The 132,330-nt window shown below is 56.3% G+C and overlaps 3 protein-coding genes and 3 non-coding genes across 21 annotated transcripts in view; all 6 read left to right on the plus strand.

The window, feature by feature from the left end:
- The first annotated feature begins 15,766 nt into the window (after window positions 1-15,766).
- PSMD2 (proteasome 26S subunit ubiquitin receptor, non-ATPase 2) lies at window positions 15,767-38,139 on the plus strand. The gene is made up of 21 exons (XM_032803856.2): window positions 15,767-15,909; window positions 18,540-18,596; window positions 19,591-19,755; window positions 20,241-20,362; window positions 28,032-28,256; window positions 28,592-28,750; window positions 30,056-30,200; window positions 30,578-30,638; window positions 31,029-31,175; window positions 32,069-32,175; window positions 32,718-32,845; window positions 32,922-33,009; window positions 33,508-33,670; window positions 34,515-34,616; window positions 34,693-34,838; window positions 35,298-35,381; window positions 35,891-36,059; window positions 36,618-36,712; window positions 36,935-37,061; window positions 37,392-37,510; window positions 37,803-38,139. Exons 1-21 carry the CDS (start codon window positions 15,784-15,786, stop codon window positions 37,983-37,985), a joined length of 2,718 nt encoding a protein of 905 aa, XP_032659747.2. The 5' UTR covers window positions 15,767-15,783; the 3' UTR covers window positions 37,986-38,139.
- A 6,671-nt stretch (window positions 38,140-44,810) lies between these two features.
- On the plus strand, window positions 44,811-88,197 carry EIF4G1 (eukaryotic translation initiation factor 4 gamma 1). 16 transcript variants are annotated; one of them, XM_032803912.2, is made up of 34 exons: window positions 44,933-45,031; window positions 54,899-55,007; window positions 55,352-55,438; window positions 55,966-55,998; window positions 58,089-58,109; window positions 59,322-59,495; window positions 60,071-60,170; window positions 64,298-64,410; window positions 67,093-67,185; window positions 67,517-67,583; window positions 72,964-73,806; window positions 74,011-74,099; window positions 74,433-74,607; window positions 75,530-75,684; window positions 77,162-77,281; window positions 77,568-77,741; window positions 77,828-78,025; window positions 78,394-78,540; window positions 78,643-78,879; window positions 79,389-79,493; window positions 80,085-80,241; window positions 80,634-80,734; window positions 81,480-81,582; window positions 81,709-81,811; window positions 82,482-82,741; window positions 82,879-82,994; window positions 83,350-83,522; window positions 83,802-83,927; window positions 84,048-84,129; window positions 85,366-85,464; window positions 85,684-85,818; window positions 86,483-86,564; window positions 86,836-86,976; window positions 87,176-88,197. In XM_032803912.2, exons 2-34 carry the CDS (start codon window positions 54,933-54,935, stop codon window positions 87,355-87,357), a joined length of 4,866 nt encoding a protein of 1,621 aa, XP_032659803.1. In that variant the 5' UTR covers window positions 44,933-45,031; window positions 54,899-54,932; the 3' UTR covers window positions 87,358-88,197. The 16 variants fall into 16 exon arrangements, with proteins under 16 accessions (XP_032659810.1, XP_074924462.1, XP_074924461.1 ...); XM_032803916.2 differs by having other exon boundaries at window positions 75,530-75,663; XM_032803914.2 differs by having other exon boundaries at window positions 74,439-74,607.
- Window positions 74,145-74,221, plus strand: LOC116838599 (small nucleolar RNA SNORD66). The gene has a single exon (XR_004376948.1). It is a non-coding gene; the product is annotated as a small nucleolar RNA SNORD66 (small nucleolar RNA).
- LOC116838606 (small nucleolar RNA SNORD66) lies at window positions 74,677-74,753 on the plus strand. The gene has a single exon (XR_004376955.1). It is a non-coding gene; the product is annotated as a small nucleolar RNA SNORD66 (small nucleolar RNA).
- On the plus strand, window positions 77,328-77,403 carry LOC116838605 (small nucleolar RNA SNORD66). Its single transcript, XR_004376954.1, has one exon. It is a non-coding gene; the product is annotated as a small nucleolar RNA SNORD66 (small nucleolar RNA).
- Window positions 88,198-122,509: 34,312 nt separating the features above from the next.
- The window catches only part of FAM131A (family with sequence similarity 131 member A), a 48,394-nt gene continuing 38,573 nt past the window's right edge, over window positions 122,510-132,330 (plus strand). Inside the window, exon 1 of the mRNA XM_032803908.1 lies at window positions 122,510-122,600. Within this exon, the coding sequence (XP_032659799.1) occupies window positions 122,570-122,600 (31 nt within the window). The 5' untranslated portion in view covers window positions 122,510-122,569. The remainder of the gene's footprint in view (window positions 122,601-132,330) is intronic.

The following is a 132,330-nucleotide window of genomic DNA, read 5'->3' on the forward strand; positions in this document are numbered from 1 at the left end:
ACACACATACACACGCACCGCAATCTGTCACACACACACATACACACATCGCAATCTGTCACACACATCCCGCAACCTGTCTCACACACACACACATACACACGCACCGCAATCTGTCACACACACACATACACACATCGCAATCTGTCACACACATCCCGCAATCTGTCACACACACATACACTGCAATCTGTCTCACACACACCACAATCTGTCACACACATCCTGCAATCTGTCACACACACACTATCTGTCACACACACACACCGCATTCTGTCACACACACACCGCATTCTGTCACACACATACACACGCACCGCAATCTGTCACACACACACATACACACATCGCAATCTGTCACACACATCCCGCAATCTGTCACACACATACACTGCAATCTGTCTCACACACACCACAATCTGTCACACACATCCCGCAATCTGTCACACACACACTATCTGTCACACACACACACACCGCAATCTGTCTCACACACATACATACACAAAAACCGCAATCTGTCACACACATCCCGCAATCTGTCACACACACACTATCTGTCACACACACACACACCGCAATCTGTCTCACACACATACATACACAAAAACCGCAATCTGTCACACACATCCCGCAATCTGTCACACACACACTATCTGTCACACACACACACACCCCGCAATCTGTCACACACATCCCGCAATCTGTCACACATACACACACACTGCAATCTGTCACACATACACCGCAATCTGTCTCACATACACACCGCAATCTGTCACACACATCCTGCAATCTGTCACACACCCCCACACACCACAATCTGTTTCACACACACACATACACACACACCGCAATCTGTCTCACACATCCCGCAATCTGTCACACACACACCCCGCAATCTGTCTCTCTCTCACACACACCGCAATCTGTCTCTCCGTCTCTCTCACACACACACCCCGCAATCTCACATACCCTGCAATCTGTCACACAGACACACACACACCTCAGTCTGTCATACACACACACACCCCGCAATCTGTCTCTCTCACACACACACATACACACACACTGCAATCTGTCACACACATCCTGCACTCTGTCACACACACACAATCTGTCTCACACACACACACATACACACACACCGCAATCTGTCTCACACATCCCACAATCTGTCACACACACACACCGCAATCTGTCTCTCTCTCACATCCCCCCACAATCTCACACACCCCACAATCTGTCACACAGACACACACACACACCGCAATCTGTCACACAGACACACACACCCCTCACTCTGTCTCACACACACACACATACACACACACTGCAATCTGTCTCACACATCCCACAATCTGTCTCTCTCTCACACACACACCCCACAATCTCACACACTCCACAATCTGTCACACAGACACACACACCTCACTCTGTCTCTCTCTCACACACACACACACCGCAATCTGTCTCACACACACCCTGCAATCTGTCTCTCTCACACACACATACACACACACTGCAATCTGTCACACGCATCCCGCAATCTGTCACACAACCACACCCCGCAATCTCACACACACTGATATGATCTCCGTCACACACACTGTCACACACACACACACCCCACAATCTGTCACAAATACCCTCCCCCAAATCTGTCACACACCTCCCACAATCTGTCACACACCCCCAATATCTGTCACACACACAGACACACACACCACAATCTGTCACACCCACACCCCACAATCTGTCACACACACAGACACACACACCACAATCTGTCACACCCACACCCCACAATCTGTCACACACACAATCACACACATCGATATCTGTCACACACACACACACACACACCCCGCAATCTGTCACATGCACCCTGCAATCTGTCACATACACACACACACGATATCTGTCGCACACACAGACACACACACCACAATCTGTCACACCCACACCCCACAATCTGTCACACACACAGACACACACACCACAATCTGTCACACCCACACCCCACAATCTGTCACACACACAATCACACACATCGATATCTGTCACACACACACACACACACACCCCGCAATCTGTCACATGCACCCTGCAATCTGTCACATACACACACACACGATATCTGTCGCACACACAGACACACACACCACAATCTGTCACACACACACCACAATCTGTCACACACACACACACACACCTCCCGCAGTCTGTCTGTCTCTCTCTCTCTCTCTCTCTCTCTCAGCCCCCCAATATCTGTTTCTCACGCATCCCTGATATCTGTCACACACACAGTCACCGAAATATGTCACACACACACCAATATCTGTCACACACACCAATATGATCTCCGTCACACACACACCACAATCTGTCACTCACACACTGATATCTGTCACACACACAGTCACACACACCCAATCTGTCACACACACACACCCTGCAATCTGTCACCCCGATATCTGTCACACGCACACACCCCAATATCTGTCTCACATTCAGTCACACACATACACTGCAATCTATCACACACACACCACAATCTGTCACACACACAGAATCACACACCCCCAAAATGTGTCATACACAGACACACCACAATCTGTCACATATAGAGTCTCTCTCTGTCTCTCACACACACACACCGCAATCTGTCTCTCTCTCTCTCACACACACACTCCGCAATCTGTCACACACATCCTGCAATCTGTCACACGCGCACACCACAATCTGTCTCACACACACACACACACACACACACACCGCAATCTGTCGGTCTGTTTGTCTGTCTCTCTCTCTCTCACCCCCCCCGCAATCTCACACACACCGCTATGATCTCCGTCTCACATACACAGTCACACACACCCCACAATCTGTCACACACACACACACATCACAATCTGTCACCCCCTGCAATCTGTCTCTCTCACACACACATACACACACACACTGCAATCTGTCACACACATCCCGCAATGTCAGACACCCACCCCCACAATCTCACACACACCGATATGATCTCCGTCACACACAGTCACACACCCTGCAATCTGTCACACACACACACATACACACACGACAATCTGTCACAAACACCCCCCCACAATCTGTCACACAGACCCCACAATCTGTCGCACACACAGACACACACACCACAATCTGTCACACACACACCCCACTATCTGTCACACACAGTCACACACACTGATATCTGTCACACACCCATGCAATCTGTCACCCCCCCACTATCTGTCACCCACACACCCACACACCCCTACAGTCTGTCTGTCTGTCTGTCTCTCTCTCTCACACACACACACACCGATATCTGTTTCTCACATACCCTTGATATCCGTCACACACACAGTCACACACACACACACCAAAATCTGTCACACACACCACAATCTGTCTCACACACACACACACACACACACACACATCAATATCTGTCACACACACACCCCAATATGATCTCCGTCACATACACAGTCACACACACACCGATATCTGTCACACATACAGTCACACACACACACACAACCTGTCACACACAATCACACACCACAATCTGACACACCCAGTCACATGCAGAATCACACACACACACACACACCCCGCAATCTGTCACCCCGATATCTGTCACACACACACCCTGATATCTGTCTCACACTCAGTCACACACACACACACACTGCAATCTGTCACACACACACCACAATCTGTCACACACAATCACACACACACAGAATCACGCACACCCCCAAAAATCTGTCACATACAGACACACCACAATCTGTCACGCATAGAGTCTCCCTCTGTCTCTCTCACACACACACACCACAATCTGTCACACACAGTCACACACACAGAGTCACACTCCCACCGCAATCTGGTGCATACCCCCCCATAATCTGGCACAGCCCCACCCACAATCTGTCACACACACAGTCACCCCCCCGCAATCTGTCACACACATATACAATCGCACACACGTGCCACAATCTGTCACACACACCCCAATCTGTAACACATACAGAATCACACACATACATACATACATAAACACACAGACACCCAATCCCAGAGACTGCAATCTGTCACAAGCACAGTCACATGTGCACACACACACACACATGCAGTGACACACACACACAATATCATACAGGCACACAATCACACAGACCACTATCTGTCACATACACACATAGAATGCCAGACACACAATTACACAGGCACATTGTCACACAGACTGCAATCTGTCAGAGCCACAGACAAACAGAGTCACACACACGTAGAATGCCAGACACACAATCACAGACACTCAGGCACACTAATCGCAATCTATCACACACAGTCACTCACACACATGCACACAGAGAATGCCAGAGACACAATAATACAGAGAATTGCACAGACACACAATCATCACATACACACATACAGAATCAAACAGACCAGTCTCTCTCTTACACACACATACACACACAATTGCACAATAACACACACAAAATTACAGGGGCACACTGACTGCAATATGTCACAAAGTCACACACACACAGAGTCTCACACACACACAGAATATCAAATACAGAGACACCCAGGCACGCTGACTGCATAGTCACACACAGAATATCAGACATACAATCACACACAGAATCACACAGACACACAATCACATATGCACACACACAATCATACAGACCAGTCTCTCTCTCACACACAATCACATACACAAAGTTGCACAGACACAACTGCACAGAGTCACACAGACAGTCTCACAAACAGAGAAGTGCACGCACACAGATACACAATCACACAGATTCACAAACACAGAGAATCACACACAATCACACAAATAGCACAGACACAGAATCACACAGACCTACCCACTCACCCAAACACAGAATCACACTAACACAGTCTCACAGACATACAATCGCATGCACAAGCCCAGACACTTGATTCAATCCCATGCTAGCATATTGGGGTGAGAGGTGCCAGTGTCGAGGGACAGGGCTCTGCCAGGCACAGGAGCAAACTGCCCGGTTCAGGGCTTCTACAACACATGTGGGGTTTGTTCCCCTCTACCTCTGTCATCTGTCTCAGCGAAGCCCGGGCCAGTCACTTTATCGCCTGAGCTGTCTCTCTCTTGCTCCCAGGGCCAGGCATGGGGTGGGGGGATAAGGGCTGTTGCCACTGCTGATCTTTGAGGAGATCTCTCCCCCTCCCCCTTCTCCTCCTTTACAGGGTGGATAAAAAGTCATTTAAAAAATCAGATTTAAATTTAAATCCAGTTATTTCATTTAAATACATTTTTCTATTTAAAAACAAACCATTGGCAAATTAAATTTGAAATTCTGTCATCCATTAAACTATACATTTAGTATAATCTATTAAAGTCATTTAAATAAAATAAATACTATCCAAGCAGCACATGGCTGCTGAAGTTTCCAAGAAAGTCAAGCCACTGAACTGGTGGAAGGCACTGACTTGGAACCAGAATTAGCTGAAGTGCTAACCCAGCTTTGGAAAGCAATAGTCACTTCTGCATATGCGGAGAAAATATTGTCTGCATTTCACGTGATTTAACGAGCTCAGGATGTCTAGTTCATTCAACGTTAAGAAACCTATTGGGAGTTGAAAAAGCAGGAAAGCTTGTTCCCCTCTTCCACTCTATTAATAAAAGTTAGATGTGAGAGAATGAGATCTACTAGTTCTAAAATCTTGAAGGACGCAGGGATCAGAAACTATCCGTTCAGTTCATTAGCTACAGCTAATAATAAAACGGTTAGTTTTAAGTACAACACATATTTTAATATGAAAAAAATGCATACAGAACATTTGAGGTCGTTTTGTTTAACTAATCACAAAAGAAATGTAAAGCAGTTTTTCTGCACTTTTAATTGACTTCCAGTTTTCCTCTACAAATCAGAAGTAAACGATTAGTTACCAGTTAATAAATAAGAAAGATGTTAGTCCCTATTTTCTAACAATGGAAATGGTAAAAATTAAGAATCTGAATAAGTATATGTTAAGTTCTATCACTGTTTAAATAAATATATTTAGATATAATGTATCTTCATGCTTAGCAACAGATTTGGTGTCAAAGCCTGTATTTAGTTGAGGGTCAACATATTTTAATGGTTACCAACCGCAAGAATCTTTCTTTTCATAGGAAACTAATTAAACAGTACAAATGCAAAACAAGATTAAAACTGATGATTTAAATCGCGGTTTCCTGTTTGCTGATTTAAATCATTATTAAAATTGGTTATTTAAATTGCTTTCATTTAAATCACTCCACTCTGTCCCCTTGTATTTGGGACACAAGCATGCAGGGGCTTCTGGCTTGGGGATGGTCTCTGTCCTGATCTCCACTACAAAGTTTGGTCAATGTAAGCTGCCTTGGGTCAACCTGCTTGTGAATGTGTCTATACTTAAATTTGTCTCCCACCAACATACGTGCTCTGTTATGCTGACAGAGTAACATCACCTCCCTGACCTGTGTTGAGCCATGGTTGGTGTACTGAGGTCAATGCAGCGTGAATGCAGACACCGCGTTACTTATGTCAACCCTAACTGTCCTCTAGCAGCCATCCCACAATGCCCAACACTGACTGCTCTGGTCACAATTGTGAACTCCACTGCCCATGGGTCACGGAGACGGGAAGACCCACCCACACTTTAAAACCTCACATCTTTTTAAAATGCCTTTTCCTGATTGTCCAGCTTGGTAAGCACCTAGCAGCTCTCCACTGTTGTGTGCAACTGCCCAGCCAGCCATGCCAGCTACACGCTCCAGATGCGCTCCAGCTTGGAGTAGACAGGAAATATTGGATTTGGGCCAGTGGAGAGATGAGGGTGCAAGCCCAGCTATGGATCTGTGGTAGGAATGTGGACACGTCTGAGCAGATTGGATGGATGATGCAGGAGAAAGAGTACAACAGGGACCAGCAGCACACAGATGCTGCAGACTCTTGGGGACCTACAGGTTCAACCATCAAGGGCTTCTCTCCCTTTGCAGTCCCTGGAGAACTCCATTATAGCACCTCCCTGCACCCCACCCCAACATTCCACATGGCATCAGTGGGGCCCACATCCCTACCCTACCCGGGGGGGGGGGGGGGCTCCAGGCCTCAGCACGCCAAGCACATGCTTGGGGCGGCATGCCATGGGGGGCGCTTTGCCGGTTGCCGGGAGGGTGGCAGGTGGCTCCGGTGGATCTCCCGCAGGCGTCCCTGCAGAGGGTCTGCTGGTCCCACAGCTCCAGTGGAGCATCCACAGGCAGACCTGCGGGAGGCCCACTGGAGCTGCAGGACCAGCGGACCCTCTGCAGGTACATCTGCGGGAGATCCACCGGAGCCGCGGGACTGGCGACCAGCAGAGTGCTCCCTGCGGCGTGCCGCCATGCTTGGGGCGGCAAAATGGCTAGAGCTGCCCCTGATCCTACCGCTCCACACTGGGAGACAAGCACAGCTTCCCAGACACTGATCTGTGAGTACCATGGCCAATGTATGTGTTGGTAAAACGGGGAAAGGTTCCCTCCCCTTCTGAAGCTGTGCGCCATAAAGTTATTAATTTTTAATGTATTTGCATTTAAATTGCCCCACGTTTTCTGAAGTGCTTTTGTTGCTTAATAAAACTCTGCTGTTTGGAAAATCATTCATCTTGATTAGTTCCCAACATGTGGCGCAGAATGCATAGTGGCAGTGAAAGCATCCACTTACTTGTTACTGTACAGTGTGACATAACTTATAGGATCAGTGACAAACACAGTGTAATAATCACGATGTACAGCAGTGGTTCTCAGCTGGGGGTCCGTGTATCCCCAGACATCCCACAGATGTCTTCCAGGGGTATATCAACTCATCCAGCTATTTGACTAGTTTTACAACAGGCATCATAAAAAGCACTAGCGAAGTCAGAACAAACTAAAATTTTCTACAGACACCGACTTGTTTATACTGCTCTGTATACTATACACTGAAATGGAAGTACACTATTTATATTCCAATTGATTTATGTTATAGTTATATGGTAAAAATGAGAAAGTCAGCAGGTTTTCAGTAGTAGCATGCTGACACTTGTATTTTGATGTCTGATTCTGTAAGCAAGTCATTTTTAAGTCGGGTTAAACTTGGGGTACACAAGATAAATCAGCCTCCTGAAAGGGGTACAGTCGCCTGGAAAGGTTGAGAGCCACTGGTGTACAGGACATGTCATAAAACTAATAGGTGCATTGACAGTGTTATGCTCATAGATGTATACCAAGCCCCATGCAATTCCCAACAGGCCTCCAAACTCCTGGGCCACCACAATGCTTTACTGTGGCTGACCTTTAAAGTGCCCTTTCAAAGCCTCCCTGAGCTCCACATAGAGCTCTTCTAATAGCGTGTGATGGGGTGTTCACCCCACATTTGTTCTGAAATGGTTAACACAAACTGAGAAGGGGGCTAATTAACTGAGTTGGCCACAGCTGAGAGGAATCAGGTGGACAAGCAATCCCCAAACTGAGTGAGGAAGCCCTGCTGAGGAGGAACCAGCTGGGCTGGGGCTGTTAAGGTGGGAATGTGGCAGGAGAAAGGGGGCTGCAGGGAGGCAGTCTGCAGTTGCTCCCTGGGAGGAGGGAGGTGTGTTTGGGCTGGCAAACCCAGAGAGCTGGGGGAGGCCAGAAAGGTCGCAGGGGGGCTCAGGGAAAGGCAGTAGGATCTAGAAGGTCAGAGGGTTCCTGGCCAGAGGGTCCCTGAGCCGGCCCCGGCATAGAGGATGGGCCCAGGTGTCCCTGCCAGCCACTGAGGGAGTGGCACTACAAGGCAGTGAATGAGAAGGCTACCCAGTGCTGTTGAAGGAAGGCTTTGGTACCCTGGAAGAGGGAAACATGTAGAGTGACCTGGTCTGAGGCCTGAGACACGAAGAGGCAGCAGAAGCTTGTGGAGTTAGAAAGGTGCTGCAGAGAGCATGCAATTGTGGGAAGGGTTGCTATTCCCAAGAATGACCAGCAGAAAGCACCATCCTAGCAGTTAGTGGTGCAGCCCTTCCATAGCCCTTGTGTTTGGCTGTTCAAACTCAGCAGACAGCCACTCCAATTCCACCCTGGAGGCAACTCTTCCCCTTTTGCTTCACGGACATTTTGTAGGACACCGCAGGCAGTTATAACCATTGAGCTGTTTTTTCCACTGAGATCCAGTCTTCTGAGTAAACAGCACCATCATCTCTTCAATCTACCAAAAGCACACTCAAGCCATTGTTCTGCACCAGCGGAGCCAGTAGCTGAATCTCCCCTTGGTGCTGCCAAGGTGTCCGATGTGTGGCTTCATGAGCCAGAGAACCAACGGTAGGCTGAGTCCCCCAGAATCACTACTGGCATTTCAGCATTGCCAATGGTAATCTGCTGGTCAGGAGAGAAAGTCCCTGCTTGTAGCTTTCTGAACAATCCTAAGTGGTTAAAGGTGTCAGCGTCATTCACCTTCTCTGAGCTGCCGACACTGATGTCGGGGAAGCATCTTCAGAGATCCATCAACTCTTAACGCAACCATAGAAAAGTAGCCCTTTCTGTTGATGTACTTTGTGACAAGGTGCTCTGGTGTCCAAATCGGGATATTGTGCCGTCTATTGCTCCACCCCAGTTGCCCCACAATGCACACACACACACAAATACATTCAGACACAGCCTAGGGGCTCGATCCGTGTCCATTAGGGCCAACATGGAGCCAGCTGCCATGCACTGGAGGCTGGTGGGACCTACCTCCTTAGGCTCTGCTTTTGGTCCAGACATGTTCTGCATGCTGGTGTCTGAACTGAAGAGTTGCTCATACCTCCTGGGGGCTACAAACACCTGCTGGATTTTCTCCCGCAGGGTCGGGGTGAGTGTGCGTGTGTGAGCAGTGAGGATGCATGTGCAAGAGTGAGTGTGCAAATGCATGAGTGAGTGTACAAGTGAAAGCAGCGAGTGTAGCTGTGTAAGTGCACAATGTGTCTGGGGTGTGAGTTGGTATTTGATAGGAGTGTAAATGCACATGGGGAGGCAGCAGTTCAAGAGCCGCCGTGCAGCACTGTCAGAACTATAAAGGGAAGGGAACAGCCCTCCTATGTACAACACTAAACAATCCCTCCTGGCCAGAGACACCAAAATCCTTTTACCTGTAAAGGGTTAAGAAGCTCAGGTTACCTGGCTGACACCTAACCCAAAGGACCAATAAAGGGACAAGATACTTTCAAATCTTGGTGGGGGGAAGGCTTGTGTTTCTGTGCTCCTTGTTTTAGGGTTGTTTGCTCTTGGGACTAAGACGTCAATCCAGGCTCTCCTCATCTTTCTGAACCAGTCTCTCATATTTCAAACTTGTAAGTAACAGCCAGGCAAGGCATGTTAGTTTCATCTTTGTTTTCTCAACTTGTAAATGTTCCTTTTTGCTAAGAGGATTTACCTCTGTTTGCTGTAACTTTGAACCTAAGGCTAGAGGGGTTCCTCTGGGCTCTATGAATCTGATTACCCTGTAAAGTTATTTTCCATCCTGATTTTACAGAGATGATTTTTACCTTTCTTTCTTTAATTAAGAGCCTTCTTTTTAAGAACCTAATTGATTTTTTCTTGTTTTAAGATCCAAGGGGGTTGGATCTGCACTCACCAGGAATTGGTGGGGGAAAAGGAGGGGGGATGGTTAAATTATCCTTGTTTTAAGATCCAGGGGGTTGGATCTGTGTTCACCAGGAACTTGGTAGAGAAGTCTCTCAAGGCTACTGGGAGGGAGACAGTCTGGGGGGAAAGTAGACAGAGTTTCCCAAATAACTCTTACAGGATTTGGGTGGTTGCAGTAAAACCAGATCTAAGCTGGTAATTAAGCTTAGAGGTTCTCATGCAGGTCCCTATATCTGTACCCTAGAGTTCAGAGTGGAGAAGGAACCTTAACAAGCACCCTCTTGAAAAAACTCCTGGAATGCTGATGTGGAAGGAAGGTCTGTGGGCATGCGGAAAAGTGTGTGCAAACCAAGGAGCCAGCGAGAGAGTTCGTGGATGGCAAGTGATGGTGAGCATGTTAAACGTTCATATGTGTGTGCAGGAGCGTGTATGTGTAGGATGAGGCCATGGAAAAATGTACAAAAGTGATTGTGAGGCCTTGGCTTTACCAAGCAGGGAGCACAAAGCTGTTGCACTGGAGCGCTAGTGTAAAAATGAGTGCAAGCGCTAGGCGATCATCCTTTGCACTGAGCAGCAGGGATTCCCCTTGGGAGCCTGTTTCCTGACCCCTGAGAGCAACACTGAGTGCAAATGGGCTGGGTGTGGGTAGAGAATGGTGATATCTGAGGAGACCTGGGTGTTTGCTGGCAGAATCTTTCCTTGGCTAATGACGGTCAGCATCATGCGCCCCCATCCCCTTGGGGTCTCACTCCTGCTACTGAGTGGGAATTGCTTGGCAGCCATGCCGATCAATGCCAGCTCGGGATCCCCTGTGAGTGCACCCCATCCTGCTCAGCACTTCTTACCTTGCATGGCTATACCTGGCAGCTATGCTGGGCTGGATCACATCCTCCGTGTGCGTGGAAGAGAGAGTGTGTGTATGGCGGGAGGCATTGTTCACAAGCAAGGAGTGCGAGCGTGCAAAGGGAAGGCGTGGCTGGGAGTGTGCACAGTCTGAGTGACAATGCAAGGGAGAATGTGAACCTATGTTGTGACAAAGTGGGGGATTTTCTTGTTGTTTCCTTGTTTTTCCAATGGTTTGCATGCAGAGGGAGTGGGACTCAGTGTCCCTGGGTGTTACTGGTTTAACAGGCGAAGGGAGAGGGAGTTTGTTGTTACAGAGGACCAGAGAGGGAATTTGGGACCCCAGCCAATGGCCTGGAGGATGGGCACCCCAGTGACTGGTGCCCCAGAGACCAGCTCAGGAGTCACAGCCGGTTCAGGCCAGTGGGAGGACAATGGGCTGTGAAGAGAGGACCCCATGACCTAACTAGCCAGTTCCAGCCAGAGGGGGCCAGAGGAGGGCTGAGAGGAGAGGAGGCCCAGGCATGACCCTGTTTACCTGAAGAGAAGACAATGGACAGAGGAGGTCTGGGGGCCTGCGGTGATATCAGATGCCCAGCTGGGAAGCAGGGGGGGTCTGGGCTGGAGAGCGGGAGCAGGCAGAGCCCACCTGGGTGCAGGGGAGACTGGGATGTGCTGTGCTGAGGGAGGCCAGGCCTGAGGCCCTGAGAGTTTCCTGTGCTGTGTTCAGTGCTCAATAAACCCTCCTGTTTTATGCTGGCTGAGAGTCACTCCGGGCTAGAGAACACGGGGCATCAGCCCCTTCGGGGGGTGGAGGCCCATGGGGTCCAGAGCAAGTGGACTCCCTGAGGGGGCCCACGGCAGTGACAGACGTGCTAAGGCTCAGAGAGGTGCGGCTCCAGAAGGTGAAGGGGCCTGACCCCAAGAGAGAGTGGATCCCCAGGAAGGGCTGTCGCACCGAAAGGGGCACCCCCCACGGACCGCATGAGGCCATGAGTGGGCACGACCTGTGAGTCCGTGACATACATGTCTGAGGCGTGTGCGTGTACAGCCGTAAGGGGGATGAGAAGATATGAGCATGGGGACACGTATAAAGACCAGGTGCCAGGCTCTCCATTGACTCGCACCATGCGCAGTGATTTATACTAGTCAATGGGCATCAAGTGTCACCATTCTGAGTTAGGAACATTTTGCACCCATCTTGCACTGATATAACTGACCGCACCAGCTGCAAGACAATAGAGAGCTGGCCCCAAGTGCACGTAAGAGTGAGAGTGAGTTTGCATGTGCAAACGGAGTGTATGCATGTCAGGTACGAGTGTGACTTTACCCATAGAAGAGTGAGTGTGCACACCAGTGTGATGTGCAGGGAGTGGCTGGGAGTGGCTGTGTTAAGAGTGACTGCATGTGGGGAGTGTGCACGGGGATACAAGGAGTTAGTGTAACTGTGCACGTGTCCACACATGGGGCCGGCGTGAAGTGAGCTGTAGCTCACGAAAGCTCATGCTGAAATAAATTTGTTAGTCTCCAAGGTGCCACGAATACTCCTGTTCTTTCTGCTTTGAAGGTGTCTCTGACATCTCTTTCAATGTGGGTAGGGACAGAGGCTGGGAGATGAGGCTGCATTGGGACCTCTTGGCTAGGAGTTAGATGGGCACCATCTGCTGGAGCTGCACGGAATGGAGAGCCAGTGTAAGGGTGGCGTGTGCATGGAGGTAGGGTGCAGCTTTTCGGGAGACCCTTGTGATTGGGCCACAAAGAAGGGGTTAGTTCTCTTGGTTACATTAGTTAATAGATGTGTAGATTTATATAATGAGCCTCTCTGGGATGTGAACAAGCCCCATTAGCAGTTACCCAGTACCCCACTATCTAAGGACTAGTAACTGCGGCCAGCAAAAAGCCCTACCCCATATGACTCACTCCTTCAGGGAAAGGCTGAGCAAAGACATGGACCTGTAGGGTGCCCCAAAGGTCACTGAGGTCAGCCTGTGGGGTCTCCTGGCAATGAGGATTCAACCATAAACACACTAGGAACTATCCCGCAGGCCTCTCGAAGGGATCTGCTGCCTATTGCATAAAGAGCAGTACTTACTGCCTCCTCCCACATGACTCTGAGGTCTCTTTGTGTCCTGATGCCCCCTCCTCCCTGTCATGGGCTGTATGCCACCCCCTTGCAGATTTGATGGAGATTAAGATTCAGGTTAGGGTTAAGTGAGTCCTTCAGGTGGTATTTGGTGACAGGCCTGGGAAAGGCACCTGGGGTCACCCTGTCCCACCCAGTGCTGCTGCACAAATCACACTGGCAAGATGGGGTGGGGGACTAAGCTAATTTACAGGGGTGCTATTTCCAAAGCAGATCGCCCCATTTCTTTAGCCACTGCTAGACAGGTGGATGGACAGACGGGGGATGGATGGATGGAGCTACTGTAGTGTATTTTGCAGGAGGATGGATGGACAGAAAGAAGGATGGTTGGACAGATGGATGGGTGGAGCTATTGCAGTTTACTGGACTGGAGATGGATGGACAGATGGGTGGATGGGTGGATAGCTGGAGCTGTTGCAGTGTGTTGGGCAGGAGGATGGATGGGGGGTTGGATGGATGGGTGGGCAGAGTGGTTGCAGTGGGTTGGGCAGGAGGATGGAGGGATGGTTGGACAGGCAGACGGATGGGCGGAGCCGTTTGTGACATTCCCCTGGTGTTATCTGGACCGATTATCTGTTAGCTCACTTCAATCCTTGACTCTGGGAACCAGCCTTACCCTGCTCTGCAGTGAGAACCCCCACTCCTGGGCTGTTCACGCATTGCCTAGCATGTAAGCTGCTCCTTGGATTTTGCAACCGAATGACACTAGCCAATATCTCCAGTCCCAGACACATTCCTAGGAACCTCCGTCTTGCAGTGTCCAGTTACGCCTGCAAGCTTATATGAGTTTGTCAATTTAACTAAGAAATTGATATGCACCAGGCTTGTTATCCCAAGGGGAGTCTCTGACATGCCTCAAACCAAATGCACTGCTTCAGGTTGAATAAACAAACTGGTTTATTAACTAATAAGATAGATTTTAAGTGATTGTAAGTCAAAGCATAACAAGTGAGATTTGGTCAAATGAAATAAAAGCAAAACGCATTCTAAGCTGATCTTGACACTTTCAATGTCCTTACAAACTAGATGCTTCTCACTGCGGACTGGCTGATTGCTCTTCAGCCAGGCTCTCCCTTTTGATCAAGTTGCTTGATGGTGGTGTCTGTAGATGTAGGTGGAAGAGAGAGGAAGAGCATGGCAAACGTCTCTCCCTTTTATCATGTCCTTTCTCCCCTCTTGACTTTGTCCCCTCCCCCCCAGAGTCAGGTGACATTACCTCTTCGCAGTCCCAAACTGCCCAAAGGAAGGAGAGGTGACTCCTTTGAGAGTCCAACAGATCCTTTCCTTGCTGCCTAGGCCAGGGTCCTTTGTTCCTGTGAGGCTGGCCTGAGTTTGTCCCATACATGCCCTGATGACGTGTGAACTGCCTCTCTGCTCTTGGAGAGTTTTTGCCTTGGCTTATTTTAAGCCACAAGGATATATTTTCAGCCTCATAACTACATACATGAAATTATAACCTACAACATTACTATAACATCCCTATAACAACGTTCAGTGCACGATGAGCCTTCCGAAGACACCCAACATGACAAACTTTGCACTGAATGCCAAACGATCATTTTACAAGGATGAACATGGGGTGCTGCATGTTCCCCCAAGGTACAGACCATCACACTGTTGCGGTGGGTTGGGCAGGAGGATGGACAGATGGATGGGTGGAGCTGGTGCAGTAGGTTGGGTGCTCCTGCCCCAGAGCTCTTGGCACTTTTCCAACAATTCCCAGGTGGCCAACAGGGTAAGAGCCCCAGGGGAGCTGAACGGCCAGCAGCCCCCACCCGCCGGTGCCCTCAGCCAAGGGAGACACAGGACCAGCCCCCCAGCCTATGCCCGCTCCAGGGCCTGGCAGGAGAACTTGCTGCCCTGGGGCCGCGGCCGATCCAGGAACCCGCTGCCAGGCAGGAGCGCACGTGCCGCCAGCACCACGTGCGGCGAGTCAGGTCCGCGTGTCCCTCCGCATTCGCCCCCGTTAAGCTCCGCCTTCCCCCTGACCACGCCCCCTAACGTACCCCCGCCCCGTGGAACTATCCCCGCCCATCGGCCCCACTGGGTCACATGGTACGGCTCGCCTCCCCGCGATTGGTCCCTTTCGGCCCCGCCCCGCGAGCGACCCCTGCGCCGGCGCAGTTCAGCGCGGAGCGGCGCGATGGAGGACGGCGGCGGCGGGGGCCAGAGCCGGCCGCAGGCGGGGGGCGGCGACGAGAAGTCGGGGGGGCCGTGGACCAAGGACCGGAAGGACCCGGCGGCGCCGGCGGACAAGGAGCAGGAGCTGGTGAGAGCGGGACGCGCCTGCGCACGGGCCGGGCACGGAGCTGAGTCACGCCGGGCCCGGCCGGCGCCGTATCGCCGCTGCCCGCGATGGCGCCTCCCCCCCGCACCGATAACCCCCGCGATAACTGCCCTTTCCCCCCCGGCACCGATACAACCCCCCCGCGATACCGCCTCCCCCGCACGATAACCGCCCCCCTGACACCGATACCCCCCCCCCCGGCGATACCAATCTCCCCCGGCACCGATATACCCCCCCGCCGCGATACCTGCCTCCCCCCGCACCGATAAATACCCCCCAGCGATACTGCCGCCCCCCGGCCACCTGATATACCCCCCGGCGATACCGGCCTCCGCCCCCGCCCCCCCGGCACAGATACACCCCCCCGGCGAAAACCGCCTCCCCCCGGCACCGATACCGCCTCCCCGAATACCGATACCCCCCCGGCGATAACCGCCTTCCCCCGGCACCGAATATACACCGCCCGCGTGATACTGACTCCTCCCGGCACCGACCCCCTCCCCCGGCGATACTAGCCTCCCCCCGCACGATATCCCCCCCCGCGATGGCGCCCTCCCGCCACCCTGGCGGCGAAATACCACCTCCCCCGTTCGGCGATACCCCTCTCCCCCGCACCGATCTCGCCTTCCCACCGCGCCAGTCCCGCTGGCCTGCCCGGCCCACTGATACCCACAGCACCGATCCCAGCCATCGCCGCCGGCAAATATCTCCTCCCTGGCACCGTACAACCCCCTGACAACCAATACACCCTGGCCGATACTGCCTCCCCTGGCACCGAGATATAGCCCCCGGCGATACGCCTCCGCTGCCGCTGATACCACTTCGGTATGATACCCTTCTGGCGAAACCTCCCCCAGGACACCTTATACCCCCGGCGCCGATACCACCTCCCTCCCCAGCACTGATTACCCCCTCCGGACGAATCAACCTCTCCCTTGCCCTTAAGGCACGATACGCCCCTGCCTGGGATACCCGCTTCCCCCCCCGCCCCGGCAATACCTATCCGTGCAATACATCCTCTCCCTGGTGATATGCCCTGCCCTGCAATACCCGCCCCCCCCACCGCCGATACCCACCCCATGGCGATACCCATCCTTCCCCCTGGCGATATGCAGCTGCCCGTGAACCGCTCTCCCCCGCCGCGTGAAACCTGTCACCGCCGATATTCCCCCTCCCTGTCGGCGATACATCCCTGTCTCGCGATACCCATCCCCAGCCATGCCCATCTGTGGATAGGAGGGGAGAGGGCTCTAGGCCAGAGCTGGTTATTTATAACTAGGGACCTATCAAATTCATGATCCATTTTGGTCAATTTTACTGTCATAGGATTTTAAAAATAGTAAATTTTGTGATTTCAGCTATTTAAATCTGAAATTTCACGGAGTTGTAATTGCAGGGGTCCTGACCCAAAAAGGAGTTGTGGGGGGTTGCAAGGTTATTGTAGGGAAGGCTGTGGTACTGCTATCCTAACTTCTGTACTGCCGGCTGAGGCCCAGCTCTGAAGGCAGCCGTGCAGGAGTAGGTCTGGCAATACCATACCACGCCACCCTTACTTCTGCGCTGCTGCTGGCCGCGGCTCTGCCTTCAGAGCTGGGCAACTGGAGAGCAGTGGCTGCTGGCCGGGAGTCCAGCTCTGAAGGCAGAGTCGCTGCCAGCAGCAGCGCAGAAGTAAGGGTGGCGTGGCATGGTATTGTCATCCTTACTTCTGACCTGCTGTCTGCGAGCTGGGCCTCAGTCAGTGGCTGCCACTCTCTGGCTGCCCAGCTCCAAAGGCAGCAATGCAGAAGTAATGGTGGCACGGCACGTTGTGGTACTGCTACTCTTACTTGTGTGGTGCTGCTGCTGGGGGCGGGAGGTGCTGCCTTCAGAGCTGGGTGCCTGGCCAACAGCTGCTGCTCTCTGACCACCCAGCTCTGAAGGCTGCACAGAAGTAAGGGTGGTGGCACTAACCCCCCACCCCACCCCATAACCTTTTGAACCCTCCTGCAATTCCTGTTTGGGTCAGGACCCCTAACTTGTCTTCCTCATGAAATCTGAGTAGTATAGTGTAAAAGCACACAAAAGATCAGATTTCACTGGCGAAGACCAGATTTCATCGTCCGTGACGCATTTTTCATGGCCATGAATTTGGTAGGGCCCGATTTCGAAGGTTCCCTGAAGGCCACTGGCTGCTGCTCTGAACTGGTAAAAGCTATGGTCCCTGTCCACAAGGAGCACAGAGGAAGAGGAGGAATGAGGAAGGGTGACAGCTGCAGTGCTAGGCTCTGTTTGTGCACAGCTGAGCAGTCGTATCGATTGTAGTGGGCTGAATAATAGTTAGGCCAGGCAGGAGCTCTCTAAGCCTGTGCCTGGGAGCAGAGTGCTGGCTCCTGTGATGGCTGGGAGTGCCTGCGAGCCAGGCGTCTTGCTACAGTCAGAATCACAAAGTGGGGTTGCAGATCAGGTAAAGGCGTGTGCTCCTGCGCTCATTGGTTCTGCCAGCTGAGGAGCCTCTTGGACACAGCGTGTGCGCTGGTCCCTCCCCCGGGCTGCCACTGGCTGCTGGTATTTTGTGGGGCTGTGGGAAGCTTTCCTCTAGGGCTGATGCCCATTTCTGTGCTCCTTTGTTGCAGTCTGAGGAAGACAAACAGCTGCAGGATGAATTGGAGATGCTTGTGGAGCGCTTGGGGGTAAGTTCCCTGTTCCCGTCATGGGCCTGTCCCCTTCTCCCTCAAGTCACGCTCTGTCACGCAGCGCCCCCTGCCTTTGGGTCCATTCTGGAAGGGCAGTATCAGGATCCCCTCAGTATTGGAGCTTCCTCTCAGCAAAGCCTCTTGGAATGGGGGGCATGGGTGCTGGATGTGCAGCTGCCTGTGGGAGTACGGTCTCCCACTCTCTGATAGCCCGGAAGCAGCGTAAGCCGGTGGCTGGTCTCTGGGTTTTATCCCCTGGGATTGGAAATGACACATCCCATGCTTCTCTGCTTGCTGCTTATCTGAGAGGTTTTTCTCCCCTGCGTACAACATTCACTCAGTAGTGACTTCACCTCCACTGCAAACTGCTGGCCTGTTACAGTCCCCGGCCTTCCCAGACCCCAGGAGCAGCACATGTTTAGTGCAAGACAGCTGCATCTTTTATTAAATGTCTCCTTTCTGGTAGTTATTAGAGACCCAGGCTTTCCCTTCGCACCATTATAGCAACTGAGTTTGGCTAAGGTGTCTGTGCTGGAGGGAGAAGAGGGTTCACTGTCAAATCCCTGACTGTAGAACTAGCTTTCTATGCCATAGTTTGCCAGCCTTGGGTGTATGGGCAAAGCTCATGGATTTCCCCATATCTTTCTGTGGGATTAGAAGGGGCACAGACTTTCAAGCTGCTCTGTGGGGCTGGTCTTTGTTGCTGTTTGTTACAGCGTTTGATGCGCTGTTTCACCTGATATGATACCAGTCTGTCCGCCAAGCATGTGGCCAAGGAGCCCCACGGTGAGTCACATCTGGCTGAGTCCCGCAGCAAGGTGCCAAAGTTGGTAGAAGCCGGAGTCCTGTATGTTTCCAAATGAGCTGGCTGGCTGGGCAGGGGTTTGACTGCTCAGCACTGTGGCCGGCTGCCTGTGCTTGGAAGGAACAGGCAGGTCTGGGATGCTGCAGGCAGCTGCCACTTCCTGACAGATGCAGTTGATCCTTGCAGGAGGAGGACACGTCTCTGTATCGCCCTGCCCTGGAGGAGTTGCGTAGACAGATCCGTTCTTCCACAACCTCCATGACTTCTGTTCCAAAGCCCCTGAAGTTCTTACGGCCTCACTATGGCAAGCTGAAGGAGATCTATGAGAACATGGCTTCTGGAGAGAACAAGGTGAGTGGTTCCCAGCTACTGGGTGTGGGGCTGGAATCACAGGGCATGTGGGGATAGCAGTGCAGCAACCTGGTTGTGTGGAGTACAAGTTGACTGTCGCTATCTGTGTGAAAATGGAGGAAAGATCTTGAGATAGCATCAGACTACACAGCACCTGCCACTGAAATGAGCACTGGACAGTAACAAGGTGATCAGGGGCTCGAGCTCTGCACATGCTGGGTGGATCGAACCCTGCATATGCTGCGTGAATTGCTAGGTGTAACGATTTGCAGTGATTTGGCAGCACATGTGCAGCTTGTCGTGCCGCTAAAGTGTTTTGAATCAAATTGCATGCTGGGAGCTGTAGTTTCTCAGGGTCTCCCTGCCTGCTGAATGCTGCAGTGTCCACGTGCTGTTCTTCCACACTGAGGGTGCAGGAAAGGGTGTGGTGCTACTTAGCTCTCTGTGTGGCCTAGGCGTTACTGTCTTGGCACTTTCTCCCGCAGCGTTTTGCAGCTGACATAATTTCCGTTCTGGCGATGACCATGAGTGGGGAGCGAGAGTGTCTGAAATACCGGCTAGTGGGGTCCCAGGAGGAGCTGGCATCGTGGGGACATGAATATGTCAGGTGAGAAATGGGGCCAGGAATAGGATTCATAGAAGTCATATAGAAAAAACTGTACTTAGTTCCATATAGCCCACCCCTGGATCCCTACTGTATATGTAATGCGTGATCCAGTCATGATTAAATGTCTCCTATGATGGGGCTCGTCCCTCATTTCCCTTGGGAAACTGTTCCACGGGCTGGTCGGTCTGAGTCCAGGGTGATGAGTGAGGTGGATAGATTTCTGTGACAAGAAGACCTCGGTAGTTGGCCATGTCCATTCTTATCTCATTCCTTCTAGCTGCAACCCTGTGAATAATATCTCTCCTTTCTGCTTACACCCAGATGCGCCCACGCTGGGATCATTACTTTCCCAGTTGCCTTGCCAAGCTAGGTAGATCCATCACTTTTAATGATCCCGCATAACCTCCAGCCCCTGAACTGTTTCTATGGCTTTTCTCTGTACTTCCACCAACCTGTCAGTATCAGTGTGGGAGTCTGAGGCACAGTGCCCCAAACGGTCTCCCCCCAGCTGTGTAGAATGGGGCTGCCCCCTTCTTGCTCCAGGACTTGAGTCCTCTGAGATGGAGGATCCCAGAGCTGAGTGCAAGTTTCCAGGGAGTCTCCTTGCAGCTGTGGAAAGAGGACCTGTGCCCTTCTGGCCTATGAATAAGCATTTCAAAATCAGTCTTTTTTTTAAGATGAATATCTTATTCTTTGTCCATGTCTCCAGTCTCTCTTGGTCTGTTTGTATCGTTTCTCTGTCCTCACTGGTATTTGCTGCTCCTTTTGATTGAGTATCTGTTTACAGATTTAATTAATGTACTTTGTACTCCTTTCTCTTTAATAAAGAAGGCTGGACCTAATGCTGATCCTGTGTGTGTCTCCCTGCACCCCCTCGTACCTCCTCTCCCAATATCAGTATATCATCCTTTCAGCCAGTTTTTAAGAATGTCTGATTCTTCTTCGAGTGGTTGTTCATGTCCATTCAAAGTAGGTGTGCACGCGCCGCGTGCACGCCAGCTGGAAGATTTTCCCCTAGCAGTGTCCGTAGAGTTGGCCCGGGCACCCCCTGGAGTGGCTCCACCAAGGCGTCCTATAAAGGGGCCTGCGACCCTCCACCCCCTTAGTTCCTTCTTACCGCCGGTGACGGCTAGCTGAAACTTTTCTTGTGTAGCATTTTGGCAGTGTTCTATCCTTACCGTTTAGTCCGTGTATTCAGTTATTTTATAGTTAGTTAGATCTTTGTATATAGTTTTTGTAGTTGGGGGGTTCCCCCTCCTCAGAGTCGTCTTTACTCGCTGGGGCATGCCCGGGTCCCCCGGGTTCAAACTCTGCGAGAACTGTGGGAAATTCGTGCCCAAGAATGACCTGCACTCTGCGTGTTTGAGGTGCCTCGGAGACAGCCACCAAAAGGACCGGTGCTCTATCTGTAGAGGCTTCTGCCCACGAATTCTTAAGGACAGGGATCTAAGACTTAGAGTCCTCCTGATGGAGGTGGCCCTACGACCACCCTCGGACCCAGAACCGGCCGAGGTGGGGCCCAGCACATCGTCGTCGAAAACCCAGCACCGGACGGAGTCAGGTCATAGGAAGTCGGCCTCAGTGCGGCACCGCTCACCTTCGCCGGTGCCCGCCAAGAGAAGAAAGCCGGTGAGGGATCGGTCACCCCACCAGGATCCGAGGCCGACGCCGTCTGCAGGTGTAAGTGGACAGGCTCGGCTGCAGCCCTTGGCGGTTCCGTCGACTCCCGCACCGCAGAGAGGGCGGTCGAGTCCGGACCAGCCTAATTCCCCGGATCTCAGCGGAGACATATGCCCCCCGTCGACGCCGGAGGCGTTTGAGGCAGCCACAGGCCTAATGGGTCTCCCGGCATCAGCCTCCCTGCATCATAGGGAGTTGCCTACTGTGGCCCGTCCACCAGTGCAATCTAGAGACAAGCTGGCCATGCTGTCGCCTCTCTCCCCGCACCGCGCTGTGAAGGTGGCACAGGACCAGATGAGAGGCTCCCCGCTGCCTTGGCACCGCTCTCCTTCAGCACCAGGTGCTGCTCCCTCCAGGTCCTCGTACTCAGAGACCTCAGACTCAGAGGCAGACTCCTATCGCTCCAGCAGGAGATCGGTGTTGAGGGTGAGCCACCAGCTTTACCCGCAGTGGCAGCAACAATGGCAGCCGCCCTCGCAGTGGCTGTTTTGGACTCCCCGGGCCTACCATTAGTCGGTAGGCCAGGCGTTTGGCCCTCGGTCACGGCTGGTTTCGGTGTCCTTGACGTCAGTGACCCCGGTGCAGCTGCCTCCCCCACCGGCCCTGTCGCCGGGCAGGGGCGTGCCATCGTCAAGTTCAGCACCCCCTAACCGGGCAGCGGCACTGGCAACGGCTTTCATTCAGGCTCCACCGGTACCGCATGATACGCCAAGCTGCTCACTGGCGACCCCAGTACCGGCCGCGGTTCCGCATTTAGACTCGGAACTGGCACTGCAACCTCAATACTGTGTGCCGCAGGACCCCGAGGGGCCGCATGCACCGGAGGAAGGGCTGCTCCTTGTAATCTCCTCGTCCTCCCCGGACGAGGCGGTCTCGGGGATGGCTGCAGCACGGGCCCTAGAGGACAATCGAATCCTCCAACAGTTGCTTCGGCGAGCAGCTCAAAACCTCACAATCCAAGCGGAGGAGATCGAGGTGGACGTGGACCCTGTAGTGGACATTCTGGCCCCCTCAGGGCCATCCAGGGTGGCCCTCCTGTTGATAAAGACTATAGCGGATACATCCCGCACCCTATGGCAAACATCAGCTTCATTGGCCCCTACTGCCAAGAGGACGGAGCGGCGCTACTTTGTCCCCTCTGAAGGGCACGAACACCTGTACACCCACCCTTCCCCGGACTTCCTGGTGGTAGATGCGGCTAACCAGTGGGAGCGTCAAGGGTTTCAGGGGTCAACACCGAAGAGCGGGGATGCAAAAAGACTTGAGCTCTTTGGCAGGAAGGTGTACTCCACGGGGGAACTTCAACTCCGCATTGCCAATCAACAGGCAATAGTAAGCTGATACGGCCACAACACGTGTTCGGCCATGTCGAAGTTTGCGGAGCTCCTTCCCCAGGACTTGAGATCAGAGCTTTTGGCCCTAGTGGAGGAGGCAAACTGATCTCTCGAGCCTCCCTCCAGGCCGCCTTAGATGCGGCGGACTCAGCCTCGCGCACCCTGGCCACAGGCCTGGTCATGCAGCGGGGAGCCTGGCTCCAGGTCTTGGGCCTGCCCTATGAGGTCCAGCAGACGATTCAAGACCTCCTCTTCAAAGGGCAGATGCTGTTTTCAGAGAAAATGGACAAACATCTCCATAGCTTAAAGGACTCGAGGGCCAGGCTTCGTTCGCTGGGCTTGCATACCCCCGCGACCCAGTGCAGACAATTTAGGGCGCAGGCAGCCCCTCGCCCATACCAGCCACAGACTCGCCAGGAGCTGGGGCGCAGGCAGGGCAGAAATGGCAGGAGGCGTCACCAGTGCCACCCCTCCTGCCAGGCCAATCAAGAACACCATCTGGGCCTAGACCCCCTATTTGATGGTACGGTTGAGGGCGACCTACCAATCGAGACTCTGGATCCTTCCACCCCTACCTTTGGGTCACGTCTGTCCCACTTCTGCCGTGCCTGGTTCCGAATTACATCGGGCAAATGGGTGCTCCGCACGGTAGAGAGTCCTCCCTCCCGCCCCACCAACCTCCCTCCCCGTCCCTCTTTAGGGACCTTTCTCACGAGCGACTTCTAATTCAAGAAGTGAAGTCCCTCAAGGAGGCAGGGGCGGTGGAGGAAGTCCCGCAGGAGCTCAGGGGCAAAGGCTTCTACTCCCAGTATTTTCTTATACCGAAGGCAAAAGGGGGCCTGAGACCCATCCTAGACTTGCGGCGGCTGAACAAGTTTGTGAGGAAACTCAAGTTCCGCATGGTCTCCCTCTCCTCGATCATCCCCTTCCTGGATCCAAGAGATTGGTATGCCGCCCTCGACTTAAAGGATGCCTATTTCCACATTGCCATAATTCCACGTCATCGTCGGTACCTCAGGTTCGTCGTGGCCGACATTCATCTGCAGTTCATGGTGCTCCCGTTCGGCTTGTCAGCTGCTCCCAGGGTCTTCATGAAGTGCATGGCGGTCGTGGTGGCCTTCCTGCGCAGGCGGGGCATCCAGGTGTTCCCCTACCTGGATGACTGGCTCATAAAGGGCCTCTCCAAGAAGCAGGTAGAGACCCAGGTGTGCTTCATCAGGCGGACCTTTCTCAATCTTGGCCTCCTCTTGAACGAAGCCAAATCCACCCTGTTTCCGACGCAACGAATAGAATTCATAGGAGCGGTTCTGGACTCCACACGCGCCAAAGCGTATCCGCCGGCGTCCAGTTTCCGTGCAATTTCCGAGCTCATCCTTGGACTGAACCGCGCCCCAGTCACCACGGTGCGAGTTTGCCTCCGGCTGCTGGGCCATATGGCGGCATGCACCTATGTGGTGGTCCATGCCAAACTCCGGCTTTGCCCGCTGCAGTCCTGGTTGGTGACAGTTTATCGCCTGGGCAGGGACCCCCTGGAGTCAGTGGTGTCTGTTCCCCGCTTGGTGCTGAGCTCGCTACGGTGGTGGCTCGACCCGCGGGAAGTCTGCATGGGCATTCCCTTTGCTGCCCCGCAGCCCTCCCTCTCCCTGGTGACACATGCCTTGGATCGAGGTTGGAGAGCACACCTGGGATGCCTCAGGACGCAGGGCTTGTGGTCGCCGTAGGACCTCGAATTGCATATCAATGTCAGGGAGCTGAGAGCGGTCCGCCTGGTGTGTTTGACGTTCCAGTCTCACCTGGCCGGCAGGTGTGTTTCAATCCTTTCGGACAACACAGCAGCAGTCTTTTATATCAACAAACGGGGGTGCATGCTCCTCTCCCCTCTGCAGGGAAGCCCTTGCGCTGTGGGATTTCTGCGTTCACAATGCCACTCACCTGACGGTGTTCTATCTTCCGGGGGAGCAGAACAGTTTGGCGGACACCCTCAGCTGCTCGTTCCAGGGTCACGAGTGGTCCCTCCAATGGGATGTGGTGCGCTCAATTTTCCAGCTCTGGGGCTTTCCCTGGTTAGACCTGTTTGCTTCAAGGGAAAACAGGAAGTGCCGACAGTTTTGCTCCCTCCTGGGTCGCAGTCAGGGGTCTCTGTCAGACGCCTTCCTTCAGCCATGGGAGGACGGTCTGCTCTACGCCTTCCCTCCGATCCCACGATACACAGGGTGCTTTTAAAGATTCGCAGGGATCACACCAGGGTAATCCTGATAGCTCCGGCGTGGCCGCGCCAGCATTGGTACACGTCACTCCTGCACATGTCCGTTCAGGCGTCCTTGATGCTACCCCTCCTCCCGGACCTGATCACGCAGGACCGGGGCTCCCTCCACCATCCGAACCTCAACTCCCTTCACCTCACAGCCTGGATGCTCCATGGCTGAACCCGGTGGAGTTGCAGTGCTCCCAGCAGGTCAGGCAGGTGCTGCTGGGTAGCAGGAAGCCATCAACTAGAGCCACCTACCTGGCTAAATGGAAGTGCTTCTCCATATAGTCGGGTCAGCGGGGTCTCGACCCGCTGGAGGTACCAATTCCAGCTGTCCTTGACTATTTGCTTCACCTAAGACAACTGGGCCTGTCCCTTTCCTCCATTCGCGTTCACTTGGCGGCCATATCCGCTTTTCATCCGGGAGAGGGGGGTGCCTCGGTGTTTGCGAACCCGCTGGTTGGGCATTTCCTCAAGGGTATGGACAGGCTCTTCCTGCATGTGCATCAGCCGACCCCTGCTTGGGACCTGAATCTGGTCCTCTCCGTCTTCTTGGGGCCTCCCTTCAAGCCTCTGGCTTCGTGCTCCCTGCTGTACCTGTCGTACAAGACCGCCTTCCTGGTGGCAATAACCTCGGCCCGATGGGTGTTGGAGCTTCGAGCGTTAACATCTGAGCCCCCTCATACACAGTCTTCTGCAAGGACAAGGTCCAACTTAGACCTCATCTGGCTTTCCTACCCAAGGTCGTTTCACAGTTCCACATGTGCCAAGATATCTTTCTCCTGGTGTTTTATCCGAAACCACACGCCTCCAGCGAAGAGCGGAGGCTACGCTCCCTGCCTGTCTGCAGGGCCTTGGCCTTTTACATAGAGCGTACCAAGCCGTTCAGACGCTCAACCCAGCTCTTCGTCACAGTGGCAGAAAGGATGAAGGGACTCCCGGGCTCCTCTCAGCGAATCTCTTCATGGATCGTGACTTGCATCCAGGAATGCTACCGCATAGCTAAGACCCCTGTCCCTCCGGTCACAGCCCACTCTACCAGGGCGCGGGCCTCCTCGGCGGCATTCCTGGCTCAGGTTCTGACTCAGGAGATTTGTAGAGCGGTCACGTTGTCCTCCAGCCACACGTTCTCGTCTCACTATGCCATCATGCACCAGCTAGGGATGATGCAACCTTTGGTCGCGCAGTACTCCAGTCAGCAGTGATCTCCGACCCCACCTCCTAAGGTTAGGCTTGTGAGTCACCTACTTTGAATGGACATGAACAACCACTCGAAGAAGAAAAAACGGTTGCCCACCTTTTTGCAACTGTTGTTCTTCGAGATGTGTTGTTCATGTCTATTCCAACACCCACCCTCGTGCCCCTCTGTCGGAGTGCCGGCAAGAAGGAACTGAGGGAGTGGAGGGTTGGTGGACCCCTTTATAGGGCACTGACCCTACGGACACTGCTAGGGGAAAATCTTCTGGCTGGTGTGCACGCAGCGTGTGCACACCTACTTTGAATGGACATGAACAACACATCTCGAAGAACAACAGTTACTAAAAGGTGGGTAACCGTTTTTTCTGCAGATCAGATTTCCCAAACAGGGGCAGAGTGAAATTGACCTGATTCTTGCCAGTTTGGTGATGGGGGATGGAAACAGCTGTGAAACAAAGCTTGTAAATTTCACTCTTTTCTTGGTAAAGTGCTGAGCAGCTGTTGAGACCCTAAAGCCGCTGGTCAGCAAGCTCAGGTAGACGGCATTGCATTGGCTCCCATTTAGAAAGTTATTTCCGACCGCTATGATTGGAAACTTTTTTTGAGCTAAAGCCCGTTTGGCCAGATTCCTCCCTGAACAAGTCGAGTGGTTCCTTTGAGCCCTGCCTTAGGATGCCTGTTATGTGCATTGGCCTGTGTGTACTGAAGTTCCCCAAGTTGAATGAAAAACTCTGGACCAGGCTGGGGGCTAATGAACCCCAATTAGCGTGTGGAACCTGTGCTTCCTCACACCCCAGAGAAGATGGAAAATCTGCCCAGTTGGATGCCTGCCTCAAAGATCATCTGATTCTGTTTCTGTTGGTGTTAAAAAAGTCAGTGAGTGTGTGTGGGTGCGGCCCCCGGAGGCTCAGGGCTGGATGTTCGGACATGGGTTTGTGAGAGGGCTGCTGGACTTCACTGACATGTCTGATCTGATTGGGAGCCATCTCCTTGGAGGACTGTGAACTATCCAGCAATAGGCGTATCTCAGCCATGATCCCAGGATTTAGCCCCTTGTGGGCTGTTACCCTGTTCAGATGAGGGCGTGCAGCTTCTGTTATGCACTGCAGGGATCGCAGCCCTGTAGGAGAAGTGGTGCTGTAGCCGTCTTGCCCTGGGTGCCAGGTTGTTGCTTTGTGTTATGATGGTCTCTTTCCCTTTGCACCCACAGACACCTGGCGGGCGAGGTTGCGAAGGAATGGCAGGAGGTTGATGAGGCTGACAAGGCCCAGAGAGAAACGCTGCTGACCCTGGTGAAGGAGATTGTGCCTTACAACATGGCCCACAATGCAGAGCATGAAGCCTGTGACCTGCTGATGGAGATTGAGCAGATGGACATGCTAGAGAAGTATATTGATGACAACGCCTACTCCAAGGTCTGCCTGTACCTGACCAGGTGAGGGGGCCAGGTTGCTCTGGGATGGGGATTGGCTCTTTGCAGTTGGAGCTCTGCCTGTCCTACTGAAAGCTGGAAACCACCCCTGTGTGGTGCAGAAGTCCCTGGATAGATGGCCATGTGCCGTGATTGCTGGAACACTTTCTGCTCTAGGTGACTGGGAGTGTTTGATACAGCTACGTAAGAGCAGCTGTCAGAGTGAGCTGCTGAGGGGCTGGCTGGAGCATGCAGGGCTCTGTGCACTGGCCCAGATCTCCCCTCTGAGCAGTAAGACCTGTCTGTTCCGGGTCTCAGTAGCAGCTGGACTTACCTTTTTCTGTGTTTCCTTCCCGAAGCTGTGTGAGCTACGTCCCTGAACCCGAGAACTCAGCCCTCCTCCGCTGTGCCCTGGGAATCTTCCGCAAGTTCAGCCGTTACCCGGAAGCCCTGCGCCTGGCCCTCATGCTAAACGACATGGAGCTGGTGGAGGACATCTTCACCTCCTGCAAAGACGTGTAGGTGGAGAGCGGCTTTTCAGAGCTGGGGCCCTGCTCGGGAAGGGAGCTGTGGTAGACCAGCCTCTGCCTTGCTGTCATGGGGTACAGATTCTACTGCTTCCAGGTCCTCTCTCCTAGCCCAGGCTGGAAGCGACTGGGCGTTAGTGCCACCTGAGGGGACTTGAGTGCTATGGAATGAGTCTGGGTTCTCGGTTCACTTTGTAGCATGACAGGTGGCTTCATCATTAAAACCACCATCACAGTTGGCACTAACTGGTCTCTTGCTGGCAGCCTCAGCAGAGAGGCCAAGGACCAAACGGACCAGGAGCACTGGCCCCCCGCTGCTTGCCCAAGAGGGCCCCTCTGTTGGCAGTGCAGTGGTGACAGGGTTGCCCTTCTGCCGCCCAGGATTTACTTGTTCAGGGCATTGACCTCTAAGGCTGCTGATCTGGTGAAACCCCCTTGTCCTGTCCCTGTTGGTGTCGGACTGAAACTTGAGCCTTCTCGCTCCCCTCTGATTGCTGAGGATAGAGCATGAAATGAGCGCCACTAGCGTAACCTACACTAAACGACGAGACTCATGAGCCCCCTTTAGTGGTTGCTCCACATATGATGATAATCTACTACAGCTGCTGACTAAGGGAAATAACTCCTGTAGCTCAAGCAGGAGAGACTTACGCTCTTTGTCTTGATGTTCCCATGCTCCAGCTCCGTTGACAGGCCTGGTGGGTTGGCTGTACCATTGTTCCAGGTATGGAGAGTGGATGGTGGGACTCCCCAGCAGTGCTGCCCTCCTCTCTCTGCTACTCTGCCCTGGCCCTGTTTGCTGCCTCTGCTCGGCTGGTTCTGAAGGGCCAAGCTTCAGCGGCTTTTCTGGGATGGGGCGTCAGTGGCTGCTCTCTAGGCTGGTACCTGCGTGCCCCTGGAATGGGAACCTCCTTCCAGGCCGGCGTGGCAGCCACGGCTCTGCCACGTGGGTGAGTGGGCAGGAGGCAGACAGGAGTTCAGACACGAAGCTGACTGGAACGTTCCCTTTGACCTGTAGAGCAAGGTCCTACCACAGTGCAGGGTCACAGCTTGGCCCAGCCCCTGATGCCATCACATCTCCCTCTGGCTTCTGATCTGGGAGCTGCTCTTGGGAATTTGGCGGGATGGGAGCCATGGACAGCCTGACTGGCTGGGTTTCCTCAGGCTGGATTGGATCTGTTTGAGGGGAGAAAGAAGCTGTACTTGAGAGTACCACAGTAGGTCTGTGCCAAGGGGAGGGGAGCCCAGGCCCTCACAGCCTGGCATTGACTCCCCCTCTCTCCCTCGCCGGCACAGGGTCATCCAGAAGCAGATGGCCTTCATGCTGGGCCGCCACGGCGTCTTCCTGGAGCTAAACGAGGACGTGGAGGAGTACGAGGACCTCACCGAGATCATGTCCAATGTCCAGCTCAACAGCAACTTCTTGGCCTTGGCCAGAGAGGTGAGGTGCCTGACCTGGCCTCTCAGCAAGCTGGCGTGGGGTGGGGAGAAGGGTGAGGGCTGCACCCAAGGTCCTCAACTGCTGGGTGCTGGCACAGAGGCCAGGCTGCCCTCAAACTGGGGCTCCTGGGGGGAACAGACACATCCAGAGCCACTCTGACTTATATGGGGGGGTGTCAGTGCGTGTAGTCTCCCGCCACCCCCAATATGTGCTTGGTCACATCACGAAGAGCCCCTGTGTACTGGCTCTGTGCCCGGCAAGGAGCAGACTGCCGGGGACTCGGTTGCTGTTGTGTTCGCACCTTCCCTTCGGAGGGACTGTGAGAGTGGCAGCTTTGGCTAGGGAGGTGACTTCCTCCTCTCTCCTCCTCTTTGCAGCTGGACATAATGGAGCCCAAAGTGCCAGATGACATTTACAAAACACACCTGGAAAATAACCGTAAGCGAAAACTGCATCTCCTCCTTCACTTCCTCCTGCATGGGGATGGGACGTCGCTGAGCACAGGCGTACCCAAGTGGGCCGCCTCGTCCTAGAGCATGCGAGCATCTGGCCTGATGTGTGTTGGGACAGGCCAACCGCAGTTGCAGCCCCGGGGTTGCATTATGTGGTGCCCCCCTGTGTTGCGCTGAATTGGCTCAGACTTCTTGGCCATTCCTGGGGGCTTAGCAGGGTGAGGAGGGTAAAAGAGCCTCTGGGATTGGGCACTCAAATGTTTGGGGCCCTACCGAGGAGGGCTGGGCACGGGGAGACACTGCTGAGCTCTGTGGGCCTGGCAAAGCCGCGTTTTGACGCTCTGCCCGGCTCGCTCCGGGGTTTCTGCTCCCTCAGGGTTCGGTGGCAGTGGCTCCCAGGTGGACTCTGCGCGGATGAACTTGGCCTCGTCCTTTGTGAACGGTTTTGTGAACGCAGCCTTCGGGCAGGACAAGCTGCTGACAGATGATGGCAACAAGTGGCTGTATAAAAACAAGGATCATGGTGAGCGGGACAGGACAGGGCAGTTGGACTCTCACGGAAGGTGGGACTGCGCTGTGCAGGAGGTTTCCCAAATGGCAGCTTGTATCTGGCAGCATCCGGCAGCTTTTCCAAGGGATGCTCCTTATGTCCCCTGAGCCCCATGCCTGGAATTTCTGAGCCAGCTTCTCAGCCCCTAAGCCCTCGCTTCTGTGGGTTAAATAACCAATCCTGCTGGCTCGTGCCTGCAACTCCCAGGACCACCTGATCCTCACGGGGAAAGTGCCCCATAGGGGGTCACGCCGGCTGGCAGCTACGTGTGAACTTGAATGTAGAATGGTGGAGCTGGGGCAGCCACTGTAACTCATGGGACTACATATCCCAGCATGCAGCATTCCAGTTGGGCCTGATTTACCAGGCTGCACTGCATGCTGGGGCCTGGAGTCTTCGTAGGCCACCTCTCTGGGTTATAGATGAAGGCAGCTTGCTTTACAGGCCTGCTTCCCCCGTACATCTCTTCCCAGCCCCAGCGTGGAGGCCTCAAATGCCGCCTTTACGTGGAGTAAAGGCCAGAGTGCTTCAGCAGCATGTGACAGAGGAATTGACCCTCGTGGAGTTTCCAGACTGACTGTCTGGGAGAAGGGAGCTGCCAGCGAATGTGCTGCAGAGCTCTGTGCCCCTCTGTCCCTGGGGCTGCTCCCTGGTTGGGCCCTCAAAGGCAGCAGAGGGAAACCAAGGCTACAGAAAGAGCTGAATGCCCCAATGGAAGTGTTCTGAGGAGCTCCCCCATGCCCAGCATGGTTAGGAATACGGGCTGTGCAAGGGAAAGGAGCCACCGGCGAACCCCAGCTCCCATCTGGGGGCGTAGGCCCGGTTATGATTCCAATCTGACGTGGGGGCTTCTCCTTGTGCTGCAGGTATGCTGAGTGCTGCAGCCTCGTTGGGGATGATCCTGCTGTGGGATGTGGATGGGGGGCTCACGCAGATCGACAAGTACCTGTACTCCTCCGAGGACTACATTAAGGTGGGTGGTGCTCCTCTGGGCTTGGGCTAAGGTGCAGCCCCACTGGCCATGGAGCCATGGCTCACATGCTGGCACGCCTGGTGGTGTAGCTGCAGGGCCAGTTCTGCCAGAGACATAAGTACCAACCTCAGTCTGCCCAACTGAATGCTTCACCCCGTCTGAGAACTGCCGCATTGTTCTCCTCTCTGGGTCCCGACTGGTGATTGGCACCACATGCTCCATGGCTGAAGCTTGGCTCATTGAGATTCACTAGGGGGCCCACGATGCCCCCTTAATGCAGAGACATGACCTTTGGAGACTACAAGTCCCAGCAGGCAATGCACCTGCGCTGGTCCCAATGGAGGATTGCATGATGGGGCTTGTAGTTCCCACAGGCTGCACCTCTCCAACCAGTGCAACCTCCCCGCTTTAGTGTGAGTTAGGTGTAGCCCTGTGGATAGACCTTGGGCGCCCCCTGTTGTGTGTGGTGCAATAACTGCATGTGCCAGCTGTCCCCAAGGCAGCCCCATGATGGTCTGGCTGATGGTGCCTTTATCCTGCAGTCAGGAGCCCTGCTGGCTTGTGGCATTGTGAACTCGGGGGTGAGGAACGAGTGCGATCCTGCCCTCGCTCTGCTGTCCGACTACGTCCTCCACAACAGCAACACCATGAGGATCGGCGCCATCTTTGGGTAAGGGCCTGCCCAGCCCCCGCTCTCGCCACAGGGCGGCTCCCGTGGCTAACGCTACTTTGGGATTCTGTTGCAGGCTGGGACTGGCCTACGCTGGGTCCAACCGGGAAGACGTTTTGACTCTGCTGCTGCCCGTGATGGGAGACTCTAAGTCCAGCATGGAGGTGAGGGCTCAGGCCAGGCCAGCATGCTGATCTCGGGGGTGGGAGAGGGTCGACAGTGGGAGGCCGGAGTATTGACATTGTCGCCAACCCGAGCTCTGGCTCCGCCTCTTAGCTGCTCCCCAGCATGGTTGGAGGGTAGTGGTAATAAAGGACAAGTGGTGGCAGTGGGCCCCTGAGCTGCAGCTGTTCAGGATACCCTGCGAAATGGGACCCGACAGTGTCCCCAGAGTCTCCCCCCACAGTCTGTAGGAGCCAACAGGAGCAGCATGGTCTCCAGAGACCTCTGGGTCTGAACATGAGTCCTCAGTCCCTCCGCTGCCCAAGCACTGAGGTTGCTTCACATGCTCAGCTCCAATTGCTTCAGCTGTTCCTGCCCCCTCTCTCTGCAATCCAGAGGCTGCTCCCAGTGCGAGCCCCTCTGAGCTGTCCCCCAAAGGCTTTGGGGTGCAGGCAGGGCTGTTACTCAGTGAGCTCAGCTCTCTCTCCTTCCCGCCCCAGGTGGCTGGCGTGACGGCACTGGCCTGTGGCATGATAGCGGTGGGCTCGTGTAATGGGGACGTCACCTCCACCATCCTCCAGACCATCATGGAGAAGTCGGAGACTGAGCTGAAGGACACCTACGCCAGGTGGCTGCCACTCGGCCTGGGCCTTAACCACCTGGGTAAGGATGGGTTTGGGGCTCAGCAGATCTGCGCATGGTGGCAGGGATGGGGCTGGCTTTTTTGGAGTCGGGGGCTGTTGCAAGGAGGGTGTGGCCTTTCCCACTTCAGCAGGGTACCGTCACTGTCTGGGCCCGTTCTCAGGGCTCAGAGTGCTGATGGGCAGTGGCCCCTGGCTGACCTGAGGGGGTAGCGCCGTAGATCAGGGACTCGACGTTTTGCCCACAGGATGGTTCATTAAAACCTCGCTCTGTGGCCCATTCTATCCCATAATCTGGGCGGGCTTTAGGCTCATTCCCCCGATTTCTGTGAATCGGGCCCTGGGCCTAAGTGTCTGGAAGAGGGGCCCCGCAAGGGAAGGCCCTGGAAGACAACTGCTGCTGAGGAAGGACCTTCCGCTGAAGTGTCGCCAGAAACAGCGGCAACCGATTGAGCTGCTGCCAAATTATCGCCGCTGTCTTCAGCGGCTCTTTCGAATTGGGCCCCGCATGTCCTAAAGCCGGCCCTGCCATAATCCTTTGCAGCTGCCAAGGCCTGGCATTGGGTTCTGAGAGACAGCGGGTGGGGGAGGCTATGGGTGGGGGGGTGGGGGGCAGTGTGTGTGTGTGTAAGTCCCATTTGTTGCAGGATCTGGAATGTTCTGAGCAGGTTCGGCCATGCCCCAGGTGTGCACTGCGCCCCCTGGTGGAGAAACACCAGTGCTGCTCAGGACCCTGCTGGCTAGGGATGCTCACTGAGGAGCTTGGGACTTGCTGGTTCGAGCCCCCCAGATGGAGCCTGGTGTGTGTCAACAGGGGGCCTGGGGCTGTGCTGCTGTAACGGGCTGCCCTGTGCTTTTCTCGGCAGGGAAGGGGGAGGCCATCGAGGCTATCCTGGCGGCGCTGGAGGTGGTGTCGGAGCCCTTCCGCAGCTTCGCTAACACGTTGGTAGACATCTGCGCGTATGCGGGTGAGTCTCTGGCCAGCTTGGCAAAGGGGTAGGCTGGGCCAGTGCGCAGAGTCACCATAGTCCCTCCTTCCCCCAGGCTCGGGGAACGTGCTGAAGGTGCAGCAGCTGCTCCACATCTGCAGCGAGCACTTCGACACCAAGGAGAAGGAGGAGGACAAGGAGAAGAAGGACAAGAAGGAAAAGGACAAGAAGGAGAGCTCAGCTGACATGGGCGCCCACCAGGTGGGACGGGCGGGAGGGAGCAGACAATCCCCATTGCTTGGACCCTTTCCTGGTAGGGAGACCACTGGGGATCTGTTGTGGCCCTAGTGGATTTGTGGGAGGGGGACGGGCCTGCAGCAGAACTGCTCATTGTGAGAACCTGCCAGTGCTGGCGATGGGGAAGGGCAGCTCCCTGGGCCAGAGATGAGAGCTTGCCAGAGGGGCCGAGTGGGCTGGGCAGGGTGGGTCTGTGCACAGCTCAGCCGGGGTAGCATGGACGCCTGCTCCCCAAAGGGAGCTGTACTAGAAGGACTGCACTGGCCCAACGTGGAGCCATTCGTACTGGGAGGGAACCATCTCCCTGACTGCTGGGGGAGGGGGAATGCTGCCCTGTTCTGGGTTGGTCCCGCGTGGCCTGGGAAGCCTGTGGTGGATGGGTGACGGAGCTCCCTGGCCAGTTCTCCACCTCCTCTCCTGCAGGGCGTGGCAGTGCTGGGGATAGCACTCATCGCCATGGGGGAGGAGATCGGCGCCGAGATGGCTCTGCGCACGTTCGGCCACCTGGTGAGTGATGCTGTGGGACAGGGTGCTCTGCCTTGGGGGGTGGCGGAGCAGGGTGCTCCATGGCAGAGTGAGGGACGTGCCCGGAGCTGAGCCGAATGCCAGCGAAGGGCTTGGTGCGATGGAGCTGGATCCAGGCTGGGAAGTGGGGACACAAACAAGAGCAGGAACAGGAGAGTGTGGGGAGTGCCAAGCTGGGGCGCTGCCCTCAAACTGACTGCGTAACCCTCTGCCCCACTCCCAGCAGGCTGGGGCCATGTCTGCTCTGGGTGAGACCATTGCTTCTCCTCTGGTCCCCTGGATCTGGTCCTGATGCTGCAGCAGCAACAGAGGGTCCTGGTGGGATTTTCGTTTGCTGCAGCCCTGGGGCAGTTCCAGAAATTCTGTTAGTGGCTGCAAGTCCCTGACTCGTGAGTGGATTCAGGGACGAGGAGAATGGCCTGGGCCAGGTGGCCTGGGAGTTATAGTCCCTTGCTTTGGCGGCTAATGTCTCCCTCCTCCTTTCTGTGCAGCTGAGGTATGGGGAGCCCACCCTACGCCGAGCCGTGCCCCTTGCCCTGGCGCTCATCTCCGTCTCCAACCCGCGCCTCAACATCCTCGACACCCTCAGCAAGTTCTCCCACGATGCTGACCCCGAGGTCTCCTACAACTCCATCTTTGCCATGGGCATGGTGGGCAGCGGTAAGGGCTGCGTGGGCCCGGGGGCGCCGAGCGGGAGGTGGGTCGGTGATGGAGTTTACTTCTTGGGACACCCCCCATTGTCCAGGATGCGTTCAGGGGCTTCCTTGTCTGAGCCCAGCAGCTGGTAACTCGGCTCAGGGTTGGGGCTGAGTAGCTTTGGTGCCCTCCTCCAGCGGCGGCATGAAACTGGCTGCCTTCGCCTGGCCACCTCTTGCTGATGGGCGGCAGCCTTACTGTTAACTGGGCCGCTGGTCAAATACTGCCAGCCTCTGATGGGTGCCAGGTGAGGTTGGGAAGGGCCCATGGGGAAAGGGGAGCTGGGCCTGCTGGAAAGAGCAGGGCCAGGAGGGCAGGATCTCTGGGGGCAGGAAGTGGCTAATGGGCCCTTGTGGCCCAAGGCCATTGGATGCAGCGTGTGGGTTATGCCAGCAGGGGGGGCTGCATGTGGCCCAGCACCCTGGCTGGGAGGGAAGTGGAGGGGGTTGAATGCTTGTTCCCAGGCTAGGATTTGTGCCTGTTCCCGGGGCTTCCTGCTCACCTCGTTTCTCCTGTTTGCAGGCACCAACAACGCCCGGCTGGCTGCGATGCTGAGACAGCTGGCCCAGTACCATGCCAAAGACCCAAACAACCTCTTCATGGTGCGGCTGGCCCAGGTGACTACCGGAGCTGCCGGCCCTGATCCCCTGGCGTGGGTGGGGGTTCTGGTGCTTTGAGCGCTTCCCAGCTGTGTCCTGCCCCAGAAGTCAGCTGGACTGATCAGCTGGTGGGGGACAGCACCTGCTCAGTGAGTGGTGGGCCTGGGGCGTCACTGTCAGGTCTTATGCCATCCTGGCCAGGAGCCCCCTGTGCTCACGTGCTCTTTGCTTGCTGCGCAGGGTCTCACCCACCTTGGGAAGGGGACACTCACCCTGTGTCCCTACCACAGCGACCGCCAGCTGATGAGCCAGGTGGCTGTCGCGGGCCTGCTGACCGTCCTAGTGTCCTTCCTGGACGTGCGCAACAGTGAGTACCTGTTTGTCTGATCCTCCTGGAGCAGAGGGAGCCAGCAGCCGGCCCCTCAGGCAGGCTTCTGGGACCAAAGGGATGTTATTCCCGTGTGGAGGTGGGGCAGATGGCTGCTCCCAGCCCCAGGGAATCCCCTGCTGTGTTGGTTGCTGGCAGGCTCTCCTAGCGGGTGGGCTGCCTTGCCTTTCGCCCACGGAGGTGGGTGGGTGGGGCCGTGCCTGCGATCCTGGTACTGAGGCTGCTGCGGCCTCTTGAGATGCCTTGCCACGGCCAGGCGACCAAGACCTCGCTTTGGGGGCCCCCAACATGTCTTCTCTCTCTCCTTAGTCATCCTGGGCAAATCTCACTACGTTCTGTACGGGCTGGTGGCTGCCATGCAGCCACGCATGCTGGTGACCTTTGACGAGGAGCTGCGGCCTCTGCCGGTGTCGGTCAGAGTGGGACAGGTAAGGAGGCATGGTCCCTCGGGGATTTGGCTGGAGGGGGATGTGGTAGGTGAGCTTATTGAGCAGAGTGAGTGGGGCCGTTCTGAGGTCCCTGGGCCGGATGGGGACGTGGACCTGTTTCCTCCAAGGAGCTGCTGGGTCAGTGCAGAGGCCATGATGGCTCATGCCAGCGATAAAGCCTCGCCAGCGCCTGTCCTGGCACCTGGGTCCCAGAGTTCGGCAGCTGGTGGGTGAGACGTGGTGTCCGGGCTGCCTCCGTACCCTCGGCTCTAACCTTTCGCCTCCCGTCCAGGCTGTAGACGTGGTGGGCCAGGCGGGCAAACCGAAGACCATCACTGGCTTCCAGACGCACACGACGCCGGTGCTGCTGGCACACGGTGAGCGGGCAGAACTGGCCACAGAGGAACATCTGCCAGTCACCCCCATCCTGGAGGGTTTCGTTATCCTGCGCAAGAACCCCAACTACGATGTCTGAGCTGACACGGGGGCAGGGGATCGGGGGAGACAGCACTGGGCAGTGCCTGATGGGGGCAGGCGCTGGGCATCACACTGGGGGGAGGGGCCCAGCCCCCCACTTGGTGGTTTTGTTACTGAAAGAGCTGATTTAAAAAATAAACTTGAGAGAGAGACTGGTGCTGCTAATTGTTTTCTCTGGTAACAGCGTGTGCAGGCGGGAGGCTGGTCCCCTCTGTCCTGCACTACAGACAGCTGAGTAATGGCTGGTGCCTTGCCAGGGACCTGTAGTATCTCCAGCTCTGCCCCATGTGCAGATGTGATGGCTCAAGGCCCAGTGCCCTCCCCCCTTTCCCAGCTAGACAAACTCAAAGGGGGTGGGAGGGGGATTAACCACAGGACCAGCTTACTGAGGGGTGGGTGGATTCTCCATTGCCTGGAGCCTTTGCAGGGAGACCTGGTATCTTTCTGCCTTGCTCTGGTGCAGGGGTGTCAGACTCGGACGGAGGAGAGTGCCAGGGCTCCTCGTTAATTCTAGGCCATGATCAGGACTCTGGACTCCCCCACCCCACAGTCGCTTTGAGTTGCAGTGGGTAGGGTAGAGCTGGGTGCTGACACGGGGGAGGTTTCCCCGTTTGTCCTTTTTCCAGGCACTGCTGATCGCAGGGGGAGGCTATGACCCTCCTGGCTTTCTCCCCCACCACTTGCTGGTCCTGCAGGATGGGCAGGAATGGCAAGGGGCAGCAGGTGGCCCCATGGAGCTGGTGCTGCCTGGCAGTGCTTGGGGGTGGGCAGCTCTGGACAGGGCCAGTTTGCCCTTTTTCCTTCACCTTCCCTTTGGAGCACACAGCGGGGCTGTGCTCTCGGCTGATCCCAGCACGAGGCACCCTGAAAAACGTCTCAATCTAAAGGTGGCCTGAGATGAATGAGTCTCAATCTAAAGGTGGCCTGAGATGAAATGGGGGCTGGCCTGCCACCGGGCGGAGCCCTGGGGCAGAGAGAGATGCAATGGGGGTGGGTGTCTGGGAAAGACTTTTCTCTGGCTGGGCTCACAGTGCTTCCCCCACACAGGAACAGAGAGTGGAGATGCAGGGACTCCCTGGTCGGCTTCTCTCAGCTGCATTGGAAGTCGAGGCTCTTCAAACAGCCTCCACTTGCCCATTTCCAGTGGTGTAGCCACGCTCCTCCTGCCAACCGGCCCATGCCTGGGACCTTCCGAAAGCTGGGGAGGGATTGGCGCTCGGCTCCTTTGATAAATTAAAAGTAATGCACACGGGAAACCATAATCCCAACTGTACATATAAAGTGATGGGGTCTAAATTAGCTGTTACCACTCAAGGAAGAGATCTTGGAGTCATTGGGGATCGTTCTCAAAACATCCACTCAGTGTGCAGTGGCAGTCACAAAAGCGAACAGAATGTTGGGAATCATTAAGAAAGGAATAAATAAGACAGAAAATACCATATTGCCTCTATATAAATCCATGGTACACCCATACCTTGAATACTGTGCGCAGATGTGGTTGCCCCATCTCAAAAAACATCCATTGGAATTGGAAAAGATTCAGAAAAGGGCAACAAAAATGATTCAGGATATAGAACGGCTGCCGTATGAGGAGAGATTAATAAGACTGGGACTTTTCAGCTTGGAAAAGAGATGACAGAGGTCCGTAAAATCATGCCTGCTGTGGAGACAGTGAATAAGGAAGTGTTATTAACTCAGTACAAGAACTAGGGGTCACCCAATGAAATTAATAGGCAGTAGATTTAAAACACATGGAAGTATTTTTTCACACAGCACAGTCTCTGGAACTCTTTGCCAGAGGATGTTGTGAAGGCCAAGATTATAACAGGGTTCAAAAAATAACTAGATCAATTCATGGAGGATATGTCCATCAGTGGTGTCCCTAGCATCTGTGCCAGAAGCTGGGAATGAGCGACGGGATGGATCACTTGATGATTCCCTGGTCTGTTCATTCCCTCTGGGGCACCTGGCATCGGCCACTGTCGGAAGACAGGATACTGGGCTAGATGGACCTTTGGGCTGACTCAGTATGGTCGTTCTGATGTTACATTCTCAGGGGGAAGCAGCCAAAGCCCCTGAGCTCACGTCCCACTCACCTTGTGTCCTTGCTGCCCCTTCTGGCCTGGGACACAGCATCCCCCCAGTCCTGTTACCTGGGCAGACAGCAGCATCACCCCTACTCAGGCGTGGTGGGGTAGCCAATGGAGGCCCTGCTCCGTGTCCTGGCATGTGGCTCAGTCTTTGCTGGGTGCAGTCCTGGCTCTGCCGTTCACTGCTGTGGCCTTGGCTCAGACATCCAGGTCCACGCCCAGCCTTGCTGCCCAAGCTGTGACAGCAGCATGCCCCTTATTTTCACAGGGAGCCTGGGCAAGGGTGAAGCTCAGCTGGCATCGGCAGGGCCCCAGCTGCTCCTTGCATGGACAGTGTGAGAGTTCAGCCAAAGGCTGTTCTCTTGCTGGTGAGTGCCACCCCCAGGGAGTTCTCCTGGTATAGTACGGTGCCAGGGCTCTGGTGTGGGGTGAAATGCAAACTACGTGAAGCCCTTGTGCTCCCGGCAACTTGCCATTGTGACTTGGGCTGAGCTGACGGCCGGGCCCCTCAGACTGACAGCGCCCCCCGCAGCACGGTACTAGCCTTGAGGCAGGGCACTGCAGGGTGAGCCAGGCCATAGTAATTTGCCCCACCCCTGAGCTCTGGCTGCGTTTCCCTCTTACTGGTGCAGGTTCTACTCCAGCAGCATGATCCTAAGGTTACTCCCGAACCCTTGCCTGCCCTCCCACCCACATCAGACACCCCCACCCTTGGGCCACTAAATCTGGGAGCCTACCTCTGGCATTCCCTGGTTGGTATCACTAGAGTCCTCACGTTCCCTACTTCCTTCCTCTGCAGGATTCCCCTCTGGTCCCAGGCCCTGCTAATGGGCTGATCCTTGTAAAGCGTTCTGACCTTAGCCCCTTCTACAAACTTGGAAATCTACTGCCCTCTCTGGATTGCTCAGCTCCCTTCACTAGCCAGGCGTGTGCCAAGTCACGTGCTTATTGCTTCACCCTTTCTCCCCACAGGCTGGGCAGCTACCAAGACTGCAAGAGCTGTGCCAAGGTATGTGTTTATCACTTGCTTTAGGAGCAGCAGCTTCCAATCCAGCTCAGGGCACCCCCGGCCCCTCTGCTTCACCCCGACACGTGGCTTAGTTCCCTGTTACTGGAACCTGATTGGCATTTGCTAACTCACCCGGCTCGTGCCATGGGATTGGCTGCTTTGGTACAGTTTTGCTCAGTCATACTGATAAGTGTAGCCAGCCAATCTCCTTGCTCTCGGTGCCAGCTGCCCCGGGCATGGCCACTTGTTGAACTCAGCCACTGCTCTGCCTGTGGAATCACTGCTTAATTTAACTCTGGCAAGTCATTCTCATTTCAGCTCTGTCCCGATCCTGCTTGCTACCCCAGCTCCTCGGCTCCTGTATGCCTCCCCTTTCTCTGCTCCTTTATTCCCAAAACCAGCTAATCTTTCTGGTAAAGAAATGTGAAAATCCAGCTGGCGGCAGGAGTGCTGGGCATCAACAGCCTGCACCCCGAAGTCACAGAACAAGCAATTCCATATTTGTCACAACCTTTTCCCTCTAATCTCAGATTGTGAGTCCCCTGGGGCTGGGGTTGGGGTCTTTTCTCTGTTCTGCAAAGCAGGCATCGGTTGCTATATAGCTAAGAGATTGGTAGAGATGGCCAAATCACCTGGGAGCTGCACCCCCTCCCCCACCAAGGTACACCAGGAAGGCCCATTCACATGAGGAAGAACAGGGGAGATTATTCTGGACTGGATTGGTTTCAATTCACAAATCACTGTCCCTCCACCAGTGGGGACTCCTGACTCAAAGACCCCCCCCCATCCCCAAGATGAGCACATACGGATTGTAAACTACTCCAGGCAGGTAACCTCTTTGAAGCTTTTTGTTCTCTATTTGTACAGCACCGAGCACAGCACAGCCCTGGCGCCTAACTGGTGGTTTTAGGCACTACAGTGTAATCCCAGGCCGAACAAACCTATGGAGTTCGCCCACATTATCAAAGACTCCAGATCTTAGAATGCAATACTCCAAAGTGACCTGAAGGGGGCCTTTGTATGCTGGGACAAGTTGGTTCTGCATTGCATGCTGGGACTGGTAGTTTCTGTGTCTACCCCTCCATGTTACACAGGCATGGTGGCTGCCATCTGCTTTATTTTAGGCAGATTAGGCATTAACCAATTGCCAATGTAAGTGTCCCCCCCAAAATGAGAAAAGTTTGGACATGAGCTGAGTGGTCTTGTAGAGCAGAAAATTAGGAGTCAGGACTCCTGGGTTCTATTCACAAGTGACTATGAGGAATGTCTTCATTGCTTTTCGTGTTCCCTCCTCCGTTAAATGGGCTGATAACAGTGTCTTCAGAAGGTGTATGAGAGGCTCTGCCCACCTTCTTAGGGCTAGAATCTGGCTGCATCTTTGACCTGTTTTCCTTTTCCATCCTCTCCCTTGCTCTGTGTGCCCTCCCCCTGGCTTTACACTGTCCCAAAGCCTATTTCCCAAGCCACCACGTTTGCTAAGGAGTGTGCATGAAGTGAGTCGCTGCCCAATATTATGGATGCAAACGGGTCAGGCCTCACTGGCTACCCATCATGGCTGCTCTCTCCCTCCTTGTTGCATCATGTCTGTGGGATCAATGATTCTCAGACAGAAGGCTGTGGATCAGTGGTGGGCCAGGTGGGTCCTCGCTCCTCACTTCCACATGCTGAATCCCCTTAGAAGCTAATGCTACATTCGTAGTTTCCTGTTACTTTTCCATGTGAGCAACTGTAAAGACCATCATGACATTATGGGATCATGAATGGGACAGGAGGTGACCGGGACTGGGATGGGGGTAGCTTAGCATGATTGTGAGAGGAGAGAAGTGTCCACAACAATATTTGGCAGCCCCCAATCTAATGCACGTAACAATCTGTTTCACCTTGTATTTAGCTGTGATGCTCTGATTACCTTTCCCAGACCTGCAGAAGAGCTCTGTGTGGCTCTTCCACCAACAGAAGTGCATACAGAATGTCATGCCTGAGGAGATGTATGCAGGCAGATGGAGGTGCTAGGGCCAGCCTTTAGGTGGGATGAGATGTATGAGGCAGGATGCCAGACATGGATGGATGGGTGTGTGTGTTGTGGGGGTTGGTGGTAGGCAGCATCATGCTGGGGAATGTGTGTGTCGTGTCAAGAGTGCCGGGGTGGGGGTGGGGGTGCAGAGTGCCAGGCCTAGGATGTGCATGTGTGGGGGAGAGGGCATCATACTCAAGAGTGTGGGCAGGGTACCAAGCCTTGGGTGTATGGGGGGCAGAAAGCCAGGTCTGGGTGGGGAGTGCTAAGCTGGGGGGGGGGGGAGAGAGAGAGAGAGAGTGTGTGTGTGTGTGTGGCGAGGGGAAATAGGTGCAAGGCCTGGGCAGTGCTAAATCTAGGAGGAGGTGGAGGCGGGAAGATGCTAAGCCTAGGGGGAAGTGTGTGTGTGGCCTTGGAGGAGTGAGAAACCTAGGGGAAAGTGTGGGGGCTAGGTGTTAACCTAGGGGGAAGATGTGTGTGGGGGAAGGCACTAAGCCTAGGGGGAGATGTGTGTGGGATAGGTACAAGGCCTGGGGACAGTGCTAAGCCTAACGGAAGGTGTTAGGGTTGCCAACTTTCTACTCACACAAAACCAAACACCCTTGCCCTGCCCCTCCTCGGAGGCCCTGCCCCTTATCCAAGGCTCCGTTCTTGCTCACTCCATTCCGCCTCCCTCTGTTGCTTGCTCTCCCCACCCTCACTCACTCGCTCACTTTTACCAGGCTGGCTCAAGGGGTTGAGGTGCGAGCTCTGGTTGGTGGTGCAGGCTCTAAGGTGGGACCAGGGATGAGGGATTTGGGGTACAGGAGGGAGCTTCGGACTAGGGCTGAGGAGTTTGGAGTATTGGAGGGGGCTCCAGGCTGAGGCAGGGGGTTGGGGTGCGTCAGGGATGCAGGCTCCAGGCAGCACTTACCTCAAGCATCTCCCGGAAGCAGCAGCATGTCCCATCTCTGTTTCATAGGTGGAGGCATAGCCAAGCCACTCTGCACACTGCCCTGTCTGCAAGCACTGCCCCCACAGCTCCCATTGGCTGCAGTTTCCAGCCAATGGGAGCTGCAGAGCCAGTTCTTGGGGTGGGGGAGTTTGTGGAGCCCCCTGGCTGTCCCTACGTGGAGGAGCTGGAGTGGGGACATGCCGCTGCTTCCAGGAGCTGCACGGAGCCACGGCAGGCAGAGAGCCTGCCTTACCCCACTAGGGTGACCAGACAGAAAATGTGAAAAACCAGGACAGCGGGTGGGGGGGGTAATAGGAGCCTATATAAGAAAAAGACCCAACAATTGGAACCGTCCCTGTAAAATCAGGCTACGTGGTCACCCTAAGCGCTGCCAACCAGACCTTTAATGGCCCGGTCAGCAGTGCTGAGTGGAGCCGCCAGGGTCCCTTTTTGACCGGGTGCCCCAGTAGAAAACTGGACCCCGGCAAGCGCAGGAAGTGTGTGTGTGTGGGGGGGCTGTGCCAAACCTAGGAGGTGGCGGGGCGACAAGCGCCAGGCGCAGGCACACGAACCCCTGGAGAGGCGGTGTGGGGAAGGGTGACAAGTCGCTGCAGGCTGGAGCACCTCTGCCTCCCACACCTCACACGTGCTTGTCACATGTCAGCGGGAAGGTAGGAACCGGAAGTGCGTCATATCACGTGAACGCCGCTAATACCCAAGGTCACTGGCTGATGGCAGGTCACATGATAAAGGTTCTGTTGCGGTCCGAGTCACATGACTGAAACGCCCGGCTCCCCGGAAGGGGCGGGCAGGAGGTCACATGACACGGGTCCCTCAGCGGGAGGGGAGGGGCGCAGCTCGGCCTCAGTCGGCCCCACCCCCTCCTCCGCCCCGTGACCGGCCTGGCCCCGCCCCTCCCCGCGGAGCGGCTCCGGAAATGGTCGTGCTGGGCTGCGCTGCGGCTGCGTCGGGCCGCTCGGACTGAAGGAGACTGAAGGTAACGGGGGCCGGGGTGGGCTGGCCGGGCGGCGCCGCCTCCCTCCGCCATGCCGGGGCGGGAGCGGGGCCCGAGCAATCCGCCGCCATCCGCCCCGGGGGAGCCGCGCCCCGCCGCCTAGGGCCCGCGTTCCGCCGCGCCGGTCTCCCGCGCCCGCCCGGCCCATGTGCGCCGCCCGCCACACGTGGGGAGGGGGGTCGCTGCCCGGGCCGGCCGCATGGAGCCCCCGCGCGGCTGCGGGGAGCGGGCCTAGGGCTCGGCCTAGAAGGGCAGAGACCGGGATCTCGCTCCTTCCGCCCCGGCCCCACAGGGCCCGATCCGCCCTCCCGCCGCCCGGATGTCCTTCCCCCACCTTACACAACATATGGGGCCTGATCTCTTCCCCCCGCCCTCTCCCCACCCCCTGCTCTCGTCCTCTTCCTCGCACAGCTTCTGTGGGGCCTGCGGGCCCCCGCCCCACCGTCCACACGCACATTCATAGGCCTTGGTTTGCCTCCCGGGCCCCAATCTCCGCTCTTCTCGGGCCCCGACATTCCCCCGTCCCCCCAGCATCTACATGGCCTGATTTATCTCCCTGCTGCCCCTTGGAAAGGCCCGTTGTCTGTAGGGCCTGAACCGTGTCCAAATGGTGTCTATAAAGTCTTAACACACTTCGCCCGCTTCCCCCTTCCACCCCCGGTGCCTATAGGACTGTGGCCAGGGGGAGTTCAAAGCATCCGTTTCTTTCCCGAATTCCTGCCGCCTATAGGCCCCGAGTGTACCTCTTGCCTCCGTGTGGTACATATATGCCCTTATGGGATGCCACGTCTCTGTCTCCCTTCCCTCCCCAAATGCCTGGTGCGTATAATGGCCTGAGCCCCCGGCGCCCCCTCCCACACACACAATGCCTAGCGTAGCTCTGCCATAGGGGCCTGAGCGCACCCACCCACCTGACCCCTCCCCTTAAATATCCGGCGTCTATAGGGGCCTGCCTGGGCCTCTCTAGCCCCCTCCCCCCGGCCTGGCCCCTCCCCCCAGGCCTTTATCCAGGACCTAGCGGCCCCCACGTGCTCTCGGGCCCCCGGTCCGTAGGCCCAGCCCCGGCCTCTCCCAAGCCGCTGTCTAGGGCCGGCCCCCACGTGTCCCCGCTGCCCGGCTTCCTTCCATCGGGCCCGGGCACGATCTGCGGCGCCGGCTCTGGCCCCCTCCCCCCCACGTCCGTAGTGCGGAGGCGCCGGCTCCCGCTCGGGCCTCTCCCGGGAAGCGATGGCCGCCGCCGGGAGTGACACGTGTCCTTGGCAGAGGCCGCCGCCGGGCCTTGGGAGCGGCGCGGGCCGGCCGGGGCCTTCCCGCGGCGCAGTGCGGGGGGGGCGATCGGCGCCGCCGACACCAGCCCCGGCCGGGGAGGGCGGCCCAGTGCTGTCCGGGCAGGTGGGAGGGGGCGCCTGTTGGATGGTCTCCGGGTAGCGACCTCTGGGGCCCCCCGAGGAGCCTGTTCTTGGGTGGGGTCCCCGTGCCATATGGCAATGCAGGTTCTGGGGTTCCTCTGCTCTGGCGGTGACTGGTGGGGTGCCCCACAGCTCATATGCCTGGGTCCTGCGTGCTTCTGCCTCGTCTTTGCTGGGCACATCATGTTGTGCCCACTGAGCGCTTGTGATCCATTTGCAGTGCGCTGCTCCGCTAGAGCCTCTGGACTGTGGCCAGGGGGAGTTCAAAGCTGGGCTTCCCAGGGGGATATTCACCCTTCTCCTGTCTGTTTTGCGCTCCATAAACCTGGCTGTGGGTGAGACACTTTCCTGGGCACGGGCGCTCTCCTGTATCAAAGCAGAGCAAAAAAAATAGAGATTCTTGCGGCCCTGCTTTCCAAACCCTTGGCTGTGGTGGTGTGGGGTGTGTATGTTCTCCAGGGAGGGGGCAGTGGCTGAAGTTGTGAGCGGGGAATGTCCTCAGGTCTAATCTCCGCAGCTATGTATGCAGGGTAGTGGGGGCTCGTTTATTCTGTGAGCTCTCATGAGAACAGACTTGGGGCTGCCACAAACACCTGTGAAATTAGCATTGAGGGCTCACTGTTTCCCCTCTCAGTGACTCCAGGTCAAAAGAGCTCAGTTTACAAGTAAAGTCACTGCCCTGCAGCTTCTTCCTGACATCTGAGAAGGGAACTGGATCCTTCGGACTGGGGCACAAGGTTGGTGTGTACCGCCTGCAGGCTGAGCTCTGCCCCCCATTAGTATCTGTGGAGCCCCATGCTGCTTACTGCATTTCAATAACCGTTCTGTTACTGCTGGGCCCGAATCCAGTTCCCTCTCCTGCACCTGGATTGGCCCTCAGGGCTTATGGGAGACACAAGCACCAGAATAAAACTGTCCCTTAAAGTGGTCGTCTCTGACTCTGCTACACCCAGGGGGTGACGCTGTAGAGTAGGGAGGGACCGTTATTCCATAGGCCTGTTCCTAGGCTTGGGGCTGCAGGGAAGAACCAGGGTGAATGGTGCCCACACCCCTTCTCATCCAGAAACCCCTCCCACCCACCCATCCTTGTGTAACCTCTTCTCTAAGATGGTGGCTGAGCTGTTCCTCCCCTGTTTCACTCTGGTCCAATGGGCACAGCAATGCCAGGGATGTGCTACCTGCAGGAGCAGCCCAAGCACTATCCTCTGTGCCAGGAACAGAGAGAGGAGACGCACACTGCTTCCTCCTCCCACCCCCACCAGTGGCTCCTGCTGCCTGGTTCCTCCTTATGGAGGAGCAGAGAGAGACTGAGTTCATGCTAATTTGGCTCTGCTCTGAGAAGCAGAGGCAGGGCCCAGATGCTGCCATCCTCCTCTGTGGGAGTCTGTTGGGGATGAGGGGCAGGGTTCCCATGCCAGTCCTCCCCTCCCCTAGTCTGGAATAAGCATGGGAGGGGTTATTCCCTAAAGCTCCCCAGGGGGAACGTGTGGTGGGCAGAGTATGATCAGGACTCTGGACAAACCAGCCTCTTCGCAAAAGTGCTGTGGGCCTCAGTTATTTCTGCTCAAAGTCAGCACCCCCAATGCCATGCTAGGGGGCTGAGTTCAGCATCAGTTCTTAACGTGCGGGGGCCCCCCCCCCCCCACAGCTTTTCCTTGGCAGTCTCCAGCCAGGTCTGACTCTGCTTGCTTTGGGATCTGATGCAATCCCAGCCCCTGTTGACTTGGTTAATACTCTGCCTCTTTTCCATTGTATTTCAGACATTGGGGTCATATATTAGCCACTTCAAATAGCTGGGCTGTAAACTGGAGAGCGAGCTGTTTGCCTCAATGCTAATTGCATATTGGGTGGCTGTTACAAAGAAGGTTAACGCCTTCCCTCTCATCCAAGCTGCGGCAGAGCTATTTTCAGGTGAACCTAGCAGACAATTAAAATAACTGCCGAAGGAGCCGGATGTTTTTCTGCCTCCCCTTAGGAAGTGATCGTCAAGCTCCAGCTATTGATCCCACAAAGGGGGTTGCTTTCTCGAATGTCTGGCTGACCTGGCTCAGGTTAGGGGAGGAGATTGGCTTATTAAGAGCCGCTGATGGATTTGGTACAGTATGGAGTGGGGAATTCAGCCCTGGCCTCCAGGAGTTTCCAGTCTAAATAAGACTGAACACGCAGTGAAGCCCTGATATAGTGGGGAGCTGAGGCTGGGGTTGGAGCAGGCAGTGGGGTGGATCTGAGAACCTGCTAATGCTCGGCTTTCCCTGGTCCAGGAGGAGGAATGATGTGGTTGCAGCAGCCTTGCCCCTCTGTCCTCACCCCTAGTGACTCTGGAGCAAGCAGGGGAACTCGGTGACACTGCAGTGTGGGGCATCTGTGGAAGAGATAGAAACCCTTTGTAATTCCTCGTGGCCCTGGCTCTCCTCTAGCTTCTCAGGGGCAGAGTCCTAGGCAGAGTCACTGCAGGGGTTTAAGGGTGTTTTAGCACCTGGTTTAAATCTCAAACCTGCGAAAGGGCAGGAAGGTCCCGAGTAAGGGAGAACTTCTCCCGGCTCTGCCTGAGTGGGTGGGTCAGAGCCCAGGAGCCCCCTAATCAGCAAAGGTTTGTGAGGACTCTGAAGATGTGGATGCCCCGAGATCTAGCTAGTTTGTAAATATTTTGCTGTCTGTCCACTAGGGATGTAAAAGTTTAAGCGGTCAACCGGTAAGCTGGGCTTACCGTCAACTGATCTTCACTGTTAACCCTGGCGGTCCTGCGCCTGCCAGGCTGCAACCCCAGCCCCCACCGTGCCAGGCCAGCCAGAACGACCTCGGGTAACCGGTTAAACAATATCATTTTACTTGGTTAACTTTTTAAACTGAGATTTACATCCGTACCGTCCAGTGCTCTGCCCAGTGGGGCCCTGATCCTGCTGGAACCGTGGGCGGCGCTAGAGCACAACGAACTCTAACGCTGCCGCGTCTAGTTCTGCCCAGGTACAGCTGTTAATGAGCTGTGGCTGGGATGCTGATCAGGCAGGGTCATCAGGGCCATGTCAGCCTGAAGCTGGCGTGGCCCATTGTGCACGGCACTTCACAGGCAAATGGGACGCTGGCCTTGCCCAGAGAAGCTTGTCTTGTAATAAAATCAAGGGCTGACAAACAGTCCCACACCCCAGAATGGGGGAGGAGAGCTTGACGGGTGGACACCAGCTCTGCAGGCTGCTGGGTTGGATTTTGAATGTCTGTATTGATGAGGGGCTGGTGGTTGCGCTCCTCACCAGAGGAGCAAGGGGGCCTGGCTGTTTGAGCTGACTACTGAGCTGGCCTATTCCCTGGGTACCGCCCTGTTTCAGTCTCAGCACTGCCCTTTATCTGCCCCTGTGAATGGGGTTTTAATCTGCCAGGCCCATCTTTGGAGTAGGCGAGGACAAGCTGGCAGTGTTAGGGCTTGGGCTTTTGTGGGCTGGTCTCTGGACATAACCTTTGAGGTGTTTGTTTAACTTCGAAGGCTGGTCTAATCAGTGATGGACTGACAGAGATCTGGAGTGGCTAAAGCTTTCGTGTGTGCATGAGAACCTGACAGGGAGGAGCTGGGAGCACCTGCCCCCCCTCCAGAGTGCTCAGGATGCCAGGCCCTGAGCACAGGTCTGGTGTCTCTCTAGCATACGGCAGAGCCCGCTGCCTAGAGACCCCTAGCTGCTCCATGAGCCTGCCTGCTATGGCCTGCAGCTTGAATCTTGCATAGTGCTCCACGGGGTGGGGTCCCCAAGTGCAGAGCAGTGGGCATCCTCCTCCCACTGCCCCGACCTGGCATTGGGAGTGGGCCTGCTGGGCTGGATTAGCCGGGCAGCAGCATTACACAATCTAGCGTCACCCACTGCCAGGAACAGTCACTGGCCGGTGCAGTGAGTTGCACCTTGGGAGGGAGGGTGACTGAGAATTGTAAGGTGGCGTCTGGCCTCAGGGACATGGTCCTCCACTGAGTGTGGGCTTTTAGGGTCCCAGGAGCCTCTCTGCTGCGGGGGAGGTGAGGTGATAGTGCCCCACGTTCCAGAAGTACCCAAGATGGGGCATAGCAAGGCCAAGGAATTTGCACCCTGGTCTGTAGGGGAGGCGGGTGTGGTTTAGAGGCCTCAGTGTGGTGGTAGGGGGCATCCAGGCTCTCTGTCTAGTCCTGTTTCCCCACCTGTGAGATGGGAGGGCCAGGAACATGGAAAGGCCTTTGCTACTGAAGGGTTAAGTGTCCCTGCATCTGTGGGGAGGGGCCTGCACAGTGGGGGGAGGGAGAGTGCCCATTTTGTGATTTTTTAGCCCCCTCCCTACGCAAATGATTCTTCTTGGGGGGTATGCCTCTGGCAGATGTCTGCAGGCTGCCACTGGGCCCCTCTCTGGCAAGCTAGAGTCTGCCCTCCCAAGGCAGGCACTCACCCCGGGTATGTACATTGTCCTGGTGACCTGGTCCCAGAGCTGAGGGCGGGAACCTGAAATGGAGATGGGGGAAGTCTCCCCAGCACCATATGGAATGGGCTGATGCCCACCCTGCTCCTACATGGGAGGCCGTGGCATATGCAGTCCCAAATTGCATTGGGCTTTTTGCAACCCTGTCCTATTGCAAACTCCTCCCTGATGTGATGTCCCCCCCCTCCCCAGTTGCCTGGCTCCCAGGTGGCATTGGTGTGTTTCCTGCCCCTCTGCGCCATCCTCCCTCCTGGCTGCAGTTTGCAGCTCCCCCATTTAGTGTCACCTGCGCATTTTGTTACTGGGCTGCCTTCCAGCCTCCTCCCTCCCCCCTGCAGCTCCCGAGGGAGGAGGGTGATGCTGCTGCACTGCCCCCTGCGTACCCTCTCTCTCCTCTCAGAGGGCAGAGGTGTTTGAGGGGGTCTTTGGTTTGCCTGAGCAGACTGCTGGGGGGAAAAGCCTGGGTGGAGCTCTGGTGGAATCGCACAGCGTCTGTCTGACTCCAGCCTGCATGAGTGCCGTTGGCACAGGTGGGTGTCTGGTTGCTTTGCATGGCGAGGGGAGAGGCAGGGCAGGGAGCGCCTGGCGTGAGGCTGGGCTCCTCGCCTGCCTGCCTGCCTGCTGGGGGGAGCGTGTGCAGCGCGAGTGACTCATGCATGGAGACGGGTTTCTCTGACTGGTTTGGGCAGTGCTGAGGCCGCATGGCTCTGCCTGTGGGTGGGGTTTGGGATGCTCCCTGGCTCCTCAGTCTGTCTCTCCCTCTCGGTGTCTCTGCACTGCAGCAGACTCTGCGATCTGACACTGGCAGCTCGTGGCATGTTCCCGTCCTCCCTGGGGTGGGGGCGGGGGGCTCTCCCCTGCCTTGCCCATGTTTGGCTCACCCGGCCCTCCCCATCGCTGGCGGGCAGGTTTGCAGGCTGATTTTCCTCTCTCTTGAAGTCAGTCGGATGAAAGGTCTCTACAGTCCCGCTCAGCCTGCCCAGGTTTTTCCCGGGCAGGGGTGAGTATCCTTCTCTCTCGTGTGTGTGTGTGTCTGGGGGGTGGCAGTGGGGGGTTCCCTACATGGTGCTGTAATGATCACTGTGTGTATGCCAGGCTGGCCGGGTAGGGTGGTCTGACTCTCCGTGGGGAGTGGCCAGTGCTCTGTCTGGCTGCAGCGTGGATCAGAGCTGTGTTGGGGAGAGGCCTGTGAGACCTGGGCTCCCCCATTCCTGGGGGGCGAGGGGTGTCACTGTGCAGTCAGGAACTTCTCAAAGCTCCAAAGTCTCTCTCCCTTTCTTGAGTAACTTGCTGGTATTATTCCAAAAGAATATTACAGTTGCCCCAAGCTTGGTGTTACCCAGGCTCTCAGCCTGGGTATGTGCTCCAAGCACCCTGCCAGGCTGCAGGGGAGGGGCCCAGAGCAGAGAGCCGTGCCCTAGGCACTTGGCTTCCGCCATGGATAGGTGGAGCAGGGGAGTTAGAGAGTGCTGGTCAGTCCCATCCAGCACCCTTTTTCCTGAGGTCTCGGGTAGGATTGTTGCTGTGTCATGTTCTCCATGGCTGCGTCCAGGCTAGGGTTGGCAGCTGCTGAGTTCTGGGCCCTGGGCACGTCCTGGGCTGGTCAGCGCTGTGGGGTGCTGGGTCAGGGTGTTTGCCAGTGTTTGGGAGGCAGCCTCTGAAATACCAGTCCTTGGTGAGGGAGGAGGGACTGCCTGTGCCAAGGGCGTCGGACCCAGTGCTCCTTGCTACGGGGCTGAGAATGGCAGTGGGCACCCCTGCCCCTCGGAAATGGTGTGCAGATCCCCAAACCCAGGCACCCCGAGGCCGCCCCCAGCCCACTCTGCAGCCACCCTTCTCAGGTTGGCCTTGAGCGGGTTCTTTGTCATGCGGGGTGCCCAGCGTTTACCATGCTACACGGAGATGGGCTTGTGTGGGGCTTGGGCCTGCTCACCCACCTGCTTCTGGCCGTGCAGGTCCTGCTCCGCAGGGCTTTGGTGCTGACTCCTGGGGAGGCTGGGCTCATCCTAGGCAGGCAGCAAGGACCTGGTTGCTTTTAAAAGCTCCTGGATGGCAGCTGTTGAAGGCTTCTGAAATGCGGAGGGACTCCAGGGGTCAGAGCTGAGAGCAGTGGGGAGGATGCAGGAAATGCAGGGCCCATGAACTGGGCCTGCAGCTCTTTCCCACCCTTATGTGACCCAGGCTGTTGTGAGATCCTGCCCCGGCAGCTGGCTGTAATCTCTGGGGGGATTGGCCATGATTCCCAGGGGCGCTGGGAGAAGGTCTGGGAGTGGTGGAGCTCTCCTGGTCTCTGGTGTCTCCCCCAAGCCTGGAATGCTGACTCTGAGCATCGGGTTACAGGAGGAGCCAGGCTCTGTTTGTTTGGCTTGGATGATTGGGGAGGGTTCGCAGGCCGGGCTGGCACCTCTGTGTGGCAGTGCTGTGCTCCAGCGGGGTTCCATGGTTGTCAGGGAAGGAGGCTGTTGGGCCGCCTGGACTGTGACTTGGGCTCCCCATGGTCTGTCACTGTGGCCTTTGCACTGTAACCAAACGGGAGGGGAAGCAGGCAGGGAGTCCTGGAACAAGGCCTGTCAGCATCAGAGATGGGTCTGGGCTCGCCCTGCTGCTCTCCAGATCCAGCACCCAGCGAGAACGGGGTAGGGAATTCCCTCCTGCCCCCCCAGCAAACCCCTTTCTGGCTGTGGGTCAGCACAACCCTTTCGTGGTGCCAGTCAAACATGTTTGTCTGGACTGCGGATGCTGCAGGGAGATGGGGCAAGTAATGAGCTGGTGGAGAGCTGAGCCGGGGGTGGGGGGAGGGGGCCTGGCCTGCTCCTCTTGCGTAGATGGTCCCTGGGGCTGGGTTTGAGCCTAGGTCAGTGGGTTCTTCACTCTTGCTGAGCTGGGAAGGCCTGGGTCCATGGGGCTCCTGACTGTCTGTGGGAGGGAGGGGGTCGGTGTGCTGCATCCCCAAGAGAAGCTGCCACCCCCACACCCTCTGCATGTCTAGGGGGAACCGACTTGGGCTCAGCCCTTGGGGTGTGATATGGAGGTGCCCCTGCAGTGCTTGGACTGAGCACTAGTGTGGGGGGGTGTAGCTGGGGGGGTTCACCCAGGTTCCAGCTGTGCAGGATAGGTGTCTCCCCCAGCTCCTAAGGACCTTAAAGCTGGGAGAGTTCTCAGCTTCCCCTCCCTGTAACCAGTGATTGTAGCCTGGTCCATTCTTGGGGGGTGGGGGGCACAGCTGGCTTCCCACTGCCTTGGGGTCTGTTTGGACTTTTCCCCAGGAGCTGTCTTTAATGAGTCTGCTTTGGGGAAAACTCTTGGTTTTTGTGGCACTTCCGACCTCCTGAAATGTTGGCTGTTTCTGTTGGGGAGGGGGCTGCTTGGGAGCCCGTGCCTGGGGGTACAGCTACTCAGAGATACTCCCTCCCCCCATTGGTGTTACCTCAGTAGTGGGTGAGGGGCCCTTTCCAGGTATTGAGGGCACCCAGGAGCTTATTGCTCTTGATGAGGTGTGGGCAGGGGAGACAGGAGAACGTGAAGGAAGCAGGGGGAGAGGTTGAGGGAGAAGATAAACGGGGGTCTAGGGATGATCATTGGGCTGGGGCCCCTGGATTCTAGACCACCAGTGTCCCTGCTGAGTGGCACCCACTGAGCGCTCCTGCGGGAATCGCTACCAGGAGCTCGCCCAGTGACTGCCCGTGCCTGGCTCCGGCTGTTCGAGCTGCCCTAGGGACTGTGGTGACCAATCTCTGCCTGAAACCCCACTGCCGTGTTGGATTGTACTGGCTAGCTGGAGTCTGAGGCTCATTTGTCCTGGCACGCAGACCCTCAGGCCCCAGGGGCCAGCCCAGGGCAGCCTGCTTGTACTGCGGACTTGTGCAGACCCAGGCTGCAAAGTCATCAGCCAGCACCTGCCAGAGCCGCCTTTGGGGAACTCCCTGCCGTGGGCCCAGCTCCTGTCTGCCCCACTCACCCCAGGCTCCTTGCCCCACTACTGAGCGTGTGCTCTTTGTTTCTCTGTCTGCAGATAGCGAGGGGATCCTTATGCAGCACCACATGAAATGAACAAAGCTCCACAGCCCACAGGAGGAGCCCCGACAGCCCCACACCCTGCCCCTTCTCCTGGACTTCCACAGGTAGGACCCCTCTGCACCCCCAGCCGTTCTCTGAGACTTCATCAGATGAAGCATCTCCCCTCAGAGCCCTACGTGTGCCTGATCCCAGCTGCACTACCCTCCGCTGAGATACCAGGTGAGACGCCTGGTTCAGCGCTTGCCTCCCTGCTGACCAGTCCTGGGGTCAGGATTGGGCTTGCCAGGCGAGGGAGGCGTGCTCAGAGCCTGGTGCCCATGAGGTGCCGGGTGATTGGCAGTGCAGTGAGTGGCCCAGCGGGGAGCACAGTGTACAGGTCCCTGGGGTGTGGCTTTGGGAAGCCCTGGTAGCTGCTGTGCCAATCTGTTCCTTCCTTGATTCCCTGCAGTCCGCGTTTCCACCTGGTCAAACGGCACCCGTGGTTTTTAACCCATCGCAAGCTACACAAATGAATACGCCTTCCCAGCCTCGACAGGTAAGGGGGCACTGGGGTGTGGCCGCTGCTGGCTCTTCAGGGGTTGCTGGGACTCCCACTGCCTTCTGACCATAAGGCTGTCTGATGGCCAGGGGTGGTTGCTGCCTCCCAGTGGCGTGGTTCTCTGGGGTGCCAGCCTGGCTACGCTTGGGGCCTTTGATCTGCTGCCGAGCAGGTTTTGTGGCGCTGAACTGGCCCCAGCTCTGAGTCAGAGTGGAGGGCTCCAGCGTGCCAGGTGGAGGGAGGGCAGAGCTTCCTGGACCCTCCTGAGCAGGGCTGTGGCCCCGTGGTGCACACAGCCATGAGTGTGGAGGAGGTGGGCCTGGATGAACGTGTGCTCAGGAGAGCTGTGAGGGGATGGATGGATGCCTGTCTGTCTGCCCACCCACCCCGCCTGCGTCTCCTTCTTTGGCGAGGGGCACACGGCGCAGAGCCTCCCCCCACCCCCTCCCAGGCCTCGCAATCTTGTCTGAACCTGAAGTGACCTTGCTTCTTCTTTCCTCCCCCCTCGCTCTTTCCTGTCTTAGTTTCCAGCAGGGCCTCGTGCTTTACACCAGCAGGTACTAACCCGCCCCCCGCATGCCATACAGACCCCCGGGGGTGCAGCCACATGGTGTTTGTCTGGATGCTGCAAGGAAACGGCTGGGCTAGAGGAGTGGGAGGGTGCGGGCTGCTGCACCGAGCACCGGGGAGGACTGGTTTGGGTTAATGCAAGGAGCAGGAAGGCTTGGCAAAGTCTCACGTAGTTCCTTGTGGCCTAGGATGCCTGCCACATTCTCAGGCCAGTGGTGGTCTCACCACGGGGAGAGCGGGTGACTGGATGCGCAAAGACAGCGGGTCCCGAGTGCTGGTTGAGTCACGCCAAACTCAGAGTGCACGTGAGCCAGGAGCCCAATGCTGGGGCTCTGCAGGGCCGGACAGACAGCTGGAGTGGGCAGCTGGGGGCTTGGCTGGCCCAGTGGGCTGCTGACACAAACAGCTTAGTGTGCTGGGATCTCTGCTGGTAATGTAGGTGTCCCAGGGAGAGGAGAGGTGTCCTTAGGTAGGAAGCCATAGGAGTTTCACTGCAGCGTCTGTATCTTGACGTAAGTCCTGCATGAAGCTTGGAGCATGTGGCTGCTTCTCTGCTACCAGCCCCACAACCCACTCTGCCCCACAAAGCTGCTTCTGCCTGTGCTCGACCTATGGGTGGTCTCGCCTTTGCTCCTTAGAGGGACTAGTCCCCTGGCAGCACCCCAAGATGGCACCATGCTGCACTGCTGCCGTAACCTCTATGAGCAATCACCCTGTCCCTTACTAAAATGGCTCCCATCTCGTGCAGCGGCTGCAGGGTGAGGTGAGCCCCGTCCCTGCTCTGCTGCCAGTGCAGCGGGGGTGGGAAAGGGCAGCAGGGATGGGCAGCTTGTTGGTAACTACGGTCCCTCCCCTGACCTTTCACCTCCCTCTGCACCCTCTGGCTGTGAAGTTGGCTCCACACCTGGTCTGAGGCACTGGGGTGCACATCAGGGTTCACGGGCTGGGAAACGCCCTGCAGTAGGGCCGAGCGTTTCAGTGGAGGGGAGGAGCTGGGGTGGCTGGTGGGGGACACGCGTCCGATTTGCCTCTGGACGGTTGATTGGAGTTGTTTGCTGGAAGAGATGCGCTGGCTCCTGAGTCTGGGCTGTGCATTGCTAGTGCAAAAGAAATGCCACTGTGTTGCCTGCCAGGAGGCCTATGCCCTGGAGGTGCCAGCTCTGGGCTGTCTGTACTGATCAGATGCAGGCCAGAGAGGGAATTCCAGCTCTGTACATGCTGCTTTATCTTGGATCAGGCAGAGGCCCGTTTGTTAAGATGCGACTTGGGCTCTGGCTGGCCTAGCAGGGCAGAGAGGCCCATTCACCAACTGTATAGTCCTGCCTCTTGATGCGTGAGTGGAGTTTGCCCGAGGGGCCCCCCACAATCTGCTGATCGTCTCTGCTTGCCCTGCCCTTTGTGGCCTCGCTGCCCCGGAGTCTGACTGAAGGCCGGGGCGGCTCGTGGAGATGGAGAACAACATAGGGTCCGACAGGAGGAGGAGAGGGGAGTTCTGGGTCATGGAGATGGGCCGTGGTGCGGCTGTGGTCCTGAAGCTGAGGCCCATCCCAGATTGGGTGGTGTCATCGGCCCCCCTTTGAACTCAGGATGGGGGTCCTTGGGGGAGGTATGTTCTGGGACTGAAAGGCAGAAAGTGCCCTGGCTCACCGCATCCTGGGGGAGGGCAGGGGCAGTTGAGGGGCCACTGTTGTCTTTTAGTCCAGCTCTTGAGTACGAGGAGGAGTTAGATCCCTGAGCCTCCTGCCAGCCCAGTGGGCCGTGGCCCTGAAGGTATTGCCTGGTGCCAGGGCTGCCTTCTCGAGCATTAGGGGGTGCAGCAGCTGCGCATTGGGCTCCAAAGCCCACGAGACACGCTTGCTTTACTGTTCTCCTGCCTGGCCCTCCCCTCTGACCTTCCCTTACAGCCGGGCGGCTCTTGTACCAAAAGCCCTTTTGAGCTCCGGCTCCCCCCACAGCAGTGTTTGCCTCTGGCCCGGCGGTGCTCGCGTGTCCCTGGGGCCTGGGACCTTGTGAGGCTGTGGGGTAATTCCTGTCTCTTTTCTCTTCCTTCTCCCCTTGTGTGTGTGCTCGCTAACAGGGAGGATTCAGGTCTCTTCAGGTAACGCTTTTTCATTACCCCTGCTCAGGCGGTGCTCTTGGCTGGGGAGTGGGAGACAGGGCACGTGGTGTGTGTGTGTCTGTGTGAACACTGTGCAACTATCTGCCATGCTTCACTCTGTTGGGGCTGTTGGTGGACTGCTGCTCTGGGGGTCTGGATCAGTATTGTGATGCAGTAACTTCCCTCCCAAGCCCCAGGGGCTCTGATGTTACACTGGGGTCTGAAAAGGCTCAGGGCTGCTCCCCACTTAAAAGGAGACCCCCTAGGAGAAAGATGCAGGGCTGGACTTTCCTGGTGCACCCCAGCACTCCCCACAGCAGCTGGTTAATGAGATGGTCCCTCCTTGTGCTCCCTAGGTATGCAGAGCGATTCCACCCAGCTCCAGCTGGTTGCTTGGCTCCATCTGTAGGGCAGCCCGTGGAGACTACATGTCCCAGAATTCAGTGCTCTATTGCAGTCCCAGCTGCCTGGCTTGGGCCTGTAGTCTCTGCAGGCCACAGCATCTGTATTGAGGGTGCTGCCAGTGGCTGTGATCAGCTCTGTTAGGCTTGTGGCCTTTGGCTGGGTGGAGCTTGAGCATTGTGCTCAAGGTGAATAGGGGAAGATAGATCGTCCCACTTCCTTTGGTTCCCTACAGGTGCCTTCTGGGAGTTGTAGTTTTCCAGGGCTGTTGAGAAATTACAGGAATTTTTGCTAGGGGAAGGGAGCAGAGCCCAGCCCATCACCACCAGTGTCAATGCTGCTGCACCAGCCTGGAGGACTGCGCACCTTGAGAACCCCACAGCCCCAGGGGCGGGAGGAGCCAGCTGGGGATTGCAGCCATCTTGTGATGGGCGCATATGACAGCTGCGAAACTGTCCTGCCACTCCATGGCAGCTGGTCGTGTGTGCTGCCAGGTGACCACCTCTTAGCGCCTGGGCACCGTGTGCCAGAAGGGTCCCAGAGGCACACCACAAGCTGTGTGGGGATGCTATGCCCCTGCTGTTGGTTCCTCGCGCCTCCTGCCCTAGACTGCTTTTCCCATCCCAGTTAGGGGGCGGAACGTTAGCTATCCACTTGTGGTTCCAGCTCTAGGGATAGTGGTAGCTGCTGTCCAGCCCTCTGGATGGAGGATGCAGAGATGGGAAGCAGCTGCCTCTGTGGGGCGTGTAGCTGGGTGGTCCTGGCACCCTGCTGGGACTAACTGAGTGCCACCGTCCTTCTCTCCCAAAGCATTTCTACCAGAGCAGGGCCCAGCCTCCGACAAGTGCTTCCCGGGTGCAGAGTAACACGTCGGCCCGGCCTGGCCCACCTGCTCATGTCTATCCAGCTGCTTCCCAGGTGATGATGATCCCCTCCCAGATTTCCTACCCTGCTTCGCAAGGAGCCTATTACATCCCAGGACAGGTGAGGGCTGCACCCGGACACCGGGTTCCTTGGGCTTCCTCTCCCTGCTGCGTGGGGCTCAAACTGGCTTTGAAATGGGGGTATCAGGACAGAATCGACCACCAGATCATCTTCTTATGAGTTGGAGGGAAGGCTCTGGGGCTCTCCCATGTGAAGTCAAATGGACTCTGCCCCTCTTTCTCTGCTGCTCCATGCAGGGGGCCCAGCCCCATGCCCTCTGGAAGCCTGTCGTGCTGCTGTTGAGGTGGAAAAGCTGGTGCTGAGTGACACCATGTGTAACCTCTGCCCCAGGAAGCCTCGAGGGCCAGGTGGGGTTGCAAGCCCTGCTCCCTGCTGGACTGGCAGGGACTGACCGCCTGCTCTGCTGAGCCAGGTCCTGCGGGGCCGGCAGCCTGATGCCAAGGCCCTCCTGCCCTGCAGCGTGTGTGCTGCCCTGCTTGCCAGCCTCACCCACGCTCTGTGTCCTGCCCTCCGTGCCTGTTGCTGGGAGAGTCCCCTCAGATCTCTGTGGCGTGAAGATGTGTACTCCAGGGCCTGAAGGGTAGTAACCGGCGTGTCCTTCTCTGCCCACCCAGGGTCGCTCCACGTATGTTGTTCCAACTCAACAGTACCCAGTCCAGCCGGGCGCCCCCAGCTTTTATACTGGAGCCAACCCCCCGGAATTTGGCACCTATGGTAAGAGTCCCCGGAGACGCTGTTCCTCCTCCATTCGGTCGGGTGGGAGCTTGGGGCACCTGAAACCACGGGGCTGACGTCACTGGTGAGAATCAGACACTGTGTGCGATTACTCCCTTCCAGGCTCTGCTATGCCCTGTGCGGCTCTGTTGATGCTCCTCAATCCTGACCTGCAGCCCCCTTGCTACTCCAGCCCTGGGCCCCACTGCGCCCCACACAGCTCTGCCAATGCCCTTCAGTCCCAGCATGCAGCCCCTTTATTATTCCAGCGTGAGCTTCCCACACTCTCAGCTCTTCCGCTGCCCCAGAACCCCCGCTGCCCCAGCTCTGCTGGGTTAGTTTTGTGCTGGGGATGTGTGTCCAGTCGGAAGGGGGCGTGAATTAGAATTTCACACCTCCCTTGGCACCTCGGAGTTGAGGGATGAGAGGTTTCCCTAGAAACGTCCCTTTCCTCATTCCCGAGCTGGTCCCCACCAAAGGAAGAGGGGTGGGGGTGGGGGGCACTGCCAGAGGGTAGGGGAGATGTGAGCGTGGGGCTGAAGTGAGGGGGCGGAACGTTGAGGCTGGCCCACCCCATTAGGGCCCCCTGCCCGCCCACCCTGAGCAAGGGCAGCTTAATGTTTAACTGTCCTGGCAGAGAGGCCGGGCAGACTTTAGCCCCAGCCTGCCCTTTGGTTGCTGTGGAAGTAAACAGGCAGCAGCAGCCCCACAGTCAGCTGTTCCCTAAATAAACACGGGTCCCTGTCCCCGGAGCGTGGCCAGGCCGAGGGCTCCAGGGGGAGTATGGAAGGGGGCTCCCATGTGCCCCCCTCCTTGCTGTGGCTCCTCAATTCTGCTTCCCAGGTTGCCCTTCCTTGGAGTGGAGCGGTGGGTTTGTGCAGCCAGCTGCCCCTCCCCTCCCCTCCCCCATGCTGTGCTCACATGGCCAGCAGGGCTGTGACTATATTTAGTCGGGATCCATCCCGGGCGGGCGGCTCTGCAGACACAGCAATGTGAGCTGCTGGGGCCTGCGTCCCATCCCATCCCAGCCCCGGCAGCGGCCGCCTCTGGACATCCCACCAAAATGGGCTCCCCCTGAGACAGGTAGGTGCAGCCCCTGCTCTCCACCTGGGATTCAGTATCTTGGGGAGAGAGCCCGATGCTGAGGCTTGCTGGGCTGGGCTGGGCTCTGCTAACCTCCAGGCTCGGCCTGTCTGTCTCTCATCCCAGCTTGGGTGTGGGGTAGCCAGTAGGCCCCAGCATCTCTTGACCACATGCTCTTGTGTAACAGCAGCTCGTCAGCAGTGAGTCATGGCAGGCCGGCTGGGCTGCTGCGGCCAGGCACTGGCCGAGCGTGAAGGGGGCACGGAGCCCCTTGATGGAGATCCAGGGCAGGTGACTCATCAGTGCCTCATCTCCCTAAAGCAGCAGGCCGGTGGGAGTGGCAGCTTCCTGCCAGAGGCCCAGGACTGACGCGCAAAAGGGAGCTGTGGGTCAGGGTTGAGAGGCATGAGCAGAGCTGCAGAGCGAGGGAAGGGGGTCTGGGCTATAGGTATTGGCAGACTTGTGTAGCAGGAGCTGCATCGCTGTGCCCCGTGGCTGCTTCTCACCAGTTCACGAGGCCTCCAGAGTCACTAGTGAATGTCCATCCTGGGAGGCTGCTCGCTGCTTGTGCCAGAGGAGGGTCCTGGCATGCCTGCTTCCCAGCTCCCTGTCAAAGCATCATCATTCGGCACCCTCGGCAAGGATCCCTCTTGCTGCTCACCAGTCGTCGGAAAGGGTTTCTAAGGACCTGGCTTCTAGGAGCCCATCTGGCCACAAATGCTGTGGGCGGCTGAGCTGTGGTGGGGGAGAGGGAGGGTGGCTGGCTAAACTCTGTGTGAAAACTACACTTCCCAGCATCCTCTCTGGCTGGCAATTATATCTCTCCCTCCATCTTGTTCTGAGCCTCCTGGTGTTGCATACCAGGGCTCCTGGTTTCCACCGTCTGCCAGCCCTGCAAAGATGAGGGCAGTGAGGTGTGGTTCCTGGGCAGTCTGGCTCCCAGAAAGCAAGGCTGGGGAAAAGCTCCAAGAGGCCTGTAAGAAACAGGGCTGGCTAGAACTTGCAGCTATGAGCTGGTGTCGGGAGCTTCGGCTGGGAGGGGCTCTTGTTCCCTTGCTGAGCCCGGGGAAGGGCAGCCTGGTGGTTCATCACAGGAGTCAGGAGATCTGGGCTCTGTTTCCAGCGCTGCCACTGACTCACCGGGTGACCTTGGGCAAGTCACTTCCCCTCCTTTGTCAGTTTCCCCCTATATACACAGGACCTCGAGCCCTAGGAAGGACCACGTGTTCCTACGGATGGAGGAACTTTGGGTTATTCCTCTCCCCACCCTGGCCAGCTAGCAGGACAGTTCCTGGCTACCCAGCCTGAACCCCCCTATGCTTGGTCTGCCCCGTGGCTGCTTCCTAGCCCGAGGAGCGAGTGCCCCACTGGGGTGTGTGGGTGGCCAGTGGGGTGAGACAGGCCCACGCCCTTGGTGTGGAGATCTGGGCCACTGCTGAAGTATTAAGGATGTTAGGGGCCCAGGAAAGTGCTGGATTTGGGAGGAGGCCAGGCTCCCACCTGTTACTGTCTCTCCCTCCCCATGCTGGCATCCATCTCACAGTCGCCTGCCCCGCTGGGGGACTGTGGGGGGCGTCTGTCTGGCCTGTCGTTCAGGGAAGGCTGGCTGCTGTCAGAGCTCAGGCCAGAGGCTGGCACTCTTCTTCCTTGGGCACCCGCCTGTGCTCGGGTCATGCTCTTGTGTGCCACAGGGACCTTATCCATGGGTCTGGCCCCCCATTGGTGATCTGGGCAGAGACAGGGTCTCGACAGAGAGCTGATTCCCAGTCCTGGTTCTGAGACAGATCAGTTGTGACCTGCGATGCCTCACTTCTTGTGTCCATCTATCAGTCATCCTGGCTCTGAGCCGCTGGCCCGGGCTGCCGGCTCCTTGCCCTGCATTGCTGTTTCTGGGGCGTTTGGTTGCCCTGTTCTGTCCTGGTTTGGCTGAGTCTGCTCAGCATCTGCAGCTGGGGGTCATGGGACCTTAAAGCAGCCATGGAATTGGGGGACCCCAGGCATGTTGCCCTTGTTGTGACCCTGGCTTGTCCAAGGGGGTCAGGCTACTGGTGCTGTAGTCCTGCTGTGTGGGGCCGGGATGCTGGCCAGCCTAAGAGCCATGGAGTTGGTGAGGGGCCTGAGCCTCAGCTCCCCAGCCATCGGGGATTGTGGGTGTGAGCAGAGTGGGATCTAGTGAGCTGGCAGCTCTGGTTCTTACTCACTTCTCCGCGGAGCTGGGGCGGGTACAGTCTGGTGTGAGGGAGATAAGGCCGGGGAGCTGCTGCCGCAGAGCTGGGGCACAAAGAAGGCAGCTGCGGGAGGAGACACCTGAACCCCAGTGCTTGCTTGGGGCATGGCTTCCTCCTCTGCCCACCTGATAGGTTTGGAAGGGGGCTGGGTGCAAGTTTGAGCTGTCCTATGGCATTCTGGGAAGTTGTAGCTGGGCCTGGAGTAGGGATTTCTCTCCAGCCTTCTTCTGCCAGCTCCGGCAACCTAGGTGGCAAGTTTAACTCCTGCCTGCCAATGGGATGGCTTCCCTTGCCTTGCCACTGGGTAGGGATGGGTGTGGGGCTGGCTAGCCCTCCACGGCAGGAGGCTGGCCGAGGGGGCAGCTCGGCTACGCTCTGCATCATGGGGAAGGAATTCCGGGAAGGGCTGGTTGGTCCTGTTGTTCAGGTTTGGGACATTCCCGGCCAGGGCTGGAGACTGCTGGGAGAGGATCCCGCCCCACTGAGCAACTCCTGGGCCTCCTGTGTTTATGGGCACAGCAACTCATTGGGTAGTGCTCTGGTCCTCCGGAGGCTCTGACCCCCAGCAACCCTGAGTGGCACCGGGCAGGGAAGGCCAAGCAGGAGCTGCCTGGGGTGTGTCCAGGGAGGTGTCTCTGTGAGGGAGAGGCTGCTGTGCTGGGCTTGCCTGGCAAAACTCCTGACCCACGAACTGGGGGTTCCTTGGGGGGAACCGCACTTGGTGTCTGGTGGCTCCAGGCTGTTAGTGCTAGCTGTTACCTGGTGCAGCGGGAATTGGACCACCCAGTTCCTCTGACTGACACTCTCCTTTCCCAGCTGGTGCCTATTACCCTGCTCAGGGGGTGCAGCAGTTCCCAGCTGGGGTCCCCGCTGCCCAGGTCATGATGAACCAGCAGCCACCCATCCCGACAAAGCGAGAACGCAAGACGGTAAGGGGGTAGAGGAGGGGGGCTGGGTTCCTGTGCTGCCTCCCTTGGGAGACCTATGCTGGTGACTCCCCGCCGCCAGTTGCGAGGGATGGAGCCTGTTGTGGGGTGCTTGAGAATGGCTCAAGGCTGGTTGTCCCCCCTGCTCCCCACGCTGAAAGTGCTGCCTCTGCAGGGAGTGAGGGGCCAGAACCCAGTTCCGTGGGAGGCCACTTGGCCAGGCCTTGCACACCCCACTAAGCAGGGAGCGGGCGGGACTGCGTTGTCCCCGCTGTGGGTGGGGGTGAGGCGGGTCGTGTGTGGCTGTGTACAAGGGACGGGGGCGGTGGGGGTGAGGAGAGGGAGCACGTGGCTGGCTCCTGGTTGTGTCTGCAGAGTCAGGCCCGACCTTCCCTGTCCTCCCTGGTGGGGAGAACATGCTGTGTCATGGCTGCTGCGGGTGGGGGTGGGTGCTGCAGTTGCCAGCCGGTGCCTGCCTGCCTGCCGGAGCTGCAGCAATGCTGTTGCTCAGAGGCTTGGCACAGGATCTATTTATAGCATTAAGCCGCCCTCTGCGAGCGCTGCAGCTTGGGTCTGCCAGGACCCCTTCCCTGGGTGGGGGGGCAGCAGATCCCCCCAGGCTCCACCCTGGATCGTGTAGTGACATGTTCCTGAGTGTTTTGTAATTCAAACCCTCTGCCACCTTGTTTCCCCTGGCCCGTGCTGCCTGGGCAGCTGGGCACCTGCGCTGCTGTTGAGTGGGATGTATGAGGGGATCCTGCTTTGCCGGGAGCCCCATCTGTCCAGGCTGTGCACTGCGATGCTGTGGCAGCAGCAGGCCACCTTGGCAACCTGGCAGGGAAGAGGGACCTGTACCTCTTGGAGCTGTCTCTGCATCAGCCCACGTAGGATGGGGGGAAAGAGCTGTCTGTGCCAGGGGCAGCCTGTTGCCTCCTTCACGCCAAGCTGGGCAGCAGGAAGCTTGGGCCCCTCTGGCTGCTGTGCCTGTTAAGGGAGGCAGAATTCCCACTGCAGTGCTGGGGGCTGGGGTACCGGCCAGGGGCTCTGTGGTGTGTGGGTGTCAGATCTGTTGTGGGGACTGGACCATTCGCAGTGATGATGGTACAGCTTTGGGGTCTCCATGCAGCTGGGCAGAGGTGACCCACATTTTGTCCTGCCTCAAAGGGCATAGCAGAGACAATGGATCCCAACCCACATTCTGCACACAGGCACCTCTCAGCAGTGAGGCTGAGACTGGTAGGCAGGGGCGGCTTAAAGTGTGGTGCACGCCGGACCGGGTGGAGGCGGGAGTGTGGTGGTGGGGCTATTGCAGGCCCAGGAGGAGAAGAATAGCAGTGCTCCTCAGGGAGGGTTGGGGTGCCCTGCTGGGCCCTTGGAGTAGGTATCTGCCACGTGGCTTGGAGTGTGACTGCCCTGGCAGCAGTGAGGATGTCTGCCAGGCTGGGGTTGGGGTGTTCTCAGGGGGTCGCTGCAGAACCTGGCTTGTCTGGCCCGACCCCCTGCCAGGTTCCAGGGCAAGGTTGTTCCTTACAGGCTGGGGCCCTGGGGTCCCACCACTGCCCAAAGGGGTCTCACCCTGGGTTACAGTCAGGGCGGGGCAGGGGCATGAGACGCCAGGACAGAGGCAGTGGAGCGTTCAGCCAATGGGGGTGCTCAGTTCCCTGAGCATTGTGACACCCCCTTGTCTCATGCAATCGGAATGACAGAACTGTCCCACAGCCCAGCTTGGGGAGGGGAATATGGGACTATCCTAGAGCTCTGCTGGGGTAGGGTGTGGAGGAGGGGGTTGCTTGGACTGTCCCACTGCCCAAGTGGAGGGTGTGTGTGCAGGGGGGAGTAGAGATGCCTGGACTGTCTCACTGCCCAGGTTGGGGGGAGATGCCAGGCTGTCTTGGGTGAGGCCGCTGGTCTCCCTTCCCTGGGGATGTGGGGTGGCTTCTGTCGGGCCCAGGTGGTGCTGAGCTGACGTACCCAGCACACCAGGAGGGCTGCTCTGCCATTGGCTGCCAGACAGAGCCTCTGTGACCTCACAGGCTGCTGCTAAGTGCCTTCCTCCCCCTGCCCTTGGCCTGGCTACTCCCCCTCCAGCGGCCGAAGTCCCATCCTGGCTGCTCTGGGGCAGGAGGAGCCGTTTCCTCCTGGCCTAGCCTCTGTGGGAGGGGGGAGCTGGGGAATGTGCCGAGCAAGCGGGAGTGAAATGGCAGCTGGCTACAGCGCCGCTGGCCCCCTGCCATGGGCTGTGTGAGGTCCCAGCCGAGCGTGTGTTGGAGTGGGGTGAGTGCAGCGCTCCACGTGGCTACAGCAGCCCACCGGAAGCTAAACAAACTTCCTCTTCCTGCCTGACCTGACCTGCTCCCCACCCAGCTGCTTGGGAATCAGGTACGGGCTGTCCCAACCCTGGACTGTGCAGGTGGCTCGCTGCCTGGCAGGCAGCTCTGTCCTGGAGCAGATCCCCAAGAGGCCTCCGCCTGGCTGCACTGTACATGCAGGGGGTGTCGGGGCTGGGTTGAATGGCAGCCTGGAGTGGCATGAGCTGGTTAGCTGTGCCCTGCTCCCAGCATGCCCCTTACTTTGGGAAGCGTGTGTCCCTCCCTTCACCCTCCCAACAGGGTGCGGGGGCGGGGGGAGAAGAGGGAATGTGGGCCCCCTCTGCTAACTGCTGCTCTGCCTCTCATATATGGGCAGATCCGGATACGAGATCCGAACCAAGGTGGCAAAGACATCACCGAAGAAATCATGTCTGGAGCAAGGACCTCCTCCACCCCCACCCCTCCTCAGGTAAGGGGCTCTCCTTAGCTCCTCCACACCCCCCACCACAAGTGATGGGCCCTGCATGTTCCTTCTCTAGGGCAGAGTGAGTTTAAGGGCTCGTGTACACTTACGACACTGCACGGGTGTAGCTGCACTGCTGTAGTGCTTAATGAAGACGTCTCCCTTCAGTGTGGGTGCTCCCACCTCCCCGATAGGTGGTAGTTGTCCCGCTCAGGGGCATGGAAAATCCACACCAGTGAGCGACGTAGTTAGACCGACTTACGTTAGTAGTGTAGGAGGTTTGGGGGGATGGCGGAGGAGGGCACTCATTAATCCTTCATGTGCTTCTGTTCCACAGTCTGGAAGCGGTTTGGAGCCACAGGCCAATGGAGAGATGCCCCACGTAGCAGTTATTGTCCGACCAGGTGGGTTTCCGGGGTGGGGTAGGGGTGCCTGATGGGGGCATCCCCGCGAACTGGTGTGTGATCTGGGGTTGGAGCAGCAGAGCAGCCAGGCGGCTGAAGGGCTGGGGTGACTCCCTCACTTGCAACCTGTTGCTCTCTCCCTGGCTGTGACTCTCTGCAAGTGGAGCTGTTGGGGTGAGGGTGGGAGAAGCTCCTTAAATCCTTGGAGGCCGGTGTGGGGGTTTTGCTTGTGGAATCTGGAGGCCCTGTCCTGAGCTCGTGGCAGGATTGGTCCCCGCAGCATTGCACTCAGGCTAGTTCAGTGTCCCAAGCGAAGCGGCTCCTGCCCCTTCTCTTGGCAGTCGATGCTCCAGCCCCACGTGCCTTATCTGGGAGGCCGTTCTCCCTAAGACTCAGCCTAGAATCCCTCCTTTCTTAGTGTCACTCCGTTTGCCCGGAGCCTCCCTCCTTGGGGTTTCTGCCTGTTGGGTGGTTAGACTCATGCAAGCTCAGCACACCCAGCGCTCTCCAGCGATGTGAACTCTTTCCCCTAGGGCAGGGTATCCCTAGAGTGGTGTGGAGAAGGGACCAGGCCCTCCCAGCTCCAGCACCTGGGTGCTCCATGTATGCAGCTCAAATTGGCATCAGCCTCTCTTCTTTGTGCCCATGGCAAACTGATATGGTTGGAAGCCAGATCTCTCAGCTTCTCCTTCACCCTGGCCACAGGTCTGGATTTCAGGTTATTCCCCTTCAGAAATCAGCTGTGGTTTCCTGAGCTGAGTCTTTGTCCCTTTCTGCCTGTTTCTGATCACTTTGGACCCTTTGCGATCTCGACTGGGCCTCCTAGCTCAGGGTCACCAGGACTCTGTGCCACAGGGCGGTCCCATCCCCAAGGCAGTGTGCAAGCCATGTGTCTCTATCTCTGCAAGTCGTACTGGCTGAGATGGTGCTGAATGCTTCCCTAAAGCCCAGGTACTCCTCTGCTTAGTTCCTAGCTCGGGGTCTGCTTTGTCCATCCAAAGTCAGCGCTTGTCTGGCTGGGCCTGCCTGGATCTATACGAATCCTGTGGCTGCTTGTAGCTCCTGCTGCCATTGGTCTGACATCCATGCCTAGATGCTAGAACCATTCCATGCTCAGGGTGCCACTTCCAGTGCTGAGAGTGATTTCACTGAGTGATCCAAACCCACCCCAGACAATTCTCACTCGTTTCCATTCCCCCATCCTGCCCCACCTCCGGGAATACTTAGTGATGTGTCTGTGCCAGGGGTTCTCAACCAGAATCTTTCAAAGGGTTGTGTGGCAGCTGCTGGGGTCCATGTCCCACAGGGCCGACTAGGCTCGCTTCTCTGCTCCAGGCACTGCAACCTCTCAGGTTCCAGTGACACGCAGGGTTAGCCCAGCCGTCATGACGGCGGGAGCCTGGTTAGCCAAATTTGAGTGAGTAGCGCTGCAGTGCAGTGAGCTGGGTCACAACTCCACTCAAACATTTGGTCCAGTCGGGGGGTGGGGCCAAGCCTGAGTGTTGCTGCAACCCCGGAGGTTGCAACGCCGGAGCGGAGAGCCAAGCCCAGGCAGCCCCACAGCACAGGAGCTGCAGGAGCCACCACGGGTGTGAGTGCTGGGCAGGACCCAACCCCACCAGGGTGCAGGATCTGACCAAAACCACCCCAGGGTGGGGCTGTAACCAGGGTGAAGCAAGCAGGTCAGCAGCCCAAGGCGCAAAGCCATGGGGTTGGCTCAGGCTGGCGATGCCAGGTGGCTTGGGCCAGCCCTGCACGGCGGGGCTCAGGGAGGGACCAGCACCTCCACCCCCGACTCATCTCAGCAGGCCACCCAGTCTGTCTCAGTTTAGGGGGGTGCAACCAAAAACTGGGGCGGTCTGTGCAACGTGCCCCCCTCTTTCTCCCACATGCATGCTTGCTGGCCCTGGGTGCTAAACTGCTTAGTTACGTCTCTGCCACAGGGCCTCCACCCCCAGACTATGTACTGGGTTGTGACAAGCCACGGGTATTTACAAGTGGGTCCTGAGCCCAGAAGGTTTGAGAACCACTGGTCTAAGTGACTGTTGTGGTGTTTCAGTAGAGGTCAGAATTGTGGGGTATCATTGCCAATGTGCTCAAAGAAATCTAATAGATTAGCAAGGCACGACTTTTCCCTGCAGAGTCTGGTTTCTACCAATTTGTCCAGGGCTGAAGTTCGGCTCACCGGCCTGTAACGGCCGGGGTCTCCTCTGGAGCCCGGTTTAAAAATCAGCACTATCTTAGCTACCTTCATCATCTGGTACGGAGGCTGATTTCAGTGATAGGTTACATTTACAGGCAGTAGTTGTGCAATTTCATCTCTGAGTTCCTTCAGATCTCTTGGATGAATCCAATCTGGTCCTGGTGACTCATTGATAAACTAAACAGTAATCTGTTCTTAAACCTCTCCTACTTGCACATCAATTTGGGACAGTGCTTTAGATTTGTTACCCACATCAGAACTATCCTTTTGGGGCATCTTCCACCAGATCCTCTGTGGTGAAGACCGATGCAAAGAATTCAGTTAGCCTCTCTCCACTGACCTTGTCTTCCCTGAGTGCTGCTTTAACACATCTGGGGTCTGACTGTTTGGCAGGCTTCCTGTTTCTCACACATGTGTTTTTGCATCTTTAGCAAGTTGCTTCTCAAATTCTTTCTTGGCCAGACTTCTTATACTTTTACATTTTATTTGCTAGAGTTTGTGCTGCGTCCTGTTTTTCTCACTGGGATTTGATTATTATTTATTATTATTGTTATTTATTATTAATTTGCAGTATACGTTTAGTCTGAGCCTCTAATGTGTTTTGAAAGTTGTCTCCATGCTGCTTGCAGGCATTTTACCTTTGTTCTCTTTTTAGTTTCCCTCTAACTACCATTCTCATTCCTGTGTAGTTCCCTCTTTTAAAGTTAAATGTTACTATGGTGGGTACAGTAGTGGGGTGAAAAGATAAGACGGATAAGACACTTACAAGATCCTGCGGCGATTTGGATGATGAGTCCAAGTCTGCAGGGAAAAGTTGTGCCTTGCTAATCTGTTAGAATTCTTTGAGCATGTCGGCAAGAGTGGATCCCGGCAGTGACACCCCGCAAGTCTGACCTCCAGTGAAACACCGCAGCAGTCACTTGTAAATGTTTATGGCTTATCACAATCCAGTACATAGTCTGGGGGTGGAGGCCCTGGGCCAGAGTCCTAACTAGGCATTGTAGTGACCAGGGTGCGCAAGCATATTCGCGCCCTCTACCCAGAGGCAATTGGCCAAGTAGCTGGGAATGATCAGACCCCTAGATGAACATTGCATCTCTCTGGGAACTATGGGACGCATAGATGAACATGATGTGTCGGGGGAGAGTCAGCACGGCTTTTATAAAGGGAAGTCTTGCCTCACCAGTCTATCAGAATTCTTTGAGGGAGTCACTGAACATGTGGATCAGGGGGATCCAGTTGACAGTGTGTGTGGATTTTCAGAAACCCTTTAACAAGATCACACACCAAGGCTCTTAAGGAAACTAAGTAGCTATGGGATAAGGAGGATGGTCCTCTCATGGGTCAGTAACTGGTTGAAAGATAGGAGACAAAGGATAGAAATAAATGGTCAGTTTCACAGTGGAGAGAGGTGAACAGCAGGGTCCCCCGAGGATCTGCACTGGGACCAGTGCTGTTCAACATTTTCATTAACAATCTGGAAGAAGGAGCAGATGCTGAAGTGGCAAAGTTTGCAGATGATACAAAATCATTCGTGTCCAAAGCTGCCTGCAGGGAGTTAGAGACTCTTACAAAACTGGGTGATGGGGCAACAAAATGGCAGATGAAATTCAATGTTAAGGTCAAAGTAATGCACGTTGAAAAAAATAATCCCAGCTATACGTATATCCACCGTAGTAATGTTTAACTTTAAAAAAGGGAGCTACACTGTTCTTTTCTTGTTACCACTCAGATCTTGGAGTCACTGTAGATAGTTCTTTGAAAACAACTGCACAACACACAGCAGTGGTCAAAAAGGTGAAGTTAGGACAGGGGTTCTCAAACGGGATCGGGACCCCTCAGGGGGTCGTGAGGTTATTACCTGGGGTGTCGCGAGCTGTCAGCCTTCACCCCAAGCCCTGCTTTTCTGCCAGCATTCATAATGGTGTTAAATGTATTAAAAAGTGTTTTTAATTTATAAAGGGGTTCACACTCCGAGGTTTGCTATGTGAAAGGGGTCACCAGTAAAAAAAAAAAAAAAAAAAAAAAAAAATGTTTGTCACTGAGTTAGGAACTATTAGGAAAGGGATAGAAAATACGACAAAAGTATAATGCCTCTATATAAATCCAAGGTGCGTTCACACCTTGAATACTGTGTCCAGAGGATATAGTGGAGGGGAAACAGGCAATGATTAGAGGTATGGGACCAGCTTCCATATGAGGAGAGACTAAAAGGATTAAGCAGCATGGAAAAAAGATGACCAAGGGGGGATAAGACAGAGGTCTCTAAAATCATGAATGGGCAGGAGAAAGTGAATGGGGAAGTGTTATTTACCATTTCACACCCTACAAAAACGAGGGGTCACCCGATGCAATTGATAGGTAGGGAGTTTATACAAACAAGAGGAAGTACTCCTTCACACTATGCACAGTTAACCTGTGGAACTCATTGCCACTGGATGTTATGGCAAAAAGTATAATGGGGTTCAAAAAAAGAACAGGAGGACAAGTTTATCAATGGCTATTAGCCAAGATGGTCATAGATGCAACTCCAGACTCTGGGTGACCCTAATCCTCTGATTATCAGAAGCAGGAGAGGAAGATGAGTGAATCACTTCATAATTGCTCTGTTCTGTACACTCCCCCTGAAGCTGTGGTGCGGGCGACTGTCGGAGACAGGGCATAATGGCCCATGGTCAGACCCAGTGTGGCAGCTCTTGTGCTCTGACCTGGCACTGAAGCCTTGTATGTGATTCCCAGCTTCACTCCAGTGCCGCTTTAGAGCCCAGTCTCCCACGTGCTGTGCTCCAGGACAGTCGCCGACTGCGGGTGTGTTTGTTAGCAGCTTAGCCCCTTAATGCCTGATCTCCTCTGTATGCTGCAACCTCCTTGCTCCTGTGGGGCAGGACCCTCCTTTGTCTCCACAGACATTTGCCCTCTGTTCTTCTGACTCCTCCTTGCTGCTGTTTACTCCTGTCTCTTCCTGCTCCTTTCACTGGCTCCTTTGTTCTTCCGCCTTTGTTGGGTGCTTCACCCAAACCTGCTTCCTTGGCTTCCCCCCATGACCCTGAGCCCCTCCCTCGTCTGTGGCAGCCAGCTGGCCCCCAATAGCCCACCTGTGCCGCCAGCTCAACGGATTGGCCCGAGGAGGCAGGCTTTGCCTGGGCACCGCTAACGTCCTCTCTCTCTTCTTTGCAGATGACCGCCCAAAGCCTGTCCCGGTTGTAAGTAAACCTGTCTCCCTAGAGCCAAATAAATCAGCGTCCCCGTCTCCCCCACCTCCCCTGATCGCCGAGGTAGAGCCTGTGCTGCTGGTCCCGGTGCCACTGGTGCCGCTGGAGGGCCCGGTGGGCATGGACATGGACACTAAAGCGGAGCTGGCTGAGGCTCCTGCAGACACACACGAACCTCTTAAAGCCACCACTACAGTGCCAGGGGACATGGAGCAGCCTGAGGAAGCCCCTACCTTGGACATAGAGCCCCAAGAGGAGGCAGCTGCCACCCCTGTCCTGGAACCCCCTGCCCAACTGGTGCTGGTAGAAACACAAGAGGAGGTGGCACCAATGGAGGTGGCACCCCGGGAGGAGATGCCCCTGGAGGAGGAGCTGCCAGCTAAGCCTGCTGCTCCCCCCAGCCCCCCACCTCCCCAGGAAGAGGCCTCCAGCGAGGCTGTTGTTGAATCCAATGGAGTCCTGGAGGAAATGCCAGAGCCAGTGGCTGAGCTGCCTGTGTGCCAGCCAGAGCCAGTCGTGGAGTCTCCTGTTGCCCAGCCAGAGGAGCTGGTGCTGCCCAATGGGCTGGAGGTACCTGGCAAGCAGGAGGCCGACGAGCCAGAGGAGCAGCCGGAGTCGGATGTCAGCCCCATCTCCGAACCCGAGGAGGTTAAGGCAGAGGAGCCGGACATCCCAGCCTCCCCCCCTGCAGAGGAGGAGGAGGAGGAACAGGAGGAAGAAGAGGAGTGTGAGGAGCCCCTGGAAGCACCAGAGGAGAATTTCCCGTTGGAAGCGCCTCTTTCCCAGAGCTCTGAGGAGATCACGCAAGGTGTGGGAGCTGGGGGGGGCACCCCGGGCTAAGGATGGGGGCTCCTGGACCAGGAAGCCCCAGAGGAGCAGGGGAATCTCTTCCTGTACTGCAAGGGGAGGGGCTCAAAATGTGTTTTTTGTTTTCACTGGAGGGGTGGCTGGGGCACATGTCTCTCTCCCCCTTGCGGAGCCGGGGCCTCACTTTCCCACCTCTCCCCTCCAGTTGCCGTGTCAGTGCCAAAGAAGAAGCGGAAAATGAAAGAGCTCAACAAGAAGGAAGCTGTGGGCGACCTGCTGGATGCCTTTAAAGAGGTGGGTGTGTGGTCTTCCCACCCTCACACCACCCAGAGCTGCTGCCTCTCGTGATGAGCTCCTGTTAGTGCCATCGTGTCTGGGCCACTGATGCACTGTGATGGAACTGAGGATCTGAGTTGCAGCAGGGAGTCTGGGACTCCCCCCAGCAGGGCCAGGGCTTGAGGGCATGGGGTAGTTGTGTGCCTAGTGCTCCAACTAGGGAGCTCTCTGCACTGGGGGCTGCTATGGGACTGGGTATCCTGGAGGCCCTGAGTACATTTCCAGGGACTTGGGAGGAGCTGTCTGGGTTCCTCGCTCACTTCTTGTCTCACTGGCTCCTTTCATTGGAAGTCTCAGATCAGCGATGGTGCCTCTGAGGTGGAGAACAAGCCCCCAATCCCTGAGCCCAAGGAGGCCGCCCCAGCCTGCCCCCAGGAGGAGGCAGAGGAGACCTGGGAAGAGAAGGAGGACAAGCTGGATCCAGAGAAGGTCAAGGCTGCAGATCAGAAATACCAGTACAAGGAAGGTGAGCCTTCCTTCAGCCAAAGTAGGTGTCCTACTTATTGCTTCTTTCTTGCGCTCGGACTGGCCTGGCCTCCTGTGATGACATCCGCTATGAGCCATCGTGTCTGGGCCACTGACGCTCTGTGATGGAACTGAGGATCTGAGCAGGCGGGGGTTGCACTGGTGGGGTGCCGGGAGCACGCGCCGGTCGTCCCGCTGAGTTTCACTGCTCTTGGCTTTCACTTCCCCTTGGTCACTGTCCTGACTAGCCGGCTTCTGCAGAGACTCGACTCCAGCAGGGCCCATTAGCATCTAGTGCAGACTGGGACAGGGGGGCAGATTCATTCACAACCTGCTAGTCCAATGGGCACTGGAGGACAGCGGTTCTTCGGGCAGGGCAGGAGCTTCAGGCTTAGGCTGCAGGTTGGGTCCTGCAGATGCCGGAACCCGAGGGGTAATGCCAGCCCTGCACGTCAGGAGTTGTATGAGCAGCTTGCCAGGAGCTGGAAGAGCTGCAGGTCCCAGCATGTCCTGTAGCCTGCAAGCTTTGCCCACTGGCTGCTCCTCTGCGGTATGTGAGGCTGCCCTGTTGTGGAGCCTCCTGATAGGCCTTCATGGCACAAGGGTCTGCATCTGCCATGTTGGGTTGATGTGGGCTTGACTTCCCACATCCCCTTACATCAGGGTGTTGGGCAGAGATTGGCAGTGCCACCACTGAGCCAGGCGTGACCTTCCTCCCACTGCAGGGGGCCCCTGGGGCTGGGCTGGGGCCAGTACCGCTCAGTGCCTGCCGTGTGGGACTGCTGCTCTCCCTATCCGCTATGCCACTTGGCTCTGCCTGCTGCTTCTCTGCCCTTTCTTCCCGCCTTGCGACGTCCCCTGGGTGTGGGCTGTGGCTGGGTGAGATGTGGTTTTTCAGGGTGGTCTCCTTTCCTCCACCACAGAACAATGGAAGCCCCTGAACCCGGAGGAGAAGAAGAGATACGACCGGGAATTCCTGCTGGGCTTCCAGTTCATCTTCGCCAGTCTGCAGAAACCCGAGGGGCTCCCCCAGATCAGCGATGTGGTGCTGGACAAGGTCAGTGCCACCACCAGACTGGTGAGGACCCTGGATCTACCAGCTCAAGCTTGTTACCACGTGGGGGAAATGCCACTAACCGCTCTTCATTTCATGCTTGGTCTCTGCCCTCTGCTCTGGCCAGACCGTGGGACCCAAGTAGCTCGGGGTGGGGGATGAGCACTGGGAATGGGCATTGCCATGGCCCGGATGAGATCAAACAGTAGCTGTTCTGAAGTCATCCGGTGCACTCGGGCACGTGGTGCTGTGCAGCTGAGAAAAGTGCCCAGTCTGGAATAAGCAGAGCCTCCTTTGCTGCTTCTGACCCAACAGCAGCTCCTTGGCTGAGACATGCCAGAGGTGCCTTCCCTTGGAGTTGTCCCATCCGTGTCATCTCCCCTTGCTGTGGGAGAAGATAATGTTGGTAAATGCAAAGTAATGCACATTGGAAAACATAACCCCAACTGTACGTACAAAATGTTGGGATTTAAATTAACTGTTTCCACTCAAGAGGGTGCTCTTGGAGTCACTGTGGATAGTTCTCTGAAAACATCCACTCAATGTGCAGTGGCAGGCAGAAGAGCGAACAGAATGTTGGGAATCCTCAAGAAACGGATAGCTAATAAAACAGAAAATATCATATTGCCTCTATATAAATCCATGGTATACCCACATCTTGAATACTGCGTGCAGATGTGGTCACCCCATCTCTAAAAAGATACATTGGAATTGGAAGAGGTTCAGAGAAGGACAACAAAAATGATTAGGGGTCTGGAACAGCTTCCATGTGAGGAGAGAGTAACAAGTCTGGGACTTTTCGGCTGGGAAAAGAAATGACGGGGGGGATATGATAGAGGTCTATAAAATCATGACTGGTGTGGAGGAAGTCTTAGTTACTCCTCATAACACAAGAACTAGGGGGTCACCAAATGAAGTAAATAGGCAGCAGGTTTAAAACAAACATAAGAAAGTATTTCTTCACACAACACGCAGGCAACCTGTGGAACTCCTTGCCAGGGGATTTTGTGAAGGCCAAGACACCAACAGGGTTCAAGAAGAGCTAGATAGATTCATGGAAGATAAGTCCATCAATGGCTGTTAGCCAAGATGGGCAGGGATGGTGTCCCTAGCCTCTGTTTGCCAGAAGCTGGGAATGGGTGAAAAGGGATGGATCACTTGATTCCTGTTCTGTTCATTCCCTCTGGGGCACCTGGCATTAGCCACTGTCGGAAGACAGGACACTGGGCTAGATGGACCTTTGGTCTGACCCAGCCTGGCTGTTCTTATGAGAGTGTGATCCAGCCATTTTCCTTGCTGCGCTCCCGCTGGGCCCTGGTAGAGCTGTATGGCCTGAGCCCTCTTGGCGCCCTGCTCCCTTCCTGGCATTGCCCCCTTTGCTGCAGTGACCCTTCACTGGGCATCCTGAGGATGTAGCTTGCCAATGGGGCCTGGCTCTGCCTTCAGCCCAGCAGGTGGGGAATCCTCAGTGTGTTTTTTTTCCCCCTCTTCTGACTTGCAGGTGAATAAAACGCCTATGCGACCGCTGGACCCCATCCGCCTGAGCGGAATGAACTGTGGCCCTGACTTCACCCCTTCCTTTGCCAACCTGGGCCGTCCGTCCATGGGCAACCGGGGACCGGTAAGTGCTTCAAAGAGTCACCAGCCTCGGCCTCCTTCCTGCTCGCCTGCATGATGATCTCCTGTTTGTGCCATCGTGTCTGGGCCACTGATGCTCTGTGATGGAACTGAGGATCTGAGCGGGCCCAGGAGCCTGTGCTGGTGCCATCAGCCCATCTGGCTTGTTCTTACAGTAGGGAGTCCCCAGCTTGGGGGAAATCTTGGGAGCAAGGCTCCGGTTCCATCTGACAGTGGCATGCGGGGAGATGAGAAGGGAAGTGCTGATGTCTCCTCTTCCTCCTGCTCAGCCCGCAGGGTTGGGCCCGCGCCGCTCGCAGCAGAGCCAGAGGAAAGAGCCCCGGAAAATCATCGCCACAGTCTCCCTGAATGAGGACATCAAGCTCAACAAGGCTGAGAAGGCCTGGAAGCCCAGCAGCAAGCGGGCTGCTGAGGAGGAGGATCCTGACAACATCAAGACGCAGGTAGGTATGGAGGAGCTGTGGGAAGCGAGGGGGCTTGGGACGGATGGGGCCGGCTCTCACTCACCGTGTCTGGGGTGTCCCTGCAGGACCTGTTCCGGCGCGTGCGCAGCATCCTGAACAAGCTGACACCGCAGATGTTCCAGCAGCTGATGAAGCAGGTCACGGAGCTGTCCATTGACACCGAGGAGCGGCTCAAGGGCGTCATTGATCTCATCTTCGAGAAGGCCATCTCTGAGCCAAACTTCTCCGTTGCCTATGCCAACATGTGCCGTTGCCTTATGGGGGTGAGTGCCCTAAGGGCTCGGCTCCTCCGAGCTCTGTTTGCCCTGGCATCTTCCCGCCACAGAAATCAGAGCCTCTTAGAGCCTTTGTGGAGCCAGGACCCCCTGTCTTCCAGGTGGGGAAACTGAGGCACCGTGGGGGTCAACGGATGGATTTATATGAGGTGGCAGAGCTGGGGATGAATGGAAGCGACGAGTCCTGGCTCCCAGCTCTAATGGTTCAGATGCCCCACCTTGTGTGGGGTGGAGCTGGCAGCTGTCCCCGTGTTGGGCTGGAGCAGGACTGGCTGCAAGGAGTGAGGGTACAGGGCTGGTTGGCCAGCCTGGTGAATATTACCCCCGCTCATCTCTGGTCCCATCTCTCCCTGCAGCTGAAAGTCCCCACAACTGACAAGCCGGCGGTGACCGTGAACTTCCGCAAGCTGCTGCTGAACCGTTGCCAGAAGGAGTTTGAGAAGGACAAGGACGATGATGAGATCTTTGAGAAGAAGCAGAAGGAGATGGACGACGCTGCTGCTGTGAGTGGGGCTGTTCTCAGGGGGCAGGGAGGCGAGGAGTGATCAGGAGCAGTGGGATGCGGCTCTCCTGGTTAAACCCCGCTCTCCTCCCCCTCCCCACAGCCGGAGGAGAAGGCTCGCCTGAAGGAGGAGCTGGATGATGCGCGGGACAAGGCCAGGAGGCGCTCGCTGGGGAACATCAAGTTCATTGGGGAGCTCTTCAAGCTGAAGATGCTGACGGAGGCCATCATGCACGACTGCGTGGTCAAGCTGCTCAAGAACCACGATGAGGAGTCGCTCGAGTGCCTGTGCCGCCTGCTCACCACCATTGGCAAGGACCTGGACTTCGAGAAAGCCAAGGTTACCTGCCTCCCTCTTCCCCCAGCTTCCCGGCCCCAGGCCTGTCCATCAAGGTGCCCAGGAGAGCCAGGGAGCACCGGAAAGCAGGCCATGTGGCAGCAGCTGTCCCTACAGGCTGCTCCACCTTGCTCAGTGGCCTAGGACTGTACAGTACCAGGTGTTGCCCTTCAGAGCTATGCTGACAGTGGCACCCCCTTGCAGGGAGGGATGTTGATGCTGCCTGTGGGGGCTCTGGAGAGGGGCAGGGAGCGTGTGTGAGGCTGAGCTGTTGGGGGGAGGGGAGGCAGTGGGGCCTGCCCAGCGAGAGTGGCTCCCTACTTCCCCTCCGCTTTTCACTCCCTCCATTTCTGCTCCCTGGGAGGGGTCGGTGACTCCCCCAGGTGACCGGTGCCCCGGGATGCTGCACTCGCGGCCCTAGCGCAGGGAGCTGTGAGGCCCTGGCGCGCTGCAGTGCCAGGCGTGGGGAGGGCATGGTGGTGACTGCGGTAACGCTGTCTCCCCTCGTGCAGCCCAGAATGGATCAGTATTTCAACCAGATGGACAAGATCATTAAGGAGAAGAAAACATCGTCTCGAATTCGCTTCATGCTGCAGGATGTGATTGACCTCAGGCGGGTAAGGTGCCAGCCTTGCCTCTGGATAGGCAGGCACGACCCTCCTGGGTAAGGGATGTGTACACACAGGTAGATGAGTGCCAGCCCCACCCCCATATCCTCAGGATAGACGGGGGCATAGTGGGATCTGGCACAGAGCGACACTGTGGCCATCAAACCCACAGATCTTCTCTCCCTCCCCCTGGGTTGGTTGGCATTGTGTAGCCCCCACCCCTCAGAGATGTGCGGGTGGCATGCCACCTGGTACAGGCCTGGGAAAACAGCAGGAGGCTGTCTGGGCCGGTGAGTGGAGCTGGAGAGAATCCATGAAGGCTGCCCCGCTGCCGGAGAGGAGCCGGGAGATCAGTGCCTGGCTGCGATGGCCGCGGGCTCTGGATTTGAAGGCAGGTGGCTGAGGTAGCGTGTGGGTGGAACCGTGTCTGTGCAGTGTGAGCCACTGGCGGGGTGCCGGATGCTGGCGAATCCTATGCCAACATGCCTCATCGGGCCATTCCCGTCCTGCACAGATGGGTAAGGCAGTGCGTAGACAGCCCGATGGATCCTTTCCCCCTCCTGCAGCTGCTGTAACCCCCCCCCCCCATGCCCTTTGCAGAATAGTTGGGTGCCACGGCGAGGGGACCAGGGCCCTAAAACCATCGACCAGATCCACAAGGAGGCAGAGATGGAGGAGCATCGGGAGCACATCAAAGTGCAGCAGCTCATGTCAAAGCAGGACAAGAGGAGAGGGCCTCCTGGTTCCTCATCTGGAGGTGAGAGGCCTGTGAGCTTCTTGGAGCACCTTGCTGAGTCCCCATGGCCCTGGCAAACCACATCAAGTGCTGGGACTGGGGGGATCTTGACCCTGCTGCTCCCAGGATCTCAGGCCTGTGACATTTACAGATGAGTTTGAATGGTTCCCCCTTTCCACACGCTCACCTGGGGCTCTTGGGGATGGCTGATGGGACCCTGCCCTGGCGGGCACTCTGGGTCTGCTGGGGCGAGGGCCATGTTCCTGTGGGCAGGAGAACTGTGCAGCTGGGCCTGGGGCTGCCTGCTCCTCAGGCCCTGGCTCTGCCCTGTGAGTGTGATGTGAGGGCTGTGTATCTCTGTGGTGCTGGGGGTGGCTGGTGACCTCGGCCTGGTCTGTCCCTGTGTTGTCCAGGTGGGCGAGGGAGCCAGGTTGCAGATGATGGCTGGAACACCGTCCCCATCAGCAAGGGCAACAGACCTATTGACACCAGCCGGATAACCAAGATAACAAAAGTGAGTGGGGGTTGGGATGGGGGCAGGCGTTGGTGGGGGGAAGGGAGCTCTAAGCAGCCACAGAACTGGCCTCCGGTCTCAATTTTCCTTTACATGGTCCTAGTCCTTCTGGTTATAAAGCTTTGAAAACGTGCTGGCATGTAACCAATGCAGATGTCTGCAGACAGCCTGAATCGATGGCTGTGAGACGGATGACTGGCCCTATTCAGCCCAATTAGGTGTTAACTCTGAAACCCAAAGATAGCACACTGAAGGCCAATATTACCTGTTTTGCTAGGGATCATCTCAACAGAAAAGTCCAGCTCCTACTTACCCTTTAGTTCAGGCTGCTTCCCCAGGAGTGCTGAGCACACAGTGCCAGTGATAACGAATACTGAGCAGCTGCTGCATGGACTGGGCTGTTCCACCTCCTAGCAACCTCACTAAGTGAAGCTGCTGCGGAATGACTAGAGGAGTGCCAGATCCAGAGGCTTTGCTGCAGGATCTACGGCCAGCTTGAGTCGGGGCGCATGGACACCTGCCCATAGGCAGCGTGGGCTCTTGGGCAAGCAGTATGGTCCCGACGAGCCTGGGAGCCCAGCTCTGAGTGGATGCTGCTTATCTGGCAAGGCCTTTCCCTGCTGGGCTCTGAGCCCTGTGTGCAGGCATGTGCCCTCCCCACCGTCTGCCAGCTCCTTTCACTGCGGAGAGGGAGGGCATAGTGCTAGACAAGAAACAATTCGAGTGTCGGTTTTTCTCTGTGCAGCCTGGATCGATCGACTCCAATAATCAGCTGTTTGCACCTGGTGGGCGTCTGAGCTGGGGAAAGGGCAGCAGCGGGGGATCTGGTGCCAAGCCTGCTGACTCAGGTACATGAGCAGCGCTCGCTGGCTCTGTGGCGGAAGGAGCCTGGTGCCTGGGTGCTCTGTCTCGGATTGGGCGGGGAGGGGTGCTGTGCCCGCACCCGGTTTGACTCATCTGTTCTCTGTTTCCAGCCTCTGATGCCACCCGGCCAGCTACTAGCACCTTGAATCGCTTCTCAGCCCTGCAGCAGTCGACCCCCGTGGAGAGCCTGGATTCCCGGCGCGTGGTACAGAGGTGAGTCCCATGAACCCGTTTGGCTGTTGGCCGTGCAGCAGCCAGAGCCTGGTGAATGTGTTTTGGGTGATCTCCTCCTGCTATTCCCAGGCACGGGGCTGCGCACAGACCTGGGACAGAGCCCCTAACACACAGCGAGGGGAAGGAGCTTGCCTGAGTGCCTAGCAGTCCCAGGCATGTGGGGAGATGCTGCTGGAGCAGAGCTTTGGAGAGGCCAAGAGCCAGTGGGGGCAACTCCTCTCAGCCCCCTGCAGCTGCTACTCATTCAGCCATGCGGTGGGGCAGGTGAGGTGGGAGAGGCCTGTGGGGTGGGGGGAATGCTGCTTGTGCTAGGCCCATGGGAGATATCAACTCTGATAGGCAGTGCCACAAAAATCAGACGACAAAGCTGGGGTGCTACCAGCTGAGACCCTATAAAAGCTAGAGATGCAGGAGCTGCTGAGGAGGAGGCTCTCACATCTGCAGAGAAGGTGACAGGGACACACGCAACAGGGAGCCAGGCAATTCTTAAAACCCCAGGAGAGGGCTGGGTGCTGGAGCCGTCTCATCCTGGGTTCGGGAGGGTGGGGAAGTAGCATGTGCAGTCAGGAGAGCAGAGAGTCATTGGGGGAGGGGAGTGTGCTAGAGTACTGGGGGTGCTTTACCTCCTTTTCTCCCCACTTCCCCAAAGGGGCAGCTCCAGCCGGGATCGGTCGGAGAAGGCCGGAGAGCGAGGGGAGCGGTTTGAACGCGAGCGCTTGGAGCGGGGTGAGCGCTTGGAGCGCCCTGACAGGGGGGAGCGGGCAGACAGGAACCGGCCCCCCATCACCAAGCGGAGCTACAGCAAGGAGACGGAGGACAGGAGCCGGGAGCGCGAGAGGCAGGGAGCCCAGGAGGCCGTCCGGAAGGTTTCCAGCATGACAGAGGAGAGGGACAGGAGCAGGGAGCCAGGTGAGGAGTGGGGCTGGCGCGGTGCCATGTTCACCCGCCCAGTGCCCGAGTCCCGTCAAGAGCCTGGCTGTCTGCGCTCAATTGGGGCATTCACTCCACAATCCAGCCATGCTGATGGGATCTCTTCCTCCGCACAGTTAAGCGTGAGCCGGCGCCCCCTACGGCCCCCCCCAAGCCAGCACTGTCGGAGGAGGAGCTGGAGAAGAAATCCAAGGCCATCATTGAAGAGTATCTGCATATCAATGACATGAAGGTGAGAACTAGGACAGGGGAGGCAGGGGCAACCCCGGCCTGCCCCTTGGGAGAAGCATTGCATGCTGGGATCTTCACTGAGGGGGTGGGGAAGGCTGTGTTCCTGTAACGCCTGCAGCCCTTGAACTGGCAGCAGAATTACAAGTGATAGTGATCTTTCCTTTTAACAATAGAGGTGGATGGGGCAGGGCAGGGGTCTGGGCTGGCTAGGAGGGGCTGGGGGTAGGGCTGGGAGCTCTTTGCTGGGGACCAGGAGCAATCATAGGGAGCCGTTCCAGTCTACCCCGCAGCAGCTGCTGCAGCGTGTGGAAAAGGGTGGGATCAGGGTGGTGCTGAGCCCTCTCCCCCCCCTGCAGGAGGCGCTGCAGTGTGTGCAGGAGCTGGCCTGCCCCTCCCAGCTGTATGTCTTTGTGCGGAACGGCATCGAGTCCACGCTGGAGAGGAGCATGATCGCCCGCGAACACATGGGGCTGCTGCTGTACCAGCTGGTGAAAGCAGGAAACCTCACCAAGGAGCAGTACTACAAGGGGTAAGGGGGGTGCCCCACGCCCTGGGACCCTGCTCGGGAAGGGTCTGTAGCCAGGGGGCTTTTGTCCTTCCGAGGCCTGGGGGCCTGGCTGGTCCCATGGGAAGGGGTGGGATTTGCTCCCCTGCTCCAGCCTGCAGAGCTCTTCCCCTCTGGGTCACTCTGCAGACTCCCCTGGGCTGGCAGGGAGACACTGGCACCTGTGCTGCCAGCCCTGAGCCCAGCTCCTGGAAGCTGCCCCTCCCCACTGACCCGTCCAGCTCTCCTCTGCTTCCCTCGCAGAGTGCACGACATCCTGGAGATTGCCGAGGACATGGAGATCGACATCCCGCACATCTGGCTCTACCTGGCTGAGCTGATCACCCCCATCCTGCGGGAGGGGGGCATCCCCATGGAGGAGCTGTTCAGGTGAGCAGCTCCCTGCGCTGCTCGCCTTCCAGGCCCTGCTCCTGGGGCTTGGGGGGAGCGTAACCAGGCGCGTGGCTGGCTGCATAAGGAGGAGCTGACCCGTGTATTTGTGCCCTGCAGAGAGATTGCCAAGCCCCTGGTGCCCATTGGCAAGGCCAGCACCCTCCTGCTGGAGATCCTGGGGTTGCTGTGCAAGGGGATGGTAAGTGCCGCCCCCGTACCCATCTGTTCGCCTGACCCTGCTAGTGAGGACCGAGAGCCACGTCCCTGGCAGGGAGGGCTGGTGTCTGCATGTAACACCTGAGCCGTGACCCAGGCCCCCAGCCCCCACCTCTCCTGTCTGGCTCTGTGGCACAGCCCTGATTCCCCTGACCCCCCTGCAGACCTCATCCCTCCTGTCTGGCTCTGGAGCGTGGCCCTGATTTCCCCAGCCCCTCCCCCCTGCTCCCTGTGACCTCGCTGCTGTGGGGATGTTTGAGTCGGAGGAAGCACCGCTAGATGAAAGGAGTTGGAGGAAGCTGCAGAAAGGGATTTGGGGGTCAGAGTGGATCACAAACTAAATATGAGTCAACAGTGTAATGTTGTTGCAAAAAAGGTGAACATCATTCTGGGACGTATTAACAGGAGTGTTGTAGGCAAGATACAAGAAGTAATTCTTCCGTTCTGCTCCGTGCTGATTAGGCCTCAGCTGGAGTGTTGTGTCCAGTTCTGGGCACCACATTTCAGGAAGGATGTGGACAAATTGGAAGAAGTCCAGAGAATAGCAACAAAAATGATTCAAGGTCTAGAAAACATGAATCCTGTGAGGAGAGACTGAAAAAATTGGGTTTGTTTAGTCTGGAGAAGAGAAGACTGAGAGGGGACATAAGTTTTCAAGTACTTAAAAGGTTGTTACAAGGAGGAGGGAGAAGAATTGGTGGTCTTAACCTCTGAGGATAAGACAAGAAGCAATGGGCTTAAACTGCAGCAAGGGAGGTTTACGTTGGACATTAGGAAAAGTTCCTAACTGTCAGAGTGGTTAAACACTGGAATAAACTACCTAGGAAAGTTGTGGAATCTCCATCATTGGTGATTTTTCAGAGCAGGCTGGACAAACGCCTCTCAGGGATGGTCTAGATAATACTTAGTTCTGCCTGAGTGCAGGACACTGACTAGAGGACCTCTTGAGGTACCTTCCAGTTCTGTGATTCTATGAATGAGTGCAGGCTCCAAGCTTTGCCCTGCGGCTCTGACCCCGCCATGCAGCCCCGATCTGGGCCATGTGGAGACACTCCCTGCTGCAGTTGCAGAAGGAGCAGAATGTCTCCCTGCCCCCAGCCAGTCCCCTCCTCCAGCTGGGCGCAGCTCGCTCTGCCTTCCCGCGCCTCGGAAGGGGGTAGTTCGAGCCTGCCCAGGAAGCCTGACGACAGGAGAGCTCTCCCCCGGTCCCCCTTTGCAGAGCCACAAGAAGGCAGGGACGCTGTGGAGAGAAGGCGGGCTCAGCTGGAAGGAGTTTCTGCCCGAGGACCAGGATGTGAACAAGTTTGTCACAGAGCAGGTGAGCGGGGCTGGACCCTCTCCAGGACTAAGGGGGGTGGGAGCTGCCCCCTGGCTGGCTTTGGGGCTCTGGGTGCTGGAGGACCCAGCAGGGAGCAACTTCACGCTGAGCAGCCCGGCGCCTAGCACTGCAGGCGGGATCTCCCAGCCACATCTTGGGGCTCGTCTCCCTACTGTTGCAGCGCCATGGCTTCCCCTCACTGGCTTCTCCTGTCCCCAGAAAGTGGAGTACACCATGGGGGACAGCTCGGATACGCCCAGCCGCAAGGAGCTGACTGCTGAGGAGCTGTGCAAGCAGATGGAGAAGCTGCTGAAAGAGAACTCTAACAACCAAAGAATATACGACTGGATCGAGGTGAGTACGCTGCCCGTAGGGCCTCCCCAGCAGGGCACGCTGGAGGAGTGAGGCTGGGGTGCTGGCTGTAGGGGAAGCTCCCAGGTACTCCAGAGGGGAGTGGGGCAGGGGTGCTGGCCATGGCGGGAGCCCCTAGGTACTCCAGGAGGGAGGGGGCAGGAGCACTGGCTGGTTGCTCCAGTCCCAGTCTCTCCCAGCAGTGGGGGGGGGAATGGGGCAGGGGCGCTGGCTGTGGGGGGAGCCCCCAGGTACTCCAGGAGGGAGGGGGCAGAAGCACTGGTTGGGGGTGCAGCTGGGTGCTCCAGTCCCAGTCTCTCCCAGCAGGGGGCACTGCTGGCTGTTGGGTAGGGGTGCTGGCTGTTGGGGGAGCCCCCAGATACTCCAGGGGGGAATGGGGCACAGGTGCTGGCTGTGGGGGAAGCCCCCAGGTACTCCAGGAGGGAGGCGGCAGGAGCACTGGCTGGGGGTGCAGCTGGGTGCTCCAGTCCCAGTCTCTCCCAGCAGGGGGCACTGGGGGGAATTGGGTAGGGGTGCTGGCTGTCTCCCCGAATCACTGCTGCTGCTCTGTGGCTTCCCTGGGGAGGCCAGGCCCGAGGTGGGGGCAGATCTCCCTCCTCCAGCACTGTGCCTGGCTGCCCGCTCTGAGGTATTCTCCCCCCACCAGGCCAACCTCAGCGAGCATCAGGTCTCGTCCAATGTCTTCGTCAGGGCCCTGATGACGTCCGTGTGCCATTCGGCCATTGTCTGTAAGTAGAGAGGTGGCCGCCCTGCCTCTGGGGGCTCAGCTTGGGGCCCAGACCTTCCCACAAGGGCGGCCTGAACTAGCCAGAGCCCTGGCAGCTGGGATGGGATGGGAGGGGGAAGCTAGCAGTGGGGACCCTGTTCCTTCACCCTTCCTGGTGCCGCGTGTCCCACCTGCTGCACCCTGGGGCTGGGCCGCAGGATCTGCTGGGAGTGTGGGAGGAGCGGGTGTGGGGCCGCCCCCCGTCTCTCTCACTCACTCCCCTCGCCCCGCAGTCGAGAACCCGTACCGGGTGGACACAGCGGTGATCAAGAGCCGGGCCAAGCTGCTGCAGAAGTACGTGAGCGAGGAGCAGAAGGAGCTGCAGGCGCTCTACGCATTACAGGCCCTCGTGGTGAAGCTGGAACAACCACCGAGTGAGTGTCTCCAGCCGGCTGGGGCCCAGCTGCTGGCTCCTGGAGGGCTGGGGAGTCCAGGGAGACGAAAGGAGGTGGGAGAGGGCAGCAGTCACTCAATCCCAGCCCATGCCCCTGGGTGGACGTGCTCTGGGGTGGGGGGTGCCCAGCAGGGGCTATTCCCATGTCCCCCTGACCTCCTCTCTCGCCCTCCCCACAGACCTGCTCCGAATGTTCTTCGATGCCTTGTACGACGAGGACGTCATCAAGGAGGAAGCCTTCTACAAGTGGGAGTCGAGCAAGGACCCGGCCGAGCAGCAGGGCAAGGGGGTGGCCCTCAAGTCAGTGACGGCCTTCTTCACCTGGCTGCGGGAAGCTGAGGACGAATCGGACAACAACTGAGCAGCGGGGCCAGGGCCACCTCGGCCCACCCCGAGGCCTGGACTCTCTTGCGCAGAGGCCACGGGGAGCCGCCCTGCCTCCTGGACTCCCTCCTTTCCTTTGTTTTGTTTTTCGAGGCCTGTATTGGTTTGTGTCTGATGATAATAAATTGATGCTGAAGGAGGCAGGCATGCTGTGGGGCTCTGCTCAGCCCCAGTGCAGGAACCCGGATGGATCGCAGTGAGCGGGGCCAAACTCTGCAGGGTGCAAAGCACCAGAAACTCGTGTCTGTTGGGGGCCGTCTCCTCCCCCCATTTATTGCTGAAATATAGAGAGATTATATATATATAAACTTATTAAATTTGGTTTGGGGACAGGACTTTGCTCTCCCGCTCCCGCGTCCCTGGATCACAGCCTGCACCACAAACCTGCCGGATGGTTTTTTATTTTCCAAAAAATCATTTCAGCCCCCTCCCCCAAATCTCCCACCTCTGAGATCGGCTTGGGAGCTGCTGGGGCTGTTCCGGGGGGAGGGGGAGTTCCAGTCCCCTCTGTGCTGGGCGAGCCTCCTATGGGGCCAGCTCCGCAGCTCCTGTCCGCCCCTCTCTCCCCAACACGTTTAAGGCCACAATTGTGCGAGCTAGCAAGCGGTGGCTTCATCTGCATCCCCTGTATTTATAGAGCGCCGGATGTTAACGAGCCGCACGCGTAATTATTAAAACAAGGATTCAATTACCGGTTACGTGAATTTGTAAATATTTTTTTTTTTTTTTTTTTTTTTTGCTTTATGGAGTATTTAATTGAAGATTTAAAGGCATCTTTTCACCTTAAACTGGAAATAAAAGAACATTGCTAAATACCGCCGCGTGTGCCGCTGTCGGATCCTGGCCTGCGTCGTCGAGGGCTCGCCTGCCGCCCCAGCCTCCGCGGCGCTGTGCTTAGAGCGGCTACAGCCCGTCTGCCCTGGATGGGATGAAGGCTCCTGTGTGGCGCTGTAGGCATCGCTCTTCCAGCCTAAGGATTGCCAACGCGGGAGTCCCAAGAGAAGCACTCGCGGGTCTGGTCTGGAGCGAGATCCGGGAACCTAAACACGGCTCAGGAGTTCAGCGAAGATGGCCACCCGGGGACAGCCTGGGTCCCCGATGGACTGGGCCCATTCTTCATGTGGGCAAGGGGAGGTGGCAGGAAGGAAGGGGAGTGAATCCAGTCCAGAAAGCCAGGAAATTTCAGAGCATCACCTGCACCAGCCCTGGGAAGGGGGCTAGACACTCTGAGCTCCTGCCCCCAGGCTGCAGGGGCACCTGTGTGCGAGGGCTGGGCAGAGGCACCACAGGGGTAGTGGTGGATGGATTGATGATAGATTATTCATAGTGTACGGCCTGAAGGGATCGTTAGCGCATCTAATCTGACCTGGTGTAACAGGCCATTAAATGTCACCCTGTAACCTCTGTACTGAGCCCAGTGACTTGGCTGGCTAATCCCCCCCTACCAGGCCGCCTGGGGAGACAGAAGAGATGGAGAATCCCCCACTGTGCCTGGTGAACAGCCCTCGCTGTCAGCCTGATTCCTCATCCGAGTGGGGCTGGCTTCCTCTGCTGCTGGCTTCGCAGCCCTGGGGCAGGAGGGCACCATGGAGTATTGCATGGAGTGGGAGGGTTGGGAGGCAGGGCTGAACCACCAGGCAGCTGAGCCAAGAGCCTCTCCTCTGGCTTTTGTAGCAGCCATGAAGAGTTACCCTGAGGGCAGGGATGGTCGAATTGCTCTGCCTGGGCAGCCTCTTCCAGCCTTTCCTGTTGTTACCGTGGCTGGGTGAATTGCCATGCGGTGGGGGTTAGGGAGTGAGACATGGGGCCTCACCCCAGTTGGAGGGGAATGAGACTGAGGGTTGTTCCCCTGTAGGGGGCACCAGCGCTCATGTGGGCCCCGCCCGGAGCACTGGCTGGCTCGGGGAGCAGGGAATAAGCTGGGTCCTAGCTGCAATCCCGCTCCAGGGGGAGGACGACTGGCTGGTTGGAAGCACAAGCTGGCTGTGCCGTGGAGAGAACAAGCCACTTGGTTTTGTTGGCTGGAGGCAGATCTGGCGGGTGCTCGGTGGCATGGCCGCCCCTCATTTTGGCAGTGGAGAGTCGACTGCCCACTCTGGGGTAGGGGTGGGACTTGGGGGCAGGGTACATGGCTGGAGCCTGCCCTGCTGCTTCCAGGGAAACCGTGTGGGGCCTCGTCCCGACCCTGCGTGGGGCAGCATTTTCAGATGCTGCTTTTGAATTTGGATTGATTTGGCTCAGCCCTTAAAGAGCTGGTTTGTGTCTGCTGGCGCATGCCCGAGGCTGGATTGGAGAGGGGCTGAGCAGGCAGAGGGAACTGCTCGCTGTGCTTGGAAGCTGAGCCTAGCTGTGATGGGGTCGGTCTGCAGGGGGGTGGGGATTGGGGCTTGGGGATTTTGAGCAGTAAGAGGGGCACCGGGGTGTAATGGTCCGGCACCTTCACAAGATTAATGAGATGTGCAGAAAGGGAAATGCGATCAGGGCCCACTTCCCAGCAAAGGCAGGCAGCGGGGCCAGGTCTAGAGAGCAGGGCTGGGTGGACAGCTGGGGCCTCCACCCCCCTGGAGGGGGGACCAGACCCTCCTAGGCAGTTGAAGCTAGTGCATTAGGGTGGTGCTGGTGTTATGTTCCTCTGGCTGTACCCTCATCTGCTCATGCAGTGACGCCCCCGCTAGCTGCTGGGGTTTCCTCTGCCTTCCCCGCCTGTGGGGACGTAGCCCTACCCCGCGGCATCCGTCTGAACTCAGCGGTGGGCACAGCAGTCTGGGGGCTGGAGCAGAGCCCAGCTCTCTGCTGTCTGTCCCCTTCACCCCTGGGTGGGGCTCACTGTTGTCTGGCTGTGAGGGGGACTGGGACAGGCAGTGGCTGGTCCTGCGGGAAGTGAAGAGACTGGGATGGGCAGGTGCGGGGCTGGTCCCACGGGAAGTGGGGAGACTGGGATGGGCTGGGTCTGGTCCCATGGGAAGTGGGGAGACTGGGACGGGCAGGGGCGCGGGGCTGGTCCCGTGGGAAGCGGGGAGACTGGGACGGGCAGGGGCGCGGGGCTGGTCCCGTGGGAAGCGGGGAGACTGGGACGGGCAGGGGCGCGGGGCTGGTCCCGTGGGAAGTGGGGAGACTGGGACGGGCAGGGGCGCGGGGCTGGTCCCGTGGGAAGCGGGGAGACTGGGACGGGCAGGGGCGCGGGGCTGGTCCCGTGGGAAGCGGGGAGACTGGGATGGGCAGGGGCGCGGGGCTGGTCCCGTGGGAAGTGGGGAGACTGGGACGGGCAGGCGTGGGGCTAGTCCCTCAAGGAGATTAGGATGGGCAGGGGTGTGGGGCTGGTCCCGCGGGAAGCGGGGAGACTGGGACGGGCAGGGGCTGGTCCCGTGGGGAGACTGGGATAGGCAGGGGTATGGGGCTGGTCCCGTGGGAAGCGGGGAGACGGGGACGGGCAGGGGCGGGGCTGGTCCCGTGGGAAGCGGGGAGACGGGGACGGGCACGGGCGTGGGGCTGGTCCCGTGGGGAGACTGGGACGGGCAGGGGCGTGGGGCTGGTCCCGTGGGGAGTGGATTGGCATTGTGGCAGTAATGCCTGGGTGCCCATCCATGGCCTAAGCCCCCCCTGGGCTGGGCCCTGCACACACATTAGCTTTAAGGGAACTCGCCCTGGTTGTCTGTGGCCTGGAACATCCACTCCACTCACTCGCACAGTGAGAGTTTACTGCTCCGTGTGCTTGGCATCCACCGTGATGGTCCGAACTCCCCAGGGTCCCCCACGCGTGGGAGGAGCTGGACTCTTGCATACCAGCTGCCTGCTCTGAACCCCTCTCCAGCACCACCCAACCCCCCAGCTGGCCAATGCCTCTAGCCTGGTGAGTGCTGAGCCCAGCGGGGGCTCAGGATCTGCCCCTCAGGCTCATGCTGGGCTGGGGGGAGAGTAGGAAATGTTCCCTTTGTGTGCGGCACTTTGGGGCTGGCTGGTGCGATGAGCTTGGAGCAGGGTCTGTGCGGGAAGCGTCTGTGGGAAGCAGTCTGGCCTGCCTGCGTGGGGTGTCTGGCTGCATGTGGGCCCTGGCAGGGCGGAGAAGCAATGACTCATTGTCCACATCAACCTCTGCTTTGATGGGCCCCAGGCGGGCAGGAAACCGGCCCCAGAGTGAATGCCAGGCAGCTGGGACACAGACTTCTGGTGGCTGGAGCGAGATCCAGCGTGGGCTCGAGTCTTTGCCCGTGTGGGCCTTGCTCAGGTAGCTGCAGCAGAGTGGCTACTTGCCCCTGCTCCGCTAGCCCCAGCCCATTCTGTTTGGGGGACCTGCCCCCAACATCTCTGCAGCACAACCTGTCTGTCCCCCTCTTTCCAGCCCTGGAGCCAGCCCCACCCCACTCACCTGCGGCCTCGCCCGTGCTGCAGCCTAGCATCTTAAACCCAAACCAGTGAGTGTCTGCAAGGACCAGGTGCTGACAATGCAGCATAAGGGGAACAAGTCTCCCCTGGCAGCAGCGTCTCTGCTCCCAATTTCTCTTCTGCCTGTGACTCATGGAGTGCCGAGGCCGGTGCCCTGCCTGGGGAAGGCGGGTGATGCATTGTGGAAGGACTCTCCCAGGAAAGCCAAAGCTGGAGTGTGCGATCTGGGGCCTTCATGTCTAAACGGCTGGCCCAGCCCTCTGCAACCAAGTGTAGATCCTGCTATGGGGGGGAGGGAGAGGGGAGACCAGGGTGTTAAGGCTGCGCCCTTGTGCTCCTGGGCGAGGGCATAGCGGACAAGGTGTCTGCAACCCTCCTTTAGTCCCTCTTCACGGCTGGGAGCCAGAACCCAGCCATCCCCCACGCCCTCGCCTTTCATAGGAAAGGGGCAGAGCTCTGTCATCTTTTCAATGGGGTGGTTTTGTCCCCCTCCCTCTCCCCCCCAAAAATTAAGGACGGAAGAACTTTCTTAGCAGCCCTCCCCCCGTACCCCTCATTTGTAAGGGCATGAGGCCCTTCATGCCAACTGCCCCAGCTCCTGGCAGGCTCTAGACTCAAATTCAAATCCTGCCCATCCTCTGCCGGCTTCACTCCCCCAATGGACAGCCAGAGCGGCTGCCTGCTGAGCTGGACAGGGAGCTGCATGCTGTGTGCCCCGTGCTCCTATGCCCCCCCTTGCGCAGTCAGGGTTTCTCAGCACATGCAGCTCGCAGTTGATCCAAAGGAGCTCCTGAGAGCGAGTCCCGAGCCAAAGCAATCGTCGCAGCCCAGCCCTCCCTGTACTGAGTGCCAGATCAAAGGTGGTCCAGGAGCCAGCGCACGGTCCCTGGTGCTGACAACAGCCTGGCTCCTGTAGCTCAGTGCTGGCCAGCAGCCACAGTGGCCCCACACAAGAGGAAGGGCGTGATGTGGGCTTAGTGGCTAAGAAACCAACAGACCTCGGGCTGGCTGATGGGTGTGAAGACAGTAGGTCCAATTTTCAGTGGACGTCCAAGGAAGAATGGCCTGTATATGGGACCTAGAAGGGGGGGTCTTGGGGTGCTCCCCAGAAATGGGACCAGGGTCCCCAGGCCAAGCTCCTCAAGAGCTACCTGTGGATCTGAGGTATTTTACTTGTTCATTTGCCCCCTGCTACTCCCGTAGTGCTGTGCCACAGCAGGCTAACACTGACAGGCCAGATGGAGGAGGGGGCAGGATGCTGCCCCACCTGTGCAGCGGATTAATGGGGAGACTACAGCCCTGGAGGGGGTGAACACGAGACATTTTGTCCAACTGGAGGTGGTTGGGGAAAGGGTCAGGCTGTGTGGGGGAGCAGATTATATCTCCTGCCGCAGCCCCTGAGTTTCAAATGAAGCTACTGCCTGATCTCTCCTTTGAGACTGGTTCCTCGCTGAGGGGGCTTGCAGAGCGGGGATGCAGGGAGGTAGCGGGGCCGGGGATGGGACTCCCCCAGGGGCGAGTGAGGCTTGGGGTAGCAGGAGGAGCCATTGTGGGAGGCCCCAGAAGTACCACGTTCAGCTGTCTGAACAGCTTTGGAGCTGGTTACAAATGACTGTAAAGCGTGTGATTCTGGCCGGAGGATGGGGAAAGCCTGAGATCTGGGTACCACAGCCATGCTCCCCTGCCTATAACAGAGGGACCTTCTCAGAGGTGGCCCTGGATCGTGAGTAACCCAGACAGCAGCAAACTACATCCTGGGGGGTGATGGCCTATGCTACGCCGAAGTGGTAGGTAGCTCTGTCCGCCACAGAGGCAGACACAGCAGCTGGTGCCTTCTTGCCAGTTTTGAGCAGGGGGGTGACCCCACCAAGCTCCTCGTCGACCAGTAGCCAAAGCCCTGTCCGCCCTTCGCCAGGGCTGGTGGGAGAAAGGCAGGAGCGGCTGCTTCTGGGCCGCTGCATGTCGCTCACAAACCGGGGGAGCGGGTTAAAGGGATGCTGAAAACCCTGGTGATCCATGGAGGAAGGGGCTGGGACCCTGGTGTCTAATGGGGGTCGAGTCGGAGGGTAAGGCCTCTTCTGAGTGGGGAAGCGGTTGTAGAGTTCATGGGCTTGCCCAGGAGAGAGGGCAGGTCTGGCTGGGGCACGCTGCGTGGTGCCCAGTGCTATGGCCCAGGGGACAAAGTTATGGTGTTCGTGCCCAGGTGGTGGAATACGCGCCAAGCTGCCAGGGAGGGGCCCTATAAACGCATCCAGTCGTTTGATGTGGAGCTCTCTAGTCACCCCAGTGGGGGAACGTAACGAACCGGAGAGAGATGGAGACGCCGGTCCTAGTGGTATGTGGGAGAGGGGGGAAGTGAGCCCCTTTGCTGGCCTCCATCCCCCTCTCTGAGCGCTTGGCCCCCGCACAGCCAGCATGGAGGGCCTGCAGGGTTACAAACTTCTCCAGCAGCCTGGATGCACCTCACTTGCTGTCCACTGGGTGGAGATGGGGTCCAACTAGTAACTCTCCTCCTCCAGCCCCTGGGAAAGTAGCTCAGAGCCTAGAGAAGGAACTGGCTGGTGGGCGGTGGGGCTAACTCAGTCTCCTCGCAGCCCATGGGCAGTGCCTGGGTGCTGACACCCAGGAAGGGAGGGGCTATTGGATGGTATGGCATTATAACCAGCTTAATGCCCATAGTGTCTGCCCGTAGCCGATGGCCAGGCCTGCTGAGAGCCTAGAGGAGCCAGGAAGTGCAGTGCATGTTACTTTGTCCCGAGTGGGCTCTGGGAGCACCTTGGTTTATCTTTTGGCCTGGAGGGGACTGCAGGTAGTTTTCAATGTCTGTATGTCGGTCGCTGGCTGGGGCGGGGGACTTTCCCCTGGCAGGGGGAGAGATTTGTTTCCTAGGTCAGACCAGGGGGGCATGTTCCCCATGTTGGGGGGAGGAGCTCAAACTTAATTGCATCGTGACCCCCTTCGGACAACAATGTTAGGACTTGACCCTGGATGGAGGGCAGAGCCTGAGCCCCACTGCCTTGGGTGAACCCCCACTTTGGGGGGGCTAGCCCACTGGCCCTGCCCCTTCCACCCGAGGCCCTGCGCTCCCACGGCCGTTGAAGCACCAGCTTGCCCATGCTGGCCACTGGCCCGCCCCAACCCCACCCCTCCCTCAGCTGGCCCCAGTGCTGCCCGGCCTCATGGAGCTGAGTCCCCACCTGCTTCAGGGAACAAGGGGGGAGGCAGGGCAGCCTCAGGCCAGAACATGAGCAGGGCCAGGTCTGGGTCAGAGGGGGCTTAGCTTGCCCTGGCCTTTGATCCCACCACCCATGAGAGGGGGCTGCAGCCAAGTCCCGCTGCCCCAGGTGGGGGTGGTAGCTCGGGCTTCAGCTTCAGCCCTTGGGTCCCAGCAAGTCTAATGCTGGCCCCGGCGCCCCACAGTTTGAGAGCTGCTGCTCTAGCACATTCAGGCTGCGGGACTGCTAGACAAGGTGGAGAAGCATAAAGGAGGCATGGCCTGTCTGGGCCGTGACTGCTTTAAACAGGAGCCTGCAAAGGTGGAGGTTAGTAAGAATTAGCCCACTCCCCTGAGCCGAGACAGGCTCGGTCCTTTACTGGGATGGCCAAGTGTTACGGGAGCTTCATCCCTCGTGGCAGTGGTTTCCCCAGGAATTGAAATTAGGCGGGGGTTTGAATTTACAGGGGGGGTATCAGGGCCAACGAGGGGCGAGACCATGAGGGTTAAGGTGGGCTGTATGGCACCATAGTAAAAACTGAAGATGTTTCAGGACCATTTTATTAGATTTAATTCATTTTAAAATCACACAAAGTAAAGTTGGCTACTCAAGCCTTCTACGAAGCACAACGTCTAAATCCTTCTTGGTTTCTTGTTATAATTTTGCACAACTCTGTTAATGAACTTTTTGAATGTGACGTGGTCATCTTTGGTGGCTTCTCGTGTGTCTGGTACGTCCATTCCTTCAATTGATACACTCATTTAGTTTATTCACATGATCAGGCAGAAGGCGACTTCTTTCAGACCACAAAATTCTATTCAAGGTTGAAAAAGAATGCTCAGCTGTAGCTCTTGTGACTGGGAGTAGCAAAAGATGAACTCCTACTTCTTTCATCCCAGGAAACGGAAAACAAAGATCGGGTCGAGCCACTAGTGATGATAAAAAAGAAGTTGAAGTAAAATCTTCATTCATTGGTTGTATGATATTCCACTCTGTGTTCAAATTCTCTAGTCTGTCCTGAGCACGTGGCAGCCCCATTGCTGGTAGTGCCTCACTCCACTCAACTGTCGTGTTTTATAGGACAAGGGTCTGTAAAAGCTATGTGGAGTTTGAGTAGAATCTAGAAGTCCCTGTTGTAGATTTTTAAGAATCAAGTCTCTGTACTTTTTCAGTTGTCTTAGCAAACACTTCTTGTCTTCTTCACTTAAGGATTCAATATAAATGTCTTCATTAGTCAACTTCTGGACTGAAGTCTTTGCTTCTTCCGCTACTTTTTCAATGGATAGCTCTCTGATTGACCCAAATGTAGCTTCTATTGCTGGACAAAGATCAACTACTGTTGTAGCAGATGCCTGGATGGCATTGTTTAATGACCCAAGTGGTAGACTTACGAGAGAGAGAGAGAATGGCAATAGTCTTCTCTGAACGTAGCAGCAAGAATAATCCACCAGCCTCACTACTTAGATCCATCCCATCTGGGTAGATACTTTCCAAAGCCAGCAATAATAATGGCCGGAGTAATTTTAAGACAGCAGCCAAGGATCGCTCATGAGAAAGCAGCAGGTTTTCCCATGTTGGACTAATTTGAACTTCAGTCCCAGTGTATCTTCTCTATTTTCCAAGATATTCAGTCTTTTTGGACTCTTGCTGAAAGAAGAATATAATGAAGACATTAATTTTATAGCTTTTTTAATGTCTTTTGAAGATTCTGCAGCTCATACTAGCGCTAGTTGGAGTAGATGGCCTCTGCAGTGTGTATAGGAGAGACTGGGGTTACGCTTTTCTCTGAGCAAAGCTTGTGCTCCACCATGTCTTCCAGAGAAGTTTGCAGCTCCATCAAATGCACAAGCAGCCATCTGTTTGGGGTCCAGTTGACAAGCATTTAACTCTTCTAAGATGTGGGTTGTCACAGATGCAGCCGATGTGTCTTCTATAACTTGAACACCTAGAAATGCATCTACTGGCCTACCACTGACATCAAGATAATATACACAATGACTTGATGTCTATTTGGATCGGTGAATTCATCAGCTGTGTATGCAAATTTTTTTGAACGTGGTGAGAGACTTTCACTTTTTCAACTGTTGAGTCTTTCACTGTTGCACCGCATGCTTCTAGCCAGTCAGTTGTGTTTCTTGCAGAAAGATGGTGAGCTTTTGCTGGTCTTGGTCGGAACGAGTGTTCAACTTCAGGATGAACAAGTGACAATGCACTTAACATTGGCCTTCAGTTTGTAGTGTGCAGTATCTCTTGCTTAAATCGAAAGTAAGATGCCACAGTCATGTTTGTTGGCATGAACTGTGTTGTGTCTCCAGCATTCTTAACAGCCTCATGAAGTACTTCTAAAATTGGCTTTGAAAATGGGCTTATAAGGCTTTGTGCATGTTGATGCACTCCAGAGGCCTGGTGTTTTGCAGCCTTTTCATGTAGTTTGTCAGCAGTGGTTTTGCTGATTGGTTTGACAAACCAAGCTCCTCCACCTTTACCAATTATAGCATTGGGAAGCTTTCCTTCTTCGTAAGCTCTTTTGCAAGAGGTGCACCAGTAGCCATCTTTTGTAACTTCAATAAATGGGAACACCTTGACCAACAAACATCGGGAACTACCTTTAGGTTTTGGAGACACTGTTTCTTCAGTAGGTAGCTGTATTTGTGCTTCAGGCTGGTCGGATGTAGATACGCCACTTGAACCTTCAGATGACATGTTGATATATTCTTGGTTTTTGATGTGTTCTTCACCTTGGGTAGTTTTTGAGTCGAAAAATTGTTGTATTGTTTTTTTGTCTTTTCATTTTCACTTTGACCTGCAACGTATAAAAGAGATATGAATAAAGTAAATGTTTTGTTAAGATAATCATATTTAACATAAGGATAATGTAAGTTACATCAAAACACCCAACAGGTCTAGATTTCTATAAAAATATATATTTTTTAAAAATGGATTTAATTTAAATTGACTTTTGAAAAGTAAGCCATCATGGGATAAGAGGGAAGTCCTCTCATGGATCAGTAACTGGTTAAAAGATGGGAAACACAGGGTAGGAATAAATTATCAGTTTTCAAAATGGAGAGAGATAAATAATGGTACCCCTGAGGGCTCGATACTGGGACCATTCAATATATTCATAAATGATCTGGAGAAAGGGGTAAACAGTGAAGTGGCAAAATTTGCAGGTGATACAAAATATTCAAGATAGTGAAGTCCCAGGCAGACTGTGAAGAGTTACAAAGGGATCTCACAAAACTGGGTGACTGGGCAACAAAATGCAGATGAAATTCAGTGTTGATAAATGCAAAGTAATGCACATTGGAAAGCAATCTCAACTATACATACAAAATGATGGGAGTCTGACTTAGCTGTTAACGCTCAAGAAAGATCTTGGAGTCATTGGGGATAGTTCTCTGAAAACATCCACTCAGTTTGCGGCGGCAGTCAAAAAAGGGAACGGATGTTGGGAATCATTCAGAAAGGGATAGATAATAAGACAGAAATATCACATTGCCTCTATATAAGTCCATGGTACGTGCACACCTTGAATAGTGTATGCAGATCTGGTCACCCCATCCAAAAAAGATATATTTGAATTGGAAAAAGGTACAGAGATGGGCAACTAAATAATCAGGGGTATGAAACAGGAGGAGAGATTAAAATGACTGGGAATTTTCAGCTTAGAAAAAGATGACTAATGGGGATATGATAGAGGTCTATAAATCTTGACTGGTGTGAAGTATGTGAATAAGGAAATGTTTTTTAATCCTTCACATAGCACAAGAACTAGCAGTCACCAATGAAATCAATAGGCAGCAGGTTTTAAAAAATCAAAAGGAAGTATTTCTTCACACAACATACAGTCAACCCGTGGAACTCTTTGCCAGGGGATGCTGTGAAGACCAAAACTATAACAGGTTTAGAAAAAGAACTAGATAAATTCCTGGAGAATAGGTCCATCAGTGGCTATTAGCCAGGATGTGGAGGGATGCAACACCATGCTCTGAGAGTCCCTAGCCTGTTTGCCAGAAGCTGGGATGAGCAACAGGGGATGGATCACTTGATGATTCCCTGTTCTGTTCATTCCCTCTGAAGCACCTGGCATTGACCATGGTCAGAAGACAGGGTACTGGGCTATATGGACCATTGGTCTGACCCAGTATGACCATTCTTATGTAAAAATTAATTATAATAATAAAAATATTTAGTACAGAAACTCCCCAATGTAATGACATCTCAAGATAGCAACGATGTGAGATAACAACCTTGGCAAATAATGCATTTTAAAAATCTTGGCCTACTAGGAAACATTTATATAAGTTTCCATTCCCAATCACAAATCTAGCGTTCTGGAGTAAAGTGACTCAAATATAGTCCAACAAACAAATGTTTATTTAACATGCCCCTCACTTTTCCCTCCACCACTCACCGGTGTTGTCCTTGATCAGTGGAGACTCAGAGTTCAGAGGTGCTTTCACACGAGTACACCTCCCAGTTGGGGGACAAGAAGGCACCTTGCTTGTTCCTCCAGCTGCTCACTGTTCGCTCTGGCCATGACTGTTCGTCATGCCACCGTTCACTCCATTGTTCTGTTGCCAATGGCCCTGCACCATCACCTTCTGCTGCCACCTGCCAATGTGACCTCTGCGAGTTGGTGTCTTGAGGTTCCACCAGCTCTCAGTGATTTCAGTTGCGCTCTCAATGGGGGAACCTCAGTGCTAGTGCAGGCTGGGTCATCTCTTCCACAGAATCACTGTCCCACAGCAGGTCTAAGCACTTAGACCTGATTATCAATGTTTTCAGCTGCAGCGGTCGCTTAACAGAACAAAAGACTCTCTATGGAGCCTAATCAGCTCTGTCTTTAAATGGTGGATAGGGACAGGTCCCCACCCTCTTTCGAAGCCCTCAATCAGCACAGGCTAAGTACAGTTCTACTGCCCTTTACTCATACAATAAGAACAACATTTCAGCCCCATGCCCCCCGGCATTCAAGTGATTTGTAACCCAACCCCAGCCAAAATCTGTCACTTGGGCAACACAGCTCTGTTTGCTGGCTACCTAGGTAGATTAGGTGTGAATGTAAATACATTCTGGTCCTGAAGCCTTTCCCCCAGCCCCCAGCTCATCACTAGCTGTCAGGGAAAGCTCATTTAGACTTTGCTTACAAATCATCATTTGAAATTGTCAGATTGGCCAACATCACCGAAATGAATGCACTGACATTGTCATAAAAACAACAGCTGTATAAGGAAACGAGTCTATGTTCATACTTTCCAAATCTATTCTACTTTTTCATATACCTGTATTTTATCATGCACTGTATATGCTTTTAAAGTGTGTATTGATGTTTCAGTTTCAATTCAAATTTCCAAACAGTCACTAAATTGGCATGTAACTAGTTCACAAAACTGGGGTGGGGGAAGGGAAATCACTGCCTCCTGGTAGCTCCTTCCCTGAGCTGTGTCCAAAGAGAGAGCCAGACAAAGGAGATTGCACTGAACATCAACAGGCCTCCTGTGAACTGAAATGGGCCCTCAGTAGAGATCCGTCCTGGCAAGCCCACACCACCCATTGGGTTGCTGCAAACCAGTGACAATGGGGAGGCAGCTCGTGGTGTATTGGAGCAAGATATTTCTCCCCTGAAAAATAAACGATGCAGCTAATGATCAGGAGTGTCTGGCCATTGTGTGGGCACATTGACCTTCCAGCCACGTCGCTGTGGGTACCGTTGCTCCGGGTGTGCCCGGACCATTCACCTCCCGCCTGGCTGCATTAGGTGAAAGGGTCCAGTGCTGAGATGGAGTCTGGTGCTGTGAGATCATGAGATGGAGGCGATGCATAATAAGGGGAGTGCAAAGGCGGTGGCAGATGGGGCGGGGGGACAGGGATGGGGGCGGTACTAGGACTCTCTACATTAAATGGAAGAAGGAGCCTCCTTGCATTTGCCTGGTTGCTCTGGCTGGCTCTGGGGCCAGTTCTGCCTTTGTTGATTCATTACTGTGGAGTGGCCAGCGAGTTGGCCAATAATTAACTGGAGAGCTGATTCCCAGCTTAAAGGCTGAGCCGGCTGAGCCAGACCGCTGGGAGATTAACAATTGGGAACGTTAGGCTGCAAAAAGCTCCTTGTAGGATTAAAGCGAACTTTGTCCATGGAGTCGCAGGGCACAGCGGCCTGGAAAGCCTCCAGATTACCCCCCTACATGTGACATGGCAGCGACATGGGGGGGTTCCAGCTAGCCCAGCATGCAGTAAGTCTGGGCAGTGTCCTGCAGTGCAGACATGAGTCAAACTCTGGCTGTTCCCTTTGTCCTTCCATTGAGGGAGTCACTGTGCTCTGGAGCTCAGCCACCGGCCAGCGGCCGCCGGGGCTGTCACTGTCTCACTGGAGCTCTGGAGGCTGCTTTTGGGCGTGCCCGGCCTGGCTGCTTTTGGAGCTGGGGGTGGCAGCCGTGGAGCCAAGAGCAACAGCCCCAGCTCCTAAGCTGTTGAGGCCACGCTGGCAGCATCAGTTACTACCAAGGACTGATGTGCTAGCCAAGACTCCCAGCTGGGGGGCAGCCTGGGCATGGCTGCAGGGAGAGGTTTGCCTCAGGTGCAGCATTGTGGCCTTGGCCTGCTAGATGGCGACGGAGGCTAACACCTCCTGGCAGGTGGCTGTGGGGCCGTGGGGGGGGGTGCGGGCACTGGCCTTTGGACACTAACCTTCTTGCCTCCGTGCTGTTTCCTCTCCCCCTGGCTGGGCCTGGGCACATGCCAAGGGCTGGTCTCGCTCCTCCTGCGTTTCCTGGGTGGGGAGGTGGCTGTCTCGCTAGCCCCCTTGCATGGCGCCACGCAGCAGAGGTCCCTCCCGCCGGATCCTGCTCCACCCTGCGGTGATGGTGGTGGTGGGGTCTCGCTCCCTCTTTCTCCAGCAGTGGAGGAGCATCTGGGCCTGCGCTTCCCATGGGGCCTAGGAGTGTTCAGCCAGTGTCTCTCTCCCAGCAGCGCCCAGTGGTCCCAGGCAGGGTCAGGGCCCCGCTGTGCACAGACAGAACAAGGGGCAGCCCTGTTCCAGTCTACAGATGCAAAGGTGATGCAGGGAGTGGGGGAGAGAAAGGGCAGGGGGTCCAGTCTGTACCTACGCTTGCTTAAGGCTCTGGGACCCAGCAGTTGCTGCCTGGCTGATTGCCCCGAGGCATCTAGCAGAGGAGGTTCTGGAGTGGGGTTTTGAAGGAGCGGAGGGTGGCGACAGCAGCTTTTCAGGGTGGGGAAGGGAGCAGAGATACTTGTGGGAGGAGACTGGCGTGGTTGGCAGAGTAGGAGGTGTGATAGGGAAAAGCAGAGCTATGCCGTGCCTTGGAGAACAGGACACCTGTGATCGGGGGAAGCAGCGGGAGCCAGGGATGGGGTCTGAGCAGCTGCATTTTGCATGGCCAGGAGCGGGGCAGCAGGCATGCCGGGGTCTGGCGTGCACAGGGTTCCGGGATCGAGCTAGGAGGTGAGCATGTGGGCAGTGTTCCCTCAAATTTTCCCCACGCGTGTGCAGAATGAATTTTATGTGCACCAATATGGAGGAGATGTGTGACACATATCGGTGCTCATCACAAAATTCATGTGGTGGGGGTGAGACCGAAGGGTTCGGAGTCCAGGACTGCACTCAGGGTTGGGGTGCGGGGGGGATTGAGGGCTGTGGCTGGGGTTGCAGGCTCAGGTGGGGCTGGGGATGAGGGGTTTGGGGTGCAGGCTGCCCTGGGGCTACGTCAGGGAGAAAGGACTTTGAGGCCTATCTCAAGACGTGACTATTTGATGACAGCAAACCAGAAGGACTTTGGGGAGCCACACACCTGCCTGGGGAGCTTGCCAGGGCATCTCTGGCACCCAGGCTACTCTAGAAAGTCAGTGAAGCTTCTAAATGTCCTGTCCACTCTGTGCCTTGGGTTGGTGAGATGCCAGGCAGACAAGGTAAAGCCAGACTCATTCAGACTCTAGGACCTGCCTACAATCCACATCACCGTTGAGTCCAAAACAAAGTCCTTTGCCCTTCTTTTTGGGCTGGACTCCACCTTTGGTCTCCAGATTGCCCCAGCCACATTCCAGCCCGGGTGCTTCCCACCACACCAGCAGTAGGGCAGAGATTCTTCATGCAGTCGTTAGTCCAGCACCATTATAGAACCTGTTCTGGACTCAGCATCTCAGGATAGCCATGACAGGGCTCCAGCTTTTCAGGAAGTGGGTTTAGCCAGGAGCCCAGCCAAGGAGGGCATTGACCGTGCCCAGCTTCTCTGTCCCAACAGCTCCCTGGACAAATCTCACAAAAGACAAAGCTCCTGGGAAGATGTTCGGACACTCACATATGCAGATGCTCCTGGGGACTCGAGGGAATCCTGGGTGCTAAACTGGCACTGCACGGTCCTGATGTCTCCAAGCAATTGATCTTGCAGGCAGGTGCCCCTAAGCTGGGACCTGGAGGGCAGCAGAGTCAAAAGCCCCATGTGCTCTTCGAATTTGAACCTATTACCTTGGCAGAAAAATAGTTCCGTGCTAGAAGGGCAGTGTCCAACTGTGAACATAAGAACGGTCAGACTGGGTCAGACCAAAGGTCCATCTAGCCCAGTATCCTGTCCTCCGACAGTGGCCAATGCCAGATGCCCCAGAGGGAACGAACAGAACAGATAATAATCAAGTGATCCATCCCATGCATCTTAGATAGCACTATCATAGCTTCCTATTCAGATTTGAACCTTAGCATTCATAAACTGAGAAGCTAGCATGAACCCCTCTAAGCTTAATTACCAGCTTAGATCTGATAGCCTGCCACCAACCAGGAATTCTTCTTCGAGTGATTGCTCATATCCATTCCAGTTAGGTGTGTGCGCGCCGCGTGCACGTTCGTCGGAGAAACTTTTACCCTAGCAACACTCGGTGGTGGGGCAGCAGTCGCCCCCTGGAGTGGCGCCGGTATGGCGGCTACGTATATACCCTGCCGGCCCGACCGCTCCTCAAGTTCCTTCTTACTGCCCGTGTTGGTCGGACGTGACACGTGGAGAGCAGGCTTAGCTGATCTCCACCTCCTAGCGAGTTTGCTCGTGCTTTAGCTTCGTTCGTGTACATAGTTTTTCTCTAGTCTTTATTTAATTATGTTAGTTATAGTTGTAGTTTAGTGTATATAGTTTAAGAGGATCGGGGTTTGCCCTTTCTCCTCCCCGGCACCGGGGCCCATGCCCGGTTCACCGGGCTCAAGCCCCTGCACGACCTTGCCGTCGACCGATGCCCACAGGAGACCCGCTGCGACTCCTGTTTTTAAGTGCCTCGGTGAGTGGGCCATCTTGTCGACACAAGTGCCATATTTGTTAAAGGCGTTCAAGCCGGACCAGAACCAAGAGCTGGACTCTCGCTAAAACAACTCGTGATGGAGGCTATGCTCTAACTTCTCCATTCTCGGCACCGTCTCCGCACTGGGAACAAGTGCTTCGTCTGTTCGGCACCGGCGAAGACGCCTCTTTGGGCACCTCCCAGTCACCGTGCCCAGTCCTCCAAGCCGGCGCGCTGCTCACTCTCCCCGAGGAGCAAGAAACTCAAGGCTCCGGTACTCCTCGGTCACACCGCAGTTAGAGCGCGCATGCGCCAGGTCGGATTGCCCTCGCACCGCAGCTGCCGCGGCACCGCCTGCTCTCTGCACCATCGATTCCGGCTCTTCAGGAAGCCGTCTGAAGTCCGTGCCCGACCAGCTCCCCAGCCCCGCTGTGGTTAGAGCTCGTCATACCGTCCACCGCCGCGGAACCTTCTCCACTGCGCATGACCTCATCGCTCTGTACAGACCTGAGCTGCCTCAACTCCCGGCACCGCTGGGTGCGGGTCTTCAGTCGCTGAGGTGAACCTGCATGGTGCGAACCATCGTCTCCGGGGCACCAAGGAGCCTCCGCCGATCTTCGTTCGGGATCCGTGAATGTTCCCGGCTCCGGCACGATACGCGTTCCCGGCTACGATCACGATCTCGACGCCCGCGCGAGTCCCGGCACCGTTTCTCCATCACTGGTGCCCGGTCGTGACTCGGGCACCGCGACAAGATCCCGGGTCCCCGTCGTACCGTTGGCACCGCTCCAGATCCCGGCACCGGCAAGCATCTCGCAGTGATCCAGGCATGTCGGATGTTCGGGCACTGGTCGACCTCCGGCACGCGCTGGGTCGTAGGTCCCAGTCCCGCTCTCCATATCGCCACAGCTCCTGGTACCGTTCGCCGGCACCGTGCAGGGACAGCTACTATGGACCAAAGATATGGTCCAGTCTCCTCAGCTCCCCCGGCCATCCTGTCCACACGTCCGCCTCCGTACGCAGATAGTGCATCCTATGGAGGCTCAGACACTCAGGCCATCAGGACCCAGGGGCACCCGCAGTGGTCCTTTTGGACACCCTGGGCCCTACCCACCAAGAGCCCAGGGTGAACCATCGGGCCAATCAACGCTCGGGTCATTCTGAACACCGGCTACCCGGCGGCCACACTCAGTAGACCACCCCCCTGCTGATACGGAGACGGTGCTATACAGGCTCCAGCAAACAACATGATGTTCGGAGGCAGAAGTCCACCAGGATGAAGCTTCGGGGTCCAGGGACCCGCTCGTCCCCAGGGTTGTTCGTCATCATCTTCCCGGATGAGGCTGGTAGCGGGCACATCCTCGTCGTGCTCCCCCTATCAATCTAGGGGGCACCAGGATCTTTTGCGGCGCGTAGCCCAAAATATCAGCCTTCCTGTGAGGAAGTTCCTTGAGGTGGAGGACCCAGATGGTCAGCATCCTCTTAGGAAACGCATACCAGGGGTGGCCGCTCCTGTTTCATCAGATCCATTCCAGGCCAGAGCCAACACATCTGGCAATCTCCGGGGCGTCCATATCCACCACAGCACTGGGAGCGTGGAAAGAAAATACTGGTGCCTTCCAAGGGTTATGAATACCTGTATGTGCACCCGTCCGTTGCTCATGGTGGTGTACCAGTCGGTCAACGAGCGAGAGCGCCACAGCCAACAGCCCTTCCGCGCCAAAGTCAGGGAGGCCAAAGTGCATGGACTTTGTTGGGCGAAAGTTTTACTCTGCTGGAGGCTTCAGTCTCCGCGTGGCGAACCAGCAAAGCCCTCTTAACAGCGATACTCCTTCAACACCGTGGGAGGCGTCGGCAAATTCACGGAGCTGATCCACAAGACTCCATCAGGAGTTCACAGGCCCTCCTCGAGGAGGGAAAGGGTTGCCAGAACCTCACTGCAAGCGCACTGGACTCGGGCAGATTCGGGCGGCTAGAATGGGTCCCTTCTGGCATAGCCATTCAGCGCGTATCCTGGTTACAGGTATCCAGCCTACCACCTGAGTTGCAAGCAGGCACCATACAGGACTTGCCATTTGATGGACAAGGTCTTTTTTCGCAAAAGACAGATCCTTCAGACTACAGAGTCTGAAGGATAACCGGGTTATCATGCACTCACTTGATGGCATGCATACCCCTCAAACTCAAAGACGGTTGTTCTGCTCTGTAAAACCCCAGCGCCCTACCCCCCACCTCGTCCGCGAAGGACTTTGGCGCAGACGTGGTTCGTACAACGCAGACGGCAATCGGGCCCCCCGCCGGGCAACAATCCGTCCCACCAAGTACGGGACCCAAGTCCAATTTTCTTGAAGTGGCGCCCGAGAGCAAGCCGCTACCAATCCCTCTCCGGATCCGCTCCAAGTTCCAACCGCCTTGCCTCTCGTTCCTCCCGGCGTAGGTGCCCAGCTAACGACGGTATTGTTGGATCCTGCGTACCGGTGGAACTTGGGATTACCGTCTCCAATTCTCCTTCTCCGCCTCCCTCCCGCCCTCCGTCCTCCCCGTCCTCTTCAGGACCCTCTCACGAGCACTCCTCCTGCAGAGGATCCACAAGGTCTTCTACTCGATCGGAGTCATAGAGGATGCTACCGGAGGAGCTGAAGGGAAGCGGTTCTATTCCCGTTATTTCCTTGATCCCAAGTGAAAGGGGCCTTCGGGCCATCTGTAGACCTACGCGACAGGCTGAACAGGTTCATTAAGAAGTGTCAAGTTTCCGGCATGGTGTGCCTGGGATTTCATCATTCCCTCCCTGCGGATTCCCGGCTATTGGTACGCCGCTTTCGACATGAATGATGCATACTTTCATATTGCAATCTACCCTCCGCACAGGAAGGTATCTCCGTCTTGCGTGGTGAATTCGAGCTTCATTACCAGTTTCACTCGGCTCCCCTTTGGGGACTTTCGTCGCCCTCGGGTCTTCACGAAATTTATGTGCGGTTGTCGCCGCTTCCTCCCCGTCACACTCGGATTCACTGTTCCCTTACCTCGACGACTGTTCTTATCAGCGGCCTCAAGGCTCAAGTCACCAGCTCATGTCGACACGCATGAGAGAAACTGATTCGCAAGTCTGGGCTGTGATCTGTCAATCTGGACACAGTCACACTGATATGCCCACGCATTAGGATAGATTCATCGGGGCAGTGACTGGACTCACATCGTTGCGACAGCCGCTTCGCCCCCGCACCGGTTTTCAAGCCACTAGTCTCCCTGGTCCAGCAGCCTGCAGAGGTTTCCAACACTACCTCCAGCACGTACTTGCCATGGCCCTTTCTTGGACACATGGCGGCATTGTCTCATTGCAAAGTACGCCATGACTGCCGAATGCGGCCGCCTACAACCTGGCTTGCTTCGTCTACGCCGACCAACAGTGGACGGCCTTAGACATGATTCTAACGATCCCACGGGGGATCCTTCAGCTCCTCGAACTGGTGGAAAGATTAACCGCTGGAGTAGCGCTTGTGGCGGGCTGCCCTTACCCTCCCAGCCCTCCGTGTCCCTAAACGACCATCTGCGCTGGGCTGGGCGCGCACACCTGGGGCTTACCTGCGCACGCACCAAGCCTTTGGTCACCCAAGAGCTGACTCTTCATATCAAACGTCCGAGAGCTCAGCGGCAGTACGCCTGGCGTGCCAAGCGTTCTCAGCACCTCCAGGGCCGTTGTGTTGCAGTATTCACGGACACACAATGGCCATGTATTAATATCAAACAAGCAGGGAGGCACAAGGTCATCTCCCGTGTCAGGAAGCTGTAGTCGACTTGTGGGAATGTCTGTGTAGCCCACTTGCCATAGACTGGTGGCCTCCTTTCTCCCGGGGGTCCGGAACACGCTCGCAGATCACCTGAGCAGGTCCTTCCTATCTCACCAAGAATGGTCCATCGACCGGAGTTCCTCCATTCAGATCTTACCGGAGTGGGCTTCCCCAGATCGACCGGTTTTGCGTCCAAAATAAACAGGAATGCCAGGTGTTCTGTTCCCCTGCAAGTCCCGCTCTCCAGGCTCCCTGTCGGACGCCTCTGATCCCGTGGTCGGGGTCGCCCTTTGCTATGCCTTCCCACCGTTTCCCCTCATCCACCGAGTATTGCTTCAAGGTCCGCAGGGACAAAGCTGCCTCGATCCTGATCGCGCCGCTTCTGCCTGAGACAGCACTGGTACCCAGACTGCTTGACTGTCCCTGTCTGGACGCCGCATCCTCTGCGCTGTGGCCGGACTGATCACACAGGGACTTCGAGAGGGCTTCACCACCCTGGACCTGCAGTCCCTCCCACCTGACGAGCATGTGGTTCCTAGCTGGTCAAACCAGTTTGGAGCTGAGCTGTTCCCGCTGCAGTGCAACAGGTGTTGCTTGGTAGCAGGAAGCCCTCCACTGCGGTCGACATACCCTCGCGAAATGGAAGCGCTTCTGCTACTGGTGTGCCCAGCATGGTCACTCACGCATGCTCTAATGTATCCAATCCCACCATCCTGGATTATTTGTGGTCTCTCAAGGAGCAGGGGTTGCTATCTTTACGCTGCGAGTCCCACCTCGCCACCATATCTACCTTCCATCCGGGGGAAGCTGGCAATACCATTTTCTCTCTCACCGATGTCTTTCCAGGTTCCTCAAGGGCTCTGAACTGTATACCTCAGGTCAAGCCCCTACCCCTACCTGGGACCTTAACCTTAGTTCTAAATAGGCTCATGGGGCCCCCCTTCGAGCCTTTGGCCACCATGTTCGCTGCTGTACCTGTCCTGGAAGACGGCTTTCCTAGTCGCCATTACTCGGCTAGGAGTGTCTCGAACTTCCACCGTGCTGACTGTGGATCCTCCATATACCGTCTTCCATAAGGACAAGGTACAGCTGACGACCTCAACCGGCATTCCTCCGCAAGTCGTCTCGCCTTTCACGTGAACCAGGACATCTTTCTGCCCGGGCAGTGGGGTTCCTTTCTTTCAAAGCCGCACGCGTTGAGACGAGAAAACAACAGCTACGCATACCTATTAGACATCCGGAGGGCTCTCGCAGTTCTACATCGAGCAGACCAAGCCCTTCCGCATTCACCGGCAGTCTCTTTGTAGCGTGGTGCGGAACGTCTGAGAGGCAGGGCAATCTCTCTCAGCGCATTGCGTCTTGGGTCACGTCATGTATCCGAGCTGCTATGACTTGGGCTCAAGTCCAGCCGGGGCCATCTAAACGCCCATTCTACGCCGAGCTCAGGCCTCGTCTGCTGCTTTCTTGGCGCATGTTCCTTGTGGCAGGAAATCTGCCGTGCGGCCACCTGGTCTTCTCTCGTACTCCTTGCGAACCATTACGCAGTTGGATCCAGCAATCCTAGAGACGATGCCGCCTTTGGCTTCACGGTCTTTGCATTCCGCAACGTCTCGCTCCTGACCCCACCGCCGTAGTAAGGCTGGGAATCACCTAACTTGAGTATGGATAATGAGCAACCACTCGAAGAAGAAAAGACGGTTACGCTCACCTTTGTAACTGTTGTTTCTCGAGATGTGTTTTGCTCCATATCCATTCCACACGCCACCCTCCTTCCCCACTGTCGAGTAAGCCGGCAAGGAAGGAACTGAGGAAGCGGTCGGCAGCGAGGAGGGGTATATATCTAGCCGCCATACCGGCGCCAACTCCAGGGGGTGACCTGCCGGCCCACCGAGGTGTTGCTAGGGTAAAAGTTTCTCCTACGAACGTGCCGTGGCGCACATCTAACTGGGAAGGATAGTGAGCATATACATCTCAAAAAACAACAGTCACAAAGGTGAGTAACCACTTTTCCAGTGCCTGGTACACTTGGGTCCCCCAAAACTTCCCTGTGGGACCCCAAGACTCAGACGCCCTGAGTCTCCTAACAAAGGAAATAAACTATTCCCCCACCTCTCTCCTCCCCAGAATTCTTCTCTGGCTAACCTGAGAGTTACTGATGCAACCTCTTTACATCACAATTACAAGAAGCATGTCTCTTCTCTTCCACAAAAGAGACAACCAATACAAGGAAACAGAAAAGATTCTGTCTCTCTTCCCCTCCCACAATTCCCTGGTGGCTGCAGAGATTCACCCTCCGTAGATCTAACACAAAGAGAATTTCCCTCCCTTTTTCGTTCGTTAGCCTACCCAGAGAGAGAAAAAACTCAAACAAGTCTTAAAAAGAAAACTTTATATAAAGAGAACGAAAAAAGACATACTAAAACATGATCTCTGCATTAAGGTGACAATACACAGGGCTATTGCTTAAAAGAAAATATGAATGAAACAGCTTATTCAAAAAGAGATCCAATTTTAAAACATTCCAGCAAACTACACACATGTCCAAATACACATAAAAAACAATAACAGCCTACTTATTTTTCTACACCTTTGTACTTACAACTTGGAAAACTGAAGATTAGAAGCTTGAGATAGAAAAGATCCACCTCTCATAGCTGGGAGGCAGACAAAGAAAACAGACCCCAAACATTCCTCCCTCAGTCACTTTGAAAAATCCGGTTTCCTGATTGGTCCTCTGGTCAGGTGTTTGGTTCCCTTTGTTAACCCTTTACAGGTGAAAGAAACATTAACCCTTAGCTATCTGTTTATGACAAGCACCCAGTTCAGTGTCTTTCATAGCGATGCAACCAATGTGCATTACACCTCTGATACAACGCTGCTCCTCCGCATAGCAACCCTGCCTCAACCTCCCAACCTGCCCTGTCCCCTGGCTCACAGTTGCTCTCTGGCTTTGTCTGCAGCAGAAACATGGAACAAATTTCTTCCCCCTTGCGAGCCTTAGTTCTGCTCTCCCAGTGCTAGCGGAGCTGGGCCACCCAACAGAGGTCGAGTGTGATCAGGAAACGCTGTAGCCAGCTGCTCCCTGACATTTTCAGAGCCTCTCTCCAGCAATGACTGTAATTTCCGACTTACAACACGGAGCCATTTCCTCTTTGGAACAGTCTGTCCAGCAAACAAAGCTGGCACGTGGCTAGCAAGAGCAGGCGCTAGCCAGCAGCTACAATGTCCCTTGAGCCAGAGAGATTAGTCAGCCCTTCATGCGGGGTGATAAGATTGCCCCGTTAGAACAAAGTGGCCGTCCAAATTTTAAATGACCTCAGAGATTTTTGCCTATGCCGTAATGAGCTCAGAGACCTTTCTGTGCAATGCTAGAGCCGAGAGAGCCCTGTGGTGACTTCTCTCCGCTGACAGAGTACAGGTCGGAAGGCCTCTAGCTGTGGTCTCTGCATCTGTCTCCTACTTTGAGTCTGTCGGCTGGAGATCTGCTCCGTCTCTCACACCGTGGGCATGGACAAGGGGCAGCGGCTAACAGCCTCGATATGTTGCACTGGGCACATGTGGTACATTCCTTCTGGATGCCCGATGTGACCACCTTTCACCCCCACGCATACGTGCACTGCCTGCAGCCCTAGCCTGGGCAGATCTTACCTGCCTCTGACAGCCACCTGTGGGGCCTGACTCTGGCTCACACTTGGGAACGCTTGTCTAGCCTGCCAAGTGCCAGTGAACTGAAATCATCCTATTCGTATAAATGCACCACTCTTGTATCTGAAACTAGAAATATGAAATATAACTCTAAGGGCCTATTGTAATGATGCAAAGTGTAGGCCATTAATGATGGTTTGGAATCTTGATGACTCCCATTAACCAGGACAATTGACTGCAGATGGCTCTGTTTTACTGGTAAGTCTTCCTGCATAGGTGTGCGGTGGCAAGTGGGTAATGAAGTCTTGCAGTGACATGTGATCATGTCACCTGAACTGGAATCCATCTTTAACCTCGTGCTTTTCCATTGAGATGTGGGGTGGGAACCCAGAGGGACAAAAGATTCCTGCCTTATGCAAAAGATATATAAGTGGGTGGAACAGAGAAAAGGGAGAGTCATCATGAGGAATCCCCTAGCTACCACTTGAGCTGGAACAAGTGCTGTACCGGGGAAAGGGTTGTGCCCAGACTAGGAAGGGTCCAGTCTGTGAAAGAGACTTATTGAAACATCTTTCAGGGTGAGATTTTACCTGTACTCAGTTGTATTACTATATTAGGCTTAGATTTGCGTGTTTTATTTGATTTTGCTTGGTAATTCACTTTGTTCTGTCTGTTACTATTTGGAACCACTTAAATCCTACTTTCTGTATTTAATAAAATCACTTTTTACTTATCAATAAACTCAGAGTATGAGTTAATAACTGGGGGGGCAAACAGCTGTGCATCTCTCTCTGTCAGTGTTATAGAGGGTGAACAAGTTACGAGTTTACCCTGTATAAGCTTTATACAGGGTAAAACAGATTTATTTGGGTTAGACCCCATTGGGAGCTGCGCATCTGAGTGTTAAAGACGGGAACGCTTCTGTAAGCTGCTTTCAGTCAAGCCTACAGCTGTTAGGGGACATGGTTCAGAGCCTGGGTCTGGGTTTGCAGCCGGCTAGCGAGTCTGGCTCAAACCAGGCAGGGCACTGAAGTCCTGAGCTGCCAGGGCAGGAAAGCAGGGACAGAAGTAGTCTTGGCACATCAGTTGGCAGCTCCAAGGGGGTTTCTGTGATTCAAGCCATCACAGTGGGATCTGGCCTTCCCACCATTGCTCGTGCTTGCTCTAAGGTGCACTGGCCACACATTTACTGACTAGCCTGCTCTGTCTAGAAAGGGGCAGTATCCAGCTGCCAGATCAGCTCTATTTTCCCAAGCTGAATCTCACAGTGTTGCCTGCTTGTGTCTCCAATCTTCTCTAGTCCCCGTTGGTTTACATTTTCCATCCGGTGCTATGAAACAAACGATGGGCCATTCCATTGTCACTGTTGGCAGGAGTGTGGGGATAAGACCACCAGGAAATAGACAGCTAACAAAGCCATATTCCGCCATGTCTATTCCATAGCCCACTGGCCAGGGCAGGAATCTGGCCAGCAGGGAGGGTTCCCATTGTCCCAAACATTGAGGTTTCCACTGGAGCTAAGAGTCACCCTTTGGGAATAATCTGTTCAGTGACCAGCACTTTCTCCTGGTCATGAATTGTTCCCCAGCCGCGTGTGATTTCTTTGGTTTTTATTTTAATTACTCAGAATTATTGGCCTGTGGATCATCCTTTGGCTACAGCTCGATTGCGAATAGCTGACGGAGGAGCTGTTTCATTGGGTACCTAGGTCATCTGACTATGGTTCTGTGACCTAACTGGGTGAGAGCCAGGTTTCCGATGCAAATGTTCACATTGGAATTGTGGGAATCTTTGTCACTGTTTGCTTGAAGGTTTTCTGCCACCAAAATCACTGCCTGGATAGTCCGCAAGAGGGGGTCAGATGCTGGGAAGAGTATGGAGAGATTCGCCCCTTAAGTGGTTCCACCCTGTCCCTGAGAAAGGGACCTCAGTATAACCTGGGAGATCGACTTGTGCGACAGCTCATCAGATGGTGGCAGCCGTTCCATTCACACGACCAATGGGGCTTTGTGTGTGCGATTACACCCCCAAAGACTCCACTGCAAGAATATTAATGGTGCACAGTCAAAAGTGAGGAAATACCAGTATTAAGGTTGCCTGGGCAACCTTAATTTAGCCCCATCAGGGGTATGCATTATGATATGAGCATGTATTTCAAGACGGTACGTCACGGAGTCCCTGGCCGATGCTCTGGAACTGCTCCCCACAAAGCCAGGCAGGACTTTGGGGAGCTTCTTCTCCCTTGGAGCAGACTGTCTTCAGGGCAAGAAGCTCACATGGCTTCACCTTCTGGGTCTGATCTTGGAGTATTCAGCATCCACTACACCTCCGTGTGCTTCCCACAGCAATTCCACCCAGGCGGGGTCCTGGGGAAGCCACCGAGTCCTGCACCCCCACTTCACAGTCAGACGTGACCCTCAGCTAGCAAGTAAAACAGAGGTTTATTAGATGACAGGAACACAATCTAAAACAGAGCTTGTAGGTACAGAGAATGGGTCCATTCTGGAGGGCAGTGAGCCAGACACCCATGTCTGCACTTCCAGCCCCTCCTTCCCTGCTCAGCTCCAGACTGAAAACCCCTCCAGCCCCTCCTTCCCTGCTCAGTTCCTTTCCCAGACCAGGAGGCCACCTGATCTCTTTGTCTCCAACACCTTCAGTTGGCACCTTTGCAGAAAAGGGGCCCAGGCCATCAGTTGCTAGGAGACAGAGTGTCAGGCATTTAGGTGCACTGGCCCTTTGCTCCGCAGCAACCATACACCCTTATTCCACCACCTAGATACAAAGAACTGCATAGGGGACACTGAGGCACGAACAAAATATTCAGAGAAAACATTAAGAACATTCCCAGTTTGTCACATCTCTCCCCCCTTCAAGACCGAACTGAGCCAGGTCACTCCAGCCAGTGACCTGGGGAAGTTCGAACCTACCCACATTCCCATGGATGCCCCAGCATCTCTCTCATTCCTTGGTGTGAGTTACACCAGGACAGTCCAGTTTTGCGCCCTCCCTTAGGTCGGGTATGCTTGATGGCACTCGCAGGCCGCATGTGGGAAGGTTTATGCAGCCCATACCCTTTGCCACCCCAATACCCCTGGGGTTCAAACTGGGATTGGGTCTTCTCCCAGGGCTCTGGTCTGTGATTTGGGCTATTTTGGTTAAGAGCCCCCATCTTGGCCTTGGCCAGCTCTGGGCTTGGGAAGCCGCTCCCCACCTTGTGGCCCAGATACAACACCTCTGCCGTCCCCACCTTACACTTTCCAGCTTTTACCATCACTGAGCTATCCCTTCCCTTCCCCTCTCTGGGGCTCCTCTCATCTCTTCTGTCCTCTGACCCCCTCTGGCTGGAACCGGCTGGTTAGGTCACTGGGGTCCTCTCTTTACAGCCCATTGTCCTCCCACTGGCCAGAACCGGCTGCGACTCCTGAGCTGGGCCTCCGGGTCACCAGATTGCCAGGTCACCAGTCGCTGGGGTCTCCATTCTCCAGGCCATTGGCTGGGGTCCCAAGTTCCCTCACTGGTCCTCTGTAACAACAACTCCCTCTCCCATCACCTCGTTAAACCAGTAACACCCGGGGACACTGAGTCCCACCCCCTCTGCATGCAAACCATTGGAAAAACAAGGAAAAAACAAGATAATCCCCCCCTTCTTCACAACCGCTAATGGGATCCCTCTAAATGGTTCTAAAGGGGTGATCTTGGTGGAGCTTCAAAACTCCAGTGAAAGACATTACTTCCCCCTCCTTGTCTCTCCCAGAACAAGGTGCAAAGGTAACAGTGCTTATTATGGGCTGGGATGTTTATACAAGAGCCCCAGACCGAGCTGGTGTCCAATGGGGAATGTGTGCCTCACCGCGCCCCTGCCTGTACAAGTGCCCGCCAGCTATTAGCGCAAAGACATTTTAAAAAATAAAACCATCTTACGCTGCCCAGACCAGCTCCCAGGACACGTGTGCTATGATCGGAATGGAACGCAGCTGTTGTTTTTGTGGGCTTTCTGGCTGGCTACAGATTTTACCGGTGCTTCCCTGCTGTTTAGTTCAGAAATAGATCTGGCTAGGGAAGCACGTCCCCAACCGGTTAAAACCACCCCCAAAAATCCCACCAGCATTTTCATCCAAGGATGGCTCCTTCCTGCCTTTTTCTGGGCTTCAGGGAGTGACACACCATGCCCCCTTCTTCTTCCCATGGAGCAACGCTTGGTGCCATCACTCCTGCTTGCTGACGCTGACCTGTTCCCTCCCACCTGGCACTAATCCACCCGAAGATGCTCCCAGTTGCAGCAGGACTAAGAGGGTTAATTTGTCAAATCCAGCTCTGAGAAGTTGCCAGGCAGGGATGGTTCTCCCCTCCAGATATCACTGATCCACTCAGAATAGAGCGTTCCTGCGATTTATTATTTAGGCACTGACCGTGTGCTTGGCTTACCCATCACCCTGCCCTGAGGAGTTTGCAGAACAGGAGACACAAAGCACTGGACGACCCCGAGAAGGGCACCTGGGTTAGATTTAACGTTTGCGATGGGATGGGATTGGAGAAAGGGCTGTGGGTTGTCAAGGACAGGGGTTTATGGGCTGCTGGAAGGTGTGAATCTTTAGCTGTGATTTGAATGAGGAGAAGGTGGAGGAGCCTTCCCTATTGGGCTTTTGGGGGTGGGGACACAGTATTGCACCAAGAATAGAGGGCAGCTTGGAAGTGGGGGAAGTGGAAGGTAAATTTGGGTGAGATTTTCAATGTGGCTTAGGGAATCTCCACCCCATTGCCTGCTAATAGACACCGGTGTTGGGCCCTTGGTGACTGAGTGACGTGATAGATTCCCATGTTCTCATGGAGCTGGACACCTGGGATTTAATTCGCTCATTCACAGTGGACCCAACTGATCCAGAGAAGGCCCTGATCAGAGCTTTCTCCTGTAGGTCACCATTGGCTCTGAAGCCCCCGAGTTTGGAGGGTTCGTCATCTGAGGTCAGCAGATTGTTGATGGTGGGTGAGAGTCCTGCAGACAGTGATAGCCGTGCCCACACAAGGGCTGGATAACTGTCAACCACCAACCCAGTAGCCTTCTTAAAAGGCACTGTGAAACCCTGTCTGAACTGGGCTCGCATTCCTCCCGCTCTGGTAGCTGCATTAATCTCTGCCTGTGCCTCCCCCTTAATGCTATTTGCCTGAGGAGATCTGTGCGGAGATGTGACTGGACATACCTTTATTCCCAAATGTGATTCACAGGCTTGACTTCTGGGATCAGACAGTTTCAACACCTTCCCCAGCTCTGTTTCTAAGGGGCATCTAACAGCTTCCACTGAAGGGTCAAAGAGACAATGCCAGAGCTCGTAGACTTAACGGTTCTAGCCCAGGCTTTTTGCAGGGCATGATCCCAGGTGGAACAGAGTGTGTCAGACTGAAAACACAGATTGATTTCGAGTCCCACACAGATGCCCAGGAGCATCTGAACTGGCTGGGAGAACGTCAACTGGTTCTGTTCTGTTCCTGTCATTTAAGAGGAAAATTGATCTCGCTTAGCCTATAAGGCTAGAGGAGATCATCAACGCGCGGGGGCTGCTTAGGGTTTACAGGCCTTTTTCTCTAATGCTGTCATCCCCCAGCTAAATAAAACAGCTTGTTTCCAAGAGGAAACACCGGCCACATGCCCCAAAGAGGGGAACGCAGGTGCCCAAGCCCAGCCTGGCCTGCAGGGGAGAAGCAGTCAGCCCTTGGGGTTGTGTAGCTGGGTCAGGGGATTCCACCATGAGACAGGGAAGGACCAGAGCCCATGAACCTGAGGGGTGTTCTCCAAGAGACCGAAGACGGGATGAGGCACAGCTAGTCCCATAGCCATGAGACTGTAAGAAGGTGGATGAGTATTGGGCTTCCCATTTTACAGGGCATTTAACCAAGACGGAGAGGGAAGGTGATTTGCCCAAGCTCCCACAGGGGGTCTGTGGGAGAGGTGGGAAGAGATTTCAGGGCTCCCGAAGTCCAGCCCCTGCTCAAACCCAGCTACACTTGCTCCTGGTCGAATGCACCCTTAGGGTTCCAGCTCCGGATCTGTTCCTCTGAGCACGCCCGGGTGGGGAAGATGAGGGTCTGGTGGCATCTCAGAGAACATCACTGCTGGTTCCTTTAATGAATGTCAAGGGTCATCTGCCAGGACCTGGGTGCAGGATTCTGTGTTACTGCTGCCGCTGCAGAACAACTCCCCTAGGTCCTGGCAGCTAAGTATAGGAGGTGCTAATCCTGTTTGGTTGTGCAGTGTCTGATCAGTGAGGTGGGTTCTGATGTTCAGAGGGGTGCAGTTAGCATCAGGCTCAGCAGAGGCTTTTGCTTCACATTCCCAGGTTAAAGACCCCCAGACACTGGCCTAATGACACTTTCTGTCTGTCATCTAGGTCTGTCTAAGGCACCCATCACCAGGGTACCTGAGCACCCCTCTCCTTCTCTGCCTTCTCCCTGGGCAATGAACAGTCACGGCAGTGGCTCTCTCCAAAGAGATGAACCAGTGGGGATACAGGAGCACTGCTGAGCTCTGGCAGGCTCATGTCCTCTGTCCCTTTTCCTGCTTGGCAGGACCCTGAGGGGGTCTGGATAAATGTGCTGGTGTGGGCTGGATAAATGTCTCTGAGAGCCTCTCTGCATGTCTCCCTATGGGCTGTGTCTCCTGAATGAGTCACTTACACACTCAGCTGTATTATCTGGCTGCAGATCCAAGGGCTGCCCTCCAACCAGGCAGGGAGAGAGGCGAATGTTTGAAGGTGATCCTCTTTCAAAGGAATCCATCAGGGGGCCAGTCACTTTGGGGTAGGGAGGGAGTTCTGGGCACTCTCTTCTCAGGGCATGTTTCCAAAGTAGGCAAAGCTAATGCCTGCAGGAAGAGTTTGCATCACTCGAATGAATCCTGTCAGGGCTGAGCCCTTGTTTGTCTGGAGGCCAGTGTGTTTGAGGGGGTAGTTGTCTGCTGTGGATGTTCGCAGTGCACAATATCCTGCCTTTTATTTGTTCCTCCCAAGCGCATGAGGGAATGAACTAATAGCAGGAAGAAGTGGCTGTTGGCTCAGAAATCTCTTTCCCCCTCCCACCATCTTCCCTTGCTTCTCCTGTCAGGGCTCTGCCGCTGGACTTAGAAGGCAATTTGATTGACCCGGACCCTAAATCAGCAGGGACTCTGTTCGGGCTACACCAAAATCCCCGGCACCCTGCCCCGCCCTGAGCAGAGCTAATCCAGCCTCCAGCTCGCTCATGGTGAACCACGCTGAGTACCCATGTAATACTCCCAGGTCATATAAAGACCACTTACCTACTGCAGCTCCCACCCCAGCACGAGTAATGAATTAAGTATGGGGCACCTCCTGGGCATAGGCTCCAGCTTCCAAAACAAGGGCTTTGCGAGGGGCTTTCTGGTAGACACAGACTTCCCAGTAGCAGAAATTTCCTGCATCCCAGTCTGCTTACTCCTTCCTGTTTGTTTTGCTCGCTTTCACTATGTGGCTCAGCGGCAATCCTGCATGAGAAATGTCCCCTAACTGAGTCCCTAACTGGTGCCGTCCTGGACTAAGGGGATGTTCGAGGCGTCAGGGCTGTTTAGAGTGATTGCAAATTGTTTGTCTTATGGTAGCAGCAAGAGGCCCCAGGTGAGCCAGGCACCCCGTTATGCTGGATGCCGTAGAAACACCTAGGCAGTCCCTCCCCTGAAGAAGTGACAGTTGAAATAGACAAGACAGACAAGGGTGAGAGAAAGGGACGTTAACCCCATGCATGTATTTGAACCCCTTTCCAAGAGGAACCCAGAGGTATCATTTCCTAGCTGTTAATCACCACCCAAGCGCTTAGCTCACCAATGATGGGCCCTGCCTCGAAGAACCCACAGCCTGAAAGCTTGATCTGTTAAGGACCAGGTCCCATCTCTGTCCTCGTTTGGAATGGCGGAGAGCTCAGCACCATGCCTTGCGCCGTGATCTCACGGAGACGCAGAGCCATAGCTCTAGAGACGGAACAGGCCGATGGTCCCATCTGGTGCAAAGCAGGGCCCTGCCGGAGGGTTCTTTATAGTCTAGTTCTCAATGCGCTGGCCACAGGAGCCCACCACAGACTAACTGGCTGTGACAAGCCTGCTGCAAGGGCCTGATCCAAAAAGCTATTGAAATGCCACGAAAAGGCTCCCATTGGCTTCAGTGGGCTTTGGAAAAGGCCCGAGCCGTGTAGCGTTCGTACGATGAAGCAAATAGTCTCCCTGTAGCCTCGCTAGAGTGAAGAAACTGCAGAGGAGTTCATCAAATGTCAGCCTTGAAACCACTGGAATTTAAAGGTACCTCATCCATAAAGCTCAGCCCCAGGCGCTTCAGCTGGTTTGCTTAGAAACAGACATTTTTATCCTTCCAACAGCAATTTCCTGCACATTGTGTCTGGAAGCCTGAGTGCGGGATGGTGGGGGGGCAGGAAGCAGGGAGCGCACCTCTTCCCAGCCCCGTTGTTCTGTAGCATTTCATTTCTTGTGTCTGCCGACCTTATGCTGCCTGGATTTATCAGTCCGTTTCATCATGTGACACTTGGTCACTGATGTGACACCTCTGTCATAAATACACAGGCAGGTCCTGGGCTTGGTGCCTGGTTGGGAATGTGGTGGCTGCGGGGGAAATGCAGAGCAAAGAAGGCTGGAGTCAGCTGTTTGTCCTCAGCGCCAGCAGAGCGTGGGCATCAGAAGGGCCCAGCTGCCCCTGAACTGTCCCTCCATGTGTGTCAATCTTAAACTGGAGGGACCATTTGAGGAGTAAGAGGAGTTCTGGTTTCATGCTTGTTTACTCCTTGGCCTCTGCTGGGCGTGTGAGCTGGGATGCCCCGCGAGTGCCAGTTACCCTGGGGTTTGTGATGGGCACACCTTGCTTGCTAAAACTGGGCCCAACGTCCCTCCCCCCCCACTACTCTCAAAGGGCAAAAACTCCCTGTCACTGGTGAGCCTGGCTGGACGGGAACCAGCAGCTGAAAGGCTCCATAACCCATTATCGATCACACCCTCAGCCAGCCAGGATTTATGACTCACAGCTAATACCAGAGACAACATTCCCACGAGGAGACATTGAACTGGGGCATGGGCGATGCCGCTGAACGATTTGCAGCCAGCTCTCTGCACGGCCAGACGTTGCTGACAAGGCAATGGCAGGCTGTAAAATGGGTGCAGCTTGCTCTCCAGTCCTGGAAGCCCAAGCCCAGCCTGGTGACAGCTGCCATCCCAGGGTGCTAGGTGACTCGACTGACATTTCTGTGATTGGTATGAATACTCAGGCACCACGAGGAAGGGCAGAGCTACTCCCAACGCAGCTGAGGTGGCTTGGGCAGCTGTTTTGTGAGCCCGTCTCATCTGTGTAGGGATGAAGGGAGAGTGCGGAGGGAAGAGGGGCAGAGGGAATTGCTGGTGAAGAAGCAGTGGAATAAAGTGAGGCTTTATTCTTTGTCCAGGGGAAATGTCTCGATCAGGGCCCAGCGGTGCTAGGAGCTGCACGCACCCAGTCTCTGCCCCAAAGGGCTGACAGTGGGTGGGAGAAAGGAAAGCGTATCCTTTCCTGGCCGATGGGGACCTGAAGGCCAGAGAGCTGGTCACACTGGCAGCCTGCAGCAAAGCCAGGAACAGAGCCTAGATCTCCTGAGTCCCTCCTCGTTCCAGTGAAACGGCGAGGCAACCAGACCCGACAAAGAGCAGGATGGAACCTCTAGTGAGGTGCCGGGGCTCATGTTTGCCGGAGCTGGGGTGGACCTTTGCACCAGAGGGAGGTACTCGAGTAACTACAGGTCCCTTTGTGATGGCTCAGCGCCAGCCAGCCCAGCCTGGCTTGGGGCTCTTTCAACGTGGGATCCTTTCCTTCTGGATAATCTCCTGGGTCGTGAATCCCTGTGCAGGGAAAGGCGGCGGTGCCTGTTGTGGCAGTGAGGGATGTTCTCCCTGCTGAACCTGAGCCGAGGGCCCCTCTGCCTGGGACCATTTCAGGTTCAAACTGAGCTGAACATGTTTAGCAGGAGCAAACTCCCTGGAGCAGGGGAAGAAACCTGGGTGATTTTAACCCCACCTTGGTCCATTGAAATGTCCAGCTCTCTTAGGAGTCTGAGCCCCTTGCAACCCCAAAGTCCCTGGCCCTGGTTTCTGAGCTGCTCTAGGGGCCAAGGAGTGAGGGAGGTGGCTTTGGTTCCGGGCCAGGGGCCGCTGACAGCTTTGTTTAGACTAGGGTCTGTGGAGGGGGGTGTGGGTGGGCGCGGACCCCCCTCCTGGGCACCAGCCTCCCCCTCCCTTGGGGGCTGGCTGGGGGGCGGGCTGGCTGTAGATCCCTGCTGGGCTGACTGGGGGGTGGCTGGCTGTAGATCCCTGCTGGGCTGGCTGTGGGGGTGTAGATCCCCCCTGGGCTGGCTGGGGGTCAGCTGGCTGTAGATCCCTGCTGGGCTGGCTGGGGGGGGTCTCTGTAGATCCCTGCTGGGCTGGCTGGGGGGGGGTCTCTGTAGATCCCTGCTGGGCTGGCTCGGGGGCGGGCTGGCTGTAGATCCCTGCTGGGCTGGCTGGGGGGGGTCTCTGTAGATCCCTGCTGGGCTGGCTGGGGGGGGGGGGAGACCCCCCTGGGTGATGGGGGTCCCGCCGGTGGGCGGGCCGGAGGGGCTCGCAGGCCCCCGGGCGCGGCCCCGCCCAACGGTGCTGAGCCGGGCCCCCGCCGGGCCGCTGGCCCGGTGCTTGAAGCCGCCCCGCCCAGCAGCGCTGCGCTGACGTCGCCGGCGGGCAGCGAGCCCGCCGCCCGCCGCCGGGCCAGGCAGCGGCAGCGGCAGCGTGTGTCCGGCGGCGCCCATGCGGGTCTGCGGCGATGCGAGCGGGCTGCGCTCGGCTCCGCTCCCTGCCTAGCCGCCCCGGCCGAGCATGGGCTGCATCGGCTCCAAAGGCACCCTCGGTAAGCGCGGGGCGCGGCGGGGCCCGGGGGATGCACCGAGCGGCGCAGCCGGGGGGACCCTGCGGCCGCGGGATGCAGCGAGGGGAGGGGGCCGCGCCGCAGGGGGGGATCGCTGGCAGGCTGGAGCCGGCGCGATTAGTATGCAGCCGGGAGGGCCGTTGCCAAGGCACCAGTCTCCTTAGGAGACCTTCATCTTCCCCTCGATCCGCTCCCGGAGGGAGGCTGCGGACGCCGGGGCGGGCAGATGGGAAGCGGTTCCCCCCCTCGGTGGAGCGCAGCCGGGGCAGCAGCTTCTCCTGGCCCTGGCTGGGGGAAGGGGCTGGGTTAGCCTGGCCCGGCTCGGCTCGGCTCGGCTCGGCTCAGAGGGGAATGGCTGGTGGCAGTGGGGCGGGACGCGCTGGGGGTCGCTGTGCGGGGCCAGGGGGCCCGGGGCGCTGCGCTACGTTGGCCCCAGACCCCCATCCTGAGCTTGCACCGCTCGCTAAGTTGCTAGAAGTTGCTGGGAGGGAGGTGGGCCGGCCCCAGGACTCTGCCTTGGCCGCTGCAGGGCGAGAGCCCCCGGCCTGGATGTGATTGACCCAGCGCGCAGCGGCAGCCCCGGAGCTCGTTCTGCCCTCCCCGTCGCCTCCTGCGGGCTCTGCCTCCCGGCTCCCAGCAGCGGCTCTGCCAGCCCCACTCCCGGGGTTCTGGGCAGGGCTGGTCCAGGTGCTCCTGGGGCCTGCTTGTTGCTCTCCGGCCAGCACCTCCCTTCCCCGGGGGCAGCTCCAGGCCCCCCTGCAATGGGGGTGAATCTCCTGGGCCCTCGGGCTCCCTTCCCGGGGCAGGGCCTGTCCCCAAGGGGAGAGATTCCATCAGGTGGGCTGCCCAGGGCCTAGGGGAAATGCCACTGAGCCCATCCAGCACAGGGGGCTGTTAGCCAAGGCCAGCCCCAGACATGAGGGCAGCTGAGGCCTGTCTATATACGGACACCCTATACTGCTGCCCCTTCAAAACGCTCCTACCTCTGAATCCTGGGGATCCTAGTCCCTGTTTAAACCGCAGTGGTTCCCAAGATCCTGGCCAGCCGTGCTCAGCTGCCTTGCCCCCTGCCTGGGTTGGGTGAACTCCCCCGGGGAGAGGGGACTGGTTCTGGGGTCTCTTACCGTGTTGGCATCGTTGGTGCTGCACAAGCCTCTGTCCCTGTGCAGACTCACCCAGGCACCCCCCTTCCTCCTCCCTGCTCTCTGAGCCCCTATCCCAAGAGCGATAGGGACTCACATTGCTGGGGGGTTAGCGGCCGCTGTGGACTGGTAGGGCACCATTTCTGCCCCAGGGAACCCCACTGGTACCCCTGAGCAGCAGCTGTTCAGGGAGACCGTATTTCCTCGCGCCGAACCTGTTTTTGAGAGGAAGGATGGTCTTGTGGATAAAGCCCTGGACTGAGAGTCATGCCCGTAAGGGCCTGAGTGGGGCTGAAGCAATGCCTAGGCCTTGTCCAGTTCTTTGCAAGGGTCCCCTCCCCACCAATACTGCATATCTGGTGCCTCGACTTTGTCTCCTGAAGAGCCCTAGCCTGGGCCCAGGAGTCCCTGCGCTCCAGCTTCCTCAGCTCAACGTCCTGCTGAGGAACCTACAAGGGCGGGGGGCGGGGGTCTGCCGATGTAGTTAATGCACCTCTCCAAGAGTCGGTAGCCAGCTGGCTGGAAGAATTCTTCCCTTGCGTTAGCTGCATGTGGTTAGGTCAGCGCTCGGGGTGCGGAGTGCTTCATAGCCCTGAGGGTGTCCCTAAGCCAGTCTAGTTCCTAAGTGGAGACCAGGCCTGAGTTTCTCCCATTCTCTATGGAGGCCTCACTGATTTGCCACCGCATGTGCCTCCGGCCCACCAGTATCCCCATCGCTCAGTGTCACGCAGCCTTAGGCACAACGTCTGTGCTGCCCTTCTTTGCCAGCCCATTTCGTCACCCCCTGGACAGCCTAGGGCCCCACAATACCCCAGGCAACCGCTTCATGCTGAATGCACCCCCACCCTTTTGGTTGTATCCAGCTCTGGTGACCTGGCCTTCAGCCACTCGCTGCTTTTTCTGGGCCTTTGTTTTGGTCCCACTTAAGTCACTGTGGGTTTTTGTCCGGTGACGTCAGTGGGAGCAGGATCGGTCCTTTTCTTTCCAGCGCGCACCCAGCCTGCGCTGGCTCGGGCTGTAGGAAGGATCCCTGCTTTGGAGAGGCCCAGCATGCTCCTGTGTCTCCCAGTTTAACTCGCTGCCTCGCTGTTTGCTTTGCTCCGAGGTCTGGGCACCAGCTGTGCCTCTAATACAATGTTTGAGGTAGCCTCCGGCCTGACACTGTGCTGTGAGCTCACAATTCAACCTAGCAGCCGGCTCCTTCACTGGCTTTAAAAGCTGCCCCTGTAAAATCAACCCTGTTTAAACACCCACCTCTTTAAGGGTGTTATTACACCAGACCTCTAGGCCTGATCCTGAGCTCCCTCCGCTCCTGTTGACTTCGGTGGCGATTGCGGGTGCACAGCACACTGCAGGATGGGGCCCTAATTCTGTCGCTGGTGCTCAGTGGATCTCTCACCCTCCCATCAAAGGCTGGTTGCGTTCCCCTTTGTTGGCTCCCAAACAGAAGCTGCTCTCACAAGCCATCATCCAGTCATTTTCCCTGTTGTGCCATTCAGCTGGGTAATAGCAGGGTCATTAAAATCGCCTGTTAGCATGACTGTACCCCTGGGGTTTGCTGCTTAGACACTCTGAGTCCTGAGGCTTGACCTCTACCGAACTGGGAGGGTTCCTGTTACCTAGCAACTTATAACCAAACTGTGTCCGCTTTGGTAAGCTTGGGCTGTGTAACCAGCTCCACTCTCCATTGGTTTGTTTGTTTCACTTGTTGCATTGGGTCTGAAACCAAAGTGATAGGGTCCTCCGGGGCAGGGAATCTCTTCTATTCGGGGACTACAGCTCCGAGCATGGTCGGGCCTGGATCGTGCAGCTGTCCCCACCGTGGGATAATCTTTGGGTTCCTTGTTAGATAGCGAGCGATTACCCCGCCGCCCTCCCCCGTGCTGATGTAACCTTTCCTTCCTTCCTTCGAGTTTGGAGTCGTCACCGTATCCAATTGATTTTTCTCATCTTGCCACGCAGCGGAGGCATGAGTGATGAGCTTTGCTCCCCCTGGCAAGCATTCCAGCTAAGCCCTTTTTTGGCCTTAAGCTTCTACACTAGCATTAGCATCAGGCCGGTTGTCACTCCTCTTGCTACGAGCTCCGTTTGGCTGACAGCTGGCTTTCGCTTGGCACAGGGCCGTGCCTCACCACATGCTCTTAGCCTGGCCACTGGAATTGTCACGCTTCCCCACACAAGGCAATGCATGCTGGGAGCAACACACGGCCAGCTGAGTGGGTGGACTCTGAGGGCAGGGTGTCATGGAGTTCCCGGGCGATGCTCTGGAACTGCTCCCCACAAAGCCAGGCAGGACTTTGGGGAGCCTCCTCTCCCTTGGAGCAGACTTTTTCAGGGCAAGAAGCTCACATGGCTTCACCTTCTGGATCTGACCTTGGAGGATTTAGCATATGCCCCTCTGTGCGCTTCCCACAGCGAGTCCACCCAGGCGGGGTCCTGGGGAAGTCAGAGGGTCCTGCACCCCCACTTCGCAGTCAGACGTGACTCTCAGCCAGCCAGTAAAACAGAGGTTTATTAGATGACAGGAACATGGTCTAAAACAGAGCTCAGCCAGGTTCATTCTGGGGCCCAGCGAGCTAGACAACCCGGTCTGCCCTCACTTCCCATCCCTCGCCAGCTCCAAACTGAAACCCCCTCCAGCCCTTCCTTTCTGGCCTTTGTCTCTTTCCCAGACCAGGAGGTCACCTGATCTCTTTGTTCACCTTTAGCTATTCCCTTGCAAGGGGAAGGGCCCCAGCCATTTGTTGCCAGGATACAGGGCATCAGTCATTTATGCACGCTGGAAACTTTTAATGCATAGGGGAAACTGAGGCACCCATACAGTATTCAGAGGAAACATTAAGAACAGTCCCACTTTGTCACACAGGGGCCTGATTCTGCTCCCACTGAACTCAACGGTGTAACTACCAGGGACTTCAGGTGGAGAGCAGGACACCTCATCTAGGGGAACCTCCGGCTGGGGCATGGGTCGGGAAACTCCGACTGGAGCGTGGACCTTACTGGACAGGCTGTTCTGAGAGAAGGAGGCTGCTCCTTTCTCATCTCCCTGTTCCATGAGTGACCCAGCCCCTAATACAGAAATGCTGAAACCTCTCGACTGGCCCAGCCCCTGCCTACGTCACAACGCCCATATGATGTGTGCTCACAAGTGCCACACTCAGTTACACACACTTACTGCGCCCACAGTTAGATCAAATCCACATTCGCTAATGTAGCAGCAGCCTGGATACTGGCCGGGAGTCATGGATACATGGGGTCTTCCAGCAGTATTTAGTCATAGCGAGTGCCCCATCCTGGGTTTTTGGCAGCTGTTGGACTGGCACTGTAATGCCAGGTATGAGACAGGAAAGGATCCCGCCTCATTATGTACGAGATCTGTCCCCAGCCCCGGTGCCCATGGGTCAGGTCCACACCATCAAGGTTGCAGCTTTGTTGGCCCAGAGCAGCGACCAAGCCAGGTGGTTCCTCTGATGTGGCATGGAGACTGAGCTGTGCCTCTGCCTGGCTGAGAGGTGCTCCTGGCCAGAATCAGCTGGTCCTGGGGCTAGAGGGTAGTGCATGAGTGGGGTACCCAGTGTGACGAACTGGGAATGTTCTTAATGTTTTCTCTGAATACTGTGTTGGTGCCTCAGTGTCCCCTAGGCAGTTCTTAAGTATGTGGCAGAGCAAAGGGCCAGTGCACCTAAATGCCTGAGCCTTTGTCTCCTAGCAGCTGATGGCCTGGGCCCCTCCCCTGCAAAGGTGCCAGCTGAAGATGGGTTTGTGAGGAGCAGTTCCAGAGCATCGCCTGGTGACTCCGTGACACGCAGGAGTGACTCTGAGCGGGCGGGTTTGAGGAGTCACTGTGGCTGTTGCGTGTGAACGTGGAGGCAGATGTTGCATTGCCTGAGTCTGTGTGTTCCAGATGAATTTGTCACGTTCCCTGTGCTTGGGGCTGTGCTGGGGTTGGGAGGTCCCGGGGGCAGTGCCTCCTTGTGCTCTGTCCTGCTGCCCACCCCTTCCCCAGCATCTCGGCTCTGATATACCGGCGGGGGGGCCAAATGAAACCTTTCTCGTCCTTGATCCGTTCTGTGCCTCTCTTCTCCTCCCCTGGTGTTAGCAGCGGGAGGTCACCTTTGCAGAGTGTTGGGGGTCAGCCCCTGGCCCTCTCTGCTCTCCACGCTGCTGTGATTCCAGCGCCGGCTGACGCATGTTGCCTCTCCCTGACCCCACTCCAGCTGGCCACACGTGCCCAGAATCTCTGATGCTGGAACTGTCCGTGCTGTGCCAGCGGGGAGGCTGCGCTGGGAGGAGGCGTGTGGGAACTGGGACCCGGTTCATGTCCGACACTGGGCAGGAGCTGTCTCCAGTCACTGCCCCAACGTGTGCTCATCAGAAAAACTCGCTGCGCCGGAGGCGCCGTTGCCCCCCTGGAATATTAATGGCTCCATGGTGGGAACATCGTGTCCCTCGAATGGAACAGGCTGTAGCAGAATGCGCCTTCCTTGGAAGGAATCCTGGCTGGAAGGCATGTTCCCCCCGCCCCCTTGCAGTGAGGCTGCTCCTCACCCCTGACCTGGGGGGGCCCACAGCCTCTTCCCAGCCCCCACTGTATCCTTCCCCACCACACCTGTAAGGCCCAGAGCCTCTTCCCTGCCCCCACAGTCTTCTCCTTGCCTTACCCCACAGGCGTAGTGTCTTGTCCCTCCTTCACTCCACTCCCCCCTCACATGGTCCAGTGCCTCCCCCTCTCCACAAAAGGGTTCAGTGCATCTTTCCCCTCTTCCACATCTTCAGTGCCGCCAGCCCGCCATGGCCTGCAGGGCTCAGAGCTCCTTCCCTCCCTCCCTCTTCTAATCCCCCCACCCACACCCCAAGATCAGTGCCCATAGCGTTTGGTGCCTCCTCTCTCCCCTCCCTTCCCCCACCCATGGTCTGCAGGGCTCGGCCCCTCTCCTGGAAGGGATTGTTCAGGGCGCAGGATTGTCTAGGATCAAGCACATGACAAATCAAGGCCTGTCCCCAGAACGTCTGCCGAAAACACCCTACCCCTCCCTGCTCTGCTCCTGACCCCCAGCTCTGGCTGTGCCCTGCTCCCCTCCCTGCCGTGGCAACCCCATCTCTCTAGCCCCTAGCATCCCGGCGGGCATGCACCCCCAGTCACGAGGGCAATGCAGCCACTGCTGGGGTGGAACAGGGGAAATGAAGAAGAATCCTGTATCCTGAGGCAGACAGGCTATCCTTACGCGAGCTGGGAGTTGGCCGGGTCTGTGGAGATACTGCCCCAATGCGCGTAACAATGACCACTGACCACTGGGTTTACATCGCCTGTCCAGCGAGCCAGTGCCTCCTGGCGCCGGGCTGGGGCACTGCCTGAACGGAAGGGTGCCCTTTGCTGAGTCATCCTCCCTGTTTCTGCAGCGGGCTGGTCCTTGGAGGTTTCCCATCCAAACTTCAGCAAGGCCTGCCCTTGCTTAGCGCAGATGGGCTCCTGGTGGTTTCCCTCTATGCCTTCCTTTCTTTTGGGCTGGGAGCCCGGTGCACTGCCAGCCGTCATGGCACCTGCCCAGGGTCCTCGGCTCTGCTCCTGATTCGCCACAGTAGCATGGAACGGTTACGCCCCGTGGGGAAAAAATACCCTAGCCACGGCCATCCGTGCCCAAGGGTCACCTGCCAGGGGGCCAGGAACTGCAGCAGACCCCAGACAACAGGCCCTTTTCAGCTCCTGTGGGATGCAGCCGAGCTTCTGGGAAAGGGGGAGCACCTGGCTTTGGCTAATGCAATTCCACCTCCCCAGCTTCCAGTACAGCAGCTCCGCAGCGGTGGGTCCCGGCCCCTCTGTGAGTCGTGGGAAGAGTGGAGGTGGGTCGTGTGTGCCCCAGAGGCACTCTTCCCCCTCTGGCTCCATGCTCACACTTGCCCTGGTGCAGCAGCAGCTGTGCAGAGGAAGGGTCGGATGCCAGGGAGTGGACTGTCAGCAGCCTGGCAGTGATCGTGGCCCAGCTTAGGGCATGGCTGGGGAGAGTCAGACAGGGGGCTTGGACTGAGAAGGGGAGTGGGGAGCAGGGGGTTGGAGGATGGGAGAGGGGAGTGAAGAAGGGGGGCAGGGGGCTAGAGGACCCCCACTTTAAAGGCGCTTTGCAGCCCGGTGTGACAGCTCCTAGCAAGGCCTAGTTGTTTTCTCTCTCTTTCTGTATATGTCACCTTAGTAAAAAGCTTGGGAACAGCTGCTCTAAGAGGCAGTGCTGTCTAGTGGTTTGAGCACAGGACTGGAATCGGCTCCTGCTTTCCCCTGGGTAACTCGGGAGTGACCCCACTGGTGTCAATGCGAGGAACCAAGTCCGGGGAGAGAGGAAGGGTTAATAACATGGACAGAAGCATGTCGGTGCTTGTGGGAGAAGCGGGCAAATCCGGTCGTTAAGGTGGCGTTGCTGGCGAAATGGAAGGGGCTGGGCTCTCACCTCCAGCCCCGGGATGAGAACCTTCCTCTTGCTATGCCTGGCCTGTGGGTCTAAACGTTCCAGCGAGGGGTGCCCCCGGGCTGCACTGCCAAAGAGAAAGCAGTGCATGCTGGGAAACGCAGTCCCCGGGTTACAGCTCCCCGTGCACACTGAGCTCGTGTGGGCCCCGCTGGAGTACGGTGTGGGCTGCAGCTGGTCTGATGCAGCATTCTGGGCCTCTGAGCAAGACAGACGCAGAACAGGGAAGAGCTAGATTTTCCTTATTTGCTGCTGTATAAAGTCAGGCCTTTGCCTCTTGTGTGGAAGATGTTCCACGCTAGTGGGGCAGACCTCAACTGAGACTTCACTGCAGCACCTCCCCAGTGACTTCATTGACTGCGTGGCTGGCTTTGTGGGAGCGTCAAAAGCTCGAGCCAGGATCAGGGCCCCAGGGTGCTGGGTGCTGCACAGACATGCCGGCCCTGCCCTGAAGAATTTACAGCCCAGTGAAAAGCTGGGGGCTGTGACTGTGTCAAGCAAGAGGAGGGAGGAAGGGTGAGAGGTCAGCAGGGAGCAGTGACCTCCCAGAGCAGATCAGGGAGGCATTAGCCTGGGCTGAATTGACACTAGGAAAACCAGACTGGTAGTGTCAGCCCTGCACTGACAGGCCTTGGGGCAGGTTAACCTCCCATGGCTCATGCCTGCTATTTCTACGCCTTTCACCGGGCGTCGGTCTCTTTTTGTGCCTGCAGGGAGAGAGGCATCCCAGGCGTGGAGAGGAGGCACAAGGCTTGGGCACCACTTATGACTTGGGCTGGCCCCTCTGCACCGGGTGAATTACTCCCTTAAAGAACGTGGCCTGGTTTGCAATGGTCAGGTGCAATGTTCCCTGCACTTTTCCAGGGAGGGAAACTCGCTTCTGCTCTGGGGGCTCTGTCCTTTACATAGTGACCCAGGCAGCTTTGTAAACGAATGCACAAAATTGTCCCCAGGTTCCACTTCACCGGCAGAATCCACATGACGCTAAGACGCAGCAGGCGGAGGTAAAGGGGTGCTCTTGGCGCAGCCTGGGGAAGCTCATGCTGGGATTCTGCTCTGCTCCCTGGCTGTGCAGGAGGGGGACTTCCCCATGGAGCGGAGTGGGAGGGTATGCAACCCATTAATCCCATCCTCCTTTACTTACCAGCCAAGTCCTTGTGTTCTGGGCCCAATGGGTTTTCTTGCCACCCGTGATGACATCCACAGCCCAAGCTGGAGGTTTCCCCTGGTTCATTTGAGGGGGTCTGGGATGACGTCAGCTCTTGCAGGGGAACCCAGAGCCCTTCTAGTCAGGTCTTGGCAGGTACGTAGAGAGGACATGGGTTTTTCAGCCCTTTTGTTCTGCAGTGTAACAGATGCCTTGAGAATGGGGATATGAAAATCCCCTCCCTAGGCCATGAATAGGAACCTGTTCAAGTGACTGGCAAAATTCTTAGTGGGAGCAGAATCAGGACCTTAAACTGCTTAAAAATTCCAAACCGCTCCTGTAAATAGGCAAATGTAGTAGCAGCTCCTGGTGAGAGCCCAGCATCCGACTTATGTGTGTCAGGGGAGGCAGCCCCACCCCAAACTTCATGCCTTTTTAGCAAAGAGCTGTGAGTGTGAGGATCAGGCCCTTGTCATTTCACACTTGCAGTGAGTTTTGGACGGTCAGACAGCTGCAGTGGCACAGGAGCCAGCAAACAGAGCTGCTAACAGGGGCGTTTCAGTGGGAGTTTCCAGGGGGAGATTGCAGGGGAAACTAAGGCAGAGAAACCAACAAGCCAGATAAGAGAGGGGGCAGGGGTCTGCCAGCAGCCCAGTGCTTGTTGGGGGCCCGTGGTGCGGTGTGTGGCGTGGACTGCCAGCACAGAGTTGGAAGGCCATGAGTGAGACAGAGGCAGCAGTGAGAGACACACTGAGGATGACCGGATGTGGAAGCTGTGGCATGTACATGGTCCTGGAGGGGGCACCTGAAAGGAGTTTTGTCTGCATGAAGTGCCGCCTGATAGAGCTGCTGGAAGAAAAGATAAGAGGACTGGAGATGCAGGTGGAAACTCTGGCTGAGTTTAGAAGGGGGTTTGAGCAGATGATGGAACACAGACATGATGAGGCACAGGGGATAAGCTCAGA

Source organism: Chelonoidis abingdonii, chromosome 8, assembly GCF_003597395.2.
Source record: "Chelonoidis abingdonii isolate Lonesome George chromosome 8, CheloAbing_2.0, whole genome shotgun sequence".
Lineage (NCBI taxonomy): Eukaryota > Metazoa > Chordata > Testudines > Testudinidae > Chelonoidis > Chelonoidis abingdonii.

What these genes read in the sequence shown, in the direction of transcription:
- PSMD2 (XM_032803856.2), top strand. Translation starts at nt 15,784, where the DNA reads ATGGAGGACGGCGGCGGCGGGGGCCAGAGCCGGCCGCAGGCGGGGGGC. An exon ending in AGACATCTGCGCGTATGCGG is followed by an intron (nt 34,617 to 34,692) that starts GTGAGTCTCTGG and finishes TCCTTCCCCCAG; the next exon opens with GCTCGGGGAACGTGCTGAAG. An exon ending in TGCGCACGTTCGGCCACCTG is followed by an intron (nt 35,382 to 35,890) that starts GTGAGTGATGCT and finishes CTTTCTGTGCAG; the next exon opens with CTGAGGTATGGGGAGCCCAC.
- EIF4G1 (XM_032803912.2), top strand. Translation starts at nt 54,933, where the DNA reads ATGAACAAAGCTCCACAGCCCACAGGAGGAGCCCCGACAGCCCCACAC. An exon ending in TGCCAAGCCTGCTGACTCAG is followed by an intron (nt 81,583 to 81,708) that starts GTACATGAGCAG and finishes CTCTGTTTCCAG; the next exon opens with CCTCTGATGCCACCCGGCCA. An exon ending in AAGGAGCAGTACTACAAGGG is followed by an intron (nt 83,523 to 83,801) that starts GTAAGGGGGGTG and finishes CTTCCCTCGCAG; the next exon opens with AGTGCACGACATCCTGGAGA.